This window comes from Clinocottus analis, unplaced genomic scaffold, assembly GCF_023055335.1.
Source record: "Clinocottus analis isolate CAN_PGR_092001 unplaced genomic scaffold, fCliAna1.0.p SCAF_5, whole genome shotgun sequence".
Classification (NCBI taxonomy): Eukaryota; Metazoa; Chordata; class Actinopteri; order Perciformes; family Cottidae; genus Clinocottus; species Clinocottus analis.
The window spans coordinates 15,017,823-15,160,220 of NW_027176207.1; the positions used below are offsets into that span (position 1 = coordinate 15,017,823).

General features: G+C 41.0%; 9 protein-coding genes across 23 annotated transcripts in view; 4 read left to right on the plus strand and 5 right to left on the minus strand.

Moving 5' to 3' along the window:
• Nucleotides 1–25,635: 25,635 nt before the first annotated feature.
• Nucleotides 25,636–32,288, minus strand: LOC137802887 (NEDD4 family-interacting protein 1-like). 3 transcript variants are annotated; one of them, XM_068601058.1, is made up of 8 exons: nucleotides 32,098–32,288; nucleotides 30,628–30,715; nucleotides 29,742–29,872; nucleotides 28,462–28,518; nucleotides 27,811–27,898; nucleotides 27,479–27,603; nucleotides 27,202–27,268; nucleotides 25,636–26,839 (listed from the first exon to the last, which is right to left on the minus strand). In XM_068601058.1, the coding sequence occupies exons 1-8, from the start codon at nucleotides 32,125–32,127 to the stop codon at nucleotides 26,736–26,738; spliced, it is 690 nt and encodes a 229-aa protein (XP_068457159.1). In that variant the 5' UTR covers nucleotides 32,128–32,288; the 3' UTR covers nucleotides 25,636–26,735. The 3 variants fall into 3 exon arrangements, with proteins under 3 accessions (XP_068457159.1, XP_068457158.1, XP_068457160.1); XM_068601057.1 differs by having other exon boundaries at nucleotides 28,462–28,521; XM_068601059.1 differs by lacking the exon at nucleotides 28,462–28,518 and having other exon boundaries at nucleotides 32,098–32,287.
• An 874-nt stretch (nucleotides 32,289–33,162) lies between these two features.
• On the minus strand, nucleotides 33,163–37,377 carry endou2 (endonuclease, polyU-specific 2). Its single transcript, XM_068601255.1, has 7 exons — nucleotides 37,336–37,377; nucleotides 36,425–36,583; nucleotides 35,810–35,912; nucleotides 35,022–35,143; nucleotides 34,553–34,665; nucleotides 33,982–34,135; nucleotides 33,163–33,417 (listed from the first exon to the last, which is right to left on the minus strand). Exons 2-7 carry the CDS (start codon nucleotides 36,524–36,526, stop codon nucleotides 33,163–33,165), a joined length of 849 nt encoding a protein of 282 aa, XP_068457356.1. The 5' UTR covers nucleotides 36,527–36,583; nucleotides 37,336–37,377.
• An 847-nt stretch (nucleotides 37,378–38,224) lies between these two features.
• On the minus strand, nucleotides 38,225–44,502 carry rnf14 (ring finger protein 14). 2 transcript variants are annotated; one of them, XM_068599675.1, is made up of 9 exons: nucleotides 44,427–44,502; nucleotides 43,187–43,345; nucleotides 42,895–43,025; nucleotides 42,511–42,697; nucleotides 41,694–42,079; nucleotides 41,204–41,432; nucleotides 40,401–40,573; nucleotides 39,994–40,124; nucleotides 38,225–39,877 (listed from the first exon to the last, which is right to left on the minus strand). In XM_068599675.1, exons 2-9 carry the CDS (start codon nucleotides 43,335–43,337, stop codon nucleotides 39,817–39,819), a joined length of 1,449 nt encoding a protein of 482 aa, XP_068455776.1. In that variant the 5' UTR covers nucleotides 43,338–43,345; nucleotides 44,427–44,502; the 3' UTR covers nucleotides 38,225–39,816. The 2 variants fall into 2 exon arrangements, with proteins under 2 accessions (XP_068455776.1, XP_068455775.1); XM_068599674.1 differs by lacking the exon at nucleotides 44,427–44,502 and adding an exon at nucleotides 44,038–44,132.
• A 465-nt stretch (nucleotides 44,503–44,967) lies between these two features.
• Nucleotides 44,968–58,340, minus strand: hspa4a (heat shock protein 4a). Its single transcript, XM_068600014.1, has 19 exons — nucleotides 58,048–58,340; nucleotides 56,359–56,416; nucleotides 56,110–56,250; nucleotides 55,081–55,203; nucleotides 54,144–54,243; nucleotides 53,517–53,650; nucleotides 52,716–52,960; nucleotides 52,331–52,407; nucleotides 51,477–51,628; nucleotides 51,003–51,109; nucleotides 50,413–50,546; nucleotides 49,707–49,888; nucleotides 49,104–49,187; nucleotides 48,715–48,867; nucleotides 47,936–48,061; nucleotides 47,695–47,802; nucleotides 47,214–47,333; nucleotides 46,887–47,048; nucleotides 44,968–45,949 (listed from the first exon to the last, which is right to left on the minus strand). Exons 1-19 carry the CDS (start codon nucleotides 58,152–58,154, stop codon nucleotides 45,749–45,751), a joined length of 2,514 nt encoding a protein of 837 aa, XP_068456115.1. The 5' UTR covers nucleotides 58,155–58,340; the 3' UTR covers nucleotides 44,968–45,748.
• On the plus strand, nucleotides 57,534–66,572 carry zcchc10 (zinc finger, CCHC domain containing 10). Its single transcript, XM_068600015.1, has 6 exons — nucleotides 57,534–57,628; nucleotides 60,366–60,576; nucleotides 60,679–60,816; nucleotides 62,244–62,405; nucleotides 63,694–63,735; nucleotides 65,608–66,572. The coding sequence occupies exons 2-6, from the start codon at nucleotides 60,572–60,574 to the stop codon at nucleotides 65,840–65,842; spliced, it is 582 nt and encodes a 193-aa protein (XP_068456116.1). The 5' UTR covers nucleotides 57,534–57,628; nucleotides 60,366–60,571; the 3' UTR covers nucleotides 65,843–66,572.
• An 828-nt stretch (nucleotides 66,573–67,400) lies between these two features.
• aff4 (AF4/FMR2 family, member 4) lies at nucleotides 67,401–97,309 on the plus strand. Of its 9 annotated transcripts, XM_068600300.1 has the most exons (22): nucleotides 67,401–67,662; nucleotides 69,892–69,921; nucleotides 80,271–80,400; nucleotides 83,247–84,050; nucleotides 84,364–84,402; nucleotides 84,559–84,645; nucleotides 85,039–85,066; nucleotides 85,260–85,323; nucleotides 85,547–85,639; nucleotides 86,258–86,402; nucleotides 86,652–87,399; nucleotides 87,540–87,691; nucleotides 88,349–88,434; nucleotides 88,739–88,973; nucleotides 89,297–89,394; nucleotides 89,767–89,830; nucleotides 90,722–90,858; nucleotides 91,401–91,472; nucleotides 91,677–91,770; nucleotides 91,931–91,974; nucleotides 92,393–92,613; nucleotides 93,304–97,309. In XM_068600300.1, exons 3-22 carry the CDS (start codon nucleotides 80,275–80,277, stop codon nucleotides 93,429–93,431), a joined length of 3,465 nt encoding a protein of 1,154 aa, XP_068456401.1. In that variant the 5' UTR covers nucleotides 67,401–67,662; nucleotides 69,892–69,921; nucleotides 80,271–80,274; the 3' UTR covers nucleotides 93,432–97,309. The 9 variants fall into 9 exon arrangements, 7 of the variants coding, with proteins under 7 accessions (XP_068456401.1, XP_068456399.1, XP_068456402.1 ...); XM_068600298.1 differs by lacking the exon at nucleotides 69,892–69,921; XM_068600301.1 differs by lacking the exon at nucleotides 67,401–67,662 and having other exon boundaries at nucleotides 69,910–69,953.
• Nucleotides 97,310–100,396: 3,087 nt separating this feature from the next.
• shroom1 (shroom family member 1) lies at nucleotides 100,397–130,118 on the plus strand. 3 transcript variants are annotated; one of them, XM_068601175.1, is made up of 9 exons: nucleotides 100,397–100,586; nucleotides 118,643–121,531; nucleotides 121,627–121,813; nucleotides 122,094–122,146; nucleotides 122,600–123,328; nucleotides 123,471–124,070; nucleotides 124,669–124,777; nucleotides 125,415–125,687; nucleotides 127,399–130,118. In XM_068601175.1, the coding sequence occupies exons 2-9, from the start codon at nucleotides 118,845–118,847 to the stop codon at nucleotides 127,645–127,647; spliced, it is 4,887 nt and encodes a 1,628-aa protein (XP_068457276.1). In that variant the 5' UTR covers nucleotides 100,397–100,586; nucleotides 118,643–118,844; the 3' UTR covers nucleotides 127,648–130,118. The 3 variants fall into 3 exon arrangements, with proteins under 3 accessions (XP_068457276.1, XP_068457278.1, XP_068457277.1); XM_068601177.1 differs by having other exon boundaries at nucleotides 123,474–124,070; XM_068601176.1 differs by lacking the exon at nucleotides 100,397–100,586 and adding an exon at nucleotides 116,343–116,374.
• A 4,436-nt stretch (nucleotides 130,119–134,554) lies between these two features.
• LOC137803108 (ankyrin repeat domain-containing protein SOWAHA) lies at nucleotides 134,555–136,166 on the minus strand. Its single transcript, XM_068601387.1, has one exon. It carries the CDS (start codon nucleotides 135,986–135,988, stop codon nucleotides 134,555–134,557), a length of 1,434 nt encoding a protein of 477 aa, XP_068457488.1. The 5' UTR covers nucleotides 135,989–136,166.
• Nucleotides 136,167–137,620: 1,454 nt separating this feature from the next.
• septin8a (septin 8a) overlaps nucleotides 137,621–142,398 on the plus strand; it is a 33,553-nt gene continuing 28,775 nt past the window's right edge. The window contains exon 1 of one of the 2 annotated variants that reach the window (XM_068600782.1): nucleotides 137,621–137,742. In XM_068600782.1, coding sequence (XP_068456883.1) covers nucleotides 137,713–137,742 — 30 coding nt within the window. In that variant the 5' untranslated portion in view covers nucleotides 137,621–137,712. The remainder of the gene's footprint in view (nucleotides 137,743–142,398) is intronic. The other variant, XM_068600783.1, reaches the window with a different exon arrangement.

Below are 142,398 nucleotides of genomic sequence, written 5' to 3' on the forward strand. Positions count from 1 at the left end.
CTGAAATGACCAGTGATGAACATTTGTGCTCTGAGCAAACAGGCCAGAGAAAGATAAGATCTTCATGCTTCCATATTTCGTCCCCACTTTCTCCCTCCACCTTCCTCTTCTCAGGCCCAGGACATAAACACCAGAAAGGCAAAGTGTCTGACCTAAAGAAGACAAAATGTTTCATTTAGCAATTTGTCCTTGTGTTCCTTGACCTCCACTAACCTAACCCTGTGCTTTACAATCTAACGCTGGACCAAAGAAGACTTTCACAGTAAAGCATGCCAGTTCATCGGTCCCAAGACCGATGCATTAGTTAAAGGATTATAAAGGAGAGAGAAAATAATAATAATTAAGCAGCTGGACGTGATGTAAAAAACCCTAATGAGTTTCATGCTGCACTGTCTGATCAACGCTCAATTAACAATGCATCAGTGTTGCTGTTTTTAGTTTTTTTTCCAACAGCAGCTATTTGCCTAACCTCAACCAAGAAGGTTAGGAAAGAATTGTGTTCCTGATGATGTTTTGTATCATTTTCTTTTGTTTTGCATGACATGAGGAGGTGAAGGGTCGGTGGTACAAATCAATGGACTTTAAAACCAGAGACCAGCCAAGCACGTTGCATAGGCTAAGGGACAGACTGCCATTGTGATTAAATGCCAATATATGTCTCTAGTGCTTTTGTCACTGTTGACTTTTTAAATATGTTTTTAATATTTAACCAAGTACACTATCTGATCCAGGCAGCAACCTCAGGGCCTAAAGAGTGAAGCCAATTTTGCGAAGTGCCCAAAACCTCTTTTAAGTTCAAAGAAAAGTCTGATTGTATAGCAATGAATTAGAAAATCACTTATTTTTATACCTCAAAGCAGCATGATGTTCATTCAGTAAAACATGGTCCCACTTAAAGCAGAGTACTTTAGGACGTGGCTACATTGTGATATTGGCTACCACCACATTGTCCGGTGTGGGTGCTGTCTGTGTTTTCTTTATACAACTTTAAAGCACGTCAAAATGTGTTTTCGGTTCATGAAAGTTAATTGTAAGCAATGTGGCTGGCCCAAATTGTTTTATTTAATCAGTCAAAATGTTATTCAGTGGTCGGTTGGACTTAGCTCCGCCCTCTCGTGTCACTTCTGCTTGCAAAAATAACAAGGCGCACAAAACCAAGATGGCCACACCAAAAATGTCAAACTCCAGGCATCAAAACAGCAATCCACAGACCAATATGGTGACACCTCTTGTCATACAGAGTTTAGGACCTCTCCACAAGTTTGAAACCAAAAACATCACAATAACCAACTATGTCATACTTTAGTCACAGATATTGTAGGAAAACTGAACAAAATTAATTGTCGGTGAAGGTTTTGCACATAAGCTGTTTGTGATAACTTTCACTCGTTAAATCTGTTCATTAAAAAACATCCTCATTATGTGGGTACAAAAATTAAGGGGACATTACAGTTTTATATTGTCTATAAAACTGTATTTCCTGTTGGAAAGGGTAGACGTTAATCTTTGGGAAGGAAGGCACTAACTTCTACTTGTGCTGATGTAGACAGCTGCTGAAACTTCCCCAATTTCGAGTATAATAATTTGACACTTTACCAATAGTGATTGTATCACATAATAACAATAATGTTTCCAATAATATGTTTGTGGTTTCATGGGGTGGGATGAATGAGGGAGGGAGAAAGAGAGAGAGAGAGAGAGAGAGAGAGAGAGAGAGAGAGAGAGAGAGAGAGAGAGAGAGAGAGAGGGAGGGGGTGAGTAATTTACACCAGGAAGTAATTATGTAAATTCTAAGCCTGTTCTTTTCGTTTACAGTCCACCCATAAACCCACTGTGATGTCTGGCTCGCAATAAACATTATTTATTTCTTTGTTTATTAATGCTTCCTCTGCTACTCCTCCCCCAAGTTCCTGTGTTGTTGTTTTTTAAAGACATAAACTAATACGAAACCCTACTGACAAAGAGGCCCAGCAAAGTTTAATGTTGAAACATTTGGTCCAAGATTAAAAAGTATAGGGAGGGTATGTTAATGTCATTATTTTTTCATGAAACAAACATGAGTGCTTGATGTGGGTTTGTTGCATGTGGGTTTATATATTTTTGTGTTTGTGGAATGAAAAGCTGAAGTTTCAAAGTGCGTATTAAGCAGATTTAAATGCCTTAGGACAAAGAAGAAAGTGAAACTCAATGAGGTCAAACTTTGCAGACCAACGTCTTGTATCGCTTACAGCATCCAAGATTTTTTTATATGACCAAGTGGAGAAAAAACAAAACATCATGTTATGTACACATCAATTTTTCTCACAACTCATGCTATGCTCATTGTTTTAAATGCAAAGTATCTAACTTTATCTTGCCTGAAAACACATCCAAACTAAGCTAGCTAAATCTGAAAATGTTTCCTCATCAATGTCACACCCCAAAAACAGATACATGTATGATGAATATGAAAAAGTCAGCCTCACAGTTAAGCGTGGCTGAAGCAAATAACGACGTAAGCCTGCTGTGTACTTTTAAAGTATTTACAGCCACATTTGCTTCACGTAAAACTAAATATAAAAACTCTGAATTAAAAAGTTTTATCATTACCTCAGCAAGTTTATACCAAGTAACAAAACTGAGGTTTTGGACCACCGTTCACCTTTTAACAATGTCTGAAGACACGTCTTATTTTCAAAACATCTTGGTTGCCCTGTCACAACATCCGCACACCTCGCTTGGGTACCAATAAGCCACCCGGCTGAAAAACACCAAACAGAGGTTATAGTCCGCAGAGACCCGGCAGCTTGTTTTCAACTGTCAGAGGCTGGATTCCTTAATGACAGGTTGTATCCCATCCTAACAGTAACATCCTCCCCACAGGGTAAATAAATGCTCAAAGTTAGTGTGTGTGTGTCTAAGTGTGTTTGTGATCTGAAAAAGATATATGATCTTTCCCCTTCAAAGGTAAGAGCCTTCGGTGACATACATGCACAGCCAGAATGACAGAAATATCCATGCTCATGAATGCAAGCGTAAGAGTGTCTGCATGTGTGTGTTTGTGTGTGTGTGTGTGTGTGTGGGTGTGGGTGTGTGTGAGTGCACACGTGCATGCACAGCAGATAGCCTCTGTGTTTATTTAGTTTGAGGTGACAGCAGGAAGGAAGGCAGGTTAACGAGCTGCCGGCTTCAGGCACATGGCGGTTACGCAACCTCAGCCAACTCCTCATTCTCCCACACACAAATACAGACAATGCACTCACCTGAGTGAGGGAACAGACACACTCGCAAGTATGCAGGCACACTCGAGGGCTCTTGTGCCCGCTGAATTGGGTTTTTGACTCGGTATGATACTTGCGAAACAAAACTTATCGTTTACTTTGTCTGTTGTGGATGGTCGCTCCAAAGGCTCAAAACACAAAAATTCCATGACTGCATTTAGAGAGGCCACAGACAAGAGAAGAGAGACGAGAACGAAGCGGTGAGGTGCTCCATATATCACCTCGGAAATGGACTATTATGATAGAAAACACTTCTTTTAGAGAAGTCAGACTTTAACACAAATTTCCTGCTGACACAGTAATAACTTTAACTATAATTAGTCTATAAGTGGTTTCTTAAATAGTGGTTTAAACACATACATATTAAAAGTCATTGGGATCATTTGGAAGTGATAAATTAACAATATTCAGCATTGTTGGTCAGAAATATTCATAACGTTTAGCCTGTTGGGGATCAAGGAGGCAGGTATTCAGTTTAGAAGATGACACCAGCTTAGACAACTTTTCAGGAGAGGTAGTCTCCAAATTTGTAGACTATCTAAGATTTGACCCATAAATATTGTATTACCGATCCTGCTGAAGCAGCTAAAGATGAGGAACCAATTTTAACTCTATCCAATTTATTTCTTTCGCACAACAAAAGCAGCTCATGGACGGCTGTTTTGGAGCGAGTTTGGCTTCAGTTAAAAAAATAATTCAGGGATTGGGTTTATTGTTAACGGAAGAGAAATATGTTGCTTTACCAGCGAACAGCACATGCCTGTAATTCAATACACACAAGAGGCAGAAAACGTAGGGTTTTGATTTAGGGCTTGTGCGTTCCAATGTCCTGCAGGCCATGTGTTTCTTCGGTGAACTGGGGTGGGGACCTCTTTGAGCATCTTGACTTCGACATCATTACTATTCATTTAACAAAAATACATGTTTTTTCAAGTATTTGTTTCAACAAGCCTAACTTAGCGTATTTAAATCTACATTATTGGCCGAGATGACGTCAATTCAGTCACATTCATACGTTGTTTTTTTTTAAGAGAAACGTATGCATTGTTGCCACATTCACTGGCTGGTGGGCGTGCACTTACATTCTCATATGTGCACACATAGAACTGCACATGTGCACATGCTCACTAACATGTCTACCAGGTGCAGCATCTGTGATTGCATTTTGTGCTGCGTTGAAACATCCAACCTGTGATTTACAGACCCAAAGGCAAAACTCGGAGAAGACAGAAAGAGACAGGCAGAAGTAATGGAAAAGAAAGTAGGACTTAAGTGTAGTTTATAACAATATATGCATATTTCTGTGTGTGTGTGCGTTTGGGTGTGCACAGGGATGGTCAGCCAAGCAGAAAAGACCCCCCACGTCACCAATTAACACACTCTCACCTTTGAACCCCTCTCCCAAACTCCCCTGAATGAATCTCTAATGGAGGCCAGACTTTGAGAGTGTGTGCATGTTTGTGTGAGCGTGTCCCTGCGTGCGTGTGTCCATCTGGATGTGCAGGAGATCAACAGACAGAAGAAAGAGCGAGAGAGTTTGTGAGTACAAAGAAAAAACAACTCAGAAAAGTGGAGGAAGTTTACACAGCCAACTTTGCAGAGCTCCAGGAGCTGCTCTATTTATAAAGACAGCAAAACCCTCACTACATATGTGTGTGTGTGCATGTGTGTGTGTGTGTGTGTGTGTACATGTGTGTGTGTACATGTGTGTGTATGTACACAAGTGCATGTTTTTTATGTGCTGGATGTATGAGCTGTTTGTGTGCATACATTTTGTGTGTGCACAGCTGTGTTTCTGCGTGTGTGCATGTGTCTGTGTTAGAATTAATAAATACTCACAATTGAAGGCTTCCTGTTATTTGGTGGTGAGGCAAAAGGAAGTTATTTTGTGGTACACTGATAATTTTGGTCAAAACAGCGGGCTATAAATACTGTCAGTGCTATGCACTCTATCCCGCCTTCCTCTCCTGGCTCCATCCCTCCATCGCGCCCCAAAATTAAAAACGTGTGTGCTGCAGGAAAACATAAGCAAAATAAGTGTGCGGCGAGTTGTTTTTAGATTTTTTACAACATCCCTCACATCGCATTTTGTTCTGCTCAGGTTAATGTTAAGGAACATGCATTTTGTGTCAACGAACATGTCCAAGAAAAAGAAATTCAAAGATGAACACATGCATGGACGACGTGTATATATTTTAACTAATTGAGTAAATTGAGTTATGCTCAAAGTCTACACTCATGTGAGTCTGTTGGTATAACAGCCCAAGTTGTTCATCCTCCACATGAGAACAGGTGTAAGGACAAAAAAAAGCAGGCTGGCAACATAATAATGTATTTTATAGTCAACAAATCCCATGAGAATGTGAACAATACATTTATCCTGCAAATAGGACCAACACCTGATAAAATATACTGCTTGCATCGACTTACATGTACTACAAACTAGTCACATGTGCCTTCATTATAATGGGTAGTGAAGTTTATATTTAGCCAATCCCACATGTATTATTCTGGTGTTGTAAAAAATATATTGATTCACAGCTCAAAACAATGGCAGAGAACTCTAAAAGTAAGGATATTTGTTGACAGCGAGAAAAGTAGAACACACAAGCATTATCCTGAAGGAGAAACAACTGAAAACAGTTGGGAAGAAAAGGCATTGAAACATTTAAGAGTCAAATGACAGCCCATAAAGCCGTACTGAACGTGGTTTTCAAATGCCCTCATATTTCAAGGGTTTACTCTAATGCGAACTTCAGACTTATAGAAGTTGGTAAATTATGGAACACACAAAGGTACAAACACAATACACAAAACAGGAAGATGTTCACCAATATGTACACTCTCACAAAGAGAAACACACACATGCACACACTGGGACACGGCCTGCTAAACATGCACATACTCGCATTAATATGGCACTCAAAGACGCATGTGGTCACTGCATGAGGCATGCCAGGGAATTCTTTCAAGGGCATGTTAATATTCCAGATGCTTTTGGATATAAACAAGACTTCAAATTGGAGAACGGAAATTCAATTTGAACGCAGCTCTGCGTGGCGATAGATGTTTATCCCTCCCCGCCTATCTCTGAAGCCGGATGGCTGAGTGGCCACTTAGTGTTTACCTATGATAAGGGTTTCTGTTTGACTACCAGTTAAGCTCCAGTCAACAGAGAGGCCTCGTTGGGGAACTGGGTTTGTAAAACAAAAAAACCCTGTTTCTTTTGGTGATTCGTGTTGTGCTGGTACCATTCACTCTAAACGTGGGCCGAAAGGAACCATTTCTGTTATCTTATCAACTTTTGGTGGAAGATGGGTATGGAATTTCTTAGACCTGGAAACCTTAACATGAACCTTGGGCTCATTTGAGAGCATTTTGATGTCCTCTCAATGGCTTAAGTCAAGATATAGTTATTGTGATGTCACCCATTGGTTTGTGCACTGCTGTTTTGAAGCCTTGAGGTTGGCATTTTAACCAACCAAACTAGAAATTGAGACCATACACTCATGTTTACAATGTGTATTACTTAGCGATCAGCTGTTCGACTCAGATTGAATGTGTAGGGTTCAAATCCACAGCCAGCCACTGACGCAATCAGACTTCTTTGTGCAACCAGTCGAGTTGTCCCCTGTTGGCCAGTTGAGAGAATGCAAGTTTAAAGGACTTCCGGATTTCCCTTTTCAGAACGGGAGGTTGCCGCCTGTAACAACGCAAACTATGTCAAAAGTGCTGACAGAGCTAGCAGTGTTTACATGGGGGGAAACTTGAGGGTGAGTGCTTCACTTCCACGTCGACGCCGTTGGTTGTCATCAGCTGTGACGGATGCTTGGTAGCAGTAGAGAGCAGCGGCCGTGAGTTAGCCAGTGAGACACGCTCGCGTGCGCTAACAGGCACACGTCGCTGGCCCGGCTGTGTCAACGAAGTAAGAGGAAGCTCAGATAACGAAACACACAAAAGGCGGGAGACTTACATTTGTGTTGTTGTTAGCATGATATTATGCTAACATCTGCATTTTACATAAAGGTATGTCTCCAACTAGCCTCAGCTTTTATTGTTCGAAACAAATAGTCGTTAGCACAGATGTAAAGCGCACAACTTCCTACACAGCATTGAGTTTTTGTTAACAAAGACCAACTGGACATCTGAGTGTTTTGAGCAGGGAAGGTAATTTTGGCCAAGGAAATATAGGAAACAGTGATTGCAGCAAGGCAGACAATCACTCTGAATGAGATATGTCATGTTTACTTAAAAAAGGAAAGTTGGGAGCTTATCTGCTCACTGACTCCACAGTTAACCTTCAATGTTTTACTTATGTAAAAAATGTGTCTTCAGGCAAAGACGTTTTGGGAATGAACTCCCCCATTGAATGTTTGGGGTTAGACATCTGCCACGAGACATCCGATTCATAGTTAACGCTCAAAAGCAGCCTCACCGCACAGCTTTTTTACGGCCATGCTTTATGTACAGGTTGTTATTCTGAATGGCCGCTCATCATTAAGGACAAAACAAGCACAGCTCAGAGTTTATGGCGGGACCACTCAAGTCACCAATCCACAGGAAACTGCACAAAACGCCGGGAGTTCAAGAGAGTAACAACAAACAATGTCATATACAATGGTAAGCTTAACATTGCATTATGACGACAATTTTTATAAAGTCACTTGTGATAACCAGTGTTACTATTTCTCAACCTTTTACGATTTTTGTTTGAATCCTGAAAAGATCTGTTTCTCCTCCGATGTCAAGAAATGGTAGTTGTAACTGACAAGTGTTCACTGTGTGATGCCAGTATCATTCTTCTCATCAACCCTGGTCTGTCCCAAGACTTTATCCCCCGGCAACATCGGAACTCACTGTTTACCCATCCCATAATAAGGCTCATTCAGCAGAGGACATCTTGATTAGGTCTGCTGAACGTCTGGTTCTCATTTAGCAGGGAGGATGGGGACACGGAGAAAGGAAGGAAAGAAGGAAGGAAGGGGGTTAGAAAGGGAGAAGAGGACAAAACAAGAGGGGTGAATATAAAAAAAAGGAGGTTACTGCCTCAGAAGCAAAAAACGTTAAAGAAAAAAGTTAATATTGTCTTTTAGTGAGATTTTAGAATTATGATCAAGTCGACGTTTGCAATTATCCATAGAAATTGACAATGTTCCCATTTTGTTCTCGTCTGACCTACAGAACTGATTTAGGGCATAACAATGCATTAATACATTTTTGCAGATTTTTCTTATTTACATGGCATAGCTACCTCAGTTGCCCTCTGGTATATTGTGGCACACTCATGCTGACCCTGGGAGAAGTTGATTTAGTACAACAAATATCTGATGAATTCTGGGTTATTTGGATTCCTTTTGGGTTATCCTTTTAAGAACTGCATGTGCCCCTTTCCTGGCAAGCTCCTCTACAAACAAAAAACATGAGCAACTAGTAAAAAGGTTTCTTAGAAACCTCAGCCAACCTCTCTTATCCAGCTACAGTATATATGTCAGATGTTTTACTTGCAAGTTAAACTGTTTTGATTTAGCTGGCTGGCTATTACGCTGCACTTTATACTCCAGAACACTGAAATGTGGTTCTACAGAAACTAAAGAACCTTTAGGAATAGTTGTTGTTAAAGTTTATTCAAGAAGACGTATTGTTAATATGAAGTCACTGCCAGAAGACGGTTACCTTAGCTCCGCATAAAGACTGGAATAAAGGAAAGCGGATTGAATCCATGATGACATCGGCTTGTTTTGTTCGACCAAAATCCAAAAGATTTTAAATTTACAAGGACACAAAAGAGAAAAATCAGCAGAGTAACATTGAAGAAGATGGAACCAGATAATATTTTTTTTGCTTGATAAATATCAACTCATCAATCATTAGCGTCGTTGTCAATGAATTTCACTTCAGCACACGACATGCATCCAGAACATGACAGTGTGCATGTGCATCCCCGCTTCATTGGACGAAGTAATGGGCGTGATGACAAACAAAATGAATCCAGCAGTGTTGTTGCATCAGGAAACGCTGGTATCAGATTCACACACCCTGCAGCATTAATTCTACTCAGCAGCACACAGATACATACACACACACACACACACACACACACACACACACACACACAAATACATCCTGGCACACACATGTTTGCACTGAGACATAAATACATACATATAAATGCAACATATGTATACGAGTGTGTAGCCAAATATGCAACAGAGAGAGAGAGAGAGTATGTTTATGTGACAGAGTAGAGTTCATGTAACCGATAAGGGACAGTAGAGTCAACAGTACTGTAGATAGCCTGCTGATAGAGTGTTCCGGAGCTTCCGCTGCCCTTTGTTTACCTAATGATAAAGTGGATCTGTATGCATGTGTGTGTGTGTGTGTGTGTGTGTGTGTGTGTGTGTGTGTGTGTGTGTGTGTGTGTGTGTGTGTGTGTGTGTGTGTGCATGAACACTTGTGATTAAGTGGGTGTTTTCCATCTCCTGTTGCGCCACAACCAGGTCACATGTTACATCCTTATGTGTATACATTAATGTATTGGAACAACATTGTCTCCGATTTTGTTGATAAACAACTAATTTGTTTTGACAAATACGTCTTGAGAGAAATTGATTTGCCCGGACTATGGTCTGTCTCAACATTTTTTCAAGCGGCAGAGGTGGACCCTACACGAGCAGCAGGGAGGACGTCGAGCTAGAAAGGCACGTGTACCAATCACAGGACTTTGAGACCAGAAACCTGAGTCTATAGCATATCAAGATGTTGGGAGACGGTTGGATCGGATCGTGCCAAATTTTTTTTTTTTATTTCAGTGGCAAATCTGACTGAGGGCAAAAATAAGCCTGACATTTTGAATATTTTAAAAAAAATGAATATTTTAGAAATATCTCATCTTTAAGATGGATTGCCATTTCATTTTTAATAGAAACGTATTGTACCGAGAAGATGAATCCTAACGACTCTAGCGATCCCTTGACTTTTATTATGAAGTTTGTGTTTCAGGCTTCTTTCAAAATATTTGCATGCTAAATTAAAAAACTAAGATTATGAAAATGTTCAAGCATCGTTGACAATAGCATTTGGCTCAAAACACCATTGTCAATAGCCTCACAGAGCTGCTGGCTCTATTTGATCCAGTTTGAAATAAAAGTCAGCAAAGTACATTTGCACATTGACACTCTCACAGAGAAAAAGCACTTTCAATCACTTCCGGAATCAAACGTTTCAGCTTCTAACATGCGTCACAAAAAGCCTTGGGCTGAGAGAGGCCATTTCATAACTTTAAAAAGGGTCAAAGGTTTAATGCCCAGGTTCAAGTCACTCAGAATTACATTCTAAACTCCTGCAGACAGTTGGCTACGCCCACTTAGTTAAAAGCTGTCATATACCCAGAGACAAACGGATTTAAATGACATTAAGGAACTAACGTTTCTTTGTCAAGCAAAACCATAAAACTCTATTGGCGTTTTTTAAGTGTTGGTAAACACTGCCTTTTATTGACTTTTGTAAAAAGGCCATTAAGTGTAACTTCCTCTTAGCTAGTAAAGTACATACCGCTTCTGATTTATCTTTGAGGGGGAAATTAGGCTATAGTGCAGTCAGACAAAAAAGAGAGCAGAGAAAATAGGATAAGAAAATACAGACAGACAAATGGAGTCGGAGAGATTCATCAGCTGGGAGGAAGAGCTGGAGGAGAGAGAGACAGATACAGACGGTCGGACAGACAGACAGGCAGCCGTCTTACTTTCTTCTCTGCTGTCTCAAGCCCAAAACAGAGCAGAGGAGTCATGCATGGGCGGAGGAAATTGGGAATGTGAAACATCCCAGATTAGAGAAGCAATCGAAGGGCCTGCAGGAAAAAAAATTCAATGGCTTCAACCATGGGAAAAAAACACGCACCCAGACACGCACACATAGACGTGCATGTATGCACACGCACAACTGCAAAACCCATTCAGATTTTGGACCACCTGCTGCATTCCACAGCCAATGAGTCAGCTACTTAAGAAGCCAGCTTTTAATCAACCATTCAAAGAGCCAGGCACTAAAGCAGCCATCCATCCTGTCAGTTTATCAGCAAGACAACTAACCAGCCAATCTGTAAACCAGTCAGTCAGTTAGAGGGATTTAGTATCATTTGCAAGCGAGCAGCTATTTGCAACATCAGATTATGACTCAAAAGCATCCGCACGGAGCAACAACAAGCATAGCAACAGCAGAAAAGTTTGTCAGTTTGTTTAGCACTCGGACAAGTATACAATTACCTGATTAAACAATGATATCAGAAACCAAATGCAAACTGTGACAGACCTTTATATACAAGGGACAGATTGTTGGAAAGAATAGCAAAGGATTTTTAGCAATACAACAGATGTGAGCTAAGCGTTGGTCAGGTGGCCAGCCAGCCACCCACACACACTGCCAGAAAGCCAGGACAAGACAAGAGCAGAGGAAGCAGTTATTATGGAGGAAGCCAGGACGTCTTAAAGCCATTATATGCCCCTCAGAGAGAGGCGGTCAGGGGCAACACAGCTGACTGGAGCGCTTCAAAGCAAGAAGGATCACAGCCACCACCTCCACCTCCACCAGCCTGCATGTTCAAGGGGAAGTGAGGAGTTTACAGGGTGAGATGGGGGCAGGGTGAGCAGGGTGGATGAGAAGAGACACGAGGATTTGGATGTGCGATGGCTCTACCTGCTGTCCCACAGCAGATTTCAAGGTGGCTACACCTCCTGCACACTCCTTAGTTTTCTATAGTTTGCAGTTACGAGTTCCTTTTATCCTCGTTTGTTGACCTTTTGACCTTTTGCACATTGCACATACATCTGGACTTTCTAGTTTTGTCTGTTTTAAAGGAATTTATTATATTTCTTTAGAGTAGAGAGAGTTTCGGTTTATTTGTAGTTTATTTGATAGTATTTGCTTTTCTGTTACCTCTTTGTTTTAATAATGATCGGATCGGCCATTATACACTTATTAGATTTTACTCTGTATATAAGATATATATTAGAATATCAATTAGAATAACCTGAGTTTTTATTTTGTTCATATGTAATGGAAAATGTATCCATTTCAAAACCTTTCAGATTATTGTTTTGGTTTCATGACCCGCAATTTTAATGTATTGTGACACAAACACATTCACTATTTATACTTTATGAGGTGGTAGTATGTAGAACTGTATAAAGATAAAGGCCTCTGAAGTAAAAATAGCAGATGCTACTGCATTTGGTGGTAAGTTTAGAAAAAGAGAGAGAGAGAGAGAGAGAGAGAGAGAGAGAGAGAGAGAGAGAGAGAGAGAGAGAGAGAGAGAGTTGAAGACGGCAGCTTGGGCAGCTGTTAGAAATATTTTTTAAAATGTTGTATGTTATTTTTTTCTATTTAATTTGTTTATGCTTTCACCACCATACCTTTTGGTTATTTCTTTTAAGATTTTTAAAAAAAAAATACTTTAATATTATATCAGAGAATACATGAAACTTGCCTGTGGGGAAGTCAAACTTTATAAACGCTTGACCAATTTTACCTCCCAAACCTGTCTTTATTCCCACTTCTGTCATTTTATCCTCCTGATCCATGTTCCATCTATCACCCCCCCCCCCCCTTCCTCCCGGCCCCTCATCCGTCCTTCATCCGTCTTCCCTCTGTCTGTTTTTTTTCTCTCCCTTAATCTTTCCTACCTTTCCCGTCCCTCCCTCCCGTCTCTACCAGTCGCCCTCACCACCTCCTCCTCTCTCCAGCACCTGTGCCCCTGCGGTGGGGGAGTTCCGGGAAAGAGGAAACCCCCGGGGCAGCCAGGCACCTCACAGATGGTTAGCAAATTACACCTTCATTACCTCTCCTCTTCCTCTCTTCCTCTGGCCACTGCTTCACAATGACTCGCTGTTCCTGTGACTCCTCACATCTGTTAGCGGCTGACCAGTCTGCTCATAAAAGTAACACATATTTAGTTTTGGAAAATGAAACCACAATACGGCTTGAATCTTTTATAAAAAATAAGACATCAGTTTACTCGTATTAATTAAAAGCATGTCTTTGTTAACATTGAGGGACAATTTGCTTTATGTCAATTACTCACTAAATTGTTGTACAAATGACATATAACAGGTACAAAAACATGATCACAAGAAGCCCAAGAGGCATTATTTGAGGTGCAGTTTGCCGTTAATTATTAAAAGAGCTTGTTTATACGCTGCAAAAAAAAAGGGCATGCCTGACATGTCATTTTATCATCTAATCTTGCCAGCAGTTTTTAGTTTCTTCTTTATTGTATTATGTTCCCGCGCAGGGACATTGTTTTGCTGAATCCAGTCAATTGATCTTTCTGGACAGTAATGTGCCTTTAAAACCCTTTTTAAAAACCTTCAGTTTTTCTAAATTGCCTCAAGAAAAAAATAATTGTGTTTGATGTAACTACTCTGAAGAATGTAAAAATGTTCAGAAAAAAAAGATTTTATTGAAACCAGAAAAAGCCTGCAATTCATCTGACGCAAGTGATTAAACTATGAGATATCAGGAGATAAGTTTCATGTCTAGATGCTTGCCCTGCATAGCAGCTACTACAGTGATACAGTGAACTTGTGTTATGGTTAGCCAGGAACTGTGGAAACAAAATCATATTTTGCCAGGAGTAGTTTCAAGGCAACTCTAGAATTCTTTGTTCCTAAATCACAGTCATTAATACGTCATATAGGTAATCATTTAAACAGTATTACCTTTCAAATGGGAGGATGATTTACAAGAGCGATGATCAGCTTTGAGCTTTCTCTTGGCTCAAACTGATGACTCCATTTCTGGAGAGATCTTTACACTTCGTCTCCACTGGACCGGAAAGTGAACGCGTAAAAAAAAGAGAAGGAAAGGTACAATTCTAAAAACAGTTTGATAGGAAGATGCTCAGAGGAATCATAAAATGTAGCTCTAATCGTGATACATTGTGGCCTGATATATGACACAACATCAGTCTGAGAAGTCTGTTTTTTCATTCGACGATTTGGCTTAAATTAACGATCCAAAACTCAGATGAACCCAGTGGAATGCAATCCTGTGCGAGGCTTTGTGGGAGCTGGGTACCCCAAGAACAGATGAGAAAGTTAATCATTGATGGACCAGTTTCTCTGCATTTCATAAAGACGACCACAGAACAGTGATCATGAAGTGAACTCAACTACAACTACTTGGTTCGTGACTATTTTGAGAGATCAATCTATGAACATCTCAGAAACAAAATAGCATTATAATCATGTAAAGCATATTTGTGTCACACTATTGTGGCTTTTTAAATCCACTGTTTGCAGTGAGAAGCTTATTTATTGAGGGACAAATGTGAGGACACTAACATGCTCAACGAAGATGAGGGAGGGCCATTGTTAAACATTATTCTGAACCTGCGAAAAGAATCAGCATAAAGCATTGACAAACCACATTTGCACATCAGTGTGAGGCGATTCCACACTTTCATTACATGTCAGCCATAGTGGGAGTATTTTGCATAACGGACCATATATCACTGTTCAGGGACATGTGAACCTTTTTCAAGGTGCTTATTTAACACATGTTTAAATAAAGTATCTTGAATTCTGCTTTTATGCCAAAAGAAAGTGAGGAAAAAAACACTTCCAGACACCAAAATAAATAGTGAAACGCATTATGATTATACTTAAATAAAGGGATTCAATTTATTTTTCAAAGGCACTCCCCATATATACTGGCACTGTATTGTACATTAAAGTATAATTCCCTTAAAGCTAATAATGAGCAACCACGCACATTATTTTTCCCGAATGAGAACACAGTAAGGAATGATAATTAATCATCAGACAGATCGTGGGAACACAGAACTTAACTTCTTCACCTTCCCATATTCTCCTAATTAGGAATCGGCGGTTTTGGTTGCTTAAAGTCGGAGGTTACCAGCTGTTTGTTAATTTGTAATGACCACTGACTGACTCACACACCCTGTATCTTATTTCCATGCCTCCTCCAGCCCAGCGTGAAAGCGTAGGGCCCAGTGCACCCATTAGTCAAGCCGAGAAAGGCATGGAATAAAAATGAACGCGTCGCACACGCATGAGCAACTAAAGCCCCCACCTCCACCTCCACCAGCGCCACCACCCCCGCCGGTGACTTTCCAGGCGGTATTTCCATCATGTAAAATGTATGTCCCTCTCACTTCAACAGATCTCGACATCCTCCATCAAGAAGGGAGATTTTCTGTTTTCAGCTCTGTGGAGTCGGCCAACGGAAACGGGATGACAAAAATCCCTTATCACGTATTTATGCTTGACTTCCACGTTTTGTAGCCATAATCCACATTTGTCATCATCGTTACCAATCCCTGTGGCGACGTCACTGTGTTTAATTGTCGTTCGGCATTTAGTTTGTGTAACTATACTACAAACTTTACTGCTGTGCAAAGAAACTAATCAGACCAATATTGATCTTTTTTTAAGACAGAAAAATGTAATTTACAAGGTCGATGCTGGATTGAGCAGGACATTTAAGGGAGCAAAAAAATCCGAGGGAAATTATTTCCTCACAGCTACACTCGGCATCTCCGAACAGCAGCAAGTTGTTTTTATTCCATGTGATGTCAGGGAACTCAATGAAGTATAGTATAGGTTGGTCAGTCTGTGAAAGACAAGCTTTAACACCCCACACGTGGCAACGCATGTATAGCTACACTGCTATGCAGCGAGTTGAACACACTTCCAGTAAGGGTTTAAGACAGCAGCTGACCTTTAAGCCTTTCACTGGGAGAATTTATAAAAGTGCTCCACTTCGTCATCAGAGGTATCTGATGTTACCACCATCTGTAATAATGAAACCCAAGACTCAAGATGATTTTAATAGTTGCACCATCCCATCAAATAGAAATATCCCTGTGGAAGATGCTGTGCTTCCCATTTGATACCTCCACTTCAATTCAAAGTACATCTCTGTTGGTTTCGACAATGCGTTTTTACTGACTGACCCACCATCAGGCTCAGTGGGTTTAAGTGGTTGAAAGTCTTGCTCGTCACCGGCATCATTATTACGGAAAGAAAATCTCAAAAGGAGAAAGAACAGACCCAGACGAGACAAAGCCACAATGCAGTGGCTGAGAAGCTGTGGAGCAAATGGAGATGCAGACAGGGAGATGGAGATAAAGGAGGGAGAGCCCACAGCAGGCCAGAAGTCCTCCAATGCAGTGGAGTGACAATGAGAGAGGAGAGAGTATGAGTCATACACAAACCCCTCCCTCTTTCCTTCTCTCTCTCTCTCTCTCCCTGACTCCCCTCGCCCCCTACCAACACCAGCCCATACCCTCCAAGCCCCCCCTCCTGCATACAGTGTCGATGCAGCCAGGTTACGTCTATCCTGACTCATTCATTCGAAGCCGAATCTCAAGCCTACTTTTGTCACACAGATGAAATCGTGCTGCTTAAGAGACCATCGCAGCTCTCATTATAGTGCTCTGACATACTTTACCGCTCTGGCTGCCGGAGCCCCATTCATAAAAATGCTCCAGTTGCTGAGTATGTGCAGAGAAAAGGAGCACACACGCACACACACACACACACACACACACTCTCCAATCCCTTATTTGGTCGTCTTGTATAGCTGAGTGGGCTGTGGGCCGGTGTATGTCACTGCAAGGGTTTGGTGTTTAATCCCTGCAGGGGCAACCCACTCCAAGTGTGTGAACCCATCGTCACACTTTGGATACATTCCTGTGAATGAGCTCCATCTCTCCTCTATCAAATGTGGCTTCCCCTTTATTAGGCTTCACCTCCTTTTGGTTCTTTCTCCCACCTCACATTCCCTCTTTCTCAACATTCTTCCCCCTTTCTTGATGGAGCAGCATCGACCTCCATGTGGTTAGCTCATCTCCTTCTCTTCCTCTCCTTCTCTCTCTGGTTAGCTCTTCTCATCTCTAGGCAGTCAGCTTTGCAGGCAGCTAATTATAGGCCACGCTGTGGAGCGCAGGGCCGGATGTGACAGCATGCTGTGTTTGTGCGCGTGTATGTGTGCTTATGTGTGTTAAGTTCCATATATGTGTTTGCTGTTAGTCTTTCAGCATATGAGGAGTGTGTATATGTGTGTTCTTTTACATCTAATCTGGGACCAGTGAGAGTTTTGGCCACTGACAGTTAATATCTTGCTGGTCCTCATTTCAAAAACATTGAACAATGTATTCCATCACGAAGGGTCCTCACAAATATAACAATACAAAAGTGTGTATGTGTGCGTGCATGTGTGTGGACGAACCACTAGCAGGATATCCAATCCCAGCCCCTCCCACACTGTACTGCAGCTCTGACTCATACAAGGTGGAGGCAGAGACAACTAGGGTCTGGCAATGAGACACACACACACACACACACACACACACACACACACACACACACACACACACACACACACACACACAAACTTATATGGTCTATATAGCAAAGTACAGGTACGTATACATATATATATATATACATATATATATATAGCTATTTAGGATCATTTTAAAAGGTCATGGGAAAAACTTAAAATGTATTTATTCCATGGCCGCAGAAAATATGTATGCATGATTGCATGTGTTTAAAATAATATCAGTTCAAGCATAGTTCCGGTTAACAGTTTAAACACTGTTCTAAGTTAGTGCACAAGGTATATTAATTGCAGATAACCATACCACCATTACCATCAACTCGTACTGATGAAACATACCTAATTATTAGTTAAACTGTCTTTAACTATTTCTGCTGTGCAAGAACTCTCACATACGGAAAAGTACAGAGCAGTTTGAGCCTCGAGTCCATCAAAATTCAACATCTTGCGAGTGATGTTATGCAATTTGTCACTATAATTGTACTCGCTGGGCAGGTTACGTGCAAAGGATTAACAGTATGATTGCAGCTGCTACATCTGGAAAAGAGGTTGAAAGAGACTTAACTAGCTGAGCTGAAGGACGTTAAAATGCAGGTGATAATTTCCCATCACACATTCTTCACATTGTGAATAGAAAATATTGATGTATTTTGTATGTTACTTAAGTTGTTATACACTTGTAGTAAACTGTAGTTATATTGATTTGATTTGATTTTAATCATTTGAGCACAATGTCTCTTTTTGGCCATCGGTCAGCTTGATACTGCACACGGGGATGTGCTGATATAGACCATGATCAGTAGAGGAAACCTCAACTGTAAACCAGGGATACATGTTGAGCATGATCTCGTTATCACCAGAAATATTTGCAGACTCTAAACCAAGTGACAGCTCACTGTCACTGTGTCATTTATTCATATTTTATGTAAAGCAGCAGCTAGTGGCATAAAGAGGAAGCATCTGCGTAAGGCAATAAATTGTACACACGGATTTATCAATGCATGAAACAAGATTGCGTCTATTCTTACACACATAAACCGGTATGCCTGCACACGCACACGCGCGCACACACACACACACACACACACACACACACACACACACACACACACACACACACACAGCCAGACAGATAATTGCAACAGCTTCACACGTAAAGGATGGGATCAGAAGTCAATGTGTATTGGTTGAGATGCCATGGGAACTCTCTCCTCCTCCCTCTCTTTCTTCTTTATCATTCACTCTTTCCTCCACTCCTGCTCTGCGTCTGCCTCATGGCTTCCTGTGTCATCCCCTCCCCCACCGCTATAAAAGGAGCGAGTCCTGTTCATTCATGCATTCAGCCAGTCAGCTGAGTGAGGAGGAGGGAGGGAGGGAAGGAGGGAGGGAGGGAGGGAGCGTGGAAGGAGGGGAGACAGAGATAAAATGAGAGGAGAGGAAGAGGAAGAGGAGGAAGGCTTCCTCTGTGATGAATAGGTCACCTGTATTACATCACTGATGGAGGATGGAGTGATGGAAAGGAAAAATAAAACAACTAAAGGTATATAGGACAAAAAAAAGACCCCTCCTTTACTTCTCTCTCTTCCTCATCCTCTTCCTTTCTGTCTCCTCCTCCTCCTCCTCTCTCTGCCCTTCTCTCTCTCTCTCTCTCTCTCTCTCTCTCTCTCTCTTTCCCTCTCTCTCTCTCTCTCTCTTTCTCTCTCTCTCTCTCTCTCTCTCCTTCCCTCTCTCTCTCTCTCTCTCCCCTCTCCATCACCCCCTCCCCGCCCCATCCTGACAGTATGAGTCACAGACAGACCAGTTCCCTTGATGCACTGCGGAAACGTAATGTGACGTAGCCTCCACATCTCTCCCTCCCTCGGCACATGCGTCCCTCCATCCCTCCCATTCATCCGCCCGCCGCTCCCTCCCATTCACCCATCCTGCCGTCATAGCACAGCGATTCTCCATTCACAAAAAGCCCTGTAAGCCGAGACAGAGTGAGACGGCAGGTGGATTCACACAACTAGAACGAACGCAAACCGTCTCACAGGAGAATATTATACATTTCAGTCGAGGACAATAATGCGGAACACGACAATTAATCAAAATATAATCCCGCAGGAGTCAATAAATTATCAGCACTTTCCGTGAAAGCTCCCCAAATGGATGCGATAAGAAAAACTGGACCTCTTGTAATAAGTGTCGTTGGCTGGTTTCACCCTCACTTTCTGAGCTTAACCATCACTGTTGTGCACGGTTTATTGTTGCCATGGTTACAGCATGTGCAGTCAAATGGGAGCTAGATATCCGAGAGCACCGACTTGTAACAGTAATTAAACTGTTGACAGGAGGTATGTCTGAGGTGTCCGAGCATGCGACAACTCAGAGTCAAAAGCATACAACTCACAATCTAAACCTGTGAAGAAGAATAGAATCGAAACATACAATACAATATGCAGGAACACAATTCAACACAATGCATGTTGTCCAGCTCTGCTTGATACATTGCAATAGAGGATGTAGTAGAATGGAAGGTATAGGAGCGGAGGGAAGATTAGAGTCACAGCTCCCATCCAATAATCTACAATCTTCCAGGCGGAATTGAATAGTGTGAAAGCAAACAAGAACCCAGGTCTTTGACGTCACTACAGGATGAAGTCATGGACAAAGTCGCCTCTCTGAATCTGATACAGCGGCATCTTATCCACCACCGGCATTCACAAACATTCTGCAAAGTTAATAACACGCAGGCAACACAACGGAGCTGCGTTTTATGACATTCAGAAACGCCTGCGGAACCAAAGCCGTCAGCAGTCTGTGGAGGTGAGCAGTAAAGTGAGAAACAGGGGTCATTTTTCACGTTATAGACTAAAGAGCGCCACACAGCAAGAAATATATCGGGAGAGATGTAATGACATGACATTATTGTCAATAGATGATGAGCAGTAATACATGGAAGGGACAGTAAACCATTTCTGCATGTTGCAAAATCTGGTACATTTGATACATTTCCAGTAAAGGGGGACATAAAAGACCTTATAAAGCATATTCTGTTGAACTGAGATTCTGTGCATTTGTATTCCTATAGGCAGACTACCATGTATTGAGTGTCACAGAAGAATATTCTTACATTCCTTTGTGCCAACTGTCAAAAGTCCAAGCCGCAACAGCCATGAAAAATGCCTCAGTAGCGTTAATTTTTAAAAAAGTATAAAAAACAATACACTTAAAATGTCATGCACGCTGAATAATACTAGCCAGAATACTCGCTAAATTGATTAACAACCGTTACTGCAGCCATATCCAAGTAAGTTGTCCAGAATAGAGAATACATTTAGATTACTAGTGAAATGTTCAGGTTTTGGGGGGTTCTCTATATGTTCTAATAAGGAGTCCCTTTGTGCGATTTGAAGGTGTTGGAAGGTAAGTTAGTTCAATATTTAAGTAGCAACTCTGATCAAGTGTTGAGATACGCATGAGGTGTATTCTTTAAGTCTGACAAACATATATCACTGCTTTCCAAATCACCTGCATTCTCTTTATACATTTAGTACATACTGCGGCTGCGCTTACAATATACATATTGCATGCATTATGCGTTCAGTTGAGACATACTACGTCATAGGATTTGACCCTCAAGTGCACATATCCGCTGCAGAGGTTTGTGGGACAGAATAGCCAGAAATGCAAAATGCGGACGGAGGCAATCCTGGTATTTTCTGCATATTGCATTTGACTACAAAATCTATTTTGTTTTGATTAAAGCGTACCAAATAGCATGATAGTATAGGTACTTAAAAGCACAGTAGGTTTGCTAGCTTAGTCTCTACTTGCGTATATATTGAGTCTCCCATTTGTATTACAAAGAAAATACCTGTGCTTGAAAGCATTCCTTTATAGCATTACTCTTGGTACTTTTAAACTGACCCTCCATCTTTGGAAATATCGAACCGTTCAGCAGCTCCCACCTTCTGATTCTGTGGACGTCCAGTAACTCAGCCAGGAGGCGATTCGTATCATTACATGTCGCCTACTTTGAAAACACAGAGACATACAAATTGCATTGAGAGTCTGAGCTTTCGGTGACTCTGACACCCTGCTCGTCTAATCCCTTTTGATGACACCACTAGGAAATATCTTCTAACGACATTACTGAATGGTCACAGTCGACAGAGACAACCGCTTCGGCGACTTGATTGTGATTTTATGAATGAATGGGTGACATTCAGTTTTACCCTGCCGGTTGGCCGAGGAGAGGAGCCGAGAAAATCTCAACGTACAGTATGATTCACCACAACAAAGTGTTAGGGAGGGGGTGGTGATGTCATTGGTGATGGTGGGGGAGTCATCTGTGAGTCAGAGAGGAAAAAGAAGAGGAGGAGATGGAGGGGGAGGAGAAGGAGGAAGAGGATAAGGAAGAGAGGTGGGTTAAAAAAAAAAAAAAAGGGAGCTCATGGGGAGGTGGGGAACCTGCTGTGTGTGACCCATGGTAACAGGCAACGTTGGCCTGTGGATGACTCACCACTGCTTTACCAACCTCACACACACACACACACACACACACAATACAGAGGGATGCTCACGCATTCGCCATGACACACATATATAGGTAAAAATTACATCATAGCTTTTTTTCTTGGCATTGGAAGCATGTCGACTTTCAACATACACACGCGCTGCTTATAGGACGCTCACGCAAGCACGTCCACAGACACGCACACCATTGTACGCACACGCATTAAATACACCACATGAAGTGCAAGAGAGAGGAGGGGAGGGTCAGGATGACTCACACATCAATGATAACACCCCTCCCCCCGCCCCAATCTCACACTCACACACTCACACACACAGACACACACACACACACACACACAGAGAGAAGAAAAAGACGGACATATCATTTGGATGCAACCCACATCCTTCCCACATCCCGGGAAACCTCCTATCTGAAACTCAGACTGACAGCAGGAGGCTCTGATTGACTGCAGTTTGTCTAAAGTGATGGGAACTTCTGGCAGGGGTTTCCAACTTAAAAATGAATAACGATAAATAAAAAATGAGAAAAGTTTCCGGTGGAACGCCTGCAGCGGTCTTTAATCATGTAGCGCATATCTGTTAATATCGCTTTATTTTAAAATTTGATATCCTGGTGTAATTTCAGTGAGAGATTGCAGGATCATCACGAGCAGTCACTCAGACCACATTTCCCAGAACCCCTCTTGTGTTAACAGAATGGATCTTTTTGAAGCCAAGCGTTTCATCCACGTCTTACCGAGGAGGATAAACATGTTACAAGTGATTTTCACTCGTTCCACTATCTGCCTTTCTGAGAAAACTAAGACAGCTTTAGCTCCATTTGTACTGAACAGAGCGGTGCCCTCTGGAACTCTTATTAGCACAACATGCAGGTGCTGTAAACAGATTATTGCTATGTTGGTGATTTAGTTTTTATGTGTTCTGTTTTTGTGCTCACGCTGCAAAACAATGCAGCGTGAGCAATCAACCTGCCGTGTGATAACGTGCAACACACATCTGATGCAGGGTCACATATTGTGAAACATTCTTATCTTATGCACATTGATGTCTCTAATGTGATGTATTTTATGTGTCCATGTATGGGAAGGATTTCTCTTCTTTTTTTTTTTTTACCTTCATACAAGCAGTAGTAGTTCCACACCTGGCAGCTGCTCAATATGGCCATTATTGTGCTGTTGAGCAACTTTAGTGGAGCAATTTAAATTCAAAGTGTCTTGCTCTCAAGCCCAACAGCGGAAGTTGATGAGCGAGGTATGAAGAAAAAAAAAAGAGAAAGTGATGATCATGCAACACAATCCTTATTGCTCTCTTGCTGAAAGTTAAATGAGGAGGTCGATACCACTCTTGTGTTTGAGAGCAATATCCATCTTCTCATTTGACTGTCAACAAGAAAGCAAGCGGTTTCCCCAAAAGTGTCAAAAGTATTCATTTGAGCCTGAACAAAAAGGAAATGATCAAAATATATATTTTTGTGTCGCTAAAACCTTTTTTTTAATAGAAATCTAAAATAAGTATTTTTTCACAGTAGAAAAAAAATGAATTGTTAATAATTAATTGTTAATGATATAAGTCTAACATGCAGTTTACTCACTCAGAGGTTTTTAAATAGCCTGCAGTGTACTTATATACTTACATACTTACCTGGTGAAACAGCCACACAAAAAACAACCTCTAAACAAACTTACGCAGTACTTATGGGAAAGTCTCTCTATTGTTTTGGACAACATACTTTTTGTCTTATCATATCACTTTATCAGCTATTGCTATAATAAAATTGTTTACACAAAAAGCCTCGGTAACCGCAGCCAGAAAAGTTCAGCATGTCTCTTCGGAAAGATGGCTCACTCCCAGGCTCTCTGTAAATCAAAAAGTCTCCTCTTATCTTCTGATAGCTAAAACATGCAAGCAGTGCAGGCACTTGGCTAGCACACATAATTCCCATCAATTACTCCAAGAAATACTTCCGTCTCTGTAAATCGAGGGCAGCTGACAAGACACAGACAGCTCTTGGCACAATGGAGTTATGTTATGAATGACATCTGGATAACGGGAACACCTGGACTGGTTGACCCTGCTGGAGCAGAGGAGGAATGACGTTACAGAGGGATTCATGTGTACCGAGGCTCAATCTGTGTACGATGTTGACGATAAGGAATTTTGTTGTGTGTGCTTTGCCAGAATTTACAGCTGAAACACTGTCAGCGATTAAACCCATCTGCACCTGGGAAAATGAAGTTTGTTTATCCAAGATCATCTGGTGAGGTGGGGGCTCAGTGGACTGGTGTTGATGGTCTGGAGTAGGACCTTCGCCCTATTTGTCTTCTTCTCTCGCCTCGCTTTACAGGCTTTTTTTTGTTGCTAAAACCGATCAAGTTAACCAAAAAAAGATCTTGAAATACTCTGAAGTAATTTTTTTTTTTTAAAGCTGAGACAGTTTGAGTTCACAGGTTCAGTCCCAGAGCTACTGCACATCTGCAATTTCTGACCGACAGCTGTTTCTGTTTTCTCCAAAGTGCACAGCGCATAAGAAGAAATTACTTCAGGAAATCTGATTTTCAGAAAGCAGTGGTGCAGCAAGTCAGGGGTAAACAACAGAGGAAATGTATAGTTTATAAGGAAGAGAAACATTTGTTAGCAATGTCACCCACCATTCAACAGTTGCCTTTCAGCATGCAGTCAAATTCAGAGTTTCCTGTCATTTAATCACACTCATGGCTTCTACAAGCTTTGAACCACATGGAGTGACTTTACAATTAGTATCCACCTGAAGACTGGATTCATGCACGCATGAGAATCTGGTTTGGCTGACTTATTCTCTTGAGAATACTGCAATCGTGTGCAGTAAAATAATCATTGCTAGTGAATTTAGAGTGACATTTCCCCCTCGGTGCCATGTGAAAGATGACCTGAAAGGAGCTAATGTCATGTCAACCAAGTTCCACTAGAGGCCAATAAAGCAACCGTGCTGATGTGACGCTAAAAGTTTCCAGTGAAACCAAACACGGTGTCAGTTGGTGCAACATGTCTTCCAGGTGGGGTGACCTTCACTTCCTGTTCCAACTGCACGGAAAAACACTGCTGACACGTATAATTAACCGCCACCAGTCAATCATCTCAATTCCTGCATGCACACACACGCACACACACGTGTCTCCTGTGTGTTAAATTTAGCATGGCTAAAAGTACGTCTCATGTCAGTAACTGAATATCGTGGTCAGCTCAGCTTCCTCTCTGTGGCCGAGGACTGCTTGGATCCTTACTTTTCTGAGTCCTCCACACACCAGACACACTACAAAATACATCACATGAAAGAGTGCTTTTGTTTACTAAAATCCCGCTGTGACAAATATCTGAAATATCGCCTGCTTTTAGTTGATATCAATAAGCTTATTCGCGAGATTGTGGCATACCATAACATTAAAAGCAAAACTATAATGGTATGTGATTTTCACAGGGAGGTTATTAGCATGTAATAAATAGCTTAACACACAAATGAACTTTTTCCAGTTTAATTCCAAACATTTTCTGAGCCAGATATTGAAATCCTTCTATAAAATAATCAATCCACTTCCACTACAATGACGATATACATAAAAAGAATGACTCCTTCAATATTTCACTATTGGGTCAAAGCAAAAGAAATCTCTGCTCTGTATAATGCATTCCTTGTTCTTCACAGGGCAGGGTTTCCAAATTACTTTTGGCAATACGATCATTTTTTATTCATTGAAAACCAATCATTGGGTGCCAATGACTAAGATAGGGAGTCTAATTGCACATCTGAATGGAGTGACAGACTATCATCTTATTCCATCCCCATAACCACGTCCTTGAGCAGGGCATCGCTCTCCAGCATGTCAAAGAAGCTCTGCTTTGCCTCTCTGCTGACATGCATGTATTACATGCAAGGAAACAACACTCCTGATTACTGGGTGTGTAAGCACGGACAATTTTTACTTATGTGAGAGAAAGAAATTCTCTTGGGAAACCTGCCCCCCTGATCTTCTGTGTATCCTCAACCTTTTCAGGCCTTGAACCACAACAAAAGCTAATAATATTAGACTGAAAACAGAATTAACTGAATTATACACTATTTTCCAATGGAATGACACGTCAGTCAAAAGGGTTAAAAGTACATTAAACTGGTACTTGAATTATATTATATTATTTCACACTGAGTAAATCAACCCATAACACCAAAATGTCCCACTGAGTCTTGGCCTGAGAACCATGACATCATCTGATAGAAGACTGGTTAAAGAAAAACACAAACAGGACTGCCCCCTGGTGGCTAACAGGAGAACAGCTCATGCTGCTGCCACCAACAGGCAGTAAAACAGAAAATAAGGCATTCATTTATACATCACACACGTCATAACTGCAAATAGCACTTGACAGTTCACCACTAACAACTGATGGGTTTTACGGCATTTCACTATTTTACACCGAAGGGGGACAATAGTTGTATTGTTCAAATCATGTCAAGCAGAGGGAAAACATGTTCTTTACTCCCGTTGTGATTGGATAAAACCAGATAGTATGTTTCACTGAAAAGGGGAAAAATATTATGTTGAAAACTGATGGATCGTGAGCTCAGTAGATGAAGAGGACTCGGGTGCGGGGCAGGGTGGAGAAGGTGTCGGCCATCTTGCGAATTCTGGCATAGTTGATGAATCCTCGCAGGAAGAGCAAAAAGCCTGGAGAGCAGCAAAAAAAAAGGGAAAGTGAGACAACTGGAAATGCCATAAAGGGTGACCACTCCCTTATAATTAGCCATTTAATGTATTGCTAATATCTAAATATTGATCATGATAATAAAAATGTGAATTTATGGTTGGGGAAAAACTTGTTCTCCTCCCACTTTGCACCTCTATGTGCTGTGTAGTCAATAACAGGATAATAATTAGGGCCGACAATCCTGCTGTAACTATTCTGTAAAATATTTGACACCGAAAACGCTGCTCCAGTGGAGCTCCACTGAGCAAAAATGTGTCAAAAGCAGGACAAAAACATTCGATTCCCTATTTGAAGCATTCTAATTCAGAGGTTGGCTACTTACCCAACACCAGGAACACCCACCACAGCCAGTACTGTCCATCAAAGTAACCAGGGAAGTATGTGGAGAACTACAAACCAAACAGAGAAGACAGAGGCGACTGGTTACAAAACATATGGTCTCAAGGCAGCGCTCCTCAAGAGAACTTTGAGGAAATAGTGCAGCACCAACAAGGCAACCACTACAGCAACAACATTAAAATACCAGAGTTGTTCATGCGTAAAAAAAACAACACATTCTATGGGTGGTGTGCGAGTGTTGGGGGGGTCCTTGACCTTACCCTGACTATGAGGATCCATTTGATTAGGGAGAGGCCAAAGCCTGAGATAGCTCCATAGCGGCCAGCTGCTGAGGTGGTCAGACAGAAAGACAGGAAGAAACCGATCCAGTTGAACAGGAATGCCACTGGACAGAGGATGACGGAGAAGAGAAAAAAGTGTTAGACATGTCTGCAAATTCAAAAACTGGGAGAAGATGGGAAATTCACTTATTTGCATCTCAAAAAAAGATAAGATGTAATTTCTGCACAAATTTAGGAACACGAGAGCTGAAGACAAAAGATAATAGGTGGAGAGAAGAGAACCTAACGGACGAGTAGGTTGAGAAACTAACTGAAAAAGGTGAGCATGAAGATGCCATCATTTCCTATTCTCAGCTGATCCGCGTCTTCGAAGTCGTCTCTGGTCACAAAGTCTTCATCCTGCAGAGGGGCAAAAAGAAAAGAGAGTGGAGTTATATAAGCATTCAAACGACTTCACCATAGCCAGGCAGTCGCAGAGCTTTCAAGGACTTTACTCTACTTATTTGAAACTATTTCCAGTCTACAAAACCAATGGTTTGGGGTTTTATTTTAACAAAATTCACAATGCTGTATTCAAAACTTGTACAAGTACAAAGCAGTGGCTGAGATCAAAGTGAATTAGGACTAAGCACGGGCAAGCACATGAGTGGAGACCAAGCTTGGCTCAAAACAGAATAAACACAACACAAACAACCAAGAGACCAATGAAACCACCACAACACCGCAAGCCCATTTAATTACCATCAGTGTCACATTATCGAAAAGGTCTGGAGTCAGTTACATTCAACTCGGGACATCAGGAGGACCAGTGGATGTTGTATATCTATCAACTAAGCACTAGCTAGCACTCTAAATACACAGACACACAAGAAGGGTGAGGAAGTGAATACATCAAACAAGTGCATCTGCGCCCTCACACTCTTCCTCTCAGCATACACTCTCCTCCCACTCCTCCCAGTTACCTCCAGTGAACTGCGAATTACTTCGTCAAAAGTCTCCAGGCGTTCCCTGTGCTGCTGCTGCTGAGCACAAGGCAGCGTGTGGCAGAGAAACACAACACTGGCAAATCAAAACAGGGTGGCCTCATACGCAGTCAAGTGCAAAGCTTTACAGTGACCTCTAGAGGTCAGAAATGAGCTGCCGGAAACGTCGTCTTCTTTTTTAAAAACAGAAAGTCATTTTGTATAGTTCCTGATTTGATAAGATGGATGACTCAAGAGATTCAAGAGACATTTGTGGTAAAGCCTGCACATTCAAGGTTAGATTACCGGTGTTCTTTTCAAAGAATCCCTTGGGCATTAAATGCAAGTTAATGGCATCCTGTAGGAGATAGCCCTTTGTAAATGAAAGACAGCTACACAATAACTGGAAAAGAAAAGGTTCCAGAAAACCAATGCTTTATTAAAAAAACATGGATATTTCCCAACACAATCATATCACAAAAGATCAAGAAACTCTTAACGCACCGGATATCAAAAAGACTATACTACCAAAAATTATTAAATTGATTTTCAAGATGCAATCTGTAATAAAAGGTTTTTGGCTTTGTTTTTTTCATAGCATGTGGTTGCAGCCATGGAAAACTACACCATCAAAACATCAATGGCTTGAAAGCAAATTGAAAATGGACATTTCACTGCTTATTTCAAGTCTGGATATCATAACAATGTTGAGTGCCACTGGAAAAATTAGATTTAATGACATCACAGGTACAATACCTGTCCTAACATGTCATGCCAACCCTGCATCAGTACAGAAAATGTTAAAAGTCTGAAGCTCCCTTTGCGTTTCAAATGCTGCGCCAATATTTACTCAAATTTTACTTGGAACAAACCCGGGTGCAAAGTGCACAGAGGGAGGTAGTTTAGGGGGAACAGGAGATTGAGGCATTGACAGAAAATGGTTACCGGCTGTGAGCACTTGAGAGGCACAGACTGTGGTCATTATGTGCAAAGGTATTGGTGAATGTTACTTAATTGAAGTGGTAATAAATGTTTTTCTTCATTTTTATGAAACTTTTACTGTTCAAACCAGCAACAATTGTTCATGTCAGAAAAAGAGAAACAGACACAATCAGTACCAAGGACCAAAGTTTTCCATTGCAGGGTGTGAAACACTTCCTGTCTTGCTGACAACACAGGAAGTGTTTGGGCACAAGGCACTACAGTGTGTGTGTCAGTGTGCATAGTGAATGCGAACGCAAGCAAAGAAGAAGAAAAAAAAAAAGAAATGAGATACTCACTCTCCCAGTTACCAGGGGAACAGTAGTCTCAGTCTTGGTTCTTTCTGCTTCATCATAGGAAGGCAGCGTGGTCGCTACGTTGTATGAAGGAGGCTTGGGGAAAGCCCCGTCTTCCTTGTAGTCAAAGTAGGCTGGAAGAAGAAACGGCACAGTTTAACAAACAAAGGACGATGTTTTTACGAATGCAAAGTAATTCATACTGCATTGCGTGTTTACAAGCACATTTAAAAAAAGGATTTCTGAACTACAATTCCCTACTAATCCTCACTGACTTTTAAGATTACAATAAAAGTGCTGCTAATGCGATCAAGATAAATCTCGACTGTGTTTGACAGCCCGATAGTGTTAAAATAAGTGGGACAGTATGGGTAATAAAGAGGGTTAAACATGTCCGAGTCAACTATTACATCCCACAAAGAGGCCTACTGAAAAGTCAATATCAAGTTCTTCCAGCTGAACTTGTATTTAAATCATATCAATAATTTAAGCCTGTCAGTTTCATAGCTTTGAGTTAAGACCTCCAGTATTTGGATCAAGAAAAGCTTGTGAGAAATAAAACAGGCAAAATTTTAGAAGGCTACAGCTGTTACATTTACCTAAATGTTGATCAAATGCTTATCTGACACACTCAAATAATAATAGGATCGGGACCTGTGTGTTGTGGTTACCTTTCAATGTATTTATCCTTTTGGTGCGGTATATTGCAATTATAAAGATAGACATATTAAGGCCCCATACATTGCCTTTGTGTTTTTTCTTGAATAGCCCACAGCTATTTATTATTCACTCGCTCAAGATATCTTTAGAAAAGGGCTGTGTTTCCTATGTGCCACCACTGCAAAGTACTGAAGCACCAGGGAAACATCTGGATGAGTCATGGCCTTACCGGCATTGTCCACTGTGATGCTGCTGTACGGGGGTGGAGCGTCAGCTGCTACCTCTGGACTCTCTTCTGGGTCCACCTCGTTGGTCAGCTGCGAGAGAAGGAATAACCACATCCTGATTTATTTAACAGGCTTACATGAATGTTCGTGGAGGCAAACACCGGGAGCTCTGTCACTGTCACCGTTGTTTGCACAGTTAGCTCTGCAAGCTAATGATCAGAGGAGAAGAATGGAAACTGGTTCCACATAAAAAAAAAAGTTTTCCAAGCATGTATAATGTTAAAAAGAGGAAATGAGCAATAGCATGTTGCTCATTTCTCCTTATTCCTCTCTTTTACAAAATAGGACACACGTGAGGGATCAAACACAGCCCATTCTGACTCTTGATTCAGCTAAATTTTAAAACCACACCAAATTTGATCATCAGCCCAGAAAGACCACGGAAATAGTGTTGAATAATAAGTAGTCAAGTCAGCAACACTGGTTTAGCACAAGGCCATCTTTGACTAAAGAAATTCAAAGAAATTCTGGTTTAACAGACCAAATAAACTCTTAGTCGATGAACACTCTTTATCTCTCATGGTTCCCTAGTTTCATATCATTAAGGAACTGTAAATCCCCATACATTTATAAGATCAGATCTGAACATGCAAATATACAAAATAAAATAAATCTCCAGCAATGCTTCAATATTTGGAGGACAAACAACATGAATGCCTATTGAGGGATTATTTATTTGTGATCTAAATGTTGCAATTTTCTTTTTTTTAAACTGACTATATAGGTCAACAAACATCTATTTGGGTAACGTTAACTGTCACTCTCTCGCAATGTATGCATTAATTAAGTAGGCTACTGAATAAAACATTTCATCCTTAAATGACTTAAGTTATAGCCAGCAAATGACTGATCACTGCCATCGATCCCAGGAGCAGACATACCATAATAAGGAGGACCGTCTGCCCCATAACACCTCGCTCAGCAGGTTACCCAGCAGACTTCGCGGTTAAGTTCGACGACCACTGAACACACCCACTTGGTGTGGGTCACGTGCCAGACCCCAAACATTAACGCGAGCGCACACGGAGACGTCTAGAAGCGTGAATTGGAAGTTGAAACGCTAACTAACTACAACATAACTCAATCACAATCCGAGGCACACAAAAAAATGAAAATGAAAACACAGGCGCTCGTGTCGCGTTGGCTTTCACGAAGGCGGAAACGTGAAGCGTTGAGCTCACGCGCACTGCCATCTTCGCCCCTGGAAAGGACAAAATTAAATCGCAACCAAAAGAAAAATCGACGACACTCGCAAAGACCTCGTCCCTTTCGGGATGGTGTCACCGTCGACACACTTGGGACAGTGTATCGACGTCACCATGTTTAATATTGTAAAGCTGACGTTAACACGTGATGCTTAACCTAAATCTTTAACGCGTTAGCTATTAGTAACGGATAAAGTGTTTTCATACCTGCTGATATCTGCCGCTCGGTTCGGCCATTCCGGTTTGAACGGCTGGGAAACGGCAACGGAAAGAAGGACGAGACACCAAACAACTCAATTATATAACAGTAGAAACTGTAAACTCAATCTTCGCGACAATGAAAAACCTGTTTCTCCTTCGACAGCTCGGTGGGAACATCAGGGTCAAGTTACAGTGTTGTTGGCGTAAAACACAGGGCTTCCGGTTGTCTTATTTTTTTAGATGAAGTCCAGAATAAAACCGATAAATGGTTTTAAAAAAAGATGAATCTTTTTTGAAGTACTAGAAATCTTACATCGGTACTAGTTTGTCTATTCACTCATTTTTTTTTATTGTGAATGAATGTTGGCATTGTTGGTGTAGTGTGGGCATTTTGGATGTTTTTATTCTGAAATCCCAACCTTCTTTGACATTCTCGCTAACTTGATAAAGGTCTTTCTCGCCAATCGATTGACGTCATTGGCCACAACAAACCCTTTACCGCCCCCATTTGGAACAAAGGGAAACAACTTTATCATTAACAAGTTACTGACAGGATTAGCTCGTAAAATGTTAATGGTTAGTAAAAGTTATCCATCATACGTGGATGTACTTAGTCCTGCACTCAAACGTGTACTGAAGTAAAAGTACATGAATTTTAGCATTAAAAAAAACAACAAAGAATCAAAAGATAAAACACTCAATTTGTAAAATACAAACTATAATGTTACTATTATTGGCGTATTTATGTGTTCATCCCTTTAATATTGCAGCTGGTAATTGTGGGGCTTAGTATCATTGAATTTATTAGACACAGAGAGAAAGAGGGATACATGTTATACATTTTTATAAGTTAGAGTAATTAGCATGTGACTTATATAATGTATGTCTTACTGTTTAGGACACTCTCAGAATAGGCATCACTGTGATAGGAAAACAAAATGCAACTTGGTCTTGTAAGGTTTTATTATATCTTTATCTCAGATAAAAAGACAACAACAATACCTTTGATACTTTGTATGCAAGCTCAAGTGTTGGAGAAGTTATATCTCAGATACATTTCTAGTCAAGTTACTAGGTAGGTTTTCTGTACTTGAGGAGCACAGGGTAAGTGGTGCCAATGTGCTTTTGGTTGTAGTGGTGGCAAACAATCTCTACATCATAGAAACTGAACTGGACATTGACGCGCTCGTTGGGTGAGGTGAGGAAACAGAGAGTGTAGAGGGCGAACTCAAACTCGGGACTGACACCGATGAAGATGCTGCCCTTTGGCTTTATACCTTCCTTCCAGCTGAATTGTAGGGCCAGGATGTGTTTGTTCTCGTCGGGCTGCATTGAGAGAGAGAGAGAAAGAAATAGAGAGAGAGAAATGGCAGGTGATGAAAGAGTCACATTAAAGATGATGCAGTCCCCTGGGTTTAGTGCTCCATATAAACACTTTGGCATGCAATGTGTTACGTGATAATTGGAAACTGGGGAAGAGATTAGTGAAAAATGTGAAAATAGGACTTGAAAACAAGGTACTGTTGGAAAACTACTAGAGACTCCTTCCCATGTTTAAATATAAAATGGGCTAAAGTCCTGAAAAACGCTCAGTAATTTGCATTAGTCTCAGGTTCGTAGAAGATGAAATACAGAGAGCTGAGCAGAACAAGAGAGGGTTAAATGTGGTCATAGCAGGATGTGAGGTTTCTCATCACTGTGCAAGAATAATGATGTGAGCACCAGATGATAGCAAGGCTGCAAAGAGTGCAAGTCAACTTGGGGGAGGAGACGAGGTGAGAAAGAACGAGCAATTTGTCAGATGTACGATACCATACAGATACAGTAGTCGCTAAACATTAATAAATTTCCCATTAAGGTCCAACTTAAAGGTAACAATGAAAGCCATACCTGGGGGGAATTTGCATTGACGCTGTAGCCTTTGTAATCAATGTGTCCCAGCTTCTCTTGCAGGTAGAGCTGGATCCAGTTGTGAAAGCCAATGACGGTCCTCCCTCCTCTCGTCTCTCCGACAAACACGTGTTCGAATCCAGAGGAGTCAGGCCTAGTGGGGGACAGAAGTATGCTGATGTATTAGAGGCTTTCCACTCAATATTGTCTAACGGGGTTTTCTCACTTGTTCCACGCAGAAGAACAGTTTTGAAAGCTTTCATCAGCTCATGGTTATGCCGCAAGCTCAGTTTCATTTAAAGGGAGACGGAGCATTATAACTCTGCATTTAGCAGCTTGGCATCTTTTACAACAAGTGAATGGCATTCACATTTGTGCCCTTTGGACAAAACGTGGTTCTTAGCTGTTTCCTTCCTGAACATGCAGCAGTTTTTGCATTTTCAGTAGTTCGCAGCGATGCTGACTGGATGTGTGAGACAGAGCCCGTTTCTCACAGTAACAAGGGTTACCACCATAGTGCCAGATTCCACCAGTGAAAATATATTTAGGCGCTGTGCCAGATTTCACCCACTTGCTGGATCCTCTCCTCGCGTAAAGTTCAAACCAGATCCTGTACAGCTGCTCCTTGAATTGGGTATCGTCCTTTGGAGAGAGTTTCTTCTCCACCAGGTATTTATGAGCTAACTGCAAACAAACAAGAATTTACTATGAAATGTTTTAACCACGCGGGCACAGGGCTCAGTGTCACCTCACTCAGTCCACCACTTTGGTCCAGACTGAAATGTCTCAACAACTGTTTAATGGATCGCCAGTCAATTTTCTGTAGATGATGATTCCCACACAATCAATCTTACTAACTTGCATGACCACCTCTGTCATTAAAAGTGAAAATTTAATAATAATGTTGATACTGTATTATATGAATATAAACAGGCTCCAACTCTTAATTAGTTCTCTTTCATTTTGTAGTAGAAAATATTGTTATATTTATGAGGCACAGCAAGAGGGGAGAGTTTATTTCCAAATGTCCCCACAGGTACCTTCATAGTGGGAGTCTGAATGATGGAGTCCAGGAATTTGTGGTTCTCCGCCACCTCCTCAGGGGTTACAATCTCTGGCTCGCCAGTGTCACTCACATAGTTATCCAACAGAGAGATGAAGGCTGTTGAGACGAAACACAGACACTCTTCAAAATGGGATTTTGTTCGGACTGGGTAATGAATATAATGACAATTATGGAAGCTGAATCCAGAAACCATGAGCTCAGTATAGTGTAGACGGGAAAGGTCTCAATACAGTGTGTCTACTTGGATACATTTGGCCTGTAAAAAAAAAAAGAAACAGCTCAAGTAACCGGTGGAAGAGCAGGGACACAGGTTGCTACAGACCATGGGAAATCCTGCAGCTGCCTCAGAGTGAACTCTGAAAACCAACTGTTACATAATTCTCCAATAACTCTCCATACGGCTTTGTGTGAGGACAACATGATGCACAACACAAATCTGTGAAAAAATCCCGAGAAAAGAATTGCCGGATTGAAGCATTCTTCAGCAGTTATCATGCGTAGGAAGATTTAAAGAAGCCAGTTGTTACAGAGGGAGAGTTTCTGCACCCAGTGGAAGTGAACTCTGCATGCGCTGTGGTTACACAACACGGTTCGTCATAAGGAGATTATGAGTAGATGAAGCTTTACTCTGAAGGGAGGCGAGGAGGAGGCTCGTATCAAACTGGCAAACGTTGCGGCGGAAAGGACTGTGTGAAGAGATTGAGTCAATTCAAACATTTTGTGTGAGACAGAGAAAGACAATTCACTTTTGATGCCCCTTACCTAAAAAAGTCTCCTTTTTGAAAATGTTTTCGTCGACAAACGAAAACAGAGGATGCCCTGCTCCGTCATTGTTGTCGCTGAAAGGCATGCTGTCAGCTTTGCCCTGCAGCAGGAAGAGAACCACTCAAACTTAATAGTTGGACTCATGCAAATATGTATGGCACATCTCAGATGCTTTTTTTGTTTGTTTTTGCTTGTTTTTATACATTGTGCAGGCCGTCAGAACTACTTTTTTTTTAAAAAGTAAAACAAATATGTAGGTGATACAGAAAAGATGCTACATAAAACCACTTAACCAAATATAGATATTAAAATGTTCTGAGTTCAAGACCACATTCCCCACAATCCTCATTAGTCCCTGTCACATGTTCTTGGGTTTTCTCTTTTCATGCTGAAGTTAGAAAGCATACACAAAGTGATCTATACTTTTATATAGTTTGGGTATAATTATGTGTGTGTGTGTGTGTGTGTGTGTGTGTGTGTGTGTGTGTGTGTGTGTGTGTGTGTGTGTGTGTGTGTGTATATATATACATACATATTAATGTCTAAGCTGTGAGCCATGATTAATGAAGGGAGCTGCCTCATTGCTTAGAGTGTGTGTTATGTGCGGTGCACCTGCAGAGAGATCCTGTAGTCTGTTCCAGGCTTCAGTCTGTTGGTGTCATTGTCCCACAGCTCCTGCGCGATGGCCGACAGCTCTCTGTCACTCTCAATCATGATGGTCCCGCTCGGTGGTGTTCTCGGTCCTGCCGTAGATGGTCTGGTCCCAGTATCCTGTACGGGAGAGTTAATGGAGTTGGGCAAAAGTCAGAAATGAGTACACCATGCACAAGGTGTACTGTTGCTTAATTATGTCACATCGCACTGATCTAAAAGCCAAAGTATTAAGGTTGGCAGATTCCAGAAAATATTCAGGAAGAACATGTGTGTGAGGTGTGGGATTTGAATTTTGAGAAAGAGTCTCATTTTAGTTTTGTCGTATCATGATTTACTCTAGGGATGATGTTCCTAAAATATTCTGGTGCCACAGCAATTTATCAAAGAATTGGAAATGCTGTTTGATTTTGACGTGTTCAGGCCTGGAAAAGACAGCAAGGTATAATATTGACTTAGTGTTTATGTTTTAACCAAAATTATTCTGGCCAAACACACTTGTTTAGCATGAGACAATAATACGACTTAATTTATTCAGTCATATTGAACTAACCCTTGCTAAAGATGGCTTTGTCGGCACTTCATGGGGATTTTCATTTTTAGAATTAGAATCTAATAATAGAAAGTCATCATATCAACAAATCAGACAAATTGATAGGTAGTTTTAAACATAATCATCATAGCATAGTTCAAAAGGCCGTCATCAGGTGAATGTGTCGTCAGACACAGCTTATCCATCCAGCTCAACATCACCACTGCATTCCACAAAAACACGTCCGACAATGGAACACTCATTCCCGCCACCGAGCTCCGGGACCTTCATCACCGCCGTCCGAGCGCCGTCGGCCACCACACATCAGAGATCCACTCACCTTTTTTTTTTCTTCCCCCCCTCTGGTTCTCGTCCTGCTGTTTCTGATTCAGAAAGGAAGGAAAGTGATTTGAGGGTCTCTCAGTGTTGGCCAGGTGCTGCTGCTGCTGCTTGTGGTTTCCTGAGAGCTTGTGTCTTTATGGGCATAGTGACAGTTCAGTCAGTCAGTGTATGCTGAAAGACAAGCAGGGGCTGGATGGGGGGCACGGTGCAGGGCATGGGACAGGACAGGAGAGAGGGGCCATTTAAAAAGGTTGTCCCCTGTCAGCAACTCTAGCCAAAGGGATTATACCATGTTGTCGTCTCTTTTCAATCTCAGGCTAAAACGTGGGCTCTTTGTTTCTTTAGTGTTTCATTGTTCCTCTTGCTGTCCCAGTATACCCTCTGGATTACAGGCTAAATGTGGGTCATGTTTCAGGTAACAAGGTGTTGTAAAAAAAAGTGTACTCAAAGCACTACACATGGCTTATTTTGTAATCGAACAGAAAATACACAATTGTGTTACCGTTTCTGATTTTGCAGTTTCGTTGTTGAGCTTCACGCTGAATACTGAAAAGAAACTCAGATCAATCCGTTGGAACGTCTGAGTGGCTTTTCTGAACTAAAGCACATATTAGAAAAGCCTTGCATCGGGTTTCAAATGTTCTCATTAGTAGATTTGGAAACACTCTTGCTGAATAATAAAATAATGTAAATCGTGAATGTTTATATTCATATATTTAAATTACCATTTCAAGTGTTTTCACAACATTAGACTGGAAGCCTGAATGTGGTCCATATGCTTTTATAGTATACAACTTAGTTTTTTTAGGCTAAAGCTAACTGATAACCAACTCAATTATACACCGTCGGCCCATCTGCTCTGTCTTTCGGTCTCAGATGGAATGAGTTTCGTAAACAAACTGTAAAGTGGGAGCATTTATTTGGACAGAATTTATGCCAAATTCTTTTTTTAATAGGCATCTGCAGGTCCCGTTTCTTACATGAGACATGACGTGACGGTGTCACTGATGGGAAAGTGAATCCATGTGCATTTCAAGACTGAGCGAGAGATTGTCTTTTCAACAGTCCACACCGGCGTCTAAAAGCAGTCGGCCCTTTTGGAGCCAATCAAGGGTTTAACCCTTTCTAACAGAACTGCCTCCATGAGGCCGACTCCTTTTTGATCAAATGCAAAATAATGCATGACAAAAGAAAGAAAAATAAATTAACAATATACAAAATATGTATCTCTAGACATGATTAACATCATATGGCCTCTCTTTGACACTTAACTTTGGCAACATTCAAGTAACAAGCTGTGCAAAGGAGGGTATGAATAAATCTAGTATCATTATTCCTCAAGGTATATTCCTTTCTCCCACGACAGTCCCTGAATGACTCCACACACAAACCATAATCACAATCCCAGTAACCCCATCAGAGGATTGACATGAATAATTACCGCCGTGTCCTCCGTTGTTCTGTATGTAAAAAATACAGGCGTCTCAAACTCATTATGAAACCCATTCACCAAAAAACAATCTCATAAAAATGGATCTTTCCAACCTGCCTGATTTCAATTGTATGAAGTGCAAAGGTGCATTTCTGTAAATTCATTATTTTTTCAGAAAAGAGAATTAATAAACATTTACATCCCCATAAAAGTTGAAATACATGTAAAGGGTTTCTCATTCTGATAGTCAACCCAAAACATCTGTAATTATGTCTTGTATAATAATCCACAGGTTTGCCTGTATTTACTTTAATCCTAATCAATGGATGTGTCTTGGTTAGATTTAGAAAAAATAACTTAATTATCCATCTGGAAGTTTGTTGATAAAAGTTAGCTGTTAGTGTCAGAGTTTTGACAAACGACAGACAGCCAGCAGGTACATACTGAATATGATGAAGAACAAACAGATCTTTTCTATGTAACACTCAGTTGTTCCCTAAATGTAAGCAAAGACCTTGACTTTGTCAGTATCACCTGTTGACCAAATACAAGCACGTGAATGTCAAAGATCATGAAAAAGTGAAATTAAGGAGAGTAACTATTTAAACATAATAGAATATAATAGAGATTTACATTGACAATTGTTTTCTCCTTTGAGTTTTGAATTAACAGTCCAGTCCTATGACATTGTCATATTAAAAAGATTCACTACCACCAACAATGTATTCTTGATGTTTTTAAGAAAATGTCTGCTTTTACCAAAATGACCACAATTGTTTCTCTATTACTCTCCGAGAAAAAAGCTAAAACTGTTCCTGCCACTCCTGAATACATTATATACATGAAACCTGTCACATATTAAGTATGAACAACTTACACACAAGACATTGAATTTTTTATACCCAAGACGCCTGATCATATTGAAAACATGTTGTTGTGGCACTGTTGTGCTGATGCAGGCATAGTTAGTGTCACAGGTGAAGTGATGGTTATGGGAGATAAAGTGCATTCAAATGGAGCATACAGCAGTGAGGTACTGCACAGGCGTCAGTCTTCCTCATCACTCCAGAAGGCATCGTCTTCATCAAGATCTACACCTTGGAAGAGTCTGCAAGTGGAAAGAAAGGTCAAAGGTCAAACGTAATACATGAACAGCAAGTGTCAGTGACTACTTGTTTGTAGCGGTGAACCAACAATAAATAAAATGGAAACAAGATCACTCACTGGTTATAACAGGGTGAATTGGGGTTGTTAAAGTGACTGTACGGGTTGACTTTGCTGAGGAGGCCCAGGCACAGCCAACAGAAGTATTGTTTACAGGAGGTACAGGTCATCTTATTACAGCCATCCGCTTTCTAGAAGGACACAAGAGGCAATGCATTAGCTGGAGAGGACTCATCAAACATCAATGGATATTAGTAACCGAGTAAGCTGAACACGGGAATCTTCAGAACAGTATGGAATACATTGTGGATTTTTTAAAATACTTAATCATCTGTACATTTAAACTCAAATGTCTTAAAGTCCATTTTTACAAAATAGTGAAATAATTGTTTGTTTCATTTTCTAAAGTGAGCAGTGACCCCTGGTGATGAAGTCAAAGCCAGTTATGGCCAGCAGGGGCGCCTGACCTGTATATTGGTTCCACAGCGTGGGCAGCATTTGCAGTTCTCATTGAGCCAGTCTCTGCTAAAGGACTCTTCCACTGCTTTCTGGATCACCCTCTTCCCAAAGCGTTGCTCCATGAACTTTTTGCCAACAGCCGTGGCTGACAGGTACTCGTCTCTCAGGTTACGCAATTCCTCTGTCGAACAAGGCAGAAAACAGGGACAGAAAGTCAGAGTTGACATGTGGCTCCAATTAATTCTCTTCCAAAAATTGATCTCTGCAACCATCTTTTTGGAATATTCCACCATTGCGGCACCTGAATGAAAAGGACTATTGACAATTTATTGATCCACGAGGGACTTTGTGTGTTTCGCTTCCAAAATTGAACATCACAACTCTACAAGTCAAATAACAGTCACATTGAAATCTAAAATACACAATCCAATTAGGATTGAATATCGGAAATAAGTTAATTTGTGTAATTTTGAGTGTTTTCACTCGATTTACCCAAAGATATTTTTTTAGTCTTTCAAAAACTTCATCGACAAAACCCAGCTCCGAGTGTGCAAATGAATGTCAATCACCACGAACTTTGCACCCGCAAGGGTCGGTCGCTTGAATGGATTTATTGCAAAGTGCAGGGAGGACAATGTTTTTCCCAACTTCCTTAATAACCACTGCATAATACATCACCAAGCATTATGCGCTAAAATGCTAAACATGAAAGAGAATCGCCTTTTCAAGCGAGAGCTCTTCAAAGACGGCTGTTCCGTGCGCATCTGGAGAATGAATATATATGTTTTTTTTCCTCTTCCAGTTACATTACCTGCAGGGATTTTGCAGTGGGAGAGGCCATGATAGCCCAGCTTGCACAGTGTGCAAAAGGCATACTGGCAAGCCGAGCAAATCCCCATGGTCGAGTCCGGCTCCACCATCACAGCAGTGGCACAGGACAGACGAGGACAGTAGACCACGTCGGCCATAAGGTCCAGACTGGACTGGAGCAGCAAGCGGTCATAACGAGCAAACAGCTCCTCATTCACCAGCTGCTTCACCTGAGAGATGAAGACTGTTTATTACGAGCGACAGGGTAAACTTAAAACACGTCAACGACATGTTGCAGAGATGGAATTTAGCTAAACGCTCCTCTGAAAACAACTCATTCACCTGTGAAGTGATTTTAGATCTGCAAACATGCTCTCACACACACACACACACACACACACACACACACGCACACACACACACACACACACACACACGCGCACACACACACACACGCGCACACACACACACACACTTTACTGTTCTTTTACCTGCGATGGTGTGGCTATGGAGGTACATTTGGGCTCAGGGCAATTAAGGCACTGAACGTTGCCGTCCCGTATTTGGATCTGGAAGTATTCCGTCATGCAGGCCTTGCAGTAGACGTGCTGGCACTCCTTAAAGCAAAGGCAGTTTGAGCCCAGCTTCTCCACAAAGCAGATCCCACAGCCGAACACCTTGCTGTCAAACACCTTCTGACGCTGCTCCTCGTCAAAGTCCAGGAGCTGAGGTAGGAGGTCGGCACGCGGGTCCATCACCAAAACAGCCCGCGGATCCATTTGAGAAGACAATGAAAACTGCGGTTGAGACTTTTCCTTCTTTGCTTCTCTTTGCTTTTCCTCAGCGTTTTCACAATGGCTCCCACACTGCAGCAGAGCTGAATAAAAATATATCAAACATATATATATTTTAAAAAAAATTTCAGGTTTACAAAACAATCTTGAGGTTCTAATAGATACTTCATTATAGTCATATAATGTTCTAATGGAAGAAAAATGCTTGTCCTGTGGTGATTTTACTTAACATGTAAATTGACAGACCTTTTAGACACTGTGTACTTGATTCAAATAGTGCACTTATTTGAAACGCCAGCAATTATATTATAACAAATTATGCAGTGTGAATAAACAATAACTGCAGATGTTGTACACAGCTATAAAATAGCAAATTAGTGTTTGTGCAGACTTAATTATTATTTATGCTTAACTTCAAATGGATGGTATGAGACGTAGGAGCTTAGCTAATGGAAAAAGCATCAACACGAACAAAATCCAAAAACCATGACATTTAACAAAACACAAATTCTACCTGTGGCTGCTGGGTCGGTTTTCCTGCGTTCAACACCTGCTTTACTTCCTGCCTTGATTTCAAGAGGAGACTGGATGCCCAGAAAATCCAGAGCCTCCTCTTTGAGGAACTGGATCCATGTAAAAAGAATCACACAGCCTTGGTTCTCCTCGCAAAGCTCATCCAGACGTCTGCACAGAGAGCTCATCTGAGGAGGGAATTTAAAAAAGATATGAAAAGTGATGAATGGTGTGGAGACTTTTTCTTAGCAAAAAGGTGAAGCCACTCACTTTTTCTGAGTCAACTCCTGATTTTGAACACTTAACCAAACTTTCGCCAATATGAGCGAGTCAACTTTTGTTTGGCGATGTTGCAAATAATTATTCAAGCAACCATGATTCTCACCTGTGCTCTGTTCATCCATTTAGAGCTGAGAGTGAATACTGGGAAAGATGTAGATGGGTAGTCTGCAGGAAGCTCAAAGTTAAGCACCAAAGGAGGTAAGAAGCAGACATGATATTCCGTTTTCTTCTCTCCTGCAACACACAGAGAAGATTTGGTTATATTCCCGTGACGGTGAGACCAATGATGCAAGTGCCTGAATCTGCAAATTAGGGCTTAGGCCAAATCTGGAAAGTGCCAAATTACATTTAACTTGCAAATGAGTTGTGCTTATCTTGCTCACTGACAGCTGTACCTTTGACCACCACTTTGAAGTCAGGAGGGAGCTCCAGACAGAGCTGGATCTCGCCCCCCTGAGCCGACTCTGCCTGGTGGAACTCCTCTTCATCATAGATGCTGGCTAAAGCAAGCAGCTCATCCTCCTGGGCTTCCTTGTCCTCAGACATTTACATTCCTGAGAAACAAAAAAAAACAATAACAATGCCTGACAGAACAGATAATTATTAAGAAAATCTAGTAAAAGGTGTAAACGATAAAGCAACAAATGGATGTTAGCGAGGGCCAAACTACAACACCGACCAGTTTATTACGAGTTACCGTCACTACAAACCCACCTTTACACACGTCCAGCCTGTCATTAGCTGATTATTTAACTTAAAGTTGCTTAATGACTATTGACAGAGAAGCGCTCTCATACGCAGAGAAGTGGACCATGTCGTGAGTTAACACGGCTAACGCAACTTTGTTGACAGATAACGTCAGAGTGCCTGTGGCCTCAAAGTTAGCACGACGAGCTAGCAAATGTACAACTTTCTTCTTTTAAAATGCCGACGCTATTATTTATGAATATGTATCTGGACAGAATAAAACGCGTGTTGGGTAAAGTGGCAAACTTCACGCCGGCACACAGCTAAGCTAGCGAACGAGGAAACTCAGTTAGAAGTATGGGGAAGGGGGGAGCATTTAAGCTAGCTAGCAATGTTAGCTGATGTAAACAGTGACTGTGGCTACAGTCTGTAACTTTTCCCCTATGATAACACATGTAAACACGGCAACCGTTCCTGTGTACGACTGAGAGAAGTTACATCTCGCCGACAAACGTGCGGCCACACAGCAGTAATGTGGGGGAAACAACGGGCTTCTTACCTTTTCAGAGCAAATACTAGCGACTCCTGCTCTCTGACTAGTTCATGACTGGAGGCAGTGTGGGTTGCGACAGCGCCGCCTGCTGGACGTTTAGCGTACTACAGACGGAGTTCATTCAGACGTCCATTCATGTTTATATACAAAGGCTATTTTGTATTCGAGTATTTATTATTGTACACTGCAGTAGAAGTTGAATCATTCACACTATTTGTATTTAATTAGTTGTATTATATTCATATTACCAAATGCCATATCCATATAAATGTTTGGCTAGATATAACTATTAACCTTGATTACCAAGATTGCATAACTTGGCTTAGCAACTGACCATTATTTTAATAATTGTTAAATCCTTGTTTAATCTCGTTAAGGCCTCTAGGTTGGATTACCTGATTGACGGGCACCTGTACCAACGATGGTATTGTTCAACTCTCACTCTCTTCCTCTCAAGCCTGCAGCAGTAGCACCTACAAGATGTAGTGCTTGGTATTTGGTTTTGATTTATTTGAATAAACTTACGTGCAGTGAAACTTGTCCATTATTATTATGTTGAGCCAGCCGTAATATGATATGTCGTTTAATCTGCCATTTAAATATAGACTTAATTATTTGTTTGGGAACCTCAGAACTGAAACTGACATTTAAATTTCTTGTTTTGTCAGTTGAAAATGCCACGAGTCATGTTTAAGAAATTGGGATGGGTGCAGTTTTGGCATTTGCATTATTGTTTTAAAATCGTAATTAAATGTTGTTCTAGACATCTATACCTATTAGAAATATTAGAAATGCCTTTTAATATTGTGGTATCTATACATAAGTGTCACATCTATGCTCTCATAAATAGTAATCCTTTTAGGACCACCAATAAAAGGCATTGTCCACACGGTCACAGGGTGTTGTGAGGTGTCCACTAATAGCAACAAATGTCGATTCCTTTTTTTGTTCAAGATTTATTTTTGCTTTTTTTTGGTGATGCGGCAACAACAGCAGCACCCAGGAGGTGATTTGTTGGACCACCGTTCAAACTGTTAAGTAGAAAAAAAAAACAGTACAAGGCTACCAGAGAACTAACAGACCATTGCTTTTGAATGAGAAAAGCCAAACAACGAAATACTGCATGACAGTAACTTATAGTACCTAGTTTCAACATACAATACAAGTTAACTCAATAAAAACGCCTTCCTTAACTTTAAACTAAATACATCATAAACCAGCAGTTACAATTATTTGAAGTCAAGTACAACTTGGAACAATCCATGTTCTTTTACACATGCCTGTGTACCTATACTGTATTTAGACATACTGCAATATTTTACATTATCACAAATCCTGTGTGTATTACTAGTGTTCTGCTGTGCAGCCACTTTGCTTACAGTTCTTGAAATCTGACATTCTTAGAGTAGATGTGCCAAGGAGATGCTGAACAAACCAAATCTTTAACATAGTGGCCAGAAAAGCAACACAGAGAAAGCCTTTCCCACCCGACACCAACAACTTTCATGTCATAAAGTAGTCTATTCAATATTAATAATATGCAATATTTTTGTACTCAAAGGAAAAGAGAAATGACATGCCGACGAGGCTGGCAGATGAATAATATCGAACTTGGATGCTGTTGTGTGGGTTTTCGGTGTCGTCGATGAAAACCTCAGAAGAACGACAGTCAGTGGCGAGTAGCAGGACAAACAGGGTGAAACGTAGGTTGTAACAATTAGTCAATGTCCATCTCGGGAAGCTTGCTCTCTGCCGCTCCTTGTTCCATGCCTGCGGACGTGGCTTTGTCCGCATTGCCGGGCTGGCTCTCTGATCCCCCCTGCTCGTTGACCGGCCCATTCTCAGTCTTCTCCTCCTTGGGAGGCTCCACCTTGGGCTTGGGTTTGGATACCACAGGGTTACAGGCTGAATAAAGCTCCTGTAGAAAGAAAGAAAGAAGTGTTAAATAAAAGTAATAGTTTGCTCATTTGATCCACTGATTACTAAAACCAATCACAAATCTACAGGGAGGGGATTAGGTGAAGCCTCTGGTAAGAAGCTACCTTCACATTTGTACAACCTCCACTAGTTTTAAGTGTGTGTGTGTGTGTGTGTGTGTGTGTGTGTGTGTGTGTGTGTGTGTGTGTGTGTGTGTGTGTGTGTGTGTGTGTGTGTGTGTGTGTGTGTGTGTGTGTGTGGTGTGTGTGTGTTTCAATGAGTGTTGTATAGTTCCCATCACGAGCGGAATGGGAGGAGAAAATGTACCTGGAGTTTCTATCACAGACCGGAACACTCAATGCACGGCGTGTTCATACAGTCCAACAGTAACATTATCAGCATTTCACTCACAAGATGCACATAACCCTCTGTGGGAAAGGGGTCATCGGTAAGCTCTGAGATTCTAGGTTCTAGGTGAGACGCTAGCTTCACTGACCAATCACAGCGCATGTTAATGTTCCCACGAACTCTGTGACCAAACACACGTTGAGGGTCTCGAGAAAGCCGTTTCATGTATTTTAAGCAGGCTACTCTTTCATAGAGGAAGACAGGTGAAATGTGATTGGATAAAAATGCTGGTAAACAGGTCCCAAGAAGCCATACAGAAGGCCTGAAGGAGCAGAGGAACAGATCAAGGCTCATCGCAATGAGAAAATAAGCTAATAGGGAAAAATAATTATAATACATGTAGTGTATTTGTGAAAAACAATTACATTATAAAAAACTTTTAAATATAAAGAAAGAAAACACATTCTAATTTCTTTTAAATATAAAATAGCTATAACTTTGTGATTCTGTTTAGGCCACCAGAGAAGGCTTAGAAGGCCCTGATGGTCCGCCATCGGTGCATGTGTGTGTCTTAAATGCACTCTCCGTACCTTTATCTTGGCCTGGATCTCTCCGACTTTGACCACTGGTTCAAGAGTGAGATCCTGATTATTCTGCTGGTTCATCTTGCCGTTCAGCCAGATCATGGCGTCCTTCACCTCCTTTTCCACCCGAGTCACGTCCAGCTCATCCAGATGATCGTACAGCTCATCCTGTTGGGAGAAGTAGAGATACCTTATACCACCTGTCTGGTAATTGTTCATAGTTAATCTCACATAGAACCACATTAGCTGTGATTAAAATGTCTAATATAACACCAACTGAGTCAAACTAAACACGCCTTTGGTTAGTCAAACAAGCTCTCAGTGTCACGTTACCTTTGTCTTGTAGGCTTCAATGATCTTCATGTACATCTGGATCAGTCTGCCAAGCTCCTCAAATGCTTTTGGTCTCTCCTCAGCCTCCATGAATCTCTCATAAATTGGCTGGCCCATTGTCTGAAGAAAAAGAAGAACACATTTAGTCAGAAGACAAAACTTACAAGCAACTGAGCTTATTCATCATGACAAAATAAAATGAAACCTTCAGACAATTTTTGATATTGTCAAGGATAAAGTCATCCCCCTTATTTCAAATATTAAACTATGAATATCAGCTTTCTATTACAATCTCAGAATACAGTAGATAAAGATATATTGTAAACCATATCTCATAGTCATAGTCATAGCAAGCAGGGGATATGTTGAAGTTATTGTACATTCAACCATCTTCTTAAACTGTTTGAGTTCACTTTTGAATCCAAGTATTACTATTTCCCTTAGAAACATCTGTCCAGTTCAACACCCCCTGCCTGGTTACCTTTAGTTCAGTCAGTCTGTCAATGTAAACTTGTTTCTGTTGGTCCTCTCCGTCTTCATACAGCCAGTTTTCTGTGTCCTCCAGCTTTATGGAGAATGTGTCACGATCCTACATGTCACATAAGAAGATGAAATTTACAATGTGCAAAAACAACAACAGAAACTGTGCTTGATGTACATGCAGTATATCTGAATTTCTATGAAGATGAATGTCTGTTGACATGCGTCTCAAGTGTACTCACAGCTTCATTCACAAACTTCTCCAGGACCCCGTGCAGCTTATCCCTCATGTCGTACACATACTCTTCCACGTTATTCTTTGCGTCATTCCTCTCCTTCTCAAGCTTATCCTGCATGATCATCTTGCCCTGGAAAAGCCACAAGGTAGGGAGGCGTCAGTGCACACAAATAAAACACTTGAGGATGGACCAAATGGACAATAAATATGAAATTATATTTGCTAGCTGCTTCCATCTAAATAATCTCATTTGAATGTAACTTTATCATGTTTGATTCCGCACAATAGAATTTCATAACAATAATCAAACCCTTGGTGCAATGTTACATGTTGTGGTATCTAAATGTAAGCTGTTGAAGTATATATATATATATATATATATATATATATATATATATATATATATATATATATATATATATATATATATATATATATATATATATATATATATATATATATATATATATATATATATATATATATATATATATATAGGAAAGCTAAAAAGGTCTGTATGGTGGGGAAGAAAATGAATCCAGCACTGTGATAAATCTTAAATAACTATGTGGAAATACTTTAGAGTATTATGTTGTTACTCTGTCTTCAGAAAAAGCACAGCTATTATATCATGAACATAACTTATAAAAAAGGCCAGCAGCCTTTTCTCTTTTTTAAAATAAAAAGCCAATGAAAGCTGGACCAGTAAGTTTTACCAGCACATGACTGAGACAAATACCGTGAGTGCATGCAAGCCACTCGTTGTGATTTTTAGAACATTACCTCATTCTCCACAGACATATTTAGGACGTCATCTGACAGCTGCCCGTGCAAATGGTTCTCTACGGGCAGCTCCACTGTCTTCGTCTTCACCTTGGGCTTCTTTGCCTGAGGGGGCTGGTCGTTCTTCTTTGCCTGCTTGGCATCTTCTGTTGTCTGAAACGACATGAAAATAATTTTTATCTGTGAAAATAAAAACATTCAACTATGACCTAGAAGCCATGTTAAAGATTAAACATGTGTTTCAACTGTTTCCCTTTCTAAATGCTTTATTTCTTTCCTTCATTCTTAGCACAGAAATAGGGAAAGAAAGGCATTGCAATTCTGCCACGTATAGTATCAAAAATGTATTAGCATAATGGTGATAGCCTTAAAGCCAAGCACAAGGTTACCTCCATCTCCTCGGCCTCTGATTTGTTGTCTCCGTTGTCTCCATCCTGGAGTTTATGATCCTCCTGGTCCACGTGCATTTTGTTCTAACGCGAAATGAAAGACATACCACATCAATTGTATTAAATATAACAAATTGCATTTTGCGACCGGTTAAATCCAAATTGTGTGTTCAGACCATTTCAGAGCAAGTGTCAGCAGTACAAAATACAAACATATAGACACACACACACACACACACACACACAAACACACACAAACACACAAGTTTATACTAAGTTGTTTGAGTAACATTCAAATCAGAACAACACTTTGATGCAGTACTTTGGGGGAAAAGGTCAAACAGTTGGCTCCGGAGCGCAAATGGTGACGCACAACCAAAAATGAAATGTCAAACTAATTACAAACCAGGCATTAGCCAGAAGAAATATCAAACTCATTTCAGTCTTCTTGTTAAGGCAAGACATCTAAATTCCATTGTGATGACTTTACTGACTTAACGAACCAAGGTGTGGCCAGACTGACTGTATGAACAAGTTCTCTGAGGTGAAACAAGGACACACACGGACACACGGACACACACAGCAAAAACAAGAAGTACACACCTCCTCGTCTTTTACTGGCTGGTCCGTCTCTATCGGTTCTTCTCCCTCAGCTATTTTCAAGACCTCTATGAGCGAGGCGCTCGATACGCTGAACATGCCGTGAACGTTGACCCGAACTTTCACCTTGACTTTGGAACTCTCTCCAGACGCCTGAGGAACCACGTTGTGGATCAGGAACTGGCCTGTAGGGCGGAGAAAGGTGTACATGTTTAGAGTAGGAGAAAAGCCCTTTTTATATCACAACAAATGTTTCTGTGGCTTTCATTCCGAGTACGAAGGCACCACCAGGGCCTTTAACTAGCCGCATGCACGCACAGAGCTTATCAGACATGACGGTCATAAACTGTTTGTTGATGGAAACGTTTGGATTTTACAAAGATGACCAATTTGTTTTATTTATTTTTTAATCTTCAATGATTTAAAAACAGTTAGTACTGTGTGTCCCTGTTTTTTTTTCCTGGTCTGTTTGTGAAAAGCCTTTTTGTTTAACTAAAAGATTCTTAGAACTGTTCAATGGCATTTGTGTCCTACTTCCTCCATCCCCTTACACAAACAAATGTGACATGGACTTCAAAGTAAATTAAAGTTTCTGATAACTTGGACTTAAGCTTGCATGGCAAACCAAAAATGATATTAATAAATACACAAGTTAGAATAGCTTTTCATTACAAGCACTTGTGTTCTTCTGAAGTTGAACTTGCAGTACCTATAGTGATGTTCGGGTAGGGCAGCTCCTTGGGGTTGTTGTAGTAACCTTCAAGGGTGAAGGGCTCTTTCCGGAAAAAGGTCAAAACTTTGGAAAAGGGAGCTGCATGGTTCTTTTGGAAGACCTCACAATCACTGTAAAAAAAACAAAAAAAAAAAACACAACAAGAGGTCAATGAGAAAGCGAACCTAAACCATCACAGAATTGTTTTCTCAATGCTGGATATTAGTTAGGATTTTGAAATGATCTCGTAAAATGTGAATGAAACTAAAAATTTCAAAAAGATCCAATTCAGACTTAAATTGCAAGTTTGGGTCACATTTTGAAAGTCCACTCATCTTTTATTATTGAGAGAGCTGCATATAGACAATGATTGGTTCATGTGATTAAAATTGTAAGGCTTTCTAAAATCAAACTTCTGAAAGCTCAAAACCCATGATATCAATGAATCCATAAATATCCATATCAACACTGAAATAGGGTATTAGCTTTGCAGAATCTTGTAATGTGTGATGTCCAAAGTAACAGGTGTGAAGCAAACAAAGTAAAACAACTCCTTATTTGATGTACTCAGGGGACAGAGATCATACCTCAGTCCTTCCTCTGCGGCTGAATTCCATTTGAGTGAGATGGAGTAGGGGACAACATCTGTAATGGAGAACTCTCGGACTTTGAATGCTGGTGACAGGATAGCACACTAGGGAAGAGAGGAAGAAAATACCGGTCAAACTTTTGCATTGAAGCCGCTTCCGTTTTCTGACCAACAGCAAGAAATGAAGTATCCGCCCCAAATATTTCATTTCGAAGACTAAATTGAAAAATAGATTTTACATACATTTGTGAAGTTATGTACTATCATCATGTCTGGTTTTTCTGGTGTTATTTACTCAACAATATACATATAAATAGCAAATACAATTGACGAAATCCTGCATCAACAACAAATAAGTTTAGTCACTTAAACATTATGCATGTATGCATGCATGTCTTATTTCTCACACTCTACTTTCACAGCTGTCAGCACTTAAGTATGCAAAGTGTTGGTCCTGACATGTGTGCTGTACCTGCAGAGCACAGCCTCTGGCCACGGCCTCGTCTGCGTTCAGGGTGGTGCTCAGCTCTTTGCCAAAGAATTTGCTGATTCGCTCTTTGATGGATGGGATTCTGGAGGCACCGCCTACAATCTCCACTGCATAGATATCCTCCTTTTTCAGCTCTGGATTAACAGAAAGCAGAAGAGAAGGATGACAAAAACAGGCTTGTTAAATAAACACAAAACTGTAGCTCCATTTGCCAATAATCTGATCAAAATCATGACAAAGCATAGAAGGAAATATGTTTCCAGATACATTTTATACAAATGTATATCTGTTGGTGAAAACACATTACTCAACAACACTAACTACTCTGGCACAACCAAGTATTGATTTGGATTATTGTACGGCTTTGTTAAATACTTCCTTGTCAATCAAGGCATTCAACTGGTCGGTTATTTCTTTCTCGCAGATCGTCGCTGAGAAAAACAAACAGTTGCTACGGACATATTGCTGATTTCTATACACACGGAGAGAACTATTCTTTTTAGCTGAAGCAATCAAATAACTTGATCAATATTTTGTGTACAATTTTTGATTTCTTTTGCAAGCAGCCATTTAATAAGATCGATAATGTACAGCAAGCCAATAACTGACGCAAAACAAACTCCTTCAGGGTAATTTAAGAACACGACATGTCCGGTCCACCATGTCGATGTTGATTTCACAATAATGACCGGTTCTCTATGTATTATCCATAACTTATGACATCACTCAGAATGGAAGAGAAGGGAGGCGGTGTCTGAGCGGAAGGCAGCACTCTATGCAAGGGTGCATGTGCTGATGGGGATAGTCCAGTTAATAATAAAGTCAGATGTACTCACTGGCTTGTTCCATGACGCTGCGCAGGGGACCCTCTACTTTGGCCAGCAGCGCCGCACACATCTCCTCAAATTGACCTCTGGGGACACATGGTCAAGGATTATTAATAGAGTCGCACACACCGAGTACCGTTAAGAGTCACTTCTAATTATAGTTTAATTTGTGCTCATCTATTGCAGCTCTCTATAATATTCAGACACTAGTCACAAGAAAAGACAACTCAAAGAGACCGTGGGGGCTCCACATAATCAATAAACAGAGCAGACAAGTTGCTTTATTTTGAAAACACGATAAATTATAGCGTTTCTCAAGCCCTCATTACTGATTTTGGTTATACCTATATACCTATATTGTCCTCTTAATTACTAGAGTAATGTTCCATCTCACCTGTTAAGTTTTCCAGAAACGTCAATGTCATTCATGAAGCACTCAATGTTAAGAGGCAGGTCGGAGGAGTTGGCGCTCATCAGTTTCTTGAGTTTCTCACATTCTTGGTGCAGTCGGACCAGCGCCCGAGGCTTGGACTTCACGTCCAGCTTGTACTTTTTCCCAAACTCCTCGCAAAAGTGCTGGACCAGGATGTCGTCAAAGGCCTTCCCACCAAGCTCGGCATCAAACGCTGTGGCCAGGATCTGAGGGTGGAGAAGGCATTGGATGAATATTATACATCACTGCATAGCTGTTCGTCTAGGATGTCTGCATGTGAGGATAGACTTTTAAGTAGTGTTTGCTACCCATCTTTTGAATACATGAATTTCAATTAAACAACCTTCATTAGGTATCACGGTATCTAAAATGTTTCATCAATTAAATCAATTGCGGTGAAGATTAAGTGTATTTTTCTTAAATCTATAAAATTCACTGTCTGGTTTTGGCCCCCTTCGATGGCAAGGCATTCCTAATCGGCAATAACGTGTGCAACATTTAGATTCAATTTCCTTTTCTACTACTAGAATGTTTTCAACTCAAAAGTTTAATCTTTCTTTACACTGAGTCAAAATTACCATTAACAAATGATTAAAAAGCATTGTGAGGTAGCACTGCTTCATCTATGCCAACATGAGAAAAGAAATGACCAACCTTTTGGCAAAATCCACAGAGAGCACAGGGCTGTATCATCACAACTGCCCCATAAAACCTTTTCCTTGTATTGCTTTTCAAAATGGGCACAAATTATTCATTACTCACCTTGAGCTTTCCCTTGTTGAAGGCACACACTGACACCTGGTAACCTGAGTGGCCCACATCCACAAACACCACTATCCTGGGCTTCTCCTCTGGAGCTGGCAGGTCCTGCTTGTAAATGCCATACGCCAGTGTCACTGCAACAAACAGGCAAAATCTGGTGTTAGTTTGTGCACACATCTATGTCAACTACAGCTGACCTAAGGAAAACTCCTAGAATGCAAATACATACAAATAAAATGTCGGCTTCATTTTCTGACGTGCATTATTTCACTGCATATGATGGGAAAGTCACAAACTAAAACATAAAGTTTCAGTTTATTTATGAATACATGCTGTAGATATTGTGACATATTTACATGGATTTGAAACTATGGCATACCCTTAAACTAAGGTACCTTTACTCAGCAATGACTTTTGCCATATACTTAGCTAAAAGTGGACAACGCTATTTTTCATAGCTTTCGTAATAGAGGCAATTGCTTCAGGAGATAAGCCTAATACATAGCTCCCATATAGCATCTATTGTAATTTCACGGTACAACGTTATAATTGTCTGAAACCCCGATGACTGGTAGCAATAATTGAGATGCTGATGTCCAGCATGGAGTTTAGTGCGTTTTAATATACCTGCAGTGGTCTCATTCATTAGTCGCAGACAGTTGAGGCCTGCAATCTGAGCTGATTCCATGACAGACCTCCTATCTGAGTCAGTGAAATAGCTCGGGACCTGGGAAAGGGAAAACAATGCAGATGAAGGATTTGACTGAAACCATTTCTAATGTAAAAAAATGTATGCACATGGTATTACTGTAAGACATTAATAACATGCCACAGGTGTCAAAAAAGTTATAACATATCCTTTATTCCTTCTGTGTGAATGATCACTTTGAACACTATTGATGAATAAATCATCATCATTATCATCATCATCTGGATACCGTTGCCGTGTTGGTCATGCCGGGTGCCAAAACATCTCCTTGTGGAAAAGGTCTAAATTTAGCTGTTGGCCACAGTAGCAATAACATCTTATCCTAGGGCTGAAGTAACAGTCTCCCTGTATGAGATCTGTAACATTACATAACAGATGCTGTTGGCTGAATTCATATACGGAGACCAGCAAGATACACAGGCGCTATACACCAACAAGGTGCAAGAGAGGAAATCAAGTGTTCAGACAAGACATCTGGTGAAGTGCATAGAGCTCAAAATGTCACATGAACAGGTGGCAATACATTGATACACCTTGGAGGCAGCTTTCATAGCATAAAGTGCAGTAAGTAAATTGAGTCGCATGTCTCTAAAAACCACATTAATCCAATGCCACATCTTTAAATAGGCAATGTGGAGTGATCCAACAAGTAAATTAACACCCATTAGACATTTAAAGCCAATTAGATAAGATGTGCTGCCACAAAAAAAATCCAAAGGGCATCCAATTGGACATTGAGAATCATTAAGATCTTCAAAAGAAAGGTAATGCACCGTACTGACAAGTCTATTTCAGACGTTTTATAGATTTTCAGACACCCTGCTTAAGCTGTGAAACTGTTGCACAAAGGCTTACCGAGATGACACAGTCTGCAACTGGTTTCTTCAGTGCACTTTCAGCAGTCTCCTTCAGTTTGGTCAGGAGCATGCCAGTGACCTGCTCGATGCTGAACACTCTCTCCTCCTCCATGTACATTACCTACAGTTGGGGGAGATTTGGAAGATGATTACTCTTGAGGCAACTTATTTTAATAGCTTATCACTGTAAATCAAGCTATAAGTGATAATGAAAAAGGCAGTCAGTTTCATTTCAACAGATTGAAAGCTCATAAAAACAGGCCCCACAAGACCCAAAGAACTTATGTGTGTATAAATTATGTGTAACTATGCAATCTGAGAACTCTTCATACAAAGTACTGATTTTGCAGGCAACAAAAGGTTGTTACAATCTACTCTGATTTGTCATTTCTTCTGAGGATTAACATTAATTATCTCCACATGGACAAAAAAACATGCCGGGCTGTGTGTTTACAGCGTGCTTGTCTTTAGTGTAGTTTGCAAGACCTTACAGATTCAATCTGATGGCACTATTGGGTTAGCTAATTTCATATTTATGCAATAAGTAAATTGAAAGGTTCACAAACACAATGATAAGTTCTTACCACAGAATATTGTTATAAGAGACAAAATGCCAACACAATATATATAACAGTGTAACTCCGAGGTAATGGAAACTGTATTAAGGATACAAGCATAGAGGACTGGATATATGGGGAAAGATAACATAAAACAATTTAGATTTTGAGGAAAGCGCAATATATTAAGTAAGTTTTTTGAAAAAAATCAGGTAAGAAAGGGGTAAGCAATAAAGTCAGGAATGAGCGGTTATGCTTTCTGTTAATTTGTTACGGCTGTACCTTTTAATATGGACCAAGTTCAGGATACAGTACCACTGATGAATATAGCAACCGGTTGTTGAATGTGCTAACCCATATATTACTTTGATATTTTGTTATAAATAATTGCATATTTTTCTCCCACATGTTGTGGTTATCTATGTTATTCATTGAATACAGCAGAGACACTGTCATATTCTTAATCTTACTTTTATACCGGTGGCTCCTGATGGCATTTTTGCCAGGTCGTACACCAAGTTAGACTTGGCTGCCTGGACATAAGGGTCTGAAAATGCCCTGCTATGGAATCGCTTGAAGCCCTGCACCGTGTTCTGACAGTTGGTCACCACCTGGACATGATCGGAGAAAAAAATTGAAGAATTTAAAGCTACATGTTTTTTTGCATTTAATCACAGGGAACACCAAAGAATTCAATGGGGCCACTGAACTGATCTTACCTGGCTCTTTGCAGCTGCTCCTATTGATCGATTTCGTGGCCCAAAAGATACAACTGAGCTGGAGGGGCAACAAACAAAAATGTGAGGCGGTTTGTATTGGGCACCTATTTGTGAATACACCCCGAGTCAAGACAGATTCACTTGCTAGTTAAATTAGTCTACATTTCTGAGCTCAACCTACATGAAAAAGGGACCGACCGTTTCCTATCGCTGCAGCAGCAACACTTGCCATTTTTTTTAAAGCACATTTTAATGGTAGTATGACCTTTCTTAATATATTTACTTAAAAACAGTACCTAATATAAAAGTAAAATCTACCACACACCCAAAAGAGATCATACTATTCTTTTAAAGAAAGCTTTATAAAGACGATGATTGTGGCTACATATAGGCTTGGTACAATCCATCTCTCATAGTACTGTATGAAAACAGTCTGAAGTGATGTGGTCAGTCCAATTGTTTCCCAGCGGGATGGTGGTCTCAACATGCTCGTCATCGTCACCCCTATCACAGATGACAGAGTAACATTCGCTGGGAAGTAAGAATTATGTTGTGCTGTTTTTGCTCATTTCTAATGATGTTAAGGGAAGAAAATAGAGACATAAGAACATTTTGTTCATTTTACAATAATAATGTCAACAAGTAGAAAATCAAATACTGTAAATACATATTTTTCCCCTTACCATTTAATAAATCACCCTGCACAAATTTTATTTTTTGTTTGCGATTTTACCGTTAGTATTTGGAAACAATGAATATCATACTGAATGGGTTTCGTGAATTTGACTATCTCCCATCAACTAAAGCTGATGAAACAGCACAACAAGGTGGCTTTAAATAGAGGACACAGTATACTAAACGTGTTAAAGCAGATATGTTCTACAACTCATGAACATAGTCTCCATAACATCTTACGCAGACGTGGAAATATCGTAAAAATGACGCTAAAGGTCCCCCTTGAAATTAATTATGATCATATAAAGAAACGTAACATTGTGGGAAAGTGTACCATGTCAGCCAAATGAGTTGACAATACAAAAACAACGCGTTTGATGACAACACTCTTTTAAAAAGGCATATATTTATATGCAATACAAACAGTAGTTATAACATCTTTTGTGCAAGACAACTTGCTAGAAGATTCTAACAAGCCTTGGGAAGCTGACGTCATCGTTGAGGACACAACGCAAGACGCACGATTTACCACACGGCGCAAACCGGTTGGTCGGGACTTTTGCCGTCGAGACATGAACAACGGTGATTAGAGCGGGTGAGAGCACCGCCCGCTCGTGTTCGCCGGGCTACGACAGACCATGTTCAAACCATGCAGTAACGGTACTGGAAACTGTGAGCTTAGCTAACTAGCCGCTAGCTCGCGGGAATCCATGGTGGATAGGAGCACGGGCTATGTACGCGGAGGATTAAGCTAGCTGGCGTTCATTATAGACAGTTCCATATTGAAAACACTTACACACGTGTAACTAACATAATCATTGCGAAAGGATATCTTAGCTGTAAAGATGAAAGTCCAGCTAACGTCAGCTATTAAGTAGGTTAAAGCTGCATTCGCGTGTGCCATTATCCACTTCACTCAAACATCGAACACAACCGTTAGAAAATAACTCCCCCTCTCTTCTTAAAGTATCCACTCATAACTCCAATAAATAATACCTTTATTTAGATACTTACGGCGTACATCTGTCGCTATATTCATTAGCGACTGTCTCGATCCCTCCGGCTCGGGCTACAGCTACATAGCAGCTTTGAAAGCCCAAGTCAAATCCCACCACTGACATCTTCAGCGATAAAACCGTCTTCTAGCTATAACGTTACCCACAGTTTGACTGACTCAAATATAAACAAATTGTGCCGCTTTAAAGGTGAAGTGAAGTAGCGTGCTGCTCTCTATTAAGTGTAGCTACTTCCAGTCATAATCCACACGGCTGGCTGTTACCGGTGTCTATGCAGCACAGAATATATACAGTACAGCAGCAAGGTGGTTGAACTGACTTCTCAACCAGAGTTATCGCGAGATGTGCATTGTTCTAGATATCTCTAGACGCTTCTATGGCCATGTGGAATACGGTTCTCTAATATTCGAGCTTTAGAGGAAAATATCTTGTGATTCCTTTCGTTTAGAGCTAATTTCGGAGTTCGAGTTTGACTGTGAATGTAAACTGCGGAAACAAATAAACGACTAATTGTTTTGATGATACCTTGGATCAACTATTGGTGGGGAAACTAAAATCGCCTGTTCTGCATCTGGGTGTTGAAAGTATAAAGTCATATTTTAGAAGTCTATCACATAGATTACATATTTGATCAAACAATTTTCACACTTTGTTTTTACAATTTTGTCTCAAAAAATATACACAAAACATGAATGCAATCCATCTTGGACAAAATATAAGAATCTAGGTTAATGAAATGAATTAATTTTAAATTTAATTTAAGACATGCATAACATCCAGCATGACACTGGTTTTAGGCACGTAAACAGGGAACGCAACATTTATGATTAGCTATCTTACATTTTGTAAAAGAATAATAGTATTTTCTTTCAGAATTGCTGTGCAAAGGGTTTATCCTGACATGTACATTTGATCTTTGCATTAAATAAACCAAAATGTGAAGAATATACAACATTTAAGTAGCTTACTTGTTATTCCTTTTTGTTAATCACAAAAACAAAAATAAAATGTTGTATTGGTGAGATTAAAATACAGTTTAAGAACCCATGAAATATACAGCTCTGACAAAAAGTGAATATTTGTGTAATAACTGCATTGGTGCCATAACCAAATACTCAACCTCAGCAACTGTGTGTATAGTAACTGAAGATATAGACATGAAAACAAACATATAGATAATTTAAAAAAAACATAGTGTATAATCCTAGTCTAATGTTTTTTTTTAACTTTTATTTTCAGGTAAATTAATTTGAGAAGGCATATGTAAATTCACAGCCATTAAAGCTATTGCAATTTACATTGTTGAAAACGTTTCCTGAATTCCTTGTTAGATTTGTATTGTTTATATTAAAATGACAATGAATAAATAAGATTCAATAGAGAAAAAAACTATGAGTATAAAGCCCTTACCATTTGACTGTCCAATTCAAATCTTAAAAAAATAAATATATTATAAATATAAAAATACAGTGACTATCGTTGCTAATGGAGAACACTATGCGCAATAAGGCCGCTGGTTTTGTTGTAAATAGTGTTTACCCATGCATGAACATGCCTTTACTAACCAAGATCCAGACCTGCCGAATGAAAGTCACATCCTCTATTTGGTGTATTATGGAGCCTCTATTTCTTTAGCCTCTATGTATTTTCCAGAAGTTAGCGCCATAGGCCCAATCATGGGCCCAATCCTGATGTCCCTCCTTAAACCTTGAACCTTCAGGAATTTAATTGACGTCAGCTCTTAAGGCGGAAAGGGGCTTGAAATGGTAAAAACACAAATGGGACATCATTTTTTCTGTAGCCCATCACGTTACATTGACAACATTATAACATGTTATGTACTATGAGCATTATTTATTTTTTTTACTCCCTGATTTGATCCTCTTCTAGGCTCCTGATTTTTTAGCATATCTATTTGGAGTATAAACAAGCTATTGTAATAAAGTTAACATTACTTAATAACAAGAGAGATTTTTGTGATACATCTGTGTGGATTTTGTGAATATTTGAAACTTCTAAACACTAAACAAAAGCACAACGAGTTTAATTATTTTCTTGGACTTGTGAATATGTTGTAAAACGTATATTATGCTGCAGCTGATTTTTGATTGATGGATATGGGAGAGTTAAGTAAGGTACATTTACAATAAGCCAGCAATTTTTAACAATACTATCATACATGACTAACTGGGAAACAATACTAAATATGATAACTATACTGCATATGAAATTAAATTACACATGAAACCAGGCCTGTTGATATCAACAACTTTTTGTTGTCTCTTTTCTCCCTTTCGCCCTGTCTCTCTCTTTTAGCACAAGAACCACAGGAGTATTCATAGGAGACAACACCCTCCCTCACCCTGAGACTCAACTCTTTTTTGCAAGCCTTTTCCTGTTACTTAAAAAAATTAAAGAAACCCAATATTGTGGCTCATTAGTGGAGAAGAGCGACACCACTTTCATATTTGTTCGCTCGGTCTCCGGGAGTCTTATGGCTCGAATATGTCCAAGGCAGGTCCATGAGGTCAGTGCCGAGCCAAGGAATACTCCAGTACTTAATCCCCTGTAAAACTTCACACGGCTCTTCCCCCACCCAACAACCTTAATCCCTACACTTTCCGACTAGGGGCGCCATCATTTTACAGGAGGGAAAACAGACTTCGACAGAAAACCGGAAATGGGTACTTGTTGATACCAACGAAGAAGAAAAAGTAAACTGCAACATGGCGACTCCCATGCACAGGATAATAGCCAGGAGGCAAGCGTGAGTATACTTTAGATATGCGGTTAAAATGCATCCTTTTTGTCGTTGTGTGAACGTTGTGCTCTTTTAAACACCAGTGACATTGAGCTTGCCGAGCTTCGTGTAAGATAAAGGAGGTAAAACACGATCCCTACAGGGCTTAATGGAGCACAAATGCGCCACGGTCTTTCTTACCAATACATCGTCTTTATTCAATCGTCGGACGGTTTGCTATGCTCAAAATTGATTCATTGGTATTTAAACTCGTTACTAATATGTTTCGATAAACTAATCTTAAACCTTAAACAGTTTCGTTTCTTCGGGTCATAGTGTTGGTTATGTCAGGTAACGATATATGTCGTTCACATGCGTTTTCCCAGTGCAAGTTCCAAGTCCGTTGAGTTTCGCGTAATGTGTCAAATCAGATAATAGATTAAATAAGGATAATCTTGTTCCTATATCAACATATATCATTTAATATCATTTCTGGTAAGACAAGCCATATGATGCTCAGAACATTCCCGCGCTGGAAGAAGAGCTTGACATTTGAAATATCGTTTGCGAGTTATGAAATGTACCACTTCCTCATCCAGCAATATATATTTCTAATCTATCCAAAGAGACCTATCATCATACTAATTTGTATCATTTTAATAATTCTGAAAACGCATACTAACCCTTGCCTTTATTTGGATATTTAATAATTATTTCTACATTTCAACATCCTGTTGATTTAATTAATTTTAATTAATTTGATTTGATTGTTACATTTCGCAGCCAGGGCACAATGGCTCATATTATGTACATTTTAAAGCCAAAAACATATTTAAGTCTCTTGATTTAAGAAATTCTTAGCACTGCAGAGCATATCCTAAGTAATTGCTGTTAATGTAAAGTGAAGTTAAATTTAATCAGGTACTCATTTGGATCGAGGTCTTGTATACAAGAGTACAGAACATTAAATAAGAGCACGAAGAAGAAAACATCAGTAAAATCAGAGTTTAGATTTACCTTTCCCAGCAGGTGGAAAATGACAGGACAAGTTAGTGAACATTAGGGCGGTGAATTGGATTTCACGCAACATTTATTTCTTTTTAACCCTGTTTTCAGAACCTTAACCATGACTGTGTTTGCCTAAATTTTACAAAGTAGTTTTAGATACCAAATCATAGCCACAGAGACGGGAGTTTAGACAGCATTATTATAGGTTTATGAATTTATTGACAGACAATATTCTCTGTTTAGCTGTCAGGATTTGTGGGGAAACACACATGCACATAATCCAGAAGATGTGAACATGCAGACTTTAGAAACATTGATGGGCTTCAACCTCCTTCCAACAGTTTCACAAAGTAGTTCTTGACAAATGAAGAACACTCAACTGACAACAAGAAAATGTGCCGTCCATCCTCATTCAGATGTGTGTGTTTTTTTTTAATAACATACAGGGAGGCCAACAAACAAAATGTGCGTTGCCAGAAGTGCTTGGAAGTTGGACACTGGACCTACGAATGCACGGGGAAGCGCAAATATGTGCACAGACCGTCAAGAACGGTTGAGATGAAAAAGAAACTCAAGGAGAATGAAAACAAACCCCTCAGTATTACTGGGTAAGGCTCCACCACAGTGCACCACAAGTCAGGCTGATTCTGTTGCCACTAATACTGCAACTTTGGATAACGAGCAGACTACAGATAATGACTGGAGTTTACCTTTAGGGTCTACAGCAGGGGTGCCCAATACGTCGATCATAGTAGTGCGGGTAGATCGCCGCATGCCACTAAAAAAAAAATTAGACTCCTTTTTTATTTTCAGTCTTTCAAAAACTTTATTGCCAAAACGCGGCTCCTGGTGTGCAAATTATTAGCCTCTTTCAAAAGAGCTGCGCCTCGCCTGGAATCCAGACGAGAGCAGGCGACTGGTCAAGTCGCACAGTTTTCAGCTGCCTTCAAAGCATACACAAGAAGTCACACAAAAAATGACTTCATGTTAGTTCCGATCTTTAGGCTCCTCGTAGTTTATATCTCACTTTTGGATTTATTCATGTGTTTATAAATATATAGTTATGGAGAAATGTGCGTGCACCTGCATCCTTCGTTCGTTTTGTCTGCCTGTGAAATACAATACTACAGGTTTTAATGTGTGTTGTACAAATACAATTTTGTATTATAAACCATACAATATATGTTTTTAGATTAAACATAAGACTAATAGTTAACAACCGAGTCTTAAGTATTACAACTACGGCTTAGTATTTCACCACAAACGGATTGCCCGCAATTGCCAGCTGCGTGAATGGATTTATTGCCAAGTGCAGAGAGGACGATGTTTTCCCCGACTTCCTTACCACTGCATAACACAGCAACAAGCATTATGCGCTAAAATGCTAAACATGAAAGAGCTCATTGATGTGGCAACGGCGATTGCCTGTTCTGTTCGAGCAAGAGCTCTTCAAAGATGGCTGTTCCGTGCCCGTCTGGAGAAGGCAGACTGTATAATAATATTATAAAAATATGAAGTCTAAACACTGTTCCACCATGGCTGATGACCATTTGGATGTCTGCCTGAGGCTGCCAGCAGCTACTGTCCAGACTATGCAACCCTGATGATTCCATTTAGTGCAAGTCATTAAAGTAAAATGTAATGACCAAAAATGTACAGCCTTGTATTGTGTCATAAGGGTTCATGTAGTTATGCAAGTTACGCCAGTATTGTAAATATAAAGTATAGTCTGTATATTTATTCATTAATAATGATATATATATATATATATATATATATATATATATATATATATATATATATATATATATATATATATATATATATATATATATATATATATATATATATATATATAATATGTCTCTAAGATTGTTGATTTTGTTCTCTTTACAGGCCAGGAACCGAAGGCCCCAATGAGAAGAAAACTAAAAAGAAGTAAGTAAGCTGTATATATTATGTATGTTTACAATATATGTGTAATGTGTGTGTTAAATACTTTTGCCAAATTCTTTGGCACCACAACAAACAAAGAGCTCCAACGTGGAGATCGTAGTATCTGTCCAACGGAGACCTTTAAGCCGTACGCTCCATCGAGCAGGGCTTTATTGAAGAGTAGCCGATAAAAGCTGTTACTAAAAGAACTTGGCTTACTGCATTTTCATACAGTGTTACAAAAGTAAAAAAAATAAACAAATACATGAAGTGGTCCATTAGCTTTTTCAGGAAGAATTATAAAACCAGCAATAGAAATGAGTTTGGAAGCAACTTGATGAATGTTTTGTTAAATGTTTTAGTCTTGGAGATGTTGCACCATTTATCCAAGAGACTGTTTGAGAGTTTGGGTCAGTCACACAGTACAAAAGGGTCGGGAAGGTCCCTCGTGAGAATTTAAGTTTGACTTGGTGTGAAATTCTGCCTCGGAGTGGATGTCATCATGGCATCGTGATCAAGTGGTGGTTATGGAAGGTCAACGACCTTAGCAATATTACTCTTCAACTCTGGATTCAAAGTCCAAACAGTAGACGTCTATCTGACCATTGTTAACCAAAGAGTGATACCACAGCTCCCTCTAGTGGAGCCTATTGATGACCATGATGAGCCACTAGTTTGTTCAAAACTGCTGAGGCTGTTATCTTCTTGACCAGCAGTAAAACAATTCTGCTGTTTTTTAATCCAGCACTTTCAATGTGTTCTTCTCAGAACAAGATGTTTGTACAAAAAGGGTAATGTGTGTCGATCTTAATCAATTGAATTATGTTTCAAATTTTCTTGGTTATCCTCAACTTTACTTTGATTATTGTTCATGTGTTGTACTATTTATAATCACATTAGAATATTGAATATATTTTTGAAAGATTCTTTTCACAGTAGACTTTTTGACTTGTGTAATCAGAAAAGGAAAGGTGCTACTATGAGGACCCTGAAACTGACGCAGCCGCCATTCATTTTATTATGTACAGTTGCTTCTGGAAAAGGGCTGTAATTTTACACACTTAAGCCCTCTTGTGTCTTTAATTTTGCCAAATGAATCAGTGTTGTAGACTTTTTACACAGCACACATTTGACTCGTGGCGGGAAGAGCACAGACGGAACTAATATTTTGAACAATTGCTTAGGTGCAGTATTTATTGATGTGCTTTGCTGCAAATAATGGTAATAGCTACACCTGTGTTTGCCGGTCTTTTCAAATAACTTGGTCACGTGTGCCATCACCACACCCCTCCCTCCCCCAGACCACTAACATGCGTCATCCCAGGTGGAATGTTGACATGTGGCTATTAACTTAAAAAATGTCACCAAACGGGTATTACAGTGTGTAATTTTGCAGTGGACTTCAGCAACTCGACAGACAGTTTGGCTCCATCATAGATGATCATGATGATAGTGGTGCTTTGTCATGTTTAATAGCTTTAATTGTTTTGGAGTGGCATGCCATGATCATTTGTTTTTAGGAGGGTCAGATACAATCAGTCATGAGATATCAGCGGCTGGTGAACTGATGTGTGAGACATTGTATCAATGACTATTTAGCACTGAAGGTGTCGCTCCCCTCCCTCATAAAACACAGAAAGGGGAGGAAGCCGTGATGGGTAAAACACTAGTTTATACAGCATCCAAAGAACAAAATATAGAGAACTTGTGCAGGTATTTTTCCCAATTTAAACCGTTTTTCTCAGTTAAAGGAGCCAAACAAGAAAACAAAACAAAAACCTTCCAGATTGGCACTTTATACGTCAAAGACATGAGTAACAACACACGCTGTTTCATTCACCGTATGTACCTTCACCTTCTGTCATTTGCTCTCAGGGCTAAAGACGGTAGCGACAGCAGCAGTGATTCAGACGGCTCCTCAAGTGACTCATCGTCAGACAGCAGCGACTCCTCGAGCTCCTCTTCAGATGACAGCGACGGCAGCAGTGACAGCGACGATGACAGCTCTTCCTCATCTTCCTCCTCCTCTTCATCCTCGGACAGCTCAGACTCGGGAAGCAGCAGCGCTTCAGATCAAGGACCACCAAAGAAGAAGAAAAAGAAGAAATGAATAAATATGTTGCATTAAGTGGGTGTTCTTGTTGTTTGTTACCTTAAGTAGAGTTTAGCTGGTCACTGTTTTTTTCTTCTCTCTGTAATGCATTGTTGGAACTGATTGGACAGGACACCTTTGTCCTATGTATCAGGCTGCTCTTAAAGTTTGAGCGAAAATAGAGGGAGGAGATTATTTTCCGTTGATCAATGTGTCATGTTCTGTTTTCAAAACACAATTTCCCCCTGTTACTTTTATTAATGCGATATTTTCTCAAGTTTGTAGCTCTACTGAGAATTTGTATTTTAATTATCTAAAGAAACTAATGTGCTTATTCATGTTGAATTTGTGATTTTTGTATTAAAGAATATTTTAGTCAGATTTGAAGTGTGCTGCTCACAACAAATAATGCAACGCTGCAACTGCTACTCACACTTCTTGTGAGACATATTAAAAAACAAGGAATACAAATTTGTTAAATTTTAAGTTAGTTTGGAATTGGAGGGTCTGTTTGCTATAAAATTGCAGTTGCTTATTTCCCTGTAAAATAAACTTGGCTTTTGTTTTGTTTATAAGGCTCTTGGAATTTGCCATTGTAATAGGTTTTATTTTGCTAAAGAGAGATGAGTAATTTACATATGTATTTGAGAATAAAATGGGAGTAAATTGACTAATTTACAAAAAGGATATAAAAAGAATAAACATCTCTCTTTCTGGATATGTTGGTAGAAATGATTCTATGTCCTAGGTTAATATTAAAATAAAATTGTATTTGAAATACAATTGGACTACAGGACCCTGATTGATGAATTCGGGTGTTGCTGCCCACACAAATGTCCATAATGCAACATTCAGTTATCAGAGTATGTGTAGCTTAAGTAACTTTTGAAGAAATTTTAATGAGCTGGATTTTTTTAGAAAGATTTATTTTATTGAAGAAATTGAACCAAAGGTATTGAAAACAGAATAGAATAATATATTCAGTGTAATCTACAAATAAATTATTGAATATTAAGGCTCAAAAGACTGAAATTGATGGCATAAATTAAGCACCACGGAGTTACCGTAATGGTTGTGAGAAAAACGAATGAACATGTGTGTAACTTGATTCATATTATTTTTGTATTAGCTAAAAGAGACATGTGACAACTAAATGTCTAGTTGTACATTTAAAAATAGATGGAGAACAATGAAACGCTCTCCATGATTTCCGTCTTGACCGTCAAGTCTGTGGCACAATCGTGTACAACCTGTGCGTCACACAAACGTTGCATTCAAAATATCGGAATTATTATAACCATCGGCTGTGCTGTTACAGTGAAACTGCACAGTTTCAGATATACGATGTCTCTTTTACATTTGACTCAACTACATTTGACTTATTAGAAACTTTTTTATCTGGAGAGCTGACACTAGGCCGTTCTCAAAAAAGTATTGTATATAAAATTGAAATTAAAATAACTTCCGTGCCCATGTTTCCTCGGTTAGGTGGTCGGTTCTAGACATGTCCCACGGTACGTGAACGCAGCACCGCTTGCTGCCATCCATGCATCCAGTCCTGTCTGTGGTACCTGCTGGCTACTTAACTTAGCAGCCTTACCTATCAGTCACTTATGTTTCAGGAATAATACAATGAACGACAGACAAAATGAATTTATTTAGTTTTCTACTCGATGCGCAGCTGCGTTTCAAGGAAAAGATGGACACCGACCATTTGGTCTTAGTGTTTTAGCTGTTATAGCGTTTTGCTGAGTCCATTTTGCGTGTAACTGGAAAAGACAAAGAGAAAAGAGCTTTCCAATAGCTAAAATGGTTTGGGCCTAAAAAGAAGACAAGAGGTAAGGATGGCGATTATCACAAAAGACGGTATTTGGTTATCAGCTATACCCAGTGGTTATTTGACATTTTGAGAGACTGTTAATTTAGATTTCCGCAGGAAAATTCAATGGTTTCACAGCTAGCTAGCTAGCTATCCGCTAGCCTCAAAACGTTATGCTATAGAAAATATGCAGGTAGTCTCGTAGGTGGCGTGTTAGCTTCCTGCTAAACGGTCAGACACTATAGCTACTTTTTGAGTTTTTAATTACGGCAAAACGTTGATTGTTAAAATGGCTATATCGCTCAATGTTATTTTAATTCGTGCGGTGGCTTCCCATCCCTCGGAAAAGTAAGAAATAGATTGTGGCGATAGTGTTTTTGTTCGTGTGATGTTGGCTAACGGGTCGTGACGTCTGATGTTTGTGTCTTACTGTTACGCCGTCGTTGACATACCGTAGTTTGTCAAGTATTAGTGTTTTTTTTACATCGTCGCGGAGATAATTACTCGGTATTTGCCGTTTGTTGAGTCTAAGCAGTCAACAAAAGCTGCTCGCAGTTTGTTCATCGAGCTTAATCAAACTGTTCTCCACGTCAGCTTCGTGAACTCTCAAAGCTTAACAATTCACATTCGAGAAACAACTACTTCACGTGTTTGCGGTTTCTCTGCAACCCCTAAAACGGGACAATGTTAACTAATCCGAGGCCCATAACAATCGTCGTTTTTTCCTCTCACAGTGACGAGCGAAAACTTTTGGTTTGTTGTCCTGTGGCCTCCGCACATTGATCCAGCGTTTATTACAGCAGATTGCTCCCGGTGTCAGTCCTCGCCGTGTTCGGTAAAAATCGCAATCACTCAAAATTACTGTTTAATGTGAAGGCAACATAACAGTTTATGCGTCTAGCTTTTGGTCTCGCAAAAGGACAGCTGATATGCTTTTCTAGGAAGCCATTTTACGTGCCTCAGTTGGGGGAAGGGCCAGAAAATGCATCATAAGTCCACAGTTCAGTAAGTAAGTAAGTAACAATTAGCAACACCACTGCTACATATCTGTGTCTAACAGGGTGTTCTAGACCAACGGAGACGAGGACATGTCAATCTACTTGTTTATCTTGGTTGACACATCATGGTGGGGAGGCGGCCCAGGGTCATGAACTTATTTATGGCAGGTAGACGTGAGCTAGCACAACATCTGTACTCAGGTGGTGGTGGGTCGAGGTTAAGGTTGTTTGAGTTCTGGGTGCAGATGTTCATAAAGTGTACTTCTGCTTGAAAGTGTTATTCTGATAATGTTTTATTTTACCAGCTACAATCTAATCTTGTGTTTGCAATATAAAAAAACAAACATATTGCCTGCGCTTAACTTATAGAAAGTGTGTTATATGATGACAATATATTAGAAACTTTAATTGAAACGGATATTGATGTGATGGGTGATGATTCAGGTTATGCTCAAGGCCTGGATGAGATGACGCAAAATCAACACTAACATTTGAGAATGTTTACCATGATATTTAATAACAAAGGAGACGGTTCAGATAAATCATGTTTACATCAAAGTAAAGGCTCACCTCAATCGCTCACTGCCCCTTTTTCAATGAATAACTGGCATGGATTCAAAGTCTTTGTCTGTAAACTGTTTTTATGTAGGGTACATCAAAAGGTACCTTGGGAAATCTTAAGCGGACGTTTTAGAGATTTAATCGGCCTACAATCTAAGTTACTCCCAATATCTGCACTGTTAAATTATGGGAATATTAATACAAAACAGTCCTGTAAATATGGTCAGCGGGGATAACGATTTATTTTCTGTCATCTTGTGCTCCCTGTGATGCAGCTCACTGTGAAATCCTCTTCACTTCCTGTTAAGGTTTTTCTCTGTGGCTTCAGTATAACTGTTTCCTCTGTCGCCAAGCAAGGCCACACCATGCACATGTTCGGTTAAATTGTTATGGTGACTTGTTGGTCCATTCCAGACAGAGGAGTGGGTGCATGTTTCTTTGGCTTTGACACATCTATTGTACATTGCGGAGGTTGGACAGTGTGGTTTTCCCGGCTGGCTATTTATAAAATGAGCAATATCTAGTTCCAGACTGTTCAACAACAGTACAAGATTGTCAAGCTCCCCTCTCAGAACTGAGTATTCCTTGTCTGAATGAACCGCATGCTTTACAATGCTTCTCTTCCAGATCACCTTTATCTCTCTTTGATTATTTAATATGTTAAATCATCTGGTTTGTTCATTGTACAGATGCTGTTCTTTTGGAGAACCCCACCAAACGTAAGAGACAATTGTGTCTTCAGCTAAGGCCTGTGAGTTTATAATCAAATTGTATCTCCTTTTAAGAGAAGCTTGTGAAAAGTAGGTTGTTTGAAGGCTTTTCCTGGAGTCTGCTCGTTTTAATAAGCTCAAATCTAATCAGACATCAGCAGCTCTTTTTTATCTCTCAGTAGTGTTGCTCACACAGCAGAAAATGTGCTACTCACTGTGTCCTGACCTCATGCATCTGTTCTTCAGCTTTTGTTCTCTAGGATGTGAGTTAAGCTCTCATGTGGCTAGCAATATAGTCCAGTGGAGGTGAAGCTCATTAAGGACATTTCATTTTACAGATACTGTACTATAATATTGGTCAGAAAATTATGGCATCAGTCTGAGACTAGTGTAACCGTAATACTTCTAATAAAGGGAAATCAAAAAATAAATAATTTCACAGCAGGGTAAGTGCAACAAATGGATCAGTGTCATAAACAGTAAAAATCCTACTTGGCTCCAGAAGGGTATAATAACAAGTACACAGAGTATGCATTTATTTAATACAAAGGTAAATGGGTCGTAATAGCCGACTAAATAGAAAACAATATTGCTAATCTCCTGCACAGGAAACTGCATGGAAAAAAACAATCTATTAATGATGCAATTACATTTTTCATCAACTGGTCTCTTCATTCATATTTGGCCACAACTCGTATCAAAACACATGTTCTGGTGGGTGTGCAGGTTTATTTAGAGGTTCAGAGTAGTAAGCTCTAGGTTAGCATAATTCTATTTGTAGGCAGGCAGATATCCCAGTGTCAAATTTAGCCCGGACTGCTCCCTGAGGACTACGATTATGACTGATACATGGAACACTACACAGTACAGACATCTCTAGGACTCTGTAGTAGCAACTTTTCCTGTTACACCATGTGATTTAATAGGAATGACTGCATGTTGGTGCTGTTGCACGATGTCTTCAGTTTTCTAGCCATGTTTTATCTCAGTACTTTAAGTTTTCCAAATATTGATTCATTCAGGTTTGGTATGAGTAATAGACTCTAAGGCGCATGTTTCATGTAGGTACGCATTTCTGGTTTAAGCTAAAAGAAGAAACAAAGTTCAGGGTTGATCTGTTTGACCAAGGAAAGATGGGTTTCACATGCCAAGTGCTTCTTGGCATTACATTAGATGTATGAGAGATGATGAGTTAATGCGAAGTATATTCAACACATGCATACGAAGGCTTTGTTTATACGGTTTATGCGTGATTCATTCTATTTTTTTCTCATTTAAGTTATCACTGATGTCACGAGTCACTCCTTTTTTAAATTGCATTGCATTTTACTGTTCCCTATCTATAGTTCAGATATGAGCGTCATGTAAAAAAAGGTAAAAGCCTCTCGACCGTTGCTAAGATAATGGAGGGTTTTGTGTCACATTTCACAAACAATGTGGTGGAAAAAAAGTAGCAAGTGCATTGTGCCATCTTAATCAAAACTGCAAGTGACAGCATTTTCTTACTGAGCTTGTCTGACTTTTTTCTAATTCAAAATCCATATGAACTTTCTATTCGCTATGTTACTCAACCACGGATTATTACACTATTTGAAAGGGGTCACGAGGCAAGACGGGAACAATTTAGTGATGGGAATGAATATGAATGAAAAAAACAGTGTTACATCACATTGCACTTAAGCTAGTAAATATTTGGTGTAAGCCTAAAAGCTTGGGAAAGTTGCTGGTCAATTTTTTTTATTTTAATTGAATTTTATGATCTTGGCATGAAGGTTGGCCTCGAGGCACATTTGGAGCTTATCATCCGAGTCTGTTGTGTTCATTGTTCATAATAGTCCTCGGTTAAGAGCTTCGCTGGATGTTAAATATAAAAATGCTCCTGGATTAATCTAGTATTAATAATTTTTGAATTTCAGAATGCGGAACAGTCACAGCAGAGGGCTCTTATTGGTAAATGCTACGAGCTTCCTCTGACTCAGATAATGCACGCCTGCTGAGTGGAGGCATTCCAGGCAGTGAGTCAGTTCAAATGCTTCAAACCTGCCTGAATGAAAGGATATAAGCAGTTGTTTAGAGAACATGCCAATCAAGAGTCTTGTTTTGATATGTTAATTAAAGCTAATCTGAGGCCACATGGAAATATTAAAGAGCTTTTACTGAAGGAGAAACTAAAGAAATCTGAAGACTAAGACTTCCTCAAACATCATCAGCTAAATACTTTTAACATAACAGAAAATAAAGGCAAATTAATTACCCCTACTGTGTGAAAATGTCCTTGTGCTCGCTACCTACTGTATACAGCCATTGGTCTTTCCTAAGGAAAGTAATGAGTTAATACGTGTGCGATTTACAGTCACCCCGTTTTCAAATATTGTGTTTTTGGGGCCATATTCTGATCGACACCCTGTCCTTGCCGCTTGTGGTCTTGATGTCACCGGTCCCAAAACAGCTGCTTATATGAGGCAGGTTTGCAGCATTTGAATGGACCCTCCCTCTGGAATGCCTGCTGTCAGCAGGTTTGCTTCAAAAGCACCACAGTAGGGGGCTCTGAAGGCCCATCGGTAGGCGTTAGTGGGAACTTGTTGTTGATGCATTTTTAAAAAAACGCTCTTTGTAAACACCATTTGAATAAATGCAGCAAACTGTTAATGACAGATGACAGTTTTGGGGCGGTGGGGTTGTTTTTTATCAACATTAATGACAAAATTCACAAACTATGTTGTTGTTTTTAGACTACACAATAGTTCAGTGGCATCACATTTTAGGTGTTCCGTTTCATTTTTTACGTGAGATTTGTTATAGATTAAATCCAGTCCAGTCTTCAATTTATCAAAAATAACTGGCATATATAAATGATGTGCTGGAAATAACTGAGCACTCCATGGAAGTATGAACTTAAAAACAAGGGAAAAGAGATCAAGAAAGTGTGTTTTTGATTTAGATTGTATTTACTTAAAAATATTAAAAAACACATTGTTTCCAAAAGCATGAGCTCTAATCATGACATGGAGCCATTCTCAGTTCTGTGTAATTGTAAAGTTTCCATTGACGTCGTCGTCGACAGATGAGCTCAGCGTTTCTAAATGTCACAATAAAGTGATCGTAAACTGAGTCAAAGGGAGTTTCACAAATTTGGATTGTCAATTTTTGTCAGGACTTGTTGGATTGTTTTTCTCTTGCTCATTTTACATAATCCCTGAATGAAGTGACGCGACAATTAAATAGCACAGTATAAAGATTATAAAGTTATCCAAAAAGGTTATTCACGTGTGTACATCAACGTTGAATCATTGAATCTTTTCGTATGTCTTGGGATATTTATATACTATAATCTAGATTATTGCTATTTTGTTCAATCCCTGAATGAACAAAATAAAAGTAACATTTCATTATTCAAAGCAAGTCGAAGGAAGACAAACCCAGAATGTATTAAGGAAAACTTTATGGTGAGAAGAAATAACATAAATATGACACACACTTTTTTCAGTGGTGATTAAAAAGGTTGTATGGGCTCGGGCAAGTATGTTTTTTCTTTTTTTTTTCTTTATGTTTAAAAAAATGTTTTAATACTTCCCGAAGCCAACAGCAAACGTTTTGTGACTGTGCGACTTGTTGTGGCTGTGCGACTAGGTCTGGAGAGGGCATGTGTGGTACAGGTCTTCCCAAGCGGACAGTACAAATTAAACTTTTCCTCATCAGCAGTTTGTGCATCTGTTTGGAAGTAAAACTGAAGCTTTAGAAGTGATCAGATCTTAACAACAACCCTTAACATAATGGGAAACCTGCAGAGAGAGATCGGAAGTAAATTGTACACAGTTTGTGTACTAATAACAAAATAAAATCCCAGCGGCATGTGATAACACATTTGTAACTATGTCATCATCATGTAGAAAAAAATGTCTACCGTTTGTTACAACCTGCATGCCGGAAACTGCACACTGTCTCTTTAACAGGCTGCAAGGGTGCTTTGCCCTGTGCTCGAAGTAGTGGGGGAGGGAGGGAGGTTGTTGACGGAAAGATGGGCCCTTATTGGCTGGGCCTTACTGAGGGCAGTGACATCACATGGAGGAGAGGCCCTGTGGTGTAAAATAACATCTCCTTTTATGGGACGAGGTGGATCGTTCCATTCTCGGAAAGAGGTGAAGTTCTGTTCGCCTCTCGCTGCTCCCTTTTTAATAATGTCTTTCTTCCGGTAAAATGTCTTCCCAGTTGGCATGTGAGGCTGTTTTGTAAATAAGTATATTTATTTTCTGTAGGTCTTTCCTATATCAAGCTTGTTTATTTCTTCACTGTTAATCCTGCCTCCTTTTTGTTTTACTGCTCTTATTTGCTTTGTTTGAATGTGTATTAAACTGTTGTTAGACTTATTCCCCCTTCCTAGTTTTGCTGCCTCTCTCTTTTGATCTAATTCCAATGGGTGTTATTAGTCAGACCCATTTTTTTTCTTTTAGACGTAGAGATGCATTACTATGTTTCAGCAGTCTTTACAAACACCTCATCACTACGCTTTCTGTAAGTGTTTCCTTTTCTTTATCCTCATGCTAAATTTACTATGATTAAAACATGGCACTGTTAGCATTTAACACAAGAGGCCCCGCCAGGACTGTCTCACACTCTTGTGGACAGGAGACATGCCAAATCTCTTTTTAGTATTCCCTCTCTCTGTCTCACAGTCGCTCTAAACATTTACACACTTACCCACCCCCGGCCTCTTTTCACCTCTCTTGTTCTCCACACATGCCTTAACCTCAAAACACTACACATCCAGAAAAAAAAGCTGCAGTTCTCCCCTTCGGCATCACCTAGCATGCGACTACCCCCGCTGTTTGCCGACGTGGTATCGACCGTGAACCAGCAGTCCCCTCCCCTCTCTAAGTCAGATTTGTCACCACTCCAAGGAAATGCACTGTACCTTCTAGTCGAGTAAAGAAACTGTAGTTACACTCTTCCAGCTGGACGCCCACAGATACATTTAAAAAGAGAAAAAAAAGGGGGCCAGGTTGTCTTCACTGGAGGAGGTTGGCGTAGAAATTTAGGTTGACAAGTTATAACGAGAATACTTCTGAATCCTTGGGAGATCCTTTGAATCCTCCTCCCTCCTCCTTCCAATGTTTCAGTGGTTGGGGCCATGGCCTCTCAGTCAGGGTAAGAAATGCATGGCTAGTTGGCTGCTTTACTTATTTATCTTGGTGTCTGGAAAGAAGAAAGAACATAACTTCCTTTTCACTACGTTGTACTAGTCACGCTAAAATGTTTTTAGACGACTAAAAATCTTACTATAGTGGCGGTTTCTCAGAATCCCAGTCCTTTTATTCATCAGTTCCTCCCTTTTTTTCTTGTTCATTTTTAGATTGTGTAGAAGTCGTGTCCTGGCTGTTATGTTGTGAGTGAGAAAGAAACAGATGAGCTGATTAACTGCCTTTTCAACTCAGACTTTGACCTTTTCAGTCTGGCACACTGTTGAATGATTACAATAAACACACATGGCTACCACTGTTTTTTATACATATCATTTAAACTCATGTTGTGTAAGAAGGATTGGCGGAGGCAAGCTCTGTCCTCGTTTTAAAATGATCTGAATTGACTACCTTAAATTGAATTCACTACCTTAAAATGATCTAAATTGACTACCTTATACATTGTCAACTAATCAACTATAGTATGGCTTCGGCCTTGGCCGAAGCCTTGGGGCAAAATTTAAAACCTGAGCTTATTTATGATTTGTGCCTCTTACGGTTTGCTATTGAAACAAGTAAAATATATATTTAACTGCTTGTCCTGGGTGTTTCTCAGACTGCACTGATATTTGATCAGTGCCTTATCCTAGAAGGCCATAGGTTAAATGGCAGCTGAATTTTTTTTGTTATTGAGTAGTGGTGCAACGTATCAGGTCATGGATTGGATCAGCATAAAATGGAGAAAACATAACTTTTAGAGATCCCTGATCATTTTTTCTTTGCCACCGACACTAATTGCTGTTCATTGATGATCCACCGATACTAATTGCTGTTCATTGATGATCCATATTGTCAGATACAGATCTGCTTTGTTCGATTAGCTGGTATACAAGGCTCCAGACTATTTTTCTTTATTTTGCCAGCACCCCAAAAATCATAACTGCTTTTGAGGTCAGTGTAAATTGTGAAACAACGGGTCATAATTCATCTCTCATATCTATTTATGTTGTTTATAAATGTCTCCTTCAAACAACTGGATATATTCAAGCTAATGGCCAATGAACGAAGGAGTAAAGCTACAACATAGTTGTTGTTTGGAAGAAATAGTGTGACGTGTACTCGTCATGATAACGTTATAATTCACCTTCGCCCAATTCTCATTTTCACTGAACGGAGCCAGAACACGTGCTGAACCGTGAGGGTGGGACCTGTGGGGTTAACGGAACGACAGAGGTCCGTTATACCACTATTATTGAGTCATGTCTTATTTGTATACTTTTTGTGTACCTAGATAGAAATGAGCAATATTCTCAATCAGGCTACCCTCAGGGGAATCCTCCAACTCTCGCCTTTTTAAAAAAAAGCAGACGCCAGATTTAAAAGTAAGTTGGAGATGCTGTTTGACATTTAGCATGGACTGATTCTCGGGCATTATGAATATGACGGATATCCCCTTCACCTCGCCGTAGTAGTTGCTCTGTCATGTTACACAAAATATTACTTTAGCGCAGTCATTACATTTTTCTTTATCCTCCCTGATGTTTGTTATGCTAAGCAACACTTTGCACACAGTAGCTTCCATCTACCGTGTTGTAAATGTAAAAACCTGCAATGCAGACAGAAGTGAGGTTGTTTCAAGCTTTTTCAGGAATCAATGAAATGCAAACCGTGTTTCTTGACAAGCTCTTGATTCTCATACAAAGTTTGTCCACACATCTTGTTAATCAGAAAAAAAGTTTGCTTTTTATAGGGCTTTTCATATTGATCTATCTCAAGGGCACATGATTTCTTTCAAACAAGAACTCTTTTTTTTTGTGCCTTATTAGTCCTAAATTATCTGTAAATATTTACAGAATGCCCTTCGCTTCAGTTTTCATCATTCATGTACAGGCGTTGCATTGTTAAACTGGGTTTTGGTTAACTTCCATTGAGCGTGGTTTGAATTTCTAGCCTGGTCTTCCGCCAACTTACAAAACAGGTTGCACTCAGATGCGCGATCCATAGTCGAATCATGTTGCCAAGTTTTTCACATTCTTTTTTGCCATTTGGGCACTTGGTTTATTTATTAAAAACCAAAAGCACAAGCTGACTTTTTTTGTCTTTAAAGAAGACTGAGGTGATCTTTTAAAAAAGAACCCAGGAAATGGATTATATATTTATCCTTTATTTTGAACCAAGAAATATTCCCAGATGTCAATGGACTTATTCTCATGTTGCAAAGGCACAAAAGTAAAGCGGTCTGCTGGCTTGTATCGGCCTAAATGCGAACATTGTTGTGGAACCCAAAAGCAGACAATCAGGCCACCAGTCTGATTAAGTGCTGTACTCCCGTATGAGAGGGTGTAACCCACTGTTATGCTAATACAAAAACAATCGTTTGGGTCAATTAATTGGGAAGAATGGACAGGAGCACTGTTTACAAAGGATTCTGTGACTGGGGTGTTTGACCTTTAACACTGTTCTAACAGTTTCCCATTCACAGATTCAGCCCCACTCCAAAACTGAGGACGGCAAGCTAATTTACACATGTATACTATATAGTACCGGCATACTAAATGTACCCATTGCATGTACACATTTTGTTTGATTATTTGTAATCATGGAGGTGTAGGAACTGTTATGTCGAGGGCATGAAACTGACCTTTTCTCAAACAACAAACTACATTTATAGCATGAAAGACCATTAATTGATGTTGTCAACTGGGTAGGCAAAAGAGTAAATCTTCAGCTCTGTTGGCTGTAGTATACACACTCAAGGAGACCAGTTGTCCAGTCAGTATTTATTCATATTGTGCAATTTACCTTTTTGTTTAGTTTGAGCTCATGTGTAGTCTAAACATATTTCTCAGCTGTGCTGGAAGCTTTAGAGAGGAAACTGTGGGGTGTTGATGAATGTTTGGATGGTGGATTACCAAAACAATGTTTTATTCTTGACACACCTGCTAAAAAACTGGTGCTAATGGTGTGTCTCAAACAGTTCACAGTGGCCTTGGTCACCTTGTGAGCTTTGTCTTGATGTAGCCTACTGAGCTACTCAAGTTGCCTGTGAGGAGTGATGACTCATAGTTGGGTGTATTTGATGATGTTAAAACAGGCGCAGGCTTTGTGAAGGCGTCGGTTGGGAAATTACAATTTCGACTTACTGATAGGCTTACTGATAACCAGTCTGAATTTGTAAAAAAAAAAGTGGAAGTGGCATGACTACGTCTGCAATAATGCAGGAAAAGGTTTAGAAAAGAATAATTTAGACATCTGGTTCCCTCGTCTGAAATTCTTTTTTTTTTAAAGTTTTTTTTTTTAGTCAGATGCCTGAATTAAGCACTGTGATTAACAAAAGCTTTAGAGATTTTAACGATTTGTTCTACAATATAAATATGTCTGTAAATATCCCACAAATTATTTTTGACACTTTTACGTGTCTTTGAAAGAAGGCAGCCGCTAACAAATGGCTAAATGAGACTACAAAACGTTATTGTGCAAACTTGTCCAGCTTTCCAGCCCTGTACTGTTAACTCATGTGACCGCCACGTGGATAGCTGATTACATTTACCCCCCACATTAAAAAAAATCATAAAGAGTTGTGTTCATTTGTGAAGACTGAAAAAAAAATTTCAGTTTTATTAACATATGTTTGCCAAGGAGCCTATTTTCCTGTAATTGATAATCCCCTCGAAAAATCTCATTGGCTTTCGGTACGAGGGAACCAGATGCTAACTTCCGGGGTTGGCCGAAAAAATAAACGTTATCCCTGCAGCTTTTATTATTCCCATGTGATTGTTTGTTCTAATCCATTTTCATGTCAGAGCAGTGTGGATTCTTTCAAGAAACTGTAGCCGAGTTTGCCTGCCCTCTCAGCGTCTCATACTTTTTTCTGAAATCAGTTTGCTATCTGCTTCTTTTCATCTATACTCAGTAAGGATTGATAACACCCCTGTGTGTTGTGTTTATAGTCGAGGAGGAGGCAGGGTGGTTTCTGTATAATCACACTCTGTCAACCGCTTTAAAATCATTGTTGTCGTTGGAAGAGCCCGAAGCTGTCGACTTAAACGAAGAGGCGACACGCCTCGCTGATAATTTGCTCGTTTCTGGTTTTAAAAGCTCCGTTGTTGCTTTCTGTTACAGACAGACGTCTTGTTTGTGGCGGTTGCTCCTTCCAATTACACATACTTGTTTGGTCCAAGTACCCAGCAGAAGATTTACAACTTGTTAAAAAGACGTTAACGGCCTTGTGTTTGATCCCTGGTAGTGTACACTGCTTTATTACATGTTCATGCATTTGGTGTTTTGTCTCTCTGGTGTTGCACCATTCGTTTACAAAGTCTCTTTCCTCAAATGGCACTGTAATTTCATGTTTGCACTACATACATAATGTTCAGTAAGGGCAGCGACGTGTGTTTTGCAGCTATGGCGTCGATGGCTTCAAGCTAAAGTTTAATAGCAGCAGTTTATTTAATCCTAATTGCAGGCGGATTTACATCCATGCTATTCTTGAAAAGATTTACATATTCTTTTCATGTTGAGGGAATGACGCTCTTTACGTCTACTCCAATCACCATAAACTTGTCCATTTAAATAATGTATTTTCTGAGCAAACAACCATTCAAATTGTAGCTATCAAACTTCTCAATGTATGACTGTGTTGAAAAAGTCCGTTAGCAGTTTCAGATGGGGGGACAAATTTACATTGAATATCTGTAGAAGCACATCAGTTGCAGGAGAAGTAGACTTCTGCGTATTGTCTAGACCAACCCATTAGAGACTACTCTCTCCACTGGTCATCTCTGTGCTCCTCTCTGTTCATGATGTGTGGGGTAACACTCATGAACGTCCTGTTTGGGGTTTACCAAAAAATACTGACTCAAAGTAGAGGATAGTTGATGGCTGACTCTGACTGTATGATTTGTGGTGAACAGTTGGAAACTTGAACTAGTTGGTGTTCATTTTCAAACCAAGGAATCATAGCTGGAGAGAGAACTAAAGGCCTTATGTTGTTTAGTTATGTTACCTCACTGTTTAAAAGCAACTTTTAGGGATATTCTGAGAGGCACGCCAGGTGTTTCTTTCACAATACCACGTTGTGTACAGCCGTCCTTGTAAAAACCACAAGATAAGGAGTCTGCTTACAGTCCTTCCTCGGCGTGTTCTTATGTTGACTTGTTGTTGTTCTGTTTGCGTTATTAGCAACATGAACCGTGAGGACCGGAATGTGCTCCGAATGAAAGAAAGAGAAAGGCGAAATCAAGAAATCCAGCAGGGAGGAGGAGAGGCCTTTCCAGCAAATTCACCTCTCTTTCCTGAACCCTACAAAGTGGTAAGTTTGTTTACCTCTCCCTTCAGTTTTGACATGAAATTGATTTGTCAGTTTAGCGGAGTTTTGTAACAGCGGCAGGAAGTGAGAACTGCACAAACTTACAGGAACATTCATGTTGATCCAGTTGTCATCATCTATACCTTTTTATTTAAAAAAAAACTGTTTGCCTTCTTTGTCAAACTGCTTTTTTAGCTTCAGGCTTTGATGGCAAAGGTGTCTTTGTGCACGTGCGTGTGTGCACGCTTTCTGTAACATTTGTTTGAATTCATTCCTTCATTGCTCAGGGAAGAAAAAGAAGTTGATTAGTGTTTAACTCCAAGTTGTTTTCCAGAAAATCCTTTGTGGTGAAGACTTGAATACATTTTGAGGCTGCCTTTAATAATGGGGGAAAAAAAAGGTTTTGTTTTTCCTTTTTCTCCATTTCACAATGACCTTCAAGATCCTTCAGTTTATGGGATTAAAAGATAATTAGGGCAAACTCATAAAATGATACATACTCTGTTGTCAATGACGGTCTTTTTTTAATCAAGATTAAAATTGCACAAATTTCCAGCTGAAATTGGCTGATCTGTTTGCAACATAGTTTGTGGTTACGTTAATAATGGGTATTAAAAACAGTATGTTTTTTCCAAGCTTTTGACTTAACTTAAATAATGGTTGGCTGTCAGATAATCAGCTATTGACTAACTCCGCAGAAGATACAAAAGAGTCAGTTGAATTGTCAACACCTGTCTTTGGTTAGCTGGTTTGTAGTGCAGCTGAAGAAAGTAAACAGATGATCATGTCTCTCTTATATCTTCCTCCTATGCACACAGATACATATATATGTATATGTAGGCCAGCCAGCTCCCTGCTCCTGGTGAGCCAGTATAATTGTAAAGAGGATTTGAGTCCTCTGAACTGGTCTAATCTTTGCCACTAACCAGATTTGAGCGGAGGTAAGTGGCGTCTCTTCTGCGCTAGAGTTGGCCATCAAAGAGGCAGAGAGGAATGTGTCCTGACAGGTTGGGAATAGAAAGGGGACCAGAGGTGAGGGAGGAGTGCGGACCTGTGTGTTTTGAACCACAACAAAATGAAAGATAAAAAGCTGACTTTGAAGAAGGGGAAGGTCCTTGACCTTTTGCACAAGAGAAGAAAAGGCAGCTGCAGCAAATATTGTTGTGCATGTTTTTTGTTTTTCTGTCTCCAGAAACAATAGTGCGAATAAATGCAGAAAAGGCCAACTGGCTTACTACACTTTGTATCTCTTGTCTCCTGCTTATGTAAGTTTCAGCCCCCCCTCGCACTACACCCATCCAACCCAACCCCTCTCTGTCATGCTCCACTAAGTGGAAGTTTACTGTGTTCAGCATTAAAGGCCATGTGTGCACGCAGCTGCAGCTGGGGCCTCCCAGATGTATACCAGCAAAGCAGTAACATTTTTACGGTGCTGATCTCACACACTTTTAACTCAGGCTGCATAGAGTGATGAGCACGCAATTATCTATTAAATATTGATATTGGTATATTTGAAGCTACAATACACACACTGTATATAAATCCATATAGTATTTTTTTTTTTTTTATTTGATTGAAGTTTTCCTTTTACCGAGATCTAACTAGTCCCAGAAACTAAGGAAGGACATTATAAATCCAATAATCACATTTATATTTGCCTTTTTAACGGCGATTTAACCACAAAGATTTGGCAAATTAGGCGGGTAACAGATTCAAAACTAATGCCGTAGTTTGTCGTTTTTGCAGGCGAAAAGGTCAACATGGAAGTAAAGTTCCTAAAAAGGTTTGTGAGAGCGTTTCTGCAGACGGACAAGGCTGTATAATGCAATATGTAGGTGTTCTGTTTAGACAATATTTTCAGAACAATGAACCAACTGTGTAATGATTCAGGTGTTTAATTTATTTTTACACCAACTTATGTACCAGTATGTTTGATAAACTAGAGTATTACTCTATTTGTAGAACTTTTATTGAGTACTTGTATTCACAAAAAACTGCAGTGTTTCTGTCCCACTGGATGTTTAATACAATCATAATAAAATGCACCATTTATGTTTGTACTATGACGCTCCACTTCACCAACTACACACATCTGAGCCAGGCCGTGCTAGCAGGAGGTAGTGGTTGTGCATGTTATGACCAAGCTTGTTAACGTTTCCTGCAACAGATAACGGCTTGTTTCCTCACCCCGTGTGCGAATCTGTCAAACATAATAGAAGTCCAAGCTTCATGTGAAACAGGATATTTTGCAGAGACTGTCACGGGCTGATTGCGAGCAGGTCGGCTGGAACCTGTGGCTTTAAAGTGATTGATTAACCTTTTGTGGTGGAATTATGGGTGGACTTATCTGTGTTAACAGATGGGTGTGGACTGATCGGAGGACCCAATTTTGAATGAGCTAACTGAATGATTGACTGATCTCCATGTTCAATCGATTATGTTCTCAAAGTCAATTATTTTAAATGTAAAACTGATGACACATGGTTCAGAATATAATTAGTTTCGTACTTTTTTTGTCAGATGTAAATCTGCGTTTGAATTATGCTCATTTTGCATATTTTTGTGATTTTAAAGTTTTTCTTTGTTGGAGTAATACATTTTTTCTCAATTTTGATAGAAAGCAAAGCAATTAACCCAAGTGTTGAACTTGTGCCCATAATGACTGTTTTCTCTGCCCCTCTTCTCTCCTCTCTGCTTTCCCTCTGTTCATTTCTCTCTCACTTATTTTTCTCTCAACCAATTTTCTGTCTCCTTTCTCTACCGCTGTCTTTTTCTATATATTTTTTTTCCTTCATCACACTGTCCTCTTCCCCACCTCTCCCTCCCCCTTTCTCTGCTTCTCTCTTCAGTCCAGCAAGGAAGATAAACTGTCAAGCCGTATTCAGAGCATGCTGGGCAATTACGACGAGATGAAAGAGCCGATTGGTGACACACTTCCTAAGCTTGGCGGTAAACCATCTAACAGCTCGTCTTCCTCCGAGGAGAAATCGGGCCCACCTTTGTTTGGCGGGGACCAGCGCGGCGTCGGTAGCGGTGGCAGCAGCCAGAGCAGCAAGTGGACTCCTGTTGGCCCCGCAGCAGGTGGATCTTCGTCCCAGTCCCAGAAACGCTCAGGACTCCAGGGCGGGCACGGTAGCCAGAGGAGCAGTGGCAGTAGCGGCAGCAGCAGCAGTAGCCAAAGACACGGAGGGGAGGTGCGGGAAAAGAAGTCGAGTAAACACAGCGGAGTGTCGGAGCACTCAAAGTCGCACACATCGAGTCCGGCCAAGGGCTCGCTGAGTTCCTCCAGCACCAACAGCCACTTGCGCAGTTCCTTGTCTGCCGATCAGCATCACAGCAAGGACCGATACCGATCAAAGTCCCCACGAGACAGAGAGGCCAACTGGGACTCTCCTTCACGGGTCCACACCACCTTCCCCACTGGACAGCACTCGAGTCAGGCTTTTCCCCCCTCTCTCATGTCCAAGCCCGGCTCCATGCTGCAGAAGCCCACAGCATATGTGCGGCCTATGGACGGCCAGGAAACGGCAGAACCCAAGAGTTCACAAGCAGAAAGCTACAGTGGACAGTCGCACAGCAGCACCATGGGAGAGATGAAGTCCAACAGCAAGGCCTCTCTTTCCAAACTCAAGATCCCCTCACAGCCTGTAGAGGTGAGGCTTGTCAACAGGCTTTCCATAAATGATATGTTAATGTGTGGCACTTAAGGGAGAAATCTATAGTAGCAGTCTTTGTATATTAAATGTATGTACCAAGAATGGCGGTTTTGTTAATGTTTGGCGCATATATTCAAAATGATGTATTAACTGGAAGAGATTACCTTGCAGCATGTTGCACTTGGTCTGAATGAACTCGTAGGTCGGAAGAAATGCATTTTTAAGAATGACGCATCCTCCTCCCACCTTCAGCACTGACCATCATGTTGATTATGAAAATGTGTTAAACAAGATGTTTCTGTCTTTTTAGGGATCTGGTGACGCCAACTGTGTCGATGAGATTCTGAAGGTAATTGTATTTTGTTAAAACACTTCATCAGAAGTATTCAGAGGAAAAAACAACAATCTATTGCTGGAGTCAGTGAAATAGCACTTTGCATTACTCACACCTTAGAACGAATGTTCACATTTTTCCCTGTGTGTGTTTATTCTGTCTTTCTTTCAGGAAATGACTCAGTCGTGGCCCCCTCCGCTGACAGCCATCCACACCCCCTGCAAAACAGAGCCCTCCAAGTTTCCATTCCCCACCAAGGTCAGTATTGCACCAGTCCTTGTGTTTACTGTGATGTGTCATGTGTTGTGATGCCTCTTGTGTCGATGGTTTGGTGCAAACAGACCGTACACAGCAAAAGCAACCAAACCAGACAAACCTTTTTTGTGGCCGTCTAATTGGAACTATAAAGTGCTGGGACTAGCTATGAATTGATGTTTTATTCATAGTTAATCAGTTAATCTGATAGTAAAACTATCACCAAAACTAAATACAAGTTGTTTTAACCTTCCAAGTGTCAATAAAGTGCTAATGAACATCATAAATTCAAGGAGTTCCATTTAAAATTGTTTAGCTTTTTTTGTCATTCATTGTTAAAACGTGCAAATCTTTTGGGTTTGTGAAAATAATTCAAAACGTCTTGTTTTACCTCAGGACTCTCACCCTTTTCCAAGTGGGCACAGTGAGTACCACACTTATTTCTGATTCAAACCCAATATACAAATATGTATATTGTATGCAAGATATATATATATATATATATATATATATATATATATATATATATATATATATATATATATATATATATATATATATATATATATATATATATGCATATGCTTATTGCTCATGGGTTTTGTTTGTTTTTTTAGAGCGAGGTAGTTCGTCAAAGAGCTCTAGCAGCCACCAGTCCAAAGCTTGCGATGACCAGCCCACGTAAGTGCTCAATCTTTTCCTCCCTTTCTCCTTTTCTCCGTGAAAGCCCATGTCTACAGTCTTCCAAGTATTGATTTACACAACAAAGAGTTATGACAAGGTGACAAACCTTAAGTAACTAGACATACATAGATGACCTCACTAAGTTATGTAAAAGGAGCCACCATTTACATGACTGTAATGAAACACAAATATTTAATTTACTGTCATTCCCCTATCTCAGTGTACTAGAAGATGACCTGAAGCTCAGCAGCAGTGAGGACAGTGATGGGGAACAGGACTCTGCAAAGAATGCCTCAAGGAACACTTCCGCAAGGTAAACCACAACACATGTTCATTTACGGGGTATAGCCTCAACCTTTGCACAGATTACATCCACACCTTTACACAAAACCAACAGTGAGTGTTAGCAGTGACAATAACTGCATTGTGAGGAAAATTCTGTGTACAGCTGAAATACACCATTTATTTGACAATTCATGGTTTACTCCCAAACTACCTGTGTGTTTTCATCATGCAGAGAAGTGTCGGACAACACTCTTTGCGTTCTCAGGACTTTTTTATGCTCACTGTCTCAAATGCCAGAACGGAAATGGGGAAAAGGGGCTTTTGTTTACTTGAAACCCTCAACTTGGAATATGTTTCAGAATGTTTTAAAGTTTCGTACAATCTAATCTAAATGTAGTGGTTCAGGACAACCCTTAGCTATAAAAGTGTTGCCATCAATTTTCAAGAGATCATCAACATATTGAACACTTCAAATATTCACATGGAGCAAATAAATGTTTCCCTGGTATTGAACAAGATTTTAAATGCACAACAAGATTTGGTTTATTTGTATTTATCCTTCAGTGTTTAAAACATGACTGAAAGTGTTCTGCACTCCATCTGCACACAGTATAATGCCGGTTTACACTTATTCCTGTGACAACAGCAATAACAGTGAAGGAGCGGAGCAATCAAGGGATGATTCCAGCAGCCACAGCGGCTCAGAGAGCAGCTCGGGCTCCGACAGCGAGAGCGAAAGCAGCACGACCGACAGCGAAGCCAATGAGCATCCGCGGCCCGCCTCTCCTGAGGTAACGACTTACCAGTAGCTTTGTGCAAAGCTCAAGTGCCACTTAGTGATGATTTGGTACTCGGCCATCATTTTCAATTGAACTGTTCTGCTCTCTGTCCACCCCTATTTTAGGTTGTGATTGTTACATGGAATCAATTGTTCTTTCTTCTGCCATCCTTTATGTTTGACTGGGTTTCATACATTGTAGCCAAAAAATTTCACTCGTAAACTCAAATTCTTACATCTCTGTTCTCCTGCTCCCCTTCAGCCTGAACAACCCATGGCCAACAAGTGGCAGCTGGACAACTGGTTCAAGAAAGCTAAGCAGTTCTCTCCAGCCTCTCCAGTGGATAATGTTCCAACCAAGTGCAAAAAAGAGGGCAGGGACAATGGCTCAGGACGCGGCTATAGTAGCCAGGGAGGGGGTTCAAAAGACTCAGCGGCACCCACCCCAAGCAGGGACCTACGGGCGGCACAAAAGGGTGCGGAAGGTGGCCGCGGCCGTCAAAAATCCCCCGCCCAGAGTGAAGGTGGCACAAATCCACGAAGGAGTGTGGGTAAAAAACAACCCAAAAAGTCTGAGAAGCCCCCTGTGGTGGAGGAACCCAAAGGAGGACTGCGGGTGGAGAGTGAACCGCCTCCAGAGATACCTCCTCATCGACCTAAAGCTGCTACTAAGGGTTCCCGCAAACCAAGCATTAAAAAAGAACCTAAATCCTCTCCGAGGCCCACTGCGGCTGCTGTCACTACGGCAGATAAACGCAAGGCCAAGGCACCCACCAAGACTTCCCAGAAGTCTCGTGAGTTTGTCGACACAGACTCTTCATCGTCAGACTCTGAGGGGAATGACAGCATCCCGTCCTCGTCGCAGACGCCCAAGTACACCGAGAGTATCAGGACCCCCGTGTGTGTGTTTTCTCCAATGGAAGAAAAAGAGCTGTTGTCTCCTCTCAGTGACCCTGAGGAGCGCTACCCTACAAGGCAGCCCCAGCACCAAGTTTTACTAGTGAAGATAGGTTCGTCAAAGCTGCACAAATTCTCTCTGTATTCTGTACACTTGTTTCACACTTGTCTAGCTGGAGTGCACACTCCTGAAGCTTTTCTTGTCTTTAAACCGTATTAAACCGTACCCTTCCCTTCCTCCCATTTCCTATAGATCTTAGTTTGCTGTCTAGGATCCCAGGGCGGCCCTACAAGGAGCCTGTAGAGATAAAAGTGGAGAGGGACGACTCTCTAGACAGGGACAGCAAAGACTTCAGCAAACAGATCTCTGAGAAGAGCTCTAGTAAGGCCAAGAGGAAACACAAGGTATGCGACTGGATAGAGCAAATTCTTGTCCGTATTATCTGCTGTTTTGATCGATGTTAAAATGTTTTTCTCGCTTTGAAAAGTGTAAGGATGGTGTTATTCAGACCTATCTCGCCTTGACCAGTTTGTTCGAAACCTTGAACGTTTCGCACCCATGGTTCTATTGGTCTGAGCTAATGTGGACACGGCAGTTGCACTCGGATGCAGGGCGAAAAAAGTCTAGATCCTAAACAACTATAGTTATTGAGATAATTTAATCATGTTGGCATGATGCGAGGAGGCGTTTTGAGGCAAATCTTCCCAGGTCACATTCCTACACAATCAACATATAGATTAAAAGATTTAACTATATATACTATTTATTTTCATTATTACTTTCTTTACGGATGTAATAATTGTTTAGTTTTTATTTCATGAAAAATCCTCATAGCTGTAAAACTACCAATAAAAGGCTTTGACTCTGAGTGCTATGTTTGGTGTAACAAGGACTTGGGGAACCATTAAGCATTGTTAGAATATTGTACTGCACTTCATATGAGTTAAACTGCTGGATTGCAAATTTCTTTGTCATCAAATCCCTTCCTACAGAGGCCTGTGCACACACCAATAAATCCTTGAATGTGTCTTTTAATTTCCTGTGACCTTTCTGTCTTTTAGAACGATGAAGATGGCACAAAGCCAGAGATCAAGCGTTGCAAGTTAGAGGACAAGTCCCTATCTCATCATAAAAACAGCAGTAAAGAGTGGGTATCATTCCTTTTCCTCTTTATTATCTAACACAATGCACAGTAGTACTTATTTTAAACTCTAATTATGAAATATAAGTATAAAGGCTCAGTGAATTACATTGTAGGCTCTTTAAGCCGCACCTACTAACCTTCATAATAATGACATGTCTGCTATGATCTTAATGTTGATCTGTTATGTAAATATTTAATTTAAGTGTTCATTTTTTGTGATGTGTAGTACGGCACTGCAACAAGGTCGGTCCGCTATTTAAATGATGAAAAGATACGCGTGTTACAATGCCGATTCGTATCCCACCAGGTCGAAAAGGTCTATGGAGAAGAAAGAGGAGCCAGTCCCCTCCCCTTCAATGTCAAGTCTTCAGCGGACGCCCAAAGCAGAGCATCCGAGTCGAAAGAGGACAGTCAGCCAGTCCTCCACCTCGTTGTCTAGCGGGACAGGAAGTGGGAAGGAGGGAAGCCACAGCACCAAGGGCAACTCTACCTCCAAACACAGAAAAGGAGAGGACAAGGGGCGCAGCACACGCGACGGCAAGGTGAGTGCGTGTAACCTTATCCCCAGCCATTTGCAGTCGCGTGAATACCTGGCATTGTGGATACTTTGAAGTGCAAGTGCAGTCTTTGATCAAGTTTGCCAACTGTGCAATTTTCCCCCAGAGGAACTTAAATATTGAAGCATGTTTTAAAAGTTGAGAACATAGCTGCTATATATTGTATATGCCCAACATCCATAGAGCGCAAAACATTTCTCCAGACACCCTTAATCTCGCCTGTTTCTCCATTTTTATCCTCTACTTCAAATACCAGGCCCCCTTTTTTTGCCGGAAACTTTATTCCCTCTCGCTTGCTGTCTCTGCAGGAGAAATCCTCAAAGGGCTGCGATAACCAGCTGGCTGTGCCTCCGCTCTCCACGGACGGCTCCAAGTCTCAGAGATCCAAGCTGGTGTTTGAGGACAGGTAAGAGGAGCTCTTTCCACTGTGGATAACCCCTCAGCAGGGTATGCAGAAAGAACTGCTGTGGGGATCTAGGATCGCCTTTGATGCATAAAGCTGCAGGAGGTTGGGGAGGTCATGCATAGATGTGCCTGCATGCAGGAGAGATGACGTAAATTTCCATTTTAAAAGGCTCTCTGTGGGGAATCTGTGTCCTTTTCATGCAGAGGTAAAGAAAGAATACAGTCTTGCCTCTTAGGTCTTTGCCTGTTTTGTGGTTTGATTTAATGGAAGAATAACTATGGTGTTTTCATGTATATCTGTTCCCAGTGGAAATGTATGCTCGTTCAAAGAAGTAATTAAATCAGTTTGACCTGTTTAATAATGTTGTTTCAGGGTCCATTCGGCAGATCACTACTTACAAGAGGCCAAGAAATTGAAACACAATGCAGATGCACTGGTAAGAACGTGAGCTTCGTGCCTATTTACATGTGTAATTGAGATGATGCAGTGTCAGGTGCCACATGCAAAGCAGTGATAGGAGAGGAGAGGTTGTTAAACGAGGTCTGGACCTTTTAATGTCAAACAACATCCTGGCGAGGTTTTCATGGAGATTCACGCTTGACATAGCAACACGGTTACATTTGTAAACATATTTCCTTTTATTACATTTATATGATTATATAATTTTTATATTGCATTACATCATTTATTGTATTCACTGGGAAATTTACCTCAGACAGTCTCAAAAGTCGTTCTTTCTCTCTGCTCTGTTATTCAGCAGTATGTTTAACAATAAATGTATTTATGTTTGTTAACGGCTTAGCAAAAAATTAGCATGTGACTATATTTAAGCGCTGCACTAATATCAGTGGCGTACCATAGATTTGACCTGAGATACCTGACCTGGTTGCATGCCATTAACGAAACAAATAAGCACAAACACCCTGTTGATGAGAACCAAGCAGTACTATTTTTCTTCAAAATAATATTCGACACTGTGGATACGCTTTTAATTTATCTATACTGTATCTGGAATATGTGGAAAATCAATTAACCCTCACTATGGTTAATTAGTCCACATCTATGATGCTACACATTCCATTTGAAGGCCAATGCATACATAAGTGAGTTGTTGCCGCTGTTATTAAAAGAGTTTATTGTATTCCACACCAAACCATGCAAGTTATGCAACATGCCCATGCCAAAACCATGTCAAATTATGTGAACAGCATTTAGGTGTGTACTGCTGTGCCCGGTTAAGAAAGAAAACCCTCATTAGATCAGTAAATACTTGAGCTGCGCCGCCATCAGTGAATTCATCGTTGTGCCCCCGTTACCTCTCTTGCAGTTGGACCGTTTTGAGAAGGCGGTGTACTACCTGGACGCTGTGGTGTCTTTCATTGAATGTGGTAACGCTTTGGAGAAGAGCGCTCAAGAAGCAAAGTCTCCCTTTCCCATGTATGCTGAAACTGTGGAGCTTATCAAGTAAGGACAAACATATTTTTTTCCCCCTATTGTCAAAATTTAGAGGGACCTCCACTATTTGTGCATATCAAAGTCTGTTCATCGGTCCTGTGTGTATTTCAAATTGCTTTCAGTGACGTCACTCGAGTCAGTGTCAGTTGTGGCGAGAGACTACACGTTTGAATATGAAAAGTAACCTCAGGATGTGGAGTTAGAAAGAAGTGAGCTTAATGGACGCCTGTAGCCGTATCCTCATCTCTGCTTGTGGAAAGCAGTGTGAGGCTACTTTACCTGCTGCTAACATAACACATGCGATATCCAAATGAACTGACCGTGGTGGAGTTGGATTGTTGGTAATGGAGGCAGCAGGTTTTGACAAGAAAGACAAATGTTTGGAATTAAAAAGACGATGTTCCTGGTTCTGCCATGTTCATGTTGTAGAAGTGCAATGTACTCGTTTAGAAAGTCAGTTTATTACATGTAACTTTTATTAAAATAAATGTTTCTGTAATGACCTAAGCAGTTGAATATCTAAGGAACTAAAAAAAAATGTCTGTCTTCAGATACACTATGAAGTTAAAAAGCTACCTGGCCCCAGACGCTACTTCTGCAGACAAGAGGCTAGCTGTGCTTTGGTAAGTACGCTGTCTGACAGCAGCGGATGTGTTTCATTTAAAGAGGCGTCGTCCTGTCCTTAGCCTTCAACCAACAGTCCTCAAAACGCTCACTATTTCATTGGAAGGAGGCTCGTGTATTCAAGCAATCCCCAATCTCTGGTCATTACTGTTTTCTTGGCATGTTTTAAATCAAAGTGAAACTTTTTTTTTTTATCTTTCCAGCCTCCGATGCCAGTCGCTCCTCTACCTGCGGTTATTCAAGCTGAGGAAAGACAGCGCACTAAAATACTCCAAAACACTCACTGAACACTTAAAGGTACTTTTTGTTTCCTGGAAGCTGAAATCACGTTTGGCTTGGCGAACCTTCAGAACCAAACAAACCCAATATGAATTCCATTCATGTAGTTTATTATTTTTTATGTGAATGTGTAACCTGCTTTGTACATAATGTTCTTCTCCTTCATTTTGTTTGACAGAATTCTCTGAGTAACACCCAGGCTCCCTCTCCTGGAATTGGAAAGTAAGTCATCTCCTTCCTCGCTCTTTTGGAGATTAAACCTAAGTGTAAAGGAGACATCTGTTTCCTGCACATGTTGAATGTTGAGAGAGAATGAGTTTGACATTTTGCCAATTGCTGAAAGTTTAAGAATTTCATAGAAAGTTAAAAAATATATATATATATATATATATATATATATATATATATATATATAGGGCGTCCAACTGTTGTGAAGAACAGTTGGACGCTCTTGAGTCATTCTGGGCTGTAATTACATAAATACTACTATCAGTACTGAATTTGAGTTGGTTAACAGTCATGCTTTCACAGGTGCTTTTTTTTTTTTTTTTTTTTTTTGTCGTCGACAAAACAACCTGCCGTGTACCAACAGTTTCTCAGTCACTGTCATAACCGGGCTCTTGTCTTTTTCTAACATCAGCAAGGCGGGTATGCCCTCTCCAGTGTCACCCAAACTGTCTCCGGGCCCGGCCGGTGGCTACTCGTCAGTCAGCAGCAGCAGCAGCAGCAGTGCCAGTTCGTCTGTGACCATACCTCAGCGTATCCACCAGATGGCCGCCAGCTACGTCCAGGTCACCTCCAACTTCCTGTACGCCACCGAGGTCTGGGACCAGGCGGAGCAACTATCCAAGGAGCAAAAAGGTCAACTACCTTTTTTTTTAATATGGAACCATGTTTTGGGACGAATCAATACTTGGGACTGTCGTTACAAGCGGGGCAACCAAACGAAAAGGGCAATTCCTGACAGATCACAAGACTGAAAAGTAGACTTATCGGTGTTACACCGACCAGAGTCTCATTCCAAATACTGTAATATTTTAGCATCGCCCTTTGCTTTTATGACAGCAGTACGAGGTTTGTTTTATTATGTTGATGTATCGCAACTGGTGATGCTAATGTTCTGTAAGTTTTCTAGAATTGCAGCACTTTTAGATTTAAAATGAAATATACAGTCTGGCTGTTTAATGGAGACCACCGTTGTGTGTCTTCTCCTTTCCTTTCCCTGTTAACTCTTTACTTTCCTGCAGAAATACCCTGAAAGATGTATAGCTAGAACTCCTTATGAATTTTAACAATTTAATGGTACTGAAACGACTACTTGATCAACATTAAATTATTTATCAGACTATGTGAAATCTGAATATCTTTGGGTTCTGAACTCTTGCTTGGTTATAACAAGCAATTTTAAGACATCCATCTTTGTCTTTTGGTAAATAGTATTTCACTATTTTAAAGACGAAACATTTAATTATTTATTAAGAAATAGTGAACAGAAAACAAAGTTTTCAAACTGACTCTGACGCCTCTCGCTTTGTCTTTTTGTTTTCCCAGAATTCTTTTTGGAGTTGGACAAGGTGATGGGTCCTCTGATCTTCAACACCAGCAGCATGACAGAACTGCTGCGTTACACGCGGCAGGGCCTCCACTGGCTGCGTCTGGACGCTAAGCTTATTCCCTAGCAAGGACTCGTTCCCTGCTCGCTGCTTACACACACACACACACACACACACAGACACACCCACACCCCTCAGCTTCTTAAGTTAAGGAACATGTGCTCAAAGACAGTCACGCATGCGCCCACAGACAGACACACATACAATGATGTACTGTATGCACACACACACAGTCCACCTCTACTCCCACAGACACACACACACACGATGAACTTCTCAGACATATCTCCAACACTGTGTCCATTTTCTACACCAGCTTGCCAAAAACACTGAGCAATCTAGAGCATCTCACACCGTCGGAAGCACCACACAGGGAGAAACATCGGAAACTGCGGCACAGGAGAAAAGAGAAAAAAGCTTATTGCCACGCTTCATATATCGGCATTCTTACAATCTTTGCCATGTTCCTTTCTAATTGGCATGGAAGCGCTGGGTGAACTATTTGCTATGAAAAATGCTTAACAATGGGGTTTGGTTTTTAGGCTACTTTGGCTTGTAACTTTTTATTTGACTTTGTTTCACCAAAGTACCTCCCATGAACACCAAAGGTGCTTTAAAATGAAGGTTTCTCTTTATCATTTTTGTGCCTTGTATGTGAGTGACAGGAAAACAAACAGCCACCCGTCATATCTGAATCATGTTTCCCTTTCTTTTTTTGTTGCTTAAACTAATTTTATGCATTTTTAAAAAAATATTTAACAGTTCATGGAAGCTGGCAATATTCATGTTTTTGATTGCAGTCTTTCAGTTAAGTCGAGTCCTGTTAACACACTTTAGAGCAAAGATGGCGTCATCATGAAGCGACATCACACCATCTGGATTCATCTTTCCTGCAGAGTCTTCAGGCACGAGAGCTTAATCTTGGAGCATGCCCACAAGATTTAAGAACGGGCTGTAGGAAGGGCTACTGTGCACAGCAGATTAATACTTCTGACACACATATTTATAAATGTTCTCTTTATCAATCAGCATATTGGTTTTTAAACTGTGTCGTTTTTCTTTTTCCAGAATTACCAACTTAATTTTAGCCCTGCTAGAAAATTGAATGTTGGTCAGTTTGCTCAAACCACTGTGGTCTGGTTTAATGCAAGAAGCAGCATGGCCTCTAGGTGCCGCTAGCGGGGGCTTTTAGACTCTTGGCCTTAATAAAATTGATCTCGTCAATGTTCTCTCTAAGAGATTTGCTGTCTTTGACGCTCCAGAATACGAGCCTCTTCCTATGAAATGTTTTTACACTTGTAGCAACATTTGTTCATTGAGAAATGTCCTTGAGGAAGAGTGACTTCCAGACAGTGTTGTTTATTATTGTTGATCCCTTGTTTGCTCAGAGTGTATTTTTATAAGGAACAGCAGGGAGTGTCTTAAGTATTGAAGATCATTTCCACAGTTATTTACAGTGCAGTTTATAAAACCGGAGCCTGAGTGACCACTAATTTGGCACTTGACAAAAGCAAGTTCATCTGTAAGGAAATATTTAGAGGCAAACTCATCAGTGTTGCATTTATAGAAGAGTTTTAAAACTATCATTATATATTTCTTAAAAAAAGAAGTATAACGGCCAATATAGATTTTATTTATATACCAAGCAGTTGTTTCTTTTCCTTCCTCTGGTCAAGCAGAAGTATAACTTTTCAAATGCATTCTTTTAATACAGGGTTGAACGAAGGGTTATGAGATGCAAAGTATTTTGTTTGTATGTAATTTCTTTCCTATTTAAATTTGAATCATACTTGTATTACAAGACCGTAGAAAAGAAACGTGTCATCTAGTTGCGAGGCGGGTAAAGACGAGTTGCAGTGTATGCCAGCTGTCCAGTAATAAAGATTTTGCTTATTTAACATTACTGGTTGTCATCGAGGGAAATGGGGATGGCAGTGGTTTTTTGAATGAAGATTTTAGCATTGCACCCGAGGGTTCAGTTGACATTTGGGTGTTTGTTAATGGTCAATGACATGAAGGACTGTGCTTTTTCTGTGTGTGCGTTTCTTTCAAGCTAACTTTCTCCAAAAAAACATGCTGGAAACATTTAAGCCTTGGTCAAATGGGACTCATGGAAACTATTATTGGCTGGTTTTGGACGAGCTTTGGAAATGCCAGAAAGTTTCAAGCCTGTACTAGTTTGTTACTTTCTGAATCCAATCTGCCAATTTCAGACATAAGTTTGGGATTTTGTCAATTCATCTTACACCTTTTTTCATCTCGAGGTAAAACAAACCATAAGAATGTTACCATTTGACCCAGGGTTGACCTTTTTTTTTCTTTTTCTTTTTTTTTTTACTTTCATTCACTGGCTCCCTGACCTTAATTGTAGGAGGGGATACTGTTATTTCCTCTGGCACTTGAAAAAGAGAAAGCCAGAGGGGGTATTATTTTAATCTATGCAGGATTTTTACACAAAAAAAGGATCCGTTTCTGTGGAAAAACTTTTTGGCTTGGGATTTTTTTTCCCCTGCTTTTTTTTTTTTTTTTTTTCTTCGCCTCAGTGAGAAACCTGTTTAACTCAAGAGTCCAATGCCTTTAGCTTTTGCAATTTTGTGTACTGGTTTAGTATATATGTGTACATAGATCTGTTTTTATAACCAAACACAGATGGCTTGAGCCATTTTGTACTTTAAGCTGGAGGCCACTTTTCTCATGGGGATTCCTCTGTGGGTTTTGCCAGCCCAGTCAATGTCTTCATACACTGGTACACTTTGTAAGTACAGGTCCGCGCCTTGTGTTCCCTACACTATCATGTAGTCAAATGTACAAAATTTAGCATTAGATCAATTTTTAACAGTTTGCTACTCACACTTATTTATTTTTCTGCCCCTTTGCTTAATATTTTTTTCTTTCTATTTTGCCATTTTAAGGAGTTCCATTTTATGAAATGAGGAAGATGTAAATGTATTGGGGTTGTTCATGAGATTTCCTTGTAAGTAGTAATTAATATTAATTCTAACTTGAAAGAATCCAGGGTAAGATGAGTTTTCTTTTTTCTTTTTTTTTTTTTACATTCAGTAGGAAGATGTTAACACTTGCATGTTTCTATTTAAATACACATGTATAAATTGTAAATATAACATTTCTTTAAGGGTGAATTTCTACTACAGGTTGACATTTTTATTGAAATTAAAAAATGCTGTAAATTTGTGAGATACTTTATGCACATTTCCCCCTCCTCCCCCTGTGTGGGCTTTTATGTTCTCTTCTTCTTCCAAGCTGTTACAGAGTACATCCCAGTCTCTTAACGCAGTATATCAACTTTATTTCTCAGTCCTTTTCTTACAGTGCTCGTATTCTTTGTCTTCTGCTTCACTGTCTCCCAGTATCATGGTCGCCACATAATCATTGTCGCTAGATCCAAGTGTGAATATTTTGTCTTCTCTGTATTTGATATGGAGGCGTGTACTTTTCATGAAATGTATATTGTTGATCTCATGGGATGGATGGATGGATGGATGGATGTTCTGTACAGTCCGTTATGTAAAACCACGTCTGTTTCCTCCTCACGAGAGAGAGCGAGAGAGAGAGATGTATTTACTATGTGTCCCTTTTGAACAATTGGTCCAACATGTTTTTTGAAACAGAGGTATTTCTCTACAGGTCAAAACAGTTGTAGCAGTTTATACAGTATGTTGTATAACATCTTTTTTCTAAAAGTCGTCTCTAAAGTGAGACCAGCAGCATACACTATGTACAATAGTCTAAATTGGATTAGTTTTAAGAGAACTGATGATAGAGATACTATATATGATGGATGCAATATGATTAAAGGTACTCATTGAGTTTGATCTTCAAACTTAGGTTATGTAATTTAAAGCATTCTTGTGAAGTGAGTATTAATTGTGACTAATGAGAGTCTGTCCTGAATATTCTTTGTATTTTGCCGTATTGAGAATAAAATATATATGGATATGTTTAATCGAGTGTCGCTCATTTTATTGTCGCAGCGTGAGAGTATTTAGCTTGAGGCACCTCATGTCTGAAGCTATGTCTGAACATGCTAACTAGATATTTGATTTAGCCAAGGGGAAGTCACGGGTTATAAAAGTTTTAAATAATTGAAAGATTCCTGACTGCCTAATTAAGAAAAAAAAATTTGTTGTCATAGTTCATTGAACAATAAACGTAAAGATGCCCTGAAGTTATTTGTAAACAAATAAAAGTAACGTTTACAGTCACTGCTACTTAACAAAACACACTGTCTGTATCCTGATGTACTTCACAGTGCTACTGGAGGCTACAAGTAAGGTAAGGATGTTCATAGACTGGCGACTCATCAGTCAGTAGAGCAGTAACAGGTAAAAACAAGTATAAAATCAAAGACAGGACATTGTAATTTAAAACCAGACATTTAAAAATAAATCAAATATAAAACACAGGCATCAATGGCTTAAAAGTGAAAACGTGTGTGAGATAGAGGAATCCGCTCTGGGAAAAGTCTGCGTTTAATAGTCCTGAATCTTGTTCCTGATGGCAGTGAAACAGTGACACGGATGTCTTTGTAGATGTTGCTGGCTTTCTTCTGGAGGCGACCAGCACACCACGTCCAGGTCAGGGAGGGTAACTCCCACAATCCTCTGTGCGACTAACCACCAGGTCCCTCCTGTTCTGTGCAGCTGGTGTACCACACAGTGAAGCACTGGCAGAGGATGTTTTCTATCACACTTCTGTAGAAGTTAACCAAAAGTTAAGGGGGCAGGCCAGCTTGTTTTTTGCTTCCTCTGGAAGAAGAGCCACTGCTGGACTTTCTTCACAAACCAGTGTTCAGGATGATGGTTGCTGATGTCAGGTTCCCTATCCTCACATCTGTTTGAGAGAAAGTCTAGAATCCATGGACAGAGGGATGTGGAAAGTTCAAAGATGTTGACTTTATGCAGCAGTTTATGGGAGATGATGGTATTGAAGGCTGAGCTGAAGTCAATGAAGAGCATCCTGACATATGTGTTAGGGTGCACCAGATGAGACAGGGCTGTATGAAGTGTGACGGAGACCCCGTCCTCCGTAGATCTGTTTGCTTGGTACGCAAACTGGTGGCTGTCCAGATCTGTTGGGAGGACGTTCTTGATGTGCGATAGTATCATCCTCTCCAAGCACTTGGTGATGACTGGGGCCAGGGCGGCTGGGCGGTAGTCATTGAAGGCAGGTGACTGCAGTCTTTCTCGGGACCGGGACAATGGTGGTGCCTTTAAGGCAGGTGGGGACTGCAGCTTGTTGCAGGGAAAGGTTGAAGATTTTAGTGAACACCAAATGTGTTCTTTTTCCCAGAAAACTGATGGAAGTTTCATAAAGGCCAAACGAACTGGCAATGCCATCTAAACATGGTCCAGGAGACTTCAGTTGGAAATAACTAAATGACATTTTTTTTCATTTTGGTTAATGAGAAGCAATAAATGTGAGCTATTTTTAAGTTTTATGGAGCATTGTACATGGCTAATCTATTGCAATTAATTGTATATAATAAAGTTGTAGGTTTCGTTTGTAATAACTTAATTTGCAAAGTAACTACAGTAGTTAAGTATTTAAGTGAGTAAAACGTATCATATTCCTCTGTGAGATGAAGTATAAAGTCGCATGAAATAGAAACGCCCCAAGTAAAGTACAATAATTAAAGTCAATTTACTTGGTTACGTAGGTACTGCTAATTGGAGTGTACTAACTTACCTTTTCAGCCGTGTTTGAGCTGTATTCTAGTTTCACTAAGTGTTTTCACATTATTCAGACAACAGGGCCGGCCTGTGCTTCAGTTCTAGGTGAATAAATTGCCACCAAGTGGTCATGAGTTGCTACTGTCATTGCTGTCTCCCCATCTATTTCAGCCTGGCTTTCACTGGGTTGTCATTACATTCATTGTTGTTGTCATGATTGCAGTGGCAGCGCTGACATTGAAATAATGACAGTGTGAACACACAGGATGGTGATTTAAAAAAGAGATGATACTTCACAGTCCTTATTGTGATATGTCAAAAGTTTTCCTGGTTGTATTTTAAAGAGGGTGGGGGAAGGTATAACACTTGAAACCATCAATCCTTTAAAGTTCACAAATACAATAAATGTCTTTACAGTCGGACTGATGGTTTTAAAATTGAACAATTTGTGATAGTTTTAGTACAAGAAACTGAAACTAGATCCAAGTCATAACTATCTTTTGTTTATTTTGCCATGATATAAACAATAGTTCTCTCAAATTACATCATTTTGTACATGCTATGTGTAATAATTGGAACTAATAGTGAACCTGCCAGAAACACAATAGGTATAAAATATGTCTTTTAGGCTTCCTAAAAGCATCTGTTCCAATATATCTGACATAAAACAGCAATAATAAATATTTCCTGCTGGATCAAATAAGAGTATACTGCTGGTGGAGGGGAAAGATGTTCATATTTAGTGCCTATGCTGAACCCTGAGTCATCTCAACAATGCAGCCTCAGTTGTTTGTCTGTTTTAACAATAAATAGATGGTGCTTGGTTAGTGTTTCTGTGCATGAAACAAAGGTATTCAAAGAAGTTTATATAGCTTTGCATTGCAGAGCCTCTTAGGAATGATTAGCTCCTTTCAATCCACTCTGCGCTGCTCTAAGAACATTAACTCTTCTGGAGACTCATGTTTTTTTTCCACTATTTATTTTTGCTTGATTTCTCTCTCATTTGAAAGATTGAAAGAAAGTCATTTTTCTTGGCACCAGTAAAGTTTATTTTTTTAATATTCACCATACACTAAATGAGTTTGAGGGAGTTAATCAGCTCTAAAACAAGCACAACTATCACTGCTCCGTTTGAACTTCTGCACCAAAACAATACGGAGAAAGTCCCTTTTTTTGTTTTCCACTGCTCCGCCATTAGCACAAGCTGACCAATCAGGTGTCGTGTATTCCCAACGCGCCCGCCTGCCGTCGCATCCGATTGGTCAACATGGTCATCAATTACGTTTCATCCGCTTCTCTCCTCCCTCCAGGGAATAAGGTAAGCTAACTGCGAACGATGGAAAAAGGAAAGCTCATTACCGGGGGGCGGAGAGGCACGTTATAGCCGACTACGAGAAGAAAATAAAAGAGAATTCTGTCCCTTAGTTTATGTTTATTTGTCTTAACTGTTATTCACTCAAGAAGAGGAAGCGCAACCGACAGAAACAAGGACTACAAGTGGAAAGCGGCGAAGTGACCGGGGAATCAGCAGGTACGTGAAGGGGACTTCGCAGCAGCAGCAGGTGCATCCAGTATCGCTGCAGTGCTGCAGTTTCGGTTGTCAACTGTCAACTTGTTGCATACTATTTACATAAACTGAGGAATGGAAATCGGTTCTCATTAATATTTCTTTTGAGGTGTAGCTTTTTAAAAGTTGTGATGTTTGTTGGGAGTAAAATACACGTCCTTAAATGAGCTACAACTGATCTCAGCTCAGCTCTGGCAGGAGCAAACGCAAACAGTCCTGTTAGTGGTCGTAGTGGTTGCTTCTTTATTTGACACACACATTGGTAGTCTGTTGCTAAAATTATTCAACTTAAATAGGTATAATGTAAGTTTTGTAATGTTTGCAAATATATTTAAATCTATTCTTCTCGGGCTGTAGTTTGGTTTCCTCGCAGTTAGGGACATTTGTTTTACCTTTAGCTATAACGTGAAACGTTCAGATGTTCTGGATAATGTATAATAGATGATATTTTAGTCAAACTAAAATGATCTTTTTACACCTTTTGACATTGTGGATTTTTTAATGTTTTTTTTTTTTTACAAGCAATTTAATGTCATCATGGAACTAACAGAGTAATTGATGATGAAGATGATGATTAGTTGAAAGTTGCAAGTTGCAGCCCTGTAATGAAGATTCCGAACTGGATTAACAAAGCAATCCAAATCACCCCATTTAATTACCATTTTCACAATTGTTACGTTGCACATCGTTGCAGATCTGTTGCTTGACAGTAATGTTAAAAACAAAACTGCCTTGTCCTTCCCTAACCTTCCCTCCTCTCCTCAAATTGATACCTGGCCCTAAATTATGCACAGGAGGGCCTTTTTACCTAATGACAGGAGCATGTTTTATTTAAAGTGGGGAACAAAAGGTAACGTTGCTTTTGGGGGGAAACCAGACACTGTTGTTTTGTGCTGTGGCTGAAACTGAAGCACTCATGCGGTGCATCGGTCAGATGGTCGGAGCAGCAGGAGGAGCACACTAGCCCCTCTGTGAGCCGCCGGTGGAGGCCCTGCTCCGGCCCGCTGACCCGGATCGACTCCACTGCACCCTCTGAGTCTGACCCGGAGGCCGCAAAGAGACCCCGACAGAGACGTTTGTGCAGAACAGGCAAGAGCGTAGGTGTGATGCACACGCACATATCGACAAACTAAAAAGCATGCGTTCACACACACACACACACACACACACACACACACACACACACACACACACACACACACACACACACACAGAGGTGCACACATTGACACCTGTTGATCTGAAAGTCATCTCAAGTCATCCATCTTGTCAGATGTGCTTCTGACTCAGAGAATGGTCTATACTAGACTATTGGACTGTCGCTGCATCTTGGGTTGGTTGTATTGTTTATGTGATGGCATGAGTTAGGGGCCTGAGTGTGTGCAGGAAGTTGAAAGGAGAAAGAAAGACAGAAACCAAAGATGGAAGCAAATAGAAAGGGCAAGGCTATAAAATGGAGAAGGGTCACAGAGCCATGGGCCCTCCATGTAAACTTACCCTGGGTGTTGAAACATGACCTCTTGTCAAGTCGCTCTTATTCCTTTTCACTCTGAGGGAACTACAAAACGTGTGCAGGGTATTGATGGGGCAGTCTTTAGAGGACATGTCAGACCCAAAGTACGACTTTAGGGTTTGGAACTGCATGCAAAGTGTAGTTTTTCTTTTTCTTTTTGATTTCGTAGGGCTGGTTGTTCTTTTAACCGCGGAAATCTTCTCCTGGTGGGTGTTGGTTTTTACTCGGTTGTTTACATTTTTTCAATGACCTTTCACACAGCCCACCTCTACAAGGATACACAAACTGGTTTGGCTGCGGGCTTAAGATCAGGTTCAGATGGGTTCAGCAGCAATAGTGAACCTCATGGAGGCCTTAGGAAAAACAAAATATTACATTCTCAAACATTGTGAAAAAGTTGCTAAAAGTGTAATCAGTAAGATTACGCAAGGGATATATTATGTCAAATTTAAAATAATAATAAAATTTAAAAAATGAAGCCGATTAAAATCCTTTATCCAATAACCTAATGCTGCTGTATTGAATCGTTATCACTCTTTGGAATCTAAGGAAGGTGTTTGAGTGAGATAATGGACAAGGATGTAGCAGGAAGGCGTCACACTTGTAAATCAGTTCACAGCTCGTTGGTTTCAGGTATTTGTTTTTACCTGAGATGTTTACACTTTCCCGTAATGGAAGTGTGATCTTGCTGTAATTCCACCTCATCCTTTTGTTACTTGCATGATGTCAGACTTTCACCAGCATTGCTGGTTTCAGGAAATACATGAGTTCATGTGATAACTGTGAATGAGTCAGTCTGAGTGGGCGGTGAATTCAATTGTGTGTTTTAACAGTAAAATGATTGACTTATTCAGTTGCAAAAAGAGGATTTGGAATGAAAACTCGTGATTTTAGATATAAATCAGCTGATGTGATCAAGTACCTGCAGTTTTTTATATGTAATATTGTGATAAGAACTGAAGATTTACTTAAAAGCAATAACAATGGGGTCAGGAATAAATTTGCGCCCAAAAAGAAGACGATTTTGCTTGTAGAACGACAATGTGAGCTGACCAAAGTCCACATTACTATCAAGGGTTGAATTGGTAGTAATGTTAAACTATTCAGGAGGACATATCAGAGATAAGCTCCAGACGTCACATCATGCATATAACATTGTTGTGCTCTAACATTATCATTAAACTGTGGTTCAGGCTGTTTAACATAAGGTGTGGCATCCTGGTTTGTGCAAGTCATCATGATGTCATGCTTAGATATGCTTAGATTGTATGACATCATTGCAGGAAGTTTTCTTTAACCCTCATTCTACCAAAAATAATTAACATACAACTACTACCTCATGGGGACCCTGAGAATGAACTAATGTAGGAAATAACCATTATTGCCAAATGTTAACTTATCATCTAAAAAAAAACCCCTAAAAAACAAGTGATTATTATTTTAGAAAAATCCCAGTTATTTGCATATTGAGAGAAATGAAGATATACATATGAGTGAATCCGACCCGTGTCTTCAAAGTGACTGACAGAGGAAATGGGTATATGACAAAAACCCGACCCAACCGAAGAGAGGGGCCTGCTTAAGATGACAAATACAAGTAAAAACAATTTCCCCACATTATTAAAAAGTAATAGGAAATAATAGGAGGAAAGTCTGAGTTTGTTTATTTTCTAAATTGGAAAGAAAACCTTGTGACCGTGTTTTTTGTGTGGTGGAGTCATAGATAGGAAGGTGATGCGGCTCAGTATAAGAACATTTGGCAGGACTGATTAAATTAGATATTTCTTTATGAGTCCCACATTGGGGACATTTGCAGGATTTAATTTAATAATTACTGTAAAGACTTTCCTCTTTTGTTATAGCTTTTGCATCGAGGCCACCATGGATGGCATCATGGAGCTTTTATCGCAACTAGAGAACTTGATGTTTCTCTCAGTAGTTTATGAAAAGCTGAAAGGAGAGTGAAAGTGAATATTGGCCATAGTTTCTTCAGGTGGCCAGAAACACAACTTCAAATAAATACTCATGATGCTCAATGACTGGCTGGATGTGTAAACTGTTTGCTAAAAATCATATAAACTGAAACGGTAAAGGAAGTTGATGCAGGTTTAAGTCACTAGTTCCTACCCTGTTATAAGTTGGTTTATATTTTCACAGTTATTGGCCTCGAAAGGAAAAATGCCTTCCTTCAATAGATAAGTGTTATTATTCATTTATTTATTGTAAAATGAGAAAAAAAAAGGCTTATTCAGCTGTTTTTATTTGTTATTTTTTTACCATGGGTTTGGCCACTGACTGCTCTGCAGCTGAGATGAAATGTTGTCCGATTGTCCTCCTTTTGTGCGGGGAACAGAGAGGCCTCTTCAGGTCCCGTAGAGCAGACGGGCGAGAAGGAGACAAATGGCTGACTGAGGTTATTGTTGTACTAATACGAGACCCCCTGAGGGCAAGCTGGAAAGTGTGTACGGTTATGTGTCTGTCGGCCTGCTCTGGCTATCTGGCAGCACCACACCTACACTATTGTGTGGCCCTATAGGACCCATTGGGATGGGGTAGTGTCATATGTCATGTGTGTGAGTAACCTTGTATGGTCCGCTGTGAAATATATGTTGACTCTTTTTTCTTTACCTTTTTTGAGGGGAAATGTAGACCAACAGGAAAAACTGTTAGCAGCAACACTGCAGAGACAACAAACACAACTCTCGAATGTAAATAGTCGTCGGGTCAGGAACGGTGCCCTGTGGAGTTTTCTTTGGAACCGAGCAAATGTTTACAGTGTTACTTTACCCTGTGTCCTTGAGCAAAAACATGTTTGGGTACCTGCACTTGTTTACATCCATGTTTACAAGTCATCTTTTCCCCGGCACTTTTGTCAGCCTTGAGTAGAAAGCTCATTCCAAATCCAAGCCACATCAAAAACATCACTAAAGAAGGGGCCTATGAAAAGAGGAAAAGAGTTTGTTTTTTTCTCACGCTGTTGCAGTTTATACCCCTCATCCTTTGTGTCTTGCTCGAGGGTTCATGTGAGCACTGTACCTCCATGACACGTTGCGTTAACAGTTCTGCTGGAGGGCCCTCTTACGTTCCACGGCCCCTGATGAAGAGGTGTGGGTGAGGGGTTGTCATCGAGACGTGAGCCGGCCACGGAGGCAGTAATGCGGCCATGATATTGCCGGATAAAAGAGTCATTTACAGCTGTCGGACATGGCAGGAAGTGGAGGCTTGATGTCTATTTTTATGCGTGCGCAGTCGGAGCTGGAGTGGCTTCGACACCTGGGTTTGTGACTCAGGTATGTTGCTGAGATAAGACGCCTTAGTACATAGAAATAACTGATAAGTAGCATGCCAGTTGATACAATAAAAGACACAATTTTTGTAAGTTCAAAAAGTAAGTTAGTTGTGAAAGAATTACTTGATAATTGGAAAATATTTTTTTTAAACAACAAGACATTTGAGGACGTCAAATTTGTGATGGGCATTTTTATAACAATTATTTTTTTTACATTAATAGTCAATTAATAAATTATCTGATTGATTATGAATCATTAGTTGCAACCCTATATATATATATATATATATATATATATATATATATATATATATATATATATATATATATATATTCTTTTTCTGAACTGAGACAAATGCATTCAGCCAAGCCATGAGCGTAGAATGATAATCACATCAATACTTCCTCAAGCAGCACCACATCTGACTAACACACCAGTTTTTTCCACCCAGGTTACAAAGTCCAGAGTGTGTGCAGAGTTTTCTGGTGTAAAGTTTAATCTCTGTGTAATTTATTTTACAGCCTTAACGCCACCCCCCCCCCTCCTTCCTCTTCTAAACCCCCTCTCATCCCTCGCTCTGAGGTAGGAAACCTTCCCTGCCAGCGGTAAAAGGAACCCATTGTGATCAGCTCCCCCAAAATTAACCACGGTGGCAGACTCTGTGCCGGGAAACACAATAGAGATTAGAAATCACTTGACTCCTGTGCGATGATCAGTACTATTAGGCTACTGTTTGAGTTTCAAAAGCGGGACAATTAAAAAAAAGTTAACAGAGTTTTTAGTGTCTGTGGAGGCGCTGCTGTAATGGGAGATCTATAGTCTGTGGTCTATGTAGCCTGAGGGGCAGGTGGTGCTCTAATTATCAGCACATTATACTCACTTTTTTCTTTCAATAGAGCGCCACTGAGTTGGAGGTGGGAGGACTGCAAAATCACAATCCACGTGGTAATGGTTACCAACAAAGAACAACTGTATTCCGGATAAAACAATAATTTTCTTTTTCATTGTCGCTTTATTTTTTGTATATATCTTATTGCAGCATAAAGCAAACTTCTCAGAGGAAAAAGCGCTTACCCAGGATTACTGAGTTTGAGAGACTTATCAGGCTGTTTAAGGGGGGGAATAGTTGGCTGTGTTACGTTGATCATCAGGTTGACAACACCGCATGAATGTTAACTCAGTGTCCACCTGGAAAAGATGAATTTAATGTGAAAAGCTGTTGGTGCTTTAATACCAGGAAGTGTTTTTCTCATCTATGACAAGGCTGTCAACTGCTGTGCTTCCAAAAAATGTAGCAGCACTAGTTTGTACGGTATATGGACATGGAAAAGCCATTGAACAAGTTGAAAGCTGAGATCTTTGCACTATAAAACCGAAAGCTGTATTCTTGTTTTTCTAGTGTTAAAGTGTCCACTAAATCACATTTATTCAAGGGTTCATTTTACAGAATAATCCCCTCTGCAGGCTTGATGAGCAGATTGAGCGAGTTAGAAGCAAGAGAAGGGAGATAATATTAGAAATGACAAGTAGATGTTGAAACTTTCCCTTTGTGTGTTTGGGGCCTAAATGCCAGGCTTTTTATAGGTATGATGGGTAATTTCATTTCAGTTGTCACTACTGTGCAAGTTGTTTTAGTTGTTTAAGGCTTTTGGATTGGATGTTTGTTTTAGTTTGTGGATGCTAGGGCCAAATGTTTGACGAAGGTTTTTAACTAGATTCAAGCAATACATTAAATATGTACTTCAGTGAGTTTATTTAACAGCTTTGAACATAAATTAAACGGTTCAGGCACCCAGAAATGGCAGGTTTGGCAAAATTGGATACCTTGAGGGATGTGATCGAGCCATCTGCTATTTTGTGTGCCTTGGTTTTTTGCTTTTTTCCCATATCAAATTGTGCCTTACAAGGTGGGAGGCAAGAAATCTGTCTACAGGGAGAAAAACGATGTCTCGGGATTCGGGACCCAAAGTTTCTGGACAAAAGTCACAGATCTTTTGTCCGAGGCGTAAACTGAGGAGGAGACGGGAGTGAAAAGCCAATAATTTAACGGAGTTTGAAGAATGGTAATATGAGACCGAATAATTCCGCATGTCAGAAAACCTGCTACCCCACAAGACATCTTTATCTTCATCTGCTTAATTATGGATCGTCACTTCCACTTGGATTAATGAGCTCGGGGCGGGTGCTCATGATAATTTGCCCACTTTCTTACTTGCTTTATTCCCACTTTGTATCGGCTCGGATTTGTTGTTGTCTTCAATGGCAGCCATGTTGGGCTCAATGGGGGGGGAAGTGAATTTGAACTGTTCACCCTTGCACACTGGTTTGCAATTCAAATTAAGTCCTGCGCAACACTGAGAAAACCATGCCGCTCTGCAAGGCAGCGTGTCGTGTTTCTGGACTCCCCTTTTCATGCCGCTTAAAGCATCCTGCCAGGTATAAAAGCAGAGCTTGTAGGCACATCTGTTCACTTTCATCACGCCGTATTAGATTGTTGATGGCGACCCTGGTATTTTACACCTTTTATTCTTTTCATCCTCGGATTACTTTTTTTGTTTTTGTCTGTTTCTCCTTCATCACCAGACATGATGTCAGAGACGTGCCCGTGTAACAGCAGGAGCGCCATGCATGAATTGCTCCGGCTGTCCATAAGCCGTTCCCTCTGACGTCAGTGCAGAATTTGTGTGCACAAGGACCACAAGGATGTGGCCGAATTGTATTGGTTAAAAATGTTCTGCATCTATGACGGATGATTGTTTTTGAATGCGTTGGTTAATTAACAAGAGTTGTTTTCAGAGATAGAAGGATAAAGAATCAAGCGAATATAACTCAATCAGGCTCAGCGTGTAATCATGTTCTAGGTGACTGGGTGTGAAGTGCTTTTACCTGAAAGAACTTACTCAACAATTTAAGTAAAGAGCGTGATTTGCTTCCAAACCAAGAGTTATCCTTATTTCTGCGAGTACAGATTAAGAAAACCTTAGTCAAAATTAGAGTTGCTGCTTTTTTTTTTAACTGAGGGCTGACAGTTTCCCCATTTCCAGTCTTTATGCTAAGCTAACTAGGACATGAGTGGTTTTAATTTAATTATAAAAAATATGGCAGACATTTTGACATGTCATAATAGGGTGTACTCAAAAACATTAAGGATATTTGTCTTCAACAAGGGAGGGTTGATATTTTTGCACGCTATACTCCCCACAGGTGTTTTTACTTGGACTGATCAGACCTCTTCTCAGCACTGTGTGAGTGTGTACGGGCTGAGTTTGATTGAAGCAGCCAAATGGAATTTAACCATAATTACTGGATCTGTCACAGCTGTGCTTTCCCCACTGCAACGTGTCAAACTGGCTTCTGTGAAATGAGGAAAATCCAGTGTGGCCACAGCATTGTTGGTGCATAGATCCACCCTCCTTCTTCTGGGCACTGTTCTAATCAGTGAAGGTAATTGAAAACACCTGTTGGGGTGTGTGAGGCCCTTAACGAGCACAGAATGGTTGTGTGGAACAAAAGACTCACTTTGCTTGATGCCTGGCTTCAGCAGATTTTTTTTCTGGAAGCACTATGGGGAAATTTATTTACTGTTGGAGACTGGAATGTGTTCCCCCCTTTTAAACTAATCCTTGTATAGCTTTCACTATATTCTGTGGTCTAAAAAAATCCATTCATTGGCAGTAATTGTCTCATATTAGATGGGTCTTGGGGCGCAACAAGGCCAATACGAGGAATGCTGTCGTCTCGGAGCTCAGCAGGTCACTTAGTACTGTAACCTGACTGTGGGCACTCGAGGAGGTCGGATGATTTCAGGAAGGGAAAACACGTACTCCTAATAATTATGGAAAAAATTATAGTGATAATGTGGAGATTTAGGATTTGTTTGACTTCAGAAAAATGGGGATAAAGTATCCCCATGAAAGGTGTTGGTGTGCAGTGTCTAAATACCCCGGGGCGAAAGACGCAGCCTTTCCATCTGTTAGATGAAATGTCTGGAGCGGACAAAGTAAAGTCAGCTGACTAGAGCAACGAAATTGAAGGCCTACTCTGTCACTATGTGCTGTTGCAAAACACTTTTTTTTTGTTGCAATTCTTGATTGGTGCTTAGGCGTCTTTGCAGAAGTTGCCCTTGCCCTTGTTAATCTGGCACTTCTTCTCTTGCATATTCCCAACACTGCAGGATTAAATATCTAATATTATTATGTAATGGGTATTTGGTATTGAAACTAAAACGTTGTCCTAGCCTTCTGTTGTGAAATAATCAGGATGTCTTACTGAATATGACGTCCAAGCCTCGTTTCAGAGAAAAATCCAGCACTCCATGTTTTCTCGCATGTGAATAGTTTTCTGGTCTCCTTCGTCCTCTATGATGATAAACCGAATACATTTGGAGTTTTAGACTTCAGGACAGACTTCAGGACAGACCACCTTGCACTTTTTTTTAGCCTATTTTAGTTGGCAGATTAATTGATAATGAAAATAATTATCAACCTTGCCTGTAGAAAATCATGACTTCCATTTGGAAGTAATATCTCTCCGCAACAAGTCACCTCGTTGCTTTATTGAATGTAACCCCACAGGGATTTATACCCCTGTGATCTTTCTGTATGCACAGTTGTTCATTCAACGAGGAAGTGTCCAGCAGGCTATCCTCTTATCTTTACCTGCCGTCTGTACAGGGCAATAAATGACAGGTGAGATCATTGCAGACAACAGTCATATAAGTTACATTTGAATAGTCGGTAAACTCGATAACAAGCACAAAATAACAATATTTTACTGCTGATGCCGCTGCGTAATTACTACTTTCCAACATGGTGATTATTGAATCCCCTCTGAGGTTGAGTTGTGGACGTGTGAGATAAACGGAGCATTACAAGTCGCCGAAAGTTAGATTTCTTTGATTCGCTTTGCATGAAAGCCGTGTACAGAGTACAACAATCTGTTTGCTTTACCTGCTGTATCTTTACCTGCCCGAGCTGTTTATCAGGCACATTCCTTTCAATGTGCCTCTGCCAAACAACCAAACCTGTGATAAGGCACAGCGGGTCAGAGTGCCACGCCACCATAAAGTGTCATGTGTTTGGCCTGCTGATCGATATTATCCCCATGCTTACCTAACACGGATATTAGATTGTTTTATTGTAGGGTTTTTATATTGTTAGTTGTTTGAAGTCCTCTGACAGATACTCTCAAGTCACTTTCTCTTCTTTATCGAGTGCTCTTTGAAGCACTTCTTAGGCACAATGTTGCCTTGTGCTGAATAAACACGCTATCGCGCTGTTGGTTAAGCACGAGAACATGCTCATATTTGCAATTAGCAAAAAACAAAGTGCAGCTGAGGCGGGTGGGAATGGCATTTGTTTTTCAGGTATTTGGTTATTTTTAGTCGACGTATTGACTATATGACTTTAAGAATGCGCAAGATGAACACATCAGGGAACATCAAGGTTATTCACCTTGTGGGGTGATGGAGAAAAAGGTCAGTGGATCACCAAAGATGATAGGTTGCATCCTCTGGCAACCGCGATGTCTGCACAAAGGAGCTGTCCCAATCCATTTCATAGAAGGTGAGATGTTTCCCTGGATATCTGCTGCTATCATTGCTAGAAATTCATAATTTAACATTTAAGCGTAAAAACAAAAGAATATTGTGATATTGTGTGTTTGTTTTTTTTAAATTAAATTTCTTTTGTGACTGCATTACTTCAAAAATCAGTATAGAAGTATAATTGTGAGGCAGGCTGAAGGAACAACTTCAAAAACTCTTTAAATAGCTATCTCTTTAAGATGCAACATTCAATCAAATTATCTTTTTTATTTGATTACTTTTCAGTACTGAAAAAACAATACGATTATCAGAACCATACATGCAGTCGAGGCTTGACGTCAGCGTCAAACCCCATGTGCTCTTGCTGAATTCGTACAGTGTCACGGCTGCTGCCAGTGCCAGCTCCGGGGCCACCACGGATGAAGTCATGCGTCTGTTCTGTGTCTGTGGTCGGCCTGTCAGGCCGCAGCTCATTGCGTAACATAACGGAGACGTTTGCAGCACCCACTGGGGCCGAGAGGGCGAGAGGGCGAGCGACAAGAGGTGACACGAGCTGAGCCAGCTGGTAGACGCTCCGATGATGAAAGCGGCGGTGAAAAATGACATCATTTCTGGTTTGCGAGGCACTCTTGCATAGTATTCGCATGTTATCTATTTTCTGACATTTTATTGATTTTATTGAGAAAATAGCATATGCAGCTATGCAAAGGCAGAAGGAGGATGTTGATGGATCTTGCCCAAAACTTAGGTGAAGACTCATCTGATTCTTGTATTATCTGTCCCACTGAGATGTAGACAGTGTGTGTTGCGTCTGTTGAGAGAAAAGGCTTGATTTATAGTGACCCAAGAACAATAGGTGTTTTTTTTCCTCTAATTTTAAAGAATATATTCCCGTAATGATGGAGTCATTGAGACTTTTCCCACCTTTTGAACAGGAAGGTGGTTATTTGTTATTGTATTTCCTTTCCTGTGGTGTTTGTCCTCAACTTCCTGCCGGGCCGTCTCTTCTTTCTCACTTTCGGTGTTTTTCCTCCTTTCGTACATTCCTCGTCCTGGCCCTCTTTTGTCACTGTGGCCCCCCTGTTTGCTGTTGGTATCGTACATTTGAATAAGGTAATTGTTTGCCTTGAAGAGATGTGGTGAAGTGCTGTCCCTGTTTTTAAGCTGTCGAAACGTGAGCCTTGATGTCGAGTGTGTGTGTGTGTGTGTGTGACAGACACGAGTCATTTCTCGCACGTATAGGTCAAAGTTTACCACCTCATATTAAGAAAAGTTGGTTGGAAAAATGATTGGTATGTTCAAGGTGCAAGACGTATTGTTTCCTACATAAAGTTTTATTTCATGTTTAAAACATGGCCCTTTTTGTTAGTGTCAGTTTAGTATTCAGTTGCAATGCAATTGCCTCCATAAATGTCTTTTTTTATCAATCATTCCACATCCAACTTTGACCCAGAACAGTATGTTCTCAGATTTTAAAACACATACTAAAAACTGAAAACAATACTCTGCAATAATGGTGAATTTGCATGCCCCCATTTCCAGACCAAACGCACCTACACTCAAACAAAACTCCTGTCGCCTGCAGCCTTGTGCTATTCTAGTGTGGAGGAATTCCTACAGTATCCAATTAAATTCACCATGACTAGATCATATTGCAGCCCCCCGGGGGGGAGTCCGTAATACAAAAGTAATTGTCTTCTCAGAAGCCACAGAAGTAATACAAAGTTTATGATTCACAGTGTTCAGTTTTAAAGCTCGACGTTGCCAGGCATGTTGCATTTCCTGGTTAATGGTTGACGAGGGAGGATACAGAGTGCTTAACGGAGAACATTATTAATACGCTCCTATTGACCTTGTCATATTTTGTGCGGGTGCATGTGTGTGCCACATACAGATGACGGGGCTGCTGGCGAGTTACAGCCCTGCCATTGTCGGTTTATTTAGGTGTAGTCAACTTTCGTGAACACATCAACATGTAATTAAGTAGTCCAAATGTTAATATTGTCAAGTAGGTATTTAGGCCAGATCAAGGCAGGAATGCAGAGCTTATTAGAGTGTGACAGCTTGTCTTGATCAGTTAGAGATTTTAGACAGCGATGTGAGCACTGCCCAGCAACACACAGCTACAGTCTCTCTCCCCTGCACACTCAGAGACGCGGCCTCTTTTTTGTGTGTTTGACGCACATACAGGAGAAAATTGCATTGCGGACGTCGGTCATAACGATGCACGGCAACATGGTTTTCCCTTTCCCGCTAATGGATGCAATGCTCCGCCAGTGGTCAACACCCGACCACATCCACCTTTTCAAAAACAGCTTCCTCTCCGATTCTGTTTGATCAGGGACAATAGGAGTGAGGTCTTTCAGGCCTTGTGGGAGGCTCGAGTCCAGAAGTGAAGTCATAATGCAGTATTACTCTGTGTGTGTGTGTGTGTGAGAGAAAGAGATTCCGCCTTTTATCCATTTTAATCCAGAAATGGGTTTTAATTTCCAATTTGAAGACACCAGCTAAAGGTTACAGGATACGTTTGTTGTGCAACTGTATGTTTCTTACCTTGGTGTAAAGGCTACCGGAGTAGTATTTAATGGAAGGTCAAGTACAATGAGTAACTAATCAATATAATGATTCACATATTAATGAAGGCCTTTATAGGCCAAATGGTCAGTGGAATAATTTAAATCATTACAACAAATGGCGTAAATTATTAGCAAGAGTGGCGCATTTTGATCGTGATTTTTTTTAAAATTTTTATTATTGCTCTGCGCTTGGAGTTGTCTGCTATATTAGCCATATTTTTAACTGTCTTGTCCTAATGGAATATTAGGCATAAACCCCCAATAGCCACTTCTCACTCTCCCCTCCACCAGCATACAAATTACAATAATCTTAAATTATGGCAGTAGCTCGCACAAAGACGAAAAAAAAAACAAACACATTTTGTTTTTATCTCTGCTTGTGCTGCAACATCTATGTGCCTGGTGAACATTTCACACGCAGGTGCAGCCACCTGATAAGTTTGGTTCTATGAGATCCCAACTCCTTGGAGTCGTCACTCTAAAATCGTTTAACAAACACAAAGTGTGTGAAGTCTTGGCTGAATTATCTTGTGTGTGCGTTTTTAGAATAAAAAAAAAAAAAAGAAGAAAGAAATCTCTTAAAGATTTGAAAATCCTCCAGGTCGCACCAGACTTGCGTCATGCTGAACGATGCCAACGTCGATCACTGGTGGCTGACAGTCATCCAGAGCACAATTACCTTGAGTCTGGTGCTGACACTACAGAGCATTCTCAACTAGAGCCCTAATTAATGTCATTGATTACACCTGTGGTTTTCTGGCTGTGCCGTACCAGAAGGTCTGCACTGATGAGGATCCTTTATTAGTTGTTTCTGAATTTCACGGAGAGCAGATTTAAAGTGTTTCCTTCTGATTGAGAGCAACAGTGTTAACTTAACGGTAGTTTTCCTCAGAGGCCCGTCGACCCATCATCATCTTTATCCACAGACTTAGCAAGGCCAGCAGGGCTAACAGGCTTATTGCTTTTGGCTTGCTCGCTTGTTGGCTGGCTACCAATGCATTAGTCATTGTAGTTCCCAAATTTCCTGCTTGTGTCTTTCATCTCTATCTCTTATAGCTGTGTCCTCCATGTTTCTGCTTTCACATTTTGTTTTTGTGGGTCTGCTGTCTCCGTTTTATCCTCCTGTACCTCCTTTTGTCTGTGTTCTGTTATCTATTTATTTCTGCCTTGGGCTTCTCAAGACGCCTGGTGGTCCAGTCTCGTGGCAGCATGGCGAAGGTCACGCTGGAACACATAATCACCAATGAATGACAAAAAATCTGAAAGAATTTACCCCCGTCCCCCTACAATCCATCATTTCGCTCTCTCTCGCGCTCTCTCACTCGTTTTAATTTTTTTAAATCCAATCTTCTTGTAAGTACGAAAATATGTCCTTTCATAACCTTGTTAGCTTTGTTTTTAAAAAATATAGTCTTTAAATTCTTGCGGTTCTTAAGCCACTCTCTCCTCCCTCCACCATGATATAGTACTTAGTCAGCTCAGTTACCGGGCAGAAAGTGGTCATGAGCTTATCCCTGTTTACGCATCTCTGTTTAATGGTGACCCCTGTTATGGACTTCTCTTCTCTCATACGCATGGAAGGTGGCTTGATAAATCCTTTATCATCTCAAAGCTGTATAAAACATCTTTTAATTATGTATCTAAAGCTAGTCGCACATATTAATCATGAAATCTGGTTGCGTCCCTCCCCGTCTCAGTCCTACTTCACAAAGAAACGTCATGTTGTTGTTTTTCAGGTGGACGAGCAACAACAGAACGTTGATGCTGCTCTTTACACCACTTAGTCTGACACAGCTAAAAGCAACAAAAACTCTGCAAAGATGAGCACTGACAGCCACCGTAGAAAACAATACAGAGGGCAACTAGGGTCATTGTTTGACGTGTCATTGAGAGAGTTTGACTCCTGCAAAAGACAGATCAATGTCTCATAATGTATTCAACTTTTTTTTTTTTATCTTATGTGAACATACTAAATTCCCTCAAATAGTTCAGTGCCACCAAATTTCATGGTGATTTAAAACAAAAACAAAAATGTAATTGAATGCATTGAGAACAATATATTTATTTTTCTAAAAAATTGAAATTTCTACATGAACTAAACACAACGCTTCTTTCATAAATTACAATAATGATGACCTTCATCAGTCTTACTGAAGTAGGGATTATGAGTGCGTTGTTAGCTGTGTGTTAAAGAATAAACGAATACAGACTAATAGTTGTCAGGAATAAGAGAAAATGAGGGTGATGGTGGGGGATAGTTAGTCTTTGTTTTTTTGGGTGGAGGCTGGGAGGTCACCCATCCACCCACCAGCACCACCACCACTATACCCGCTCCCCTCCTCCGTCCTCCCTCCTGCCTTGGCTAGTCTCCATGTGCCGGGCTCAGGGCCTTGGGAATGAATGGCGCCCGGCCTCTGCTCCGTCTTTGAAGCCAGCCAGGAATGCGAGGCCTCTTTTTTTTTTTTCTTCTCCCCTCTTTCTCTGTTGTTCAGGCGGCCGGCAGCACTAGCAGCTATCTGCGGCAGTGAAATATTCCCTCCGCTGCGCTCATTGTGCATCGGAGAGCCGGACGTCATCGGCTGGCCAATCAGTGGCTCCCGCTAGGCAGCTTCGGGTCTCAGTGGGGGGAGAAGGGACTCGCGAGAAGCCTTCTCTCTAATATCTAGCTCTCTTGGTTACTTGGTCTAGTCCCTCTTTTAGAGGAAGAAAGATGTTCTGATAGAAAAAACGGGGCTAATTCAGCAGATCCTTATTTAAGTTGAAACTTCGGCCACTTTGCTTTCTCAGATGGCACCTGGGAAGGTCAGCGACTTAAACTCAAAGTTTGGGTGAGTTGTTTCCTATTTCTTTCTTGCTAATGGTGCTCTCTGAACTTTATACTCTTCCATTCACACCAGCCTGCAAGTGGTTAATTGCTTCATAGCCATCTGCCTTGCTGCTGTGACTGTTGATCCAGTCCTTCCAACTTGTGTTCAGCTTTCCGGCTGACATTGTTCAGCTCTGTTGTCTGCTGTTGTTGTGGTTTGCGTGTGAGGGTATTTGTCTGGGCCGGTCACCCTCTGCATCAACCTCCCCCCCCCCCTCTCTTCTCTTCTCTCCTCTCTGTACATTTTGTCACTGCCTGTCCCCTCCATCACTTCCACTTGAGCGCTCCCCTGTTTGGGAGCCTCTCCCTCTCTTTTTGCAGAGAGAAGAGGAGGGCTGGAAACCCAACTCACTCTCACTCGGAGACACACCACAGATCAGAAGGGCCTTCATAAACTCATGGAATCTCCCTTAATACTGTAGTTTGAAAGGCTCTTGGGAGGTGGGTTTTGTGTGTATGCAAAACGACCACCTAGGATCATCTTTGATTTGTTTTTTTCAGTTCGGCATCCAGATGCGACAATACCGGCAAAGGGTTGGTCATTTGTCAGTCTAAGGTACTAAGTGGTCGTTTACGTCAGGATTTTTGCATTGGTTGGCGAGAATAACTATTAGTTCCATACACAGCGTTTCTTGCAATCCATCAATGCGAAAGACCAAATTGTAATACTGCAGTGTCCAAGTTGAGCTGGTTGGCTTGTCTATGTTTTATTGGCGTTGACCTTGTGTATGCATGACAGCCATGTAGCTTCAACTTGATGACATGTCATTAGAAAATGCATGCATGTCATGGGAGAGAGAAGACTGCATCTACTCTGTCATTAGAGTCCACCATAAACCTATCATTAAGCTGCAGGGGCTGGTCTCTGTACTGAAGATGAGTTTTTGGATAATTTGTGATTGCAGCAGGGTTATGTGTGATTAGAAAACTGCATCCCTTTTTAAGTTTTAAAATGCGGTGGACTAGTGAACTTGAGAAAAAAGTACTTTGAGTTTGAAACTCAACATAGACTGAAGTCAATAATAAAATTAATTGGTTTCTGGCCAATAAAACAATCATCCTAGTCAAAACAAATGGCCTGTGCCGCAGAAGTTTATGTTTGAAAGACCCAAAGACTATTGATTAAGTCGCATTTGCAAGTGTTGTATTGGTTGCTATAGCTTTACAGCAATCTGCAAAGGACTACAGCGTCTTGTACACTTACTTTTATAGTTACGTGTTTAATCTCCTCCAAATGCTTCTGTCCCAAGAGCAATAAGGGTAAAAGGTAGAAAGGTCTTTGCAGGTTGCAGTTCTGTATAACAAAGCATTATACATCCATCACATGACTAATCCTCCCAGATTTCTGTTGCTCCATATGGAATTCCTGACATATTTTCATGTGTGTTCTACAACGTGCACCGCCAACCTCAAGGTGGTTAATTAGGGGCCACGTTGATGCAAAATGGCAGACAGACTCCTTGAATTGGTGGTTAACTGTTCTGACCTACTAAACCAAGCTGCAGTCAACCGTGTGAGCTGTGAAATGTAAAGGTACGCTAAATATTTTCTCAGAAAATAGGATTGTAAAAAGATTTGGCTCTTAACAAGTAAAGCAGTAAAGTAAAAAGAAAGTATGAGTGAAAAATATCCCAAATGAATGAAGAAAAACAACATTATAATAGACTTATTGGTAAAAATATTGGTGCTGCCAGGTACCAGCACCTTCACTTTGCTGGGTAGGCTTAAACCTTTCTACTGGGGGGGAAATCTCGAGGTACATTTACTTGTCTTTGCAATTCATAACCGGTGGAGCTTTTCACTCAAGGAATTTGACCTAGAAATGCCATGCAAAGATTTTTCTGTGGTGACTAACCGTTTTCTGGGATCTTAGTAGTGTTTGAGCAGATGGAGAGCGATGAAGCTGTTTATTATTGTACATGGGGATGCAGCTGTGTCTTCCATTAACATAGTGGACATGCCAAGTTGATAATCTAATACAAACATGTGTGTTTGTGTAAAGCTGTCATGCCGTTATAAAGCAGTCAAAACAGCTATGCAATGCTATGTTTGTGGAGACCGTACAAAGCCATGTGATGGATTGAGTATCGGTCAGTCACTCTCTGTTTGAACACACATTTTGTCTAACCTTTACAGGTGAGCAGTCATTTGCCACGACAGGAGGGTGAATCCTGAGTCAAGAATTGATGTTGATAACAAATTTGTTCTGTGTTTGTGTTTCCCCCCTCAGGAGCTACTGAGCGTCTTGAATAAAAAAGAAGGCAGAAAAATGACCTAAATAGCAACCAGCGTGACGGACAACCTGATGCAAAGGTGTCGGTGGTAATTTTTCCAGTTTCACCCACAAGGAAGACACATGCATCAGCGCACATACCCGTACGACATATTTACAGACCCAGCCCTTCTCTTCCTGCCATCCGCCCCAGTCCTCCATGGATTCCTATAACTTGCACTTTGAGAGAATGAGCAACGTGGACCTGCATCCTCTGAGCCTGCCCGTCAGCCGGCTCTCCCCAGCCAAGTCCAACAGCAGCATCGCCGACCAACTTGCCCACCACCAACACGGCAAAGGAGACTCTGCATACAGCTCTTTCTCTGGCGGGTCAACTGCCCCGGACTACCCCTCTCCTTTTCTCCCAGATGACCTCCACTCCAGCTCCTTCAGCCACTATGCTGATCTTAAGTACGTAAAATCCCTTTACCATCCAACTCAGGTTCTGCAGTCTGACTCAAAGACCATGGACCAGCTCTATCGCTCTGTGGAAGCTATCTCACAGCAGTATCGCAACAATACCAGCACCAATGTAAACCACCACAACCTAAACGGCTATGACAGTCTCTATAACAACAACAAAACTATCACGAAAAAAGAGGGACGTTTGAGGGCTCTATCGCAAGGTGCTTACCCTCCTGTCCGTCCTCCTCCAGTCCCAGCACGCCTGGATAGTTTTATAGCCACGAAAAACTTGGAAAACAGCAGGGTCCACCATCAAGGTACTGAGTTTCAACCCCAGCAACCACAGGCTCAAAAACAGCCCAAACCCCTCAACAGACTGCATACACAGCCACATGGTCTGAATACCCAGAAACCTGAGACGGCTAACCCAGACATAGGCAAATCAAGCTTACATTCTGACCCAGTGTACTCAGTTTGGAGAGGCTCGCAACAGCCGCAGGCCCAACAACCACCCAGCTACCGCCCGCACCTCCAGGCTCATGATCAGACCAGGGCGCCGTTGAACCCAGAATACATTTTCATCCCCGATAGCAAAGCTGCCTCTGAGCAGCAGAAGTCAACAAACATCCTCGGCCGATCACCTCCCCGAGGCACGAGCCAGCCTGAGCACCTGAAACTCAGACATCCCTCAAGCAATGATGGATGTAGTGGAGACCATCCTAAGTCCAGTGGTAGCGGTAGCCATTTTGAGAGTCAGCGCAAAAGGGCGCACTCGGCTCATGATTGGATTGGGTCAGAGCCAACTCGAGCTGCCAGCCCCTGGAATGCTGGTCAGAGTTTAATCAACAGCAGCATCCAGCATAAAGGTCAGTTCTACTTTGTCACAGGAATGTGTAAGTCTGAATCTGGAATGAGGACCCACTCTGCCTCTGTGTGTGGGTCTGAGGCTGGGAGCGAGAGCTCCACTGTGGTGGAGACACACCGGCTAAGAGAAAAAGAAAGATGCCACAGCACAATGGATAATTTGTTCAGACCTCTCCAGGAGAGTTCTCGCTCTTCCAGTGGTGTGATTCCAGATGAGAGAGAGACTTTCACTTCCCAGAGCCAGGACCTTTCCTTCAGAAGCCAGGACCAGGAGAATCGCAGGCTATCTTGCATCTCGACCCGGTCCTCTCGGAGCTTCGATGCCTTGGAAGAAATCGACATGATTCAGAATCGAGATATTGGGCGCCACACTGCCAACAATCCCATATTCTACTGTGGACCTGATAGGAACTGTTCACCACATTCAACCAAACATACAAAGGAGGTGACTTCACTGATCAACAATGAACAGCCCAACTACCACAAGAGAGAGGAGCAGGCAAAGAGAGGGAAACGACAGCCCTTGGGTGATTTAGCCAGCGAGAGGATCAACAAAGAAACAACCCCGCTTCTGTACCATCTCACTGGAGCTAGCAGGGCAGCGTTGCAGCCTAAAAAGGATGCTGATTTCAGTATAAAAGGCAATGAAGCGATCCCAAACAGAATAGACCGTGAAGACGTGGCTGTTGAAGATGAGGACAGAGCTCCACAAGGCGACACAAGCAGCAAAGATAGAGGGGAAGTTATATCGGTTGCCTCTAACACTCTGGATGACTCCTTTAAAAAGTACTACAAAGAGAAGCTAAAAGATGCCCAGTCGAAGGTTCTAAGGGAGACGTCGTTTAAAAGGAAGGACCTGCAGCTGTCATGGCCACACCGAATCAGGCAAAAATCTGAGCTGAGACCCACAGTTATTCACACTTTCTCCCTATCACAGGACTCCGAGACTTCCACAGATACACTCACTCCCTCTGTGACCTCTGAGGAGACAGAGAGGGGGAGCATAAAAGAAGAAGCCAGGGAGAGGCAGGAGGAGAGGGACAAAGAGACGGAACAGGAAATCGAGAGACCAGTGAATGTAGCCCAGCCCCAGGTAGCACGCATCGGAGGGAGGAAGCGACTGACTCAAGAGCAGAAGAAGATGTGCTTCTCTGAACCAGATAAACTTAACCAGCTTGGTGGCGCCCCCATCCACTCTGCATGCCGCTCCTTTGGCAACGAAAGCGAGGGAGAGGAACGTTGGCTGGAAGGAGAGCAGGGACTAGTTGCAGCACGGAGGAAGATGTTTGAGACGAGAGGTAGAGCCCTTTCAGCCTCTAGCGCTTCCAAAACAAACTTGAAACACATGCAACAAAAGGCCCTGGTGGAGTACATGGAGCGTAAGACGGGCCAGAAGGTGCCTGAGCAACAGCAACCAGCGCCCCAGATATCATCTCCATCAAGACAGAGGCATTCTCTGGGGGAGAAACCCTTCGATTGGGTTCCCAGGCCTTTATCAGGAAATCATGAAGGCAAGAAGAAACTCCACAGACCCCATTCTGCAGGCCGCATCCTTGACTCATCGACAAGCTCCATCAGGTACGAAAGAGAAGCAGAGCAAGAAAACGTGTGTGATACTTTTTGTTGTATGGGTTAAATTGTTTACAATTGTATTCATATTCTCACAAAAACAGGTATGCCCAGTTCTTCTCAGCGCAGTCTTGTTCAGGGCAGTATGCGGGCCAGTTGAATCAACCCAGACGGAGGGAGAGCCAAGGCCCATCTCAGGGGAAGTCTGCCTCAGTGGAGAGTCTCTTGGACCAGCCAGAAGCACCTAGTTTCTTCAGGAACAGATCCACATCCACACCACATGTACTTCAGGTAAGTCTGTTCAGATTGAGCCAATTACAAATATAATACATGTTACTTTAAAGTCAGTGTCTGATAAGCTCTCTATCACAAAGATATAATATTACCATAAGAACAAGCCAGTCAGAGAAAAACAATCTGTCAAAGAAAGCAAGATTTGTATTTACCGTCTTCTAGCTGGAGTGTTTTACATTCAGTTGATATGATTTGTTATTGAATTCAGAAGATTTTAAGCTACAGATTCACGTGTAATTCATCTGTTGCCTTTTTTACTTTTCTTCTGGGTCGGTAGGCGCTGGACTACGAGGAAGATCCATTACCAGTTGATACTATGGAAACCTGGCGGTATGTACCAGCACTGCAGACACATTGGGACAATTTTATTGGTTTTAGGTCAGGAGAGTATTAGGTCAGTGAGTGTGCATTGTTGCACAGACTATAAATCTCCACTTGATTCATTGTAGCACTGAAAAGTCAACACCCACCTGCTCCAGCAAACCAGCATTCCTCTTAAAAGATTAATGGATGGGCTGTAAAAGAAGAATTAGTGACTCAACCATTTTCTCGGAACTACATTATGATTTGTAGGAATATCAAATTGTTATTGTCTTTGAATTCAAATTGAGCCCATGTGAGCCCATTTGTATTTGCTTTTTTTTTTTTTTTAAAGAAGTTGCATATGAAAATGTGAGTTAAAAGGGTTACTTTAAGCAGTTTTTGTTTTCATTCAAAGTTATCTCATTCTTTGTATTATGAATGGCTTTTGTTTAACATTTAAACATGTATTGGCAATGTCAGGCCCCAGATGAATGCCACTGAGGACCCCTTCATGAAGCCATCAACTGAGGCCTCCTTCATAAAGCCAGCTACTGAAGACTCCTTCATAAAGCCAGCTACTGAAGACGCCTTAATAAAGGCAGCCCCTGAGGCCCAGCAGCGTGTCCGTGTGGTCGCACAGAGAGGGAAGTCCATGGAGGAGCTTGGGGCATCAAAGTTAACGAGACCATCGGCGATGAGTAAGAGTTCTGAGCAGCTAGATCAACTGTGCAGGGACTCCACTCGACCGGCAGGACCAGACGGAGACAAGAGGAGCGTTTCTTTCTTTGCAGAAATCAGAGAAGCCAAGGGGCAGGACCAAGGGAGGAAGAAACAAACTGCAACGGAGCAAGCGGGCAAGGAACCACAGGTTGTCGGTCAGAAGTGCACTCAGGGACTGACACAAAACCAAACCCCGAAAAGGTCTCTCTCGAAGGAGAACTCGGAACCAAGCGATGAAGCCACAGTAGGAACAATTAATTCAAGTAGATCCACCTCCCCGGCTTCCTGCTACTCTTCCCGGGCCAGGGTTCACTCTGGATCTCCTGCTTCTCACGGCCCGGTCACAGATGAGTTCAGGTCCAGTAGACCGCCCAGTGAGACTTCATCTGACCCGCCTTCCCCCAGATGCCTAGAGACCAGTGAGAAGGAGATCAAATCCACCACCTCCACCCAGACAAAGCTTCCCTGTGAAAAAAGGCCGAGCTCCAGGTAAGATTAGACTCAATGTCAATGCAGCATTTGTTTCCTCCAGTAAAATGATTGACTCAAGGCATGATGTTGTTTTTTTCTGATTCGGCATATTCAATTTTGGCCAGGTGTGACTCTTAACCATTGTTTGTTTAACTTCCAGTAGAGTCAGGACTTCGCTGTCTGTGACTGGATCAGAGAGAGAGCTGTCAGTGGATGAACCGAGCAAAGATCCTCTACAGCCCGACTCCAACCGCGAAGTGTCTTTGAGCTGCGGCGTCACCACAGATCCGTCACTGTGGATCCTCCGTCCAGAGGAAGACATCAAAGACGAAGTCCAGACTTCGCCACTGATGGATGCCTTTGACGACGAGTCCACGAGCTTGGCCCCTCCAACACAGACAAGTGAAACCTCTGTGTCTTCCTGCACCTCTGTCTCTGACACAGACATCAGTCAGCAGGTGGAGGCGGAGGAAAATCCTGAAATGGAAGATGAGAAGTCGGGAAAAACCCAGGAGATAGAAGAGGAGAGGGGGACACCGGAGAGGGAGACGGAGAGCCTGGACAGGCCTGCTGAGAGACCTCGGTGGGAGGATCTGGTAGAAGCCATGGTCAAGGCCGACCAATCGCTGGCCAGAGTGCTCTACCCGCTGGCCAATCGTCAGACGGCACTGATGCTAATGGAGCAGCTGCTGTCAGAGGACACGCTGCTGATGGAGGAGCACTACAAGAAGAAACAAGAGCAGAAAGGAGCTACAGAAAGGTAACCATGAATGTCCTGGAACACAACATTTCAACTAAACCCAGCTCTGGCAGTGATAAATACATTCCCAATATTTTACACTATTGAGAGCATTTAGTTGGAGAAGACGGCACAACCCTGAGAACAATTCTGAAGAAATTATAAATTAATTGGCAGATAAATGTGACATTACTTGTCCTGCTTCATACATTTTCCAAATCCTTGACTTCCAATCCTTTCAGGTTAAAACACTTTATCGTGTAAGTACAGAGCGGTGTGGTTTGAGATAAGAATCCATCGAAATAGTGTTTTTAGTGCCAAGTTAATTAGGAGTCCTGGTTTGATGTTTCTCTATGAAACTTGATACTAGTTGGCAATGAGCAAAGAAACTGAGCTCCACCAGTGTCTTTTGTTGCATCACATGCACGGACACATCTGGCTATCGCCTTTCTGCTTGTGTAAGCAAAGTGGAGCTACAAAGAGAATGTGCAGTTGCATTTCGGCGTTGTGTAATATGTAAACGGGATTGGACGTATGCCGCCTGTGAAGACGCTATAGGTGGCACATTAACAGGTTGTAGAAGAGCGAGTTTGACCTAAACACATGTTTCTTTTTCCAGCGCTGAAATGGTCGAAGGGGCTGAACCATCACCTTGTCCGTCCACTCCCGACAGCCTTAAACCTCAGAGTACAGACCTGCAGAGCAAAGCCGACGTCACTGAGAAAAAGGTAATTATTAATTTGGGCAGAATAGTGGATGATCTTTGTCCAAAGTATGCCTCATAGCACAAGTGCATATTGTGTACATTCTCATTATTTTAAACAATAAAACATGTGTCTTACTCCTCATGACAGATAAAAGTTGTCTTTCACAGTTAAAACAGAAATAAACCATTTTGAATGAGCCTCAACGTAACCAAATGAGACCCGCATGAAGCCCCAGAAGTATACCTTTTACTAATAGCGTAACATGTTGCTAAAATAGCCAGAGATTTGCTGCATGTACTACAACGGCAAACTCTGTGGTGATTCCATATCGAAACCATGTGATTGCAATTTGGTCTTAAATGGACTCATTTCAGACTGAGATAGTTGTGTCTTTTATCGCATGATGTCCTGTCTGCCTCTTATCAGTATCTCCCACTTGCGTAATGTTTGGCTTTGCAGATAGTCTCCTCCACTTCCTGACTGCCTCTCACATTCACTCTTACAGTATGCCTTTATTCTTTAGTAAATGTATAATCATAAAATAAAAATGTCTTCATCCACAAATTTTCCGTTTGGCCCCGTTTCCCCATGTGTGTATCTCTTCTGGAGCACTACCTAAAATCTCTTACACAACACCTCCTCTGCTTAACATTAACAGCGCCTGTTGGCGACGTATATCAAGGAGCGTCTCCGTTCGCTAGAAGAGACGCGCGACGCCCTCCAGACCGAGATTCAGGAGAACGTGGCCCACGGCGAGGCCCTGGAGGTGCTGGTCCGGGACCGCTGTCTGCCCGTGGAGCTCGAGAGGTACAACCTGTTCATTGGAGACCTGGAGAGGGTGGTCAGCCTGCTGCTGTGCCTCTCTGCTCGACTGGCCAGGGTGCAGAACGCCCTGAGCACCGTGGACCAACACACAGATGTCGAGGAGAAGGTGAGGAACCCAAAATTTCAGGCGACCTTTGTTTTTCCTTCATTTCTGATAAACTGCGTGCAAGGGGTTTGCCCTGCATGAGTGATTCAGTAGTTTGTTGTTTAATTTATTCGTCAAAGTTGCACAACAGTCTGTAAGTCTTGTAATACACCTGCCATCAGGGACTTGTTGCCCTTGTTTAAGGACCTTCCAAAATCTAAGATATTAACTAAGAAATCTATTTTTTTTTAACATATTTTTTTAGTCTTTGGATTTTGTGTCAGTGCTGTGTTTTAGCGACCAATTTTCAAATACATGGTAGTTCTTCTCATCTCACATCACATAAGGAATAAAAAGCACGGGGCCAAAGCATCACAATTTAAATCTTTAAAATGATATAAATCCACTCTACATGTATCAAAGCTGCTTGTTTCGGTGTCTTCTTCTCTGTAGAGAGTGCTGGTGTTGTGAATGAATCTTAAGATCTCTGGGGTTAAAGGTCAACTGAATCAGTAAAATAAGATGTGATACAAATCTACTGTCATGCACTCCTCTCTTTCCCCCTGACCCTGTTTACACATATTAATGACTGCCAAAAAAAAGTGTCCGTTAATGTTATGTAACCTGACGGATGTCATTACTTACTGCAACTCATTTAGCGCTTCTAGTGAGAAAAGATGACCCCGAGTGTTAGAAGTGAGTGGCCGCTCCCACGCCCTTAGTTACACTCTCGTTCTGTTTACTTTAGAACAGCAAACATATGCGACTTGGAAAAGGTTTAAGGGCGATTTTAAAAGGGGTCAAGGTTTCTCGCTGTGTGGAATTCAAAAAATGTTATCTGTGTGTAATTGCCATCATTTTTAGCTTATCTGTGTTTAAGCCAAACACTTTATCAGACGTTCAAAGATCTTAATAGAAAAGCAGTTATGTTGAATTGATACACCGAGAAATAGTTCTTTAGATGTGCATCATGCTGCATCTGAGGTAGCGAGCATTCATTAAAATATGTTTACTGTCAGTAATCAGGCTCTTTCATTCAAGTATCACGAGTTGTGTCACAGGATCTGACCGGAGCTCTGTGCTTTGCTTTGTTTTCCCCCCCCTGAATATCCCGCTTCATTATGCGTCCCATTATTCACCGCGTCAATTTGTGTTTGCATGGATGCATTATATTACTAGATTTCTACCTGAAAGGGTGCTTTGTCTGTTTGTCCATCTGTAAAAGCCTGGCTGAACGTGCTGCACACTGAGGGCTGGTTAGAGGCTCATTTGTTTTCTCGCTGTTATCAGCAACACTCGTGTTTACACTGACTCACCGAAACTCCGGTCCGGTTTCGATGACATTTATATCTACCCTGCCCTCTGTTGACATATGGTAAAACTGCACCTCCTGCCCCGTGGCGGTTTGAAACGTGATTGTGCCAATTTCACAGCTCAACACCAAACAACTTATAACCTTTTAAAATTAAAACTAAGAATATCACCTCAAATAATATGTTGGGACACATTGTTATTTTCAGATTTATTTTTTAGATTTTCCATCAGCGGCCCTTTTTTTAAATTCCGTATACGTTTGACTTTGCTCACGGCAGGATATTTACTTATCCATTTCATGTTGTACGCACGGGGCTAGTGCTCTGCAGGGCAGGATTTCAACACCCGCATACGGTCACACTTAAAGTCCTTTTTAACTTCATCGGGTATAACTCATGTTCTTTGTTCTCTGTCTCAGCAATCTCTGGACAATCGCCACCGTCTGCTGTGCAAACAGAGGGAGGACGCCAAAGATCTGAAGGATAACCTGGACCGGAGGGAGAACCTGGTCTCCACCTTTCTGTCGCGCCAGCTGTCCAACGAGCAGCTGCAGGACTACCGGCTCTTCGTCCAGACCAAGGCCTCGCTGCTCATCCGGCAGAAGGACCTGGAGGAGAAGCACAGGCTGGGAGAGGAGCAGCTGGAAGCCCTCTCCAACAGCCTGTGAAGGGAGGAGCCACGAAAAGCACACACTCCTCCTTTCTTTCCTTGACTTGCCCTGAAGGAGGATGGCTTATTGAGACAGACATGCAGATAGTTTTGACTGTATTTGTCACGTGGATCATAAGTAGTCCTGGTGTCTAATACAGTTTGCTCTCTGTCCTTATTATTAAAAGAGTTTGTCAGGGCTTCTGGGGGAAGCTGCTGCTCTGCTCGTACGACATCGGCTGCACATGAGATGAGCAATAAAGACTGTTGAGACGAAAGCTTCTTGCCTTTCTGCCATCAAAGGTGCCCAGGACGCTCACCCAATCTCCGCCCATTGTGCACTGTGCGCCTGAAGCCTTTTTTTTTTTTTTTCCCCTCCCTCAATGTGTCGCACATGTTTCCGTTGACTTTGAACAGAGGAATGAGGTGTTTTCTTTTCTGTGTGCCTTGATGTTGGTGGTGTTGCTGTGGAACGTTTTCCATTAGAGCTGCTGTGTGGAAACTTTTGCGTCCCCTTTTAGCAATTTAGCACCTGTCCTTCACTTCGTCAATAAGATGGTAGTGCTGCAGCCCTGTGGCTGCACCTGTGGAAACCTATTATAAGCTTTAAGATTGTATTTTGATCTGCGAGAAGGCTTCACTGTAAGAGCGTAGTCTTGGGGGGGGGGGGCGGTGTTCTGCGTCGTGTCGGTAAAATATATGTAGACGTCGTCTATTTTAATCTTGTTTTGTGAATGTTTTACTTTTTAGATATTTTTCAAATTTAAGGCACTAAAAACCAAAAAGGGTGAATGGAAAAAAAAGCACTTTGTAATAATACATAACTGCACATTTCTTCAAATCAGATTTAAATCATTTCAATTCAAAGCCTTACTCCATCAGATAAACTGCTATTCTTTCGTTTCCCTTGTCATTCATTTTAAATAGGAACGTTTTTTCAAACCGGTACATGAGCACCAACAGCAACATTTAGGACTGTGTTGAAATACCTTTTCAAAGCTCATTTCATTCTTAATGTTATTAGTCTTGATGATTTCATGCTGGAACGGTTCCTCATAAGGAGGTGCTAAATCTCTTTAAAGAGGATTACAAGTAAGCAACAAATAAATCACTGGGTATTTTCCCTTAATGTCCCTTTGTCACAGAGGTGACACGTGATACTTGAAACACTTTTTTATGAAAGAGGAAAGTCCACAATCTTCACTTCAGGTGTCTTTAACTCATTTAATCTTCTACCTCCTCTGTTCAGACCCTTTTTTAGACAAATGTAACCTTTTACATTTATTTAAGTATACAGTAGTTAAAAAAGACAGACTCTTTAATTAAATGACCTCCCCTTTAATGTTTAAAGAACATCCCATTTTAAAAGACCATCTGTTTTTACATTAATATTTGGCATTAGTTTTTACAGATACTGTCTTTGTACTGAATCTTCAGCCAGAGGTTTCGAGGATGTGAGCTGTTGCTCTGAGGCCAGATGGTGTGCAACCTGTGTGTATATATGTAAGTTTGTGTGTGTGCTTGTGTGCTTGAAATCATGATTGTCTTAATTTCATGTATGCAGAGACTAGTTGTGGACCAGAAAGACAGAACTCCTCTGGGTGTTTGCCGTTTAAGTTTTCAACAAAACTCCAATGAAGTCATAAAGTGATCAAAATGTTATCGTCCCCTGTTGACTGTACTGCAAAACAAAAATTGTGTATATAATATTTATGTTCTAATGACCACAAAGCGACAGAGCATCAGGAGCGGCCTCAACCCCTAAAAATCAAACACATTTACTCACTAACTCAAATTGTCAAAACCATAAACTAGAAATCTCTTTCATGTTGAAATATCTTTTCAGTTTCTTCTGCTAAACCGTTTCTCCCCCCCAAACCAACTCTAACCCCCACCGGCGCTGAGACATTTCTCTGGAGATTTACGGCCCTGTCCGTTTCCGTTTGCTAAACAAATGTATGTTTGTTTTGGCCTTTGTGCTGACGGGTTCGAAAGACTCTCGTGTTGTTCTTTGCAGCCTACTGGGATTCCTCAAGTATGCAACATTTTGGAGAAAGGGAGCCTGGTGGGGGGAGAGAAGGGGAGGAAAGTGCTCCCACAGTGGAGCGGCACTCATTTGAGCTCTTTCTGTGTGTGTGTGTGCACACTAACAAACCAAGTGACAGCTTCCCAGGTCATTTCTTGTTTCTGTCATTCAATCAAAGCCGTGTTGTGTTGAGGTATCGCAGGAAAATGGGCCTGTTTTTTTTTTTTTTTTAAAGAAGGATTGCATTTGTTTGGTTCGTTTGGAATACCGGAGACGTGTGACATTAATACAAACAGAATCAATTTCAAAGACAAGAAAGAGAGACATAAAGAGAGTACGAGCTGGTGGGATGAGAGCAGAGATATTTCGAAAATCCATTTTCTGCTCCATTTCACACACGTGTGTTTTCCGTTGAGAGTTTGAGTTTTTTTTTGTTGTTGTTGTGCCCGTTTGGAGTTGTAAAGTCCATGATGTTTGTAATATTGTGAATAAATTAAGCTCTCCCTCTCCCTCCAGTGTTCCACATTTCTCTTCTTTTACCACCGTGAACTTGTCTTTCTCACAATTTGATGCTCCATTAACTATTCATGCAGAGAGGGATTCATGTTTTGTGCTGCTATAGCGATATTCAAGCTGTGAGAACGGGTCACATGGGACATTTTTGTTACATTACTTCTCATACAGCGCACCCTCTTTTTAAAATTCTTCAGGTTTTCTTCGTGATTGAGGCCTTGCTGGAGCAGTCGCTCTTCTTGGAGCTCGTTTCTGCCCTCTGCAGGCAAATCAACACACTGCTGCGACTGAGAGTCTAATACTGTGGCACTAAGCTGAATACTGAATGAACCTACACAATTATAACCAGCGGTTGAATCTACTTGTTTGCAAGCGGGAGTTTTTGTCATGTAATTGAACTCTACACTGCATCAAATCTATCTCACATTAAATACTGACATTTCATCACAAAATAAAGCAGTTCCTGGCTCCTGGCGCTCTGCGACGAAGCAAAACAAGCAAATAAATCTCTGAAAACCGTGAAATCTTAGGGACTAAATGGTGCATTTAAGGAGATTGTCTCTGCCTCCTCTCTTGTCTCTTTCGCGCCTCTCTGTCCTCGTTTGTTCAGCCTCAGAGTGGAATGCCGTCCAGTGTGTGTTTCAGCAAAATCAAATGCTTAATAAAAGGATTAAAGGAATGGACGGAGGAGGGGGATAACAAGGATTTCAAGTTGGCGAGTGGCACATGAAGAAACGTGGATTGGGAAAAGTTTGCCCTTGGGGCAGAAAGGGTTTATTTCAACCAAAACCCTAATCTTTTTCTAAAACAAACCAAGTAGGTTTTGTTGCCGAAACAACCCTACTTCTAGAAAGAAGTATCCCTGAAGGCAAACATCTCCCCTGATGAGCAGATGAACCCCCAGGGAGACAATGAGAAACACCAGACAGCACTTCGTGTAAAATAAAAAAATCAAACTTTTAATCACATTCCTACTGAAGGCAGCAGGGACATGAAACACAACTCAGGGAATTCTCAACAAGAAAGGCCTTTGTCAGACACTAATTGGATGGTGATTAGGTTGTGAGTCACAACAAAGGCAGTGTAAGTGATGGAGCGGGTTTGTGGTGGAAGCAGCAGGCAAGAAACAGGAGGGAGCAGGATGGGCTGAAACACTGCAGCCCAGTGACGGGTAATGAGGAGCTCTGCTGCTGGAAACTGGGAAAGAAAATGGTGGTTGAAAACATACAGTAGTCGACGTTGCTGCAACATCACATACACCGTGAAGGGGCAGCAACGTCTACAGTGTAGACAGTGTTGACCCCTTTCACGGTGTAGACTCTACACCGTGAAGGGGGCAGCAACGTCTACACCGTGAAGTGGGCAGCAACGTCTGCACAGTGAAGGTGGAAGCAATTTTTACACCGTGAAAGAGGCAGCAACGTGTATTTGTATTCGCTTCATGCCACCGAGCGACTGTTAAACGGCCGGTGATTTACAGGGAGGTGTCCATGACTCAGTGATTACTCGGCCAGGTGCTCAGATTAGAGGCTTCAAATCCCTCTTTTCAACTTGAACTCTGAACTCTCCGCCCCGCAGGAATGTCAGCACACCTTCAGTCAGTACACGGCGCAGTTATGACTCAACAACGCCGTAATTGTTTTCAAGCCAAAGTACCTCGCCGGTTTAATATCACCAAGAGTTGTCACTTCTTTGTGGAGATGTTTCTTGTGAGAGCGCTGCTCTAATCAAGCTAACGTAAGAACCGTTTGGAATGTAACCAACCGCCTGACGCACACACACACACACACACACACACACACACACACACACACACACACACAGGGTAATAGCTTACAATGTAAATGCATTCCAGACACGCCATTATATTCCTCCACTGCCTCCAGTTTTGTGACGAGTAGCATAATGGTTCAAAATGCAATTTGCGGTTCACGTGGAGCTTCCTTCACCAGACGGCGGGCCCAACTTATGTTGTGTTGCTAATCTTTTCAAATACAGCGATGATGACATATTTACACTGGATTTTCTGCAATACTTTGTGTTATAGTGCTGAGAAGAGGAGGAGACAAGTGGAATCAAATCCTACTCGACATCCAGCAGATATTAGTCACAGATCACTTGACTTTAGAGCGATAGTTTGACATTTTGCGAAATAACCTCATACCTATTTAGACTTAGAGGAGAAGATTGACACCACTTCTTTTGTTTGTAGGAAAAATGTGAAGCCACAGCTAGCAGTTGGTTCACTTAGCTTAGCATATTGGCTGAAAACAAGGCGAAGCAGATATTTAATTATTTTATTTTGTTACCTGTAGAAAAGCTAAGGATTCCAGCTTCTTACATGATTTAAACTTACAGAGAAACGTTGACATTATAATACATAAAATAGATACAAATCTAAATAAATAAATCTACATGATGTATCTATTTTTCTATTCATGTGCATATTTATACATTTTTGAATTGCTGCTCATTTATCTGATAATTGACTTGTATGTATACATACTTGTGTGTATCCTTATTATTGTATTTGTCCATTTATTGAGCCATCTATTTATTTCTGAGAGGCTCTAATAAAGTTTCAAGTTACAGCGGGACATATTTTACTTTGAAGTCAACCAGGTTCAGCAGAGCATTGGACTGACTATAACAATGTAAAACTACCTGCCATTATATAAAGTTCATTAAATTGCATCGTATAGATCAGAGCACCAACACAGCAAATGGACCAATTTCAAAACACACATTAAATTTAAGCTCTAAAGTTTCCCACTCACACTTCCATATTCTAATTTTGACAAACATCTTGCGTGCCATGTTTTTCTTTAAGAAAGTAATCTAACAAAGTATTTCTGCTTCTCGTGTCTCATGATTTCAGTACTTTTCTCAACCACTCTGGGTCTTGTTACTGACCTCGTGTTGGCCTTTCTCCTCACAGCAGCAGCAGCAAAAGGAAAAGAACATTTGCTTAATAAAACCCTGAGGCCTTGAGATGAAACATCGTTCTGACGTGAAGACAATGTAAGCTGCTGGCTGAAGTGACATCATGAGATGCGAAGGAACACCGAGGCAGACGACTTGAGGCGGGGACAAGACGAACAGCCTGAGAATGAGGCTGACCACACAGGATGCGTACTACTTTTAAACACAGCTCCTTCTTGACCCGCGACTCTTTTATCCCCCCCCAAAAGAGCTGCAACTAAACAACATTGTCAACCATGACCAGAACTCCTGACATACAGGAAACGAGGCCGCATTAACACACACTTTCAGCCACCCACATGCAAACATATGCTCATTCCTAGTCAGCTGATCGGGGAACTGAATCACAGCTGCCTCAACAAGCCAGAGGATGGATTTGAGCCACAGGTTTTGGCACGCAAAGAGGCCTGAAAAAGATTTATGGAGCACCTGCACAGCACTTTATGTGTGACACACCCTTTGCCTTTTCAAATGAATTGTGCTGTGATTCAGAGAAATCCAATGTTTGCCTTCTTCCTGGGAATCTAATTGGGATGTTTGCTTTTTCCTAAAGGCTTCACCGTGTTTGATAATGAATCTGTGACAAAAGAGACGTGTCCTGGAAATCCTCCTCAAAGGCACAGATTTGTATTAATGCATTAATCATGCTGCTTCCATGGGTTTGAATCACCCATAAGTCAGCACATCCTTCATTTTGTGTTGTGCGTGTTTGCCTCTGGGAATCGTGAAGGACGACCACTTCATTACTCAAGTTCATCTCAATTGCTCAGATATATAAACACATAAGTCCAGTCAGGATTTATTTCTCCTGCTAATCCTGAAACAGAAGGTCTTCGTCACAGATCGATGTCCCGTTAGTATTGATTCATTTTTAATCAAAAATAGAGAAAGAGAGAACATGTTTTTATGTCATGTCATGTGTTTCTTAATTTAGAAAAAAAACAACAGGAATTTGTGACTAGCAGTGATTAAACATAAAAGAAACAGTATGTCTGTTATATTGTTCAACTCCGATTGCATTTCTGAGCGAGCCTCTCCTGAAGGGAAACTACAGACAAGCAGACTGAAGATGAGGCCGTTGAGAGACCACAGACGGTGAGTAATAGGACGACTCACATGGCCCTCTGGAATATTTTCTGAATCATGTTATATTTCACACCTGTAAACTCTGCAACTCATACAGGTGACACCTCACAAAAAAACTGTCTCACTCAACCTTGCTGATAAGAATTGTATGTCATGACAAATGTCCCAAAAATATATTAAAGAATAGAACAAGAAAGAAGTCATTGATTTAGTTTTTTGCCGCTGTTGAAGAAAGCAAATCCGAGGAATGTCAGTCAACCCTCTGGTGATGATTGGTGCACATTCCTCATGGCTATGAGACAAGGAAGTCCTCCTGAGTTCACATAAAAGCATCTGATATGACTCTCTGTCTGAAGCTGCTGTCTTCTTGGTCCTCGCTGGGTTCGTCGCCCAGGGAGTAAAACGCGGGCCTCTGCTTGTGCTTCTTCTTGAGTACCGTCATGTGAGGCTGGAAGAGGCGGCTTATTGAATGCAGGCCCTTGGGCAGATCCGGGAACAGGTCCAGCTCCTCTTTGTCGGACTGGGCCCGTTCATGAGGCTCCTGGGCTTTGGGTTCGCCCAGCATCTCCCTCACCGTCTGAGAAATGCCCTTGTGCAGATAGTGGTAGGCCCTCTTCCCGCAATTGTCCCTGACCCTTGGATCGGCCCCGAGCTCCTTCACCAGCATGGCCATGATGTACTCTTGGTCGTGCAGGGCCGCGATGTGCAAAGGAGTGTACCCGCCGTGGGTTTTCGCATTGACGTCAACGCCGACCCCTCCTTGCTTGGAAAGGTCAAAAATCTTCACGAGCATTTCACTGTTTCCACATTTGGCTGCCCAGTGCAGAGCGGTGAACCCCGACATGAAGTCCCTCTTCTCTGCCAGCTGGTTGTCTCTCAGTAGCAGGCCGTACACTTGGCCCCAGAGGCCGGCGGCGCACTTGACCAGCCATTCGTGCTCTGACTGCTCCAGGGGAACCGAGGAGGGGCACCTCGTCTCTCTGGGCTCCTCCAGCTCATTGTTGCTCTTCATTGACCTCCTCAGCTGGGGAGAGCCTGCGGCGCTGGTCTCCACTGAAGGGATCCGTCTCTTGCCCCTGAAGGAGTCCAATTTGGGGCTTCCAGGGGGGTCATCCGGGTCAACTTTCAGTTTGCGGATCTCCACCAGGGTGGCGCTAGGTGGCACCCTCAGAGGTAAGGCATACGGTTTGCTCTTTGCCACGGTGGGCTCGTCCAACGCACCCCTCCTTTCATCATTATCGCCTGCGTGCTGCGCCTCCTGCCTTTGGATCTCAAACGTCAGCATCCTTTTCACGGTAACAGCCTTATATTTGCTCTTTTGCAACGCCAGCTCGATGAGAGTAAGTCCATCTGTGGGGTTTTCTCCACTTTCACCTGCCTGCTCCGGATCAGGCTCAGACACAGCTGATCTCTCCCCGCCTGCATCACCGGAACCTCTGGTATCCTCACTCCGCTGCTCACCTGTCAGCGGGATCTCCTTATTGTCGGGCTCGTCCATGCCGCTCTCCGCAGTCTGGGCGCCGTCCAGCAAATGCTGATATATTTTCCTGACGACCACGTACCGGACACCGTCGATTTCTTTGACGACGGCAACTTTGTTGACAAAAGTCTTAAAAAGCTCCTTGTTCTGTTCTTTCTCCGCGGGATCGTCGCTGTCCATCGAGCGTTTGAATTTGTCCACCAAGTCGGATTTCTTCACTTTGCCCCCCTCCGCGATCAGCAGGGACAGGACGCATTCTTGCGTCAAAACCATTATTGCAATATAGAGTTAAAGTTATAACATCTATAACTCCGAGAGCCGCGCTGTTTTCCCTGCCGCCGTTGTCCCGGTGTGAGGAAAGGTTGTCTCACCTGGCCGCTCACTTCTCTCCTCCCCACCTGGAGGAGTCCTTTCCGGGGCAGAGCGCGAGACGTGGACACGATTTGAATAATATATGCATATTGTTTTCCTAAAGGCAAAAGTGAGAATTCAAGACAAATGATGCCTGGTTTATTATTGGTTAAAATAAAAGTAAATACTTGTGGTGTCGCCTATATATGTCTGCTTGTGTGTTTTTTTCTTATTATTTTAATTAATCTAATTTTAACCAAATATGTTTTAACATAGTCTAATTCAATAGACTACACAAACTATTAGTCTCATTCCCATTTAGAGGCTATTACCATTTAATACAATATTTAGTGCATTTTCATTTACATATAATAGCTACATATACTTTCAAGTAACCATATGACTCACATTAAGGGCTATATGTCCATAACTTTTCAATTGATCAAAAAATGTGTTTTAGGCCAATCGTCAACAGGTTTTAAATTTTTTTTTAAATTCCCTCTCAAAATCCAGTAAAAATGCACAGTACAATAAATCTAGGAACATGAGGTGTGTTTTTATTAAATTTGTTAATTAGACACAATGTCAGATGGCTTGCTCGCATTGGCTGTATCACACTCGAGCAATCAGTGACCTCATTAAATAATTTAAATATGAATGTGCCATCTTGAAAACGACACTCACACACATACACACACCCTCTCTCTCTCTCTCTCTCTCTCTCTCTCTCTCTCACTCTCTCTCTCTCTCTCTCTCTCACTCACACTCGCACACACACACACTCGCACACACACACACACACACACACTCACACACACACACAAGTACAGATAGTTCGATACACTGAAGGGATGATTGGGTGTTTTATTATCTCAAATGTCTACACACATATGTGTGCTCCAACTCGATCTTCCTGCGGTGCTTCTCGCTCCTGTCCTGGCTTGTAATGTGTTTAACATGACATTCCTGGACTAAATGGGAGTTCCCGAGAAGTGGCCATATTGGAACGTATCTATCACGTTCAAAGATGTAACCTAAACGTCAAGATAGTTCACTTCCTACTTTAACGTCCGCATAAACGTTGAGCGTTACACCGCTCGGAAACGCCTCGAAGTGACTTTGAACGGCTTCCAGTGGAATATATAACAAATATAACAATATTATGAACGATAATAATATGTTATTCGCATTAATAAAAACAGAAGCTAAATAAAAAACGTGGCAAATATGAAGTAAATGTATGACATCCGCATTTATACGCATGCGCAGATTAGGAGTACAATAATCACCACAATTAGTGCTGTTTGCTGTTTATGTATTTGCCCGCCGTCCAGCCAAGATAGTTAAAATACCCAACGCAAGTATTTGTGCACAGCTGTTGACTCCCGGCCAATGTCGCAAACTAAGAAAAAACAAACAAAATTAGTCTGATTAAACGGAAAAAGGGGCGACGTAGCGGTGAGTCCTCTCGTCGCCAATAGCTCGCATCCTCCCAGCTACCAGCTCGTCTCCGTCGTGTGCTCGTGTCCCTCTTCCTCCCCCTGTCAGCTCGCCTCAGTGGTTCAGCTTGTACTGAGAGACGAGGGCTGCTCCCTTTCGCCTCTGCTCAGTCTGCCCAGCACAGCAACGCCATACATTCCGCAACCATGGCTGCCACGGACGTTGACGTGTTTTCGGTATGTAAAAGCCACAGTTTTTATTTTGTATTTTCTTTCTTCCTTCTCTTCCTGTTGCAACCACAAAAACACGTAGCCAGGAATGACTCGGTTGTGATTAGTAAAAGTGTTGGTGTGAGCTGCTGTGAAGCTAAGCCTCCCCCTCGTTCTGTTGAAGCCTGTAATGTGGGTTCAGCCGAGATGGTGGTGACACGAATTTCTGCTATGGTGACGGGAGGTTTCTTTAACGTACGACGCCAAAAAATGACGGTGACGCTGCTTATTTGTTGACCACCTGAATGGTGTGTCTTGTTACGTATCTATTTTTCGTAAATGCATGCGGTGCTGCATATATGGGGTGTAGCAAATGCCACCATTAGACTGTTTACTGTTGACATTATGATAAGTGTCTGTGAACAGAAAGCTTTGAGAAAGGGTGACATTTCTGTGTCAAGTCACTGTACTTGTAGCAGATACGAATGCTTTAAAGTTTTACCTCGCTTGCTGTAAAGTCATTGATGTGCACCACAGACACACCTGAGCCGCTGTAAGGTGTATTACATGCTATGCTACTACATGTAGGCAGCATCAGCTACAGTGTGATGATCCTAGGTCCTAAATAGGGTTGCAAAATTCCGGGACTATTCAAAGTTGGAAACTTTCCACGGGAATAATCGGCAATTAACGGAAAAAAATGAATTGTTTGACTGTTTTGACATTCCGAAGGCCGCGAATAATCGAGGTGATGGTGTACTTTTGTGTGGACATACATATGTCCGACTACTTCCGTTATTCTTTTCAATATGTTGCTAGCTATAATTGAAATCTTTGTCTGTCTGCAATACCGCTCTTGGCCTCTACGCAACTCTGCGCTCTCACACTTGCCAGGAAAAGGGCTGAAACGTTCAGACTCAACACTGATGACAAAGACGTTCAAAAACAACAGAAGGTTTTATGTTTACGTTTATGTTTCTGGCATACAATGTTCCCAACCAGCTGCATTCAGGGTCCAGCTGAGCTAGGCGTGCATAGTCTTGTTCTCAACTATCTATCTAGCTAGCTAGCTAACTACATTTAAGTTCCCTGTTATATGCTTTTGCAAAAAAAAATTCAGAATTCCCGTGGAAACTTTCCGGAAATTTAACGGAAAATGTCCACCCTTTAGAACCCTATTCCTAAACAACGTGGTTTAATTTTTATCTTCATGTTCAGGGGGTGCACAACTTAATTTGTGATCCACTCACTTGACGTCAGTTTTATGCTAAACAATGGGCAGTATTAGGTTGGGTACATGGAGAGAGAGCGGTAGAATGAGTGGGAGGAAGAATGCATTCTGCATTGCATTCATAGTGACGAGCCCTGTTGTCATTCAGGTGTGAACCTTTACAGTTTGATGATCATGCAATACAGGCTAATGAAAATGTCAATAACACAAAGCAAGATATGTCAGGATCATTCTCACAGTCTACACACAAAAAAAACATTTTGGTAAAACCAATATTCTAGTGACGAGGCAACTTTTCACAGGAGGGGATTTTAAAGGCGGTGATTCATTTTTTGGCAGATGCTTGCAGAGATCTTTGCGGTTGTGAATCGGACAGTAAGCAGCGCTGCGTTTCAGGGATAAAAAGATTAGGAAAACACCCTGGGCCACTCCCGTCACTTCTTGGTGCAACACCCGTCTGCTATAAAGGAAAAAAGGACCCACAAAGAAGATGCATATGGGTTATTGTACACTTGGCATTTCTTTTTCAAATCAGGTACAGGGGTTGGGGGTTGCAGAAGGTTTCACCTACTTGTGACTTCTAAAATGGCTCTTTTGGAATACAAAATCAGAGAATTGATTTATCCGAAAACATGCTGAGAATGCAGGGAAACGGGCCAGTGGAACAACAGTGTTCGCAGCAGCACAGTTGCCTGACCGTCTGCTTGACTTCCTGTCTCACTTTCAGAACTAAGTGAGACCATATTGAACAAACTTGACAGGCTGGCCTGGTGGTGTACGCGCAAAGGGCATTGTGTTAATTATGTGCAGCTATTGATAGGGTTGTGTGTTTGGCCCTAATCAATCTCATCCAACGGCCATCGGGTTAATTTTCTAGGACAGAGCCATTTGAGGCGATCAATGGAGCAGTCTACTCATCTATTGTTTTCACCTATTAATTACATCAGCACGTGTAGCATATAGAAAAGGATGCTCTTCATTTTAAAGGGTTATGTAATGAAATGCCCGACAACATATTCAGCGTGTACAGTGCTTACTGACCCTGATGAGTACGGTCCCTCCCGTGAGTCCCGCATGCATAAAATGAAATTAGCTTCACAAAGTGCTTAAAGGCAAAGAGACAAGGGAGGTGGGAATGAGGGCCGAGTCACTTTATAGCGGCAGCGATGACTGCTTGTGCAGAAAGTGATGGATATTAACTTGCAAATACACAATCACATTTGTGATTTATTCAGTGTACTATTTTAAAACCCATCCAAGGATTTAACACGTGTTCCTTCAAAGCATAGCCAGTGCCTTTTCCATGTTGTCCCAGCTGCATGTTGCTCACGACAGATTGCCCTGATGTTCGCTGTATATAGTACGTACAGGCCAGAACTGCCTCGAGGCGAGCCTGTCAAATCCGATGTTGTAGATGGATCATGACAGCCGAGCTGCAGCCTCTGTGGTGATGAGTCAATATTCGTCTTTAGAATAGGTCGAAAATTCTCAAAGACCTGTTCAGAGCCCAAATTGTGACGCTCCAAGATTAAAATAGCTTCCCAAAAACATTGTTAGCAAAAGCTGAATGAAGATGTTTGAGGCAGTGATGTTTGCTGGGATGTTGAAAAAGCATTTGGTTTAAGAAAGGAAGGAAAATTTGTTCACTATAGACTCTCAGTTGTGATACTTGCGTCCCCCTGTGAATCCATCACCAGCAGTCACGTGTGTTGTCAAAAGGCTCCCAATTTTTTCAACTCTGATTTGGATTCTGAACCATGCAGCTTGCATGTAAATGCTGACTTGGCAGAGACGGCTCTAAGAAAGGCGAAGACGACACAAAATAAGAAAAAGGCATTGGCTTATGTTTTTTTAAAGCCAAAATTGCATCTATATGTGTACAATACATCTCTCTTGATTGTTCTCTGATTAATCATCATCACCAAACAAAAAAAGAAGGATTTACTGCATCCAAAAATGGCACAAAATAATAAGTCTAACCCTGAGCTGTGTCTGATTTGAGTCAGTATTCATTGTTCAACAACATTCAGTAACATGCATAACTAGTCCAGCTCTCGAATAATTGCCATGTGTGAAAGCTTTTCCGATCATGGGATATAAAAAGCTCTCCAGATACGTTTTCACCACTAATCCATAGCGAAAAAGGGGTTTTGGCTTGTGGCAAAAACAAAACTGACAAAACTGTAAAATGATTTTGTCGTGACACACTTTTTTGGCCCCTCAGTTATAGTAAGGAAACTAAAAATCCTTGTAAAGATGATTTGAGCCGTGCATCTGTCTCGTAAAATGGTTCCCGTCTCCCGTCTGTCTGTCTTGGTTTTTTTGTCTTTCCTGTTGGGCATAAAGGAGGGACGAGGCTGAGCGGTGATGGGGCCATAACAATTATTATGCATGACTGTGAGACTAGAGATAGAGAGAGAATAGGCATTTGATAAGATACACCTGGTGGCCCACACGTCATCCAAATGTCAACCATCAACATTTTTACCATTACAACACCACCGCTTGCTCACACAAGTAGCAGCAGGAGAAGAACTATTGCAGCACACACAATCTGTAGGTGTGGTTAGTTCTGTCAGTAGTGCAAAAACTATCTTATCCAGAGTATGTTTCTGGTTTGATGACATCGGGTGAGATGTAAAGTCAGTCCACTCAAATCGAAATGACATCATTGGACAGGAAGTCTTGTATAGCACTTATCAAAATTAACGTTTCCAAAGGGCAGGCATAAGGCAATAAAATAATACATTAGATCCAACGACCAAAGGACTAAATATAATATCCAATCCACCTATATTGAATACACACAATTATAAGAAAGCCTTACAATAAAGTAAGTTTTCAAAAGCAACATAAAGAAGATTTTTGCAAGTGTGAATTTCTCTGGCAGGTCAACGTTTATAGCGGTGACTGAAAAAGCTCTGTCCCCTTCAGTCGTCAACCTTCCCTCCGAAGCATCTAGCCAGTTCCCTGGCAACGTGACGTCCTCCAATTAAATGTCAGAAACACAAAGATTACAATAATATGAAACAAGGAAAAGTGGCAAAACTTTCCATTTGAGAAGCCGGACCCTCACCCTGCTAATGTTTATTTTGTGCTTGATCGATAACTTCAATAGTCAAAGATTAACAAAGCAGTTTGTAGTATTTTTTTCTTCAATCAGGTCTTATCGTGCTCCTAAAAAGCAAACGTGCATGCTTAAATTTCTACTCTAAATTCTTTAGGATCCTGCCTGAGTGTATATATGCCTTAAGATAATGAACATAAATAATAGATACAGGAAGTGAAAAATGCCTGAATATATGGAATACTCTCTCGCAGTTGATCTGTCCTCTTTAAAATTGAATGTGGAAACAAGACATCGAAGGAAAACTAGTTCTACACAAAGTGCACCTCAAGTTATTGTAAATATTTGAAGGCCTTCCCTCAGAGTGTCCCCCCGCCCCACACAC

Excerpts from the sequence above, each read along its gene's own strand:
- LOC137802887 (XM_068601057.1), bottom strand. The coding sequence starts at position 32,127 with ATGGCCGAACCGAGCGGCAGATATCAGCAG. Across the intron at positions 28,522-29,741 it reads TTCCCCTGGTAACTGGGAGA|CAGCAGCAGCACAGGGAACG; the intron begins GTGAGTATCTCA and ends CCTTGTGCTCAG. Across the intron at positions 27,269-27,478 it reads AATGGATCCTCATAGTCAGG|TTCTCCACATACTTCCCTGG; the intron begins GTAAGGTCAAGG and ends TTTGGTTTGTAG.
- endou2 (XM_068601255.1), bottom strand. The coding sequence starts at position 36,526 with ATGATTGAGAGTGACAGAGAGCTGTCGGCCATCGCGCAGGAGCTGTGG. Across the intron at positions 35,144-35,809 it reads CAAAAAGGAGACTTTTTTAG|CCTTCATCTCTCTGTTGGAT; the intron begins GTAAGGGGCATC and ends TCGTCTCAACAG. Across the intron at positions 33,418-33,981 it reads TCAATGCAAATTCCCCCCAG|CCCGACGAGAACAAACACAT; the intron begins GTATGGCTTTCA and ends CTCTCAATGCAG.
- rnf14 (XM_068599675.1), bottom strand. The coding sequence starts at position 43,337 with ATGTCTGAGGACAAGGAAGCCCAGGAGGATGAGCTGCTTGCTTTAGCC. Across the intron at positions 43,026-43,186 it reads CTTCAAAGTGGTGGTCAAAG|GAGAGAAGAAAACGGAATAT; the intron begins GTACAGCTGTCA and ends TGTGTGTTGCAG. Across the intron at positions 42,080-42,510 it reads AACCGACCCAGCAGCCACAG|CTCTGCTGCAGTGTGGGAGC; the intron begins GTAGAATTTGTG and ends ATTTTTATTCAG.
- hspa4a (XM_068600014.1), bottom strand. The coding sequence starts at position 58,154 with ATGTCAGTGGTGGGATTTGACTTGGGCTTTCAAAGCTGCTATGTAGCT. Across the intron at positions 49,188-49,706 it reads AGCCAGTAAAAGACGAGGAG|AACAAAATGCACGTGGACCA; the intron begins GTGTGTACTTCT and ends ATTTCGCGTTAG. Across the intron at positions 45,950-46,886 it reads AGATCCAGGCCAAGATAAAG|GAGCTTTATTCAGCCTGTAA; the intron begins GTACGGAGAGTG and ends TTCTTTCTACAG.
- zcchc10 (XM_068600015.1), top strand. Across the intron at positions 62,406-63,693 it reads AAACCCCTCAGTATTACTGG|GCCAGGAACCGAAGGCCCCA; the intron begins GTAAGGCTCCAC and ends TTCTCTTTACAG. Across the intron at positions 63,736-65,607 it reads GAGAAGAAAACTAAAAAGAA|GGCTAAAGACGGTAGCGACA; the intron begins GTAAGTAAGCTG and ends ATTTGCTCTCAG.
- aff4 (XM_068600296.1), top strand. Across the intron at positions 87,692-88,348 it reads AGGCCAAGAGGAAACACAAG|AACGATGAAGATGGCACAAA; the intron begins GTATGCGACTGG and ends TCTGTCTTTTAG. Across the intron at positions 91,975-92,392 it reads CCCTCTCCTGGAATTGGAAA|CAAGGCGGGTATGCCCTCTC; the intron begins GTAAGTCATCTC and ends TTCTAACATCAG.
- shroom1 (XM_068601175.1), top strand. The coding sequence starts at position 118,845 with ATGGATTCCTATAACTTGCACTTTGAGAGAATGAGCAACGTGGACCTG. Across the intron at positions 121,814-122,093 it reads CCACACCACATGTACTTCAG|GCGCTGGACTACGAGGAAGA; the intron begins GTAAGTCTGTTC and ends CTGGGTCGGTAG. Across the intron at positions 124,071-124,668 it reads CAGAAAGGAGCTACAGAAAG|CGCTGAAATGGTCGAAGGGG; the intron begins GTAACCATGAAT and ends TTCTTTTTCCAG.
- LOC137803108 (XM_068601387.1), bottom strand. The coding sequence starts at position 135,988 with ATGGTTTTGACGCAAGAATGCGTCCTGTCCCTGCTGATCGCGGAGGGG.